The sequence below is a fragment of the Euleptes europaea genome, chromosome 6 (assembly GCF_029931775.1).
Source record: "Euleptes europaea isolate rEulEur1 chromosome 6, rEulEur1.hap1, whole genome shotgun sequence".
In the NCBI taxonomy this organism is placed as follows: domain Eukaryota; kingdom Metazoa; phylum Chordata; class Lepidosauria; order Squamata; family Sphaerodactylidae; genus Euleptes; species Euleptes europaea.
Genome location: NC_079317.1, coordinates 63,118,237 through 63,262,415, shown reverse-complemented (window position 1 = coordinate 63,262,415; position 144,179 = coordinate 63,118,237). Strand labels below are relative to the sequence as shown.

General features: G+C 42.5%; 2 protein-coding genes across 2 annotated transcripts; both read left to right on the top strand.

Moving 5' to 3' along the window:
• Positions 1-28,510: 28,510 nt before the first annotated feature.
• HSD17B12 (hydroxysteroid 17-beta dehydrogenase 12) lies at positions 28,511-119,414 on the top strand. The gene is made up of 11 exons (XM_056850687.1): positions 28,511-28,676; positions 69,138-69,184; positions 75,889-75,964; positions 90,817-90,927; positions 95,416-95,480; positions 96,697-96,741; positions 102,501-102,535; positions 110,590-110,671; positions 114,332-114,397; positions 117,725-117,874; positions 119,310-119,414. The coding sequence occupies exons 1-11, from the start codon at positions 28,511-28,513 to the stop codon at positions 119,412-119,414; spliced, it is 948 nt and encodes a 315-aa protein (XP_056706665.1).
• A 6,601-nt stretch (positions 119,415-126,015) lies between these two features.
• On the top strand, positions 126,016-143,467 carry ALKBH3 (alkB homolog 3, alpha-ketoglutarate dependent dioxygenase). The gene is made up of 9 exons (XM_056850688.1): positions 126,016-126,094; positions 126,757-126,872; positions 128,363-128,397; positions 128,996-129,043; positions 130,110-130,213; positions 131,593-131,681; positions 134,017-134,226; positions 142,731-142,829; positions 143,353-143,467. Exons 1-9 carry the CDS (start codon positions 126,016-126,018, stop codon positions 143,437-143,439), a joined length of 867 nt encoding a protein of 288 aa, XP_056706666.1. The 3' UTR covers positions 143,440-143,467.
• Positions 143,468-144,179: the final 712 nt, after the last annotated feature.

Here is a 144,179-nt window from a genome sequence, read left to right as displayed (position 1 = left end):
AAGATGGGCTTGCTTAGCAAATATAACTATCATTAAAATTAAGTCGCAAGTTTCTTGTCACTTACTTAAGCTCCAATTCCTCAGGTCTCTTATAGTTTCTTTTGGTGGTGACAGTTAGTATCACCAAACACTCCCTAGAGTACAACTCTGACATACTGTACCTCACTCTCTGTGACACTGAGGACGAAGAACATTTTAGTAACCCTTCTGCAAATGTGAAGCTGTTAATAGTGGGTGAGACCGAGCTGTCCTTTAAATTGTATAAGCTTAACTTTATTTTCAATAAACCTAGTGATTCATGAACCTGTCTTTAAGGAGTTGGTGTGTTTCCTACAACTGGTAAAAGAAACTTAGTTCTTCACAGAGAATTGTTACTTGTGACACTCTTCTGATCTTAAGCACTGTAAAAATTCTTCAGAACTCCCTCCCATTAGTCCCTTTCCTCAGGTCTGCTTTTTTCCCTCCAGTATATCCTCCAGCTACCCTTCCTTTCAGGGTTTTTTCCCCCCAGCCTTCTTGGCTCTGGATCCCTTAGCTTCTCTGTTTCTCAGTGCCTGTGTCCAAGTTAATGTTATTATTTAAAACTTTCTTTTAGGCTTATACCTCTTGTGGATTTTATCCCATATGCCTGACATCTATCTATCCCCCCCTTTGTCCTTCTTTTCTTAGCAATTGTATTTTACTGTTTCTTATTGTATAAACCTCCTCTGTAAACAAGGACAAATGGGAACCTGCAAAAACTTGTGGGGTGAACCTCCCTCTCCCTCACTGTTTCCTCTTTCCCTCCTTTGAAAGCCCCCATAGCCTCTCCCTATTTTCTGCCTCCCTTCATTCCCATACAGCCTACTTTTATCTTCTTCTCATTTTCAATTTTCCACGCTTTTGTACCCCCGGCACCCTTTACCCAGGAAAACTATGATCCAATTACGCAGTGCTGGTTGCCAGGGCGGGCCCAATTACGTATGGGCAGCCAGCAATGACTTACAAAGGGCATCCATTTCCCCCTGTATCAACTTCCCCACACTCTTTCCTCTTTTCCCTCCACCTGACAACCCCCATATTCTGAATATTCTCTGCTTCCCACCCACCCACCTTTTATCTGCCCCTCCATCTTCAGCTATATTATTTATTTACTTCATCCATACCCTGCCTTTCTCCATAGTGGGGACTCAAAGCACCTTACTTTGTTCTTCTCCATTTTATCTTCAGAACATCCCTATGACCTTGCCTTTTGCAGGACTTGGCCAGGCTGGGCGCCACCCTCTGCCTCATGTGGGGCTCAGCTAGGCACCACCCTCTACTTCACCTTGTCTCATGTGGAAATTGGCCACGCCGGGTACTGCTCTCTGTCTTGCCTTGTGTGGGCCTTAGCTGGGCTGTGCCAGGCACCATATGCCTTACCTCTCCTCACACTGAGCTCCACCATGCCAAGTGCCAGAGCCTGCCTTTCCTCAAGCAGGCTGAACCAGGCGCTGCCACCTTCTCCATCTCACTTCTTTTGTGGGTCTGTCACGGGCCAGGCTCTGTCTGCCCTGCCTCACCTGAAGCTGGCTGGGTGCTGCCTCTCCAACCTTGCATGTGGGTTGGCTGGGTTGGACTCAGCTCTTCTGTCAGAAGGCTGCTCAGCTCAGGTGTGGGTGGGAGGCTACCAGCCCACCGGGAGACATCTAGGTGTTCTTAATGGTCAGTCTTGGCCTTGTCTGTGAGGTAAATTAGGCTGAAAATGTCTAGCTGGCCCAAGGTCACTCAGTGAGTTTCAGGGGCATAGTGGAGATTCAAGGTCCTTGTCTGAAACTCTAACCACTATACCACACTGGCTTTTGAAGGATGGCTGCTATTGACCATTAGCAAGCTGGCAGGCCTAGGTGTCATGCAAGCCATGTGGTATCAAGTCACCCCTTGAGGCCTTCAACAAAAGCCAAAACAGTCCTGAAAAGGTCCCTGTCCCCTATGTCTGTCTTTTACTGACAGAAACCAAGCCTTCTGTAGTTGTCTAGTAACAGCCACGAACGGCATCTGTTTCTTAAAGCTAAAGGCACTCTTATCAATTTGGGGTTCTTTAACCCCCCTGATGTATTTTGTGTGTGTGTAGAATTCAGAGTTTTCTGAAAACCCAGGGCATTGTTCATGTTTAGAAAGATCTCTCTTGTCCATTCACGGGTTCAGTCTCCAGATTTAAGTATCCTCACATTTGGCCTACTTCACTATTAGAATATATAAAAAGGTACCCGTGAGATTCGTGGTGAGAAATCCCACCACCCACCCACCCACCCCCACACACACTTCGCTTAGCCTGGGCGGCTCCATCATCCACCATTAAGCTCACAGCCTCTCCTGACATCCTCCACCATGACAGCCAGTCCCAGAACTGTTCCTGGTATCTGGGCCTAGAGCCTCTCTTGACATCCTCTGTAGCTAGGCCCAGAGTGGCTCCCGGCATCCACTGCCTCTGTGGATGGGCCTGGAGTGACATCCAGTGTCCTCTGCCTCCAGCTGTACAGGTAAGTGCATCGTCTACATGGGCCCAGGCATCACTGTTTTATTTGGGGAGGGGAGGATTTAAACCCACCTATGTATTTTCTTTGTGATTTCAGATTTTTTTCTGCAATCCTGGTGTGTGTGTGTGTGTGTGCAAATTTGTAGGAAACTCTGTGTGGCCCTAATCCATGGATTTAAATTACCACAGATACAGCCCACACATTGCTATTAGATCTATAGATGATTCTGTGGGCTTGAAGAAAATTAACAAAATTAACACTACCATTTCCATATCTTCTTTCAGCACTTCCCAGAATGTGGGCTGTATCAAGACACCAAAAACTAGCCAAATTGATAGATAACAGGATACTACTTGTAGCAAGAAGCAGTTCAGGAACTCTGGCTTTATGGCCATGATCTGTACCATCACATCTAAAGAGTCTGATTTTTCAGGGTGTTTTTTAACACCTTATATGCACAATTAATTAGAGGTATATCCCACTGAAGTCGGTAATGGTTTATCTGGTGTATTCCCAAGGACGCATCTGTACAAAGTAAAAACTTGCTGGATAGCTATTATTTTTATATTCCAAGAAAAGCTTCAGCTAGACTGTTTAGGACACCTGGTGTGACCTGTACTGGACAATTTAAGGTGTGCTGCATCTTAGTACTATATTGTGTCTTTTCTGTACAGGATTGTTAGTATACTTTCTTGAATTTATATTTTGTCAAACACATGCTTATTTTACATTCTCTTACTCTCAGTCCGTCTTAGCTGCTCAATTAGACGCATTCACATGCAACCCCTAGTACTGCCACCACACAGTAGAAACACATGGTGGAATGGCCCCACTGACCCATAGGCACCACTTCCTCTGAGGTATCTAGGCACCAGTGCCCACCCAAGTCTCTGCCTGATGACATCATTTCTCAGCTTGCCTGACCCTAAGAGGGGTTTTCTCTCCCTCTTTCGGTGCCATGGCCACCAACTGGCTGTTTTAGGAATTACCCACTGATAATGCTAGTGCTCCCAGCTTCCCGTCCTGCATTGCCGTTCTAAGGCTCTGCCTAGTGCCTGCAGCTCCCACTATCCAGTGACTGGTTACCATAGAGACAGCTTACTGTACTTGTGGCCTTCCATGGAATTGGCAATTTACCATCTGACTGCCTCCCTTCCCCTGACACCTGTTTTGCGTAGTTTGTTTGAATGGCAGAGGTCTAGGTAGTACAGAGAATAATTACTAGCATTCCAAACAGTAAAGAATTTTTTCAAAGTAAAATGTCCACATGCATACTCTTAGCACAGATTGAGTAAGGAATACAAAAGTAGTTGTAAACACGGAATTCCTCTACCCCTCAATCTGTATATGTCCTAGCTAATTTTGTTCTAAAATAGGCTCTTTAAGCTTCCCACTATCTTGGAGTTTTTGTTCAGGCAACCAGCCCTTTGTAGCTGGAGCTCAGGTGTGAGAGCTCCTTTCCCCAGAAGGAATCAGCTAAAATGGACCCTCTCCCTCCATGCCAAGGGATTTTATTATCTTTGCTTTTCCACCCCTTGTGGGTCAAATAACAGCCAACAGCCAACCTATATTTATCTGCCCCTCCGTCTTGAGCTTTCCCTCCCTGCCAGCAGCCTCTACCTAGGCAAACTGTGGCCCGGTTCTATGCTGCCGACTACTGGGCAAGATAAACCAAAATGAAAAACCTATGCTGAAACCATCAATAGTACATAAAACAAACAGCATGATGGCAAGAATAACTAATTGTATTATAAATCATACACTCCAAATACAGTAAAGTAGATATTATAGAAATACAGTCACGTTAATTGAAGTCAGTTCACATGTGAAGAACTCTAAACCCCAAAGTTCATGAGCTGTACTTAACACCATACGAGGACAATATTGGGGCAGCAGAAACCTGCCCAATCCAAAGGTGGTAGATGCTGTTGTAAGCTTGCTCAGACGTAGAAAATGAGTTCAGGGTATAGACTTGCCCAGGAGTAGAAAAAAAGAGCGCAGGAACTGGACCTCTGGATGTATTATTCTACATTTCGAACAAATGCTTCCTCAGTCTCTAAATGGTATATAGTTTTAACAAAACAACGGGCTGTCAACATACATTTCAAACTAAGCACTTAAAACAACCTTACCTGCATACATGAATGTAGTATAGTATCAAAGTTAATAGACCTCAAAAGGTTCAGTCTCAAATGACACGTACATTGATGGATAGGAACAACTTGATGAACTAGTGGAACATTTAACAGCAAAAAGAACAGGTGGATACAATTAGAACCAGTAATTAACAAATAAGTGTCTGGCTACTCTCTCTGACCACCACATACTAACACTCCTAGGTTAAAGAGACCAAACCAACTACCTCCTCACAACCAACTCGGGGGAAAACTACCCTTCAGCGTAGTACAACCCTATACCATTTCAAAGAAAACACATAAGATCGAAATCAGTATTTAAACGTTGTGAAACATATGAATAAATTTCATTCTGTAAAAGGACACGTTGCACATCTATACTATTAAACTGATGTGCATGGAGATGCCAAAGTACAAAGAATGATAGGTCCTTGTCACTATGTCCTTTCTCAATAAAATGGCGAACAAGTGGGGCCTCCATATTTCTTAATCTGATGCGCGATCATTCTGTGCTCAATTATTTGAGTGCGAACAGACCTCCGACTACTCCCTACATACATCTTCTGATATGATCATACTACCGCATACACAACATTCTTGGCCGCAGAATTTGTAAATTGCTTTAAAATATATTTAAAGCCCGTGGTTTTGGCACTTAACTCTTTCACAGGGAGGCACAGTGCACAGCGAAGCACCTACCACATTTAAAATGCTCCTTGGGTAATGTCTGTTCATGTATGTGGTAAACATCTGAATGAACCAATAGATCTCTAAATGCCCGAGTTCTGCGCAAGCCAAATGTGGGATAATTCTGGCACCCCAGGATGTTCCGTATGAGGTGCCAATGTCGCCTCACTATTTTTTGTACATCGTATGCCCGCTGATTATATTGCAGTGAAGAAAAGATTTTGTATTCTGATGTTGAGTTCTACTTTTAACCTGCATTAAACTTGTCCGGTCATACTGGTCTGCTCTATTTTTTGCCGCCCTAAGAGCAGACGTCGGATATCCTCTATTGGACAAGGACATCATTAATCTCTCTGCTGCCCTATTGAAATCATTAATATATGTGCCATTTCTTTTCAGCCTTAACAGCTGACTACATGGGAGGTTCTTTCTTAAGTGCTTTAGATAATGGGATGTTAGTATAAAGTGCAGACACATCAAGTGTGATTTGGACATATTTAATATACAACATAGGAGACTAGCTGTAAGACCATATAGGAAACTTACCGATCAAAATGCCTTGCTGGATTTTGCCTCGCACCATCCGTGTGTCCGGACAAGTTTAATGCAGGCTAGAAGTAGAACTCAACATCAGCATGTAGGCATGTGACTGGTCCAAAATGACCCAGCGAGCTTCCATAGCAAAATGGGGATTCAAACCTGGGAACCTCAGACATTACTCTGAAGTTCTAATTGCTACGCCACACTGGCTTTCATAGGATGCCTGCTGTTGAACAGTAGCAAGCAGCCAGGTCTAGCTAAGTCATGGAAATCAAGTGGTATCAAGTCACCCAGTGGTTGCTGCCAGGCCTAGGGTTGCCAAACTCCAGCTGAGGCCTGGAGATCTCCCAGAATTACAATGAAACTCCAGACAACAGAGATCTGTCCCCCTGGAGAAAATGGCTGCTTTGGAAGGAGGACTCTATGGCATTATAACCTGCTGAGGTTCTTCCCTCCCCAAACACTGCCCTTCTCAGACTTCATTACAAAATCTCCAGGAATTTCCCAACCTAGAGTTGGCAACCCTAGATCTGTCCTGCCCATTGTAGAAAGATCTGTCCTGCCCATTCACAGCTCCCGTCCCCAGATTTAAATATCCTCAGATTTGCCCAACTTTACTGTTAGAATATAAAATGATGATGATACTTAGGAAGAAGAAAAAAGCGTTGGTTTTTATACTCTGCTTTTTATCTTTACGGCGTCTCAAAGCAACTTACAATCACCTTCCCTTCCCCTCCCCACAACAGACACCGTGTGATGTAGGTGGGGCTGAGAGAGTTCGGAAAGAACTGTGACTAGCCCAAGGTCACCCAGCAGGCTTCATGTATAGGAGTGGGGAAACAAATCCTGTTCACCAGATTAGAGTCCATTGCTCATATGGAGGAGTGGGGAATCAAACCCAGTTCTCAAGATTAGAGTCCACCTTAACCACTACACCACCCTGGCTCTGCAGACTTTGACAAGCTGTGTTTGGGCATCCATTCCCCAGGCACAATTTCCTATCATTAATTAATCTTTATTCACTTTATTGCCTATCTTATTCACTTTATTGCCTATCTGACCTATATGACACACCAGAGTGTTGTACTTTACTCCAGCTGGCACAGAATGGTTTCGATCAATGATAGCATTCTGGGTGAGCTGGAAATAAGAGGGGTGCGTACACCTCGGTTTGAGTCCAGGTGAGCCTGCAACAAAATTCATTATGGTCTGAGTAATGGGAATGGCTTACATAAGACTTGTGTAGACAAGGATGGTCCCTGAGGGATGGGCAAAGGTATCCAGCATGGGTGGTTCTTTGGGTGCTGATGCATTTAACAGTCTTACAACAGGTTTTGTGAGTGCAGCTGGTTGGATTATCCTTGAGGGAGCAAAGTCATTTGTAAGTACTGTAACAAAGTCCATGTCTTGCAAAACTGATTGAGACATCCAGCTCCTAAAAAAAAGGAACATTGGCAGTGTTTTATTTATTAAAAATATTTCTATCCCATTTCATTGAAGATATTCAAGGTGACTTCCATAAAACAACAAAAAATAGTTTGACCGGACTCCTCCAGCCAAAGGTACACATTAATTATATTTTTATTCTTCCCTTCCTCCGAGGAGAAGCATTGTCTAACCCGTGTTTTATTCTCAAACAATCCTGTTGGGTAGGTAAGACTGAAAGAGACTGATTGCCCCAGGTCTACCTGGTGAGTTTTATGGCAGTGTGGGGGATTTGCATCCAGTTCTTGTACTCATGTCTGATGAAGGGGAGTTTTGACTCTCGAAAGTTTATACCCTATTTATTTATTTAGATTTATATCCCACCCTTTTCTGACTACTGTAAGGCTCAGAGCGACTAACAACCAAAAATAATACAGTTAAAAGTACATACTGTACAATATATAAACTATAATTTAAAAACCTTATTAATTTTAAAATTCCAAATTGGTGCCCTTAGCATTAAATACAATGATGGGGATAACCAGTCGGGGAGAGGGGAAGGGAAGGGAAGGCAAAACCAAAAAAATACCAAAAACAACTGAGGAAATGGAAATAAAAGTAGAGGTAGGGAGGCCAGCTGTGATGCAACCATTGCTGCCTCGACCATAGGCCTGGCGGAACATCTCAGTCTTTCAGGCCCTGCAGAATTGAGCCGAGTCCCACAGGGTTGAAGATAGTCGGATGCTTCTTGGGCCAGGGACCACCAGTAGGTTATTACTAGCTGAGTGTAACACTCTTTGGGGAGTGTATTGGGAGAAGTGATCCCACAGGTTTGATGGTCCCAAACTATTTAGGGCTTTAAAGGTTAGTACCAAAACCTTGAACCTGATCTGGTACTTGACTTGGAGCCAGTGCAGCTGGTGGAGCACCGGTTGTATGTGCACTCTCCATGGGGTTCCTGTAAGGACACTCGCTGCCGCATTCTGGACCAGCTGAAGTTTCCGGAGCAGCCTCAAGAGTAGCCCTGTGTAGAGCAAGTTACAGTAGTCCAATCTGGAGGTGACCATTGCATGGATTACTGTGGCTAGATGAAGGCGAGACAGGTAGGGGAACAGCTGCCTACCCTGGCAAAGGTGGAAAAATGCCACTCTCGCTACATTTGTGACCTGTGTCTCCATTCAGAGGGAGGCATCCAGAATTGCACCCATGCTCCAGACGGTTGGTGCTGGTGTTAATTTCACCCCATCCACAGTTGGAAGCTAGTGTTACAATCCCAGATCTCCCCAGCCTAGCCATAGGACCTCAGTCTTCAATGGATTCAGTTTCATCCGACTCCATTTCAACCATTTCACTACAGCCTCCAGGCACCTGGCCAATGTATCTGGGACAGTATCTGTCCATCCATCAACAGATACAGCTGGGTGTCATCTGCATATTGAAGACAAGCCAGCCCAAAACTCTGGACTAGCTGGGCAAGGGCCCGTGGGACTCCACATACCAAAGGATATCGTGGTGAGACACTCTCCCCTTGAGCTACCCTCTGCCCTTGATTTTGGAGGAATTAGGACTTCTGGTAGAGAGCTGATCCCAGCAAGATGTCCCCCGAGATCTCTCGAGGGAACCAAGAGGCGCTCTGAACTGCCCCCCCCCAAAAAAAGCCCCGACTCCAATCCTAAATAGTGGATAGGAATGCAGGCAACCCCCTGCTGCCGAAGAAGAGCGATTTGACTCCCACCCCCCTCCCACAAGAGCTGCTTGATGTGGAGGAGGGTCGGTTGAAGTCCCGCCAGGCCGAGGAGGAATTCCACCGCCACAAACGTCTTAAGGAAATGGGCTGCAATCTCCTCTATCTTTCACCGAATATCGAACAAGCTAATAAAGAGAACCCCGATTTCCAACATCCGAGTAAGTTACATGAACTCCTTTTGTCAACTAATCCGATTCTGAGTGACTGGAATTTTTTTAAATCAGCTAAAGACTCTGCACCCCTTCACCCAGGATTCTAAGTGACCTTCCGACTAAAAAGACTATTTACTTAAACTAAAAATTGAATTAGCAGGCAAACAAAACAATCAGAAAGAATTGAGTGGCATAAATAGCTACCAATCGGCGGCTGCGGCGTAGAAGGGGAGAGGAGAAATCTTTCGCTTTCGATTCTCCATTCCTTTACCTTAGGAGAGTCCTCCAGCCACATTTTCATTCAGGAAGTGGCCTCTCTAGGAAAACAGGAAACTATAGTGGGCTGTTGGGCCTGATGTGCCCCACTCAGTGTAGCAGCAAAATAAATCCTACCCTCTTCAATCATAGAGTTCAACCGGATGAGCCCCCCGCCGCTCATGTGGAGGAGTGGGGGAATCAAACCCGGTTCTCCAGATCAGAGTCCACCACTCCAAACCACCGCTCTTAACCACTATACCACGCTGTAGAACTAACATGTACAACTAAATTCTTGAGTCATGATTTCAGTGGGACTTAGTTTTCCTGGATTGTACCTCTTTAGTCACACATTTGAACCATAGGGTTCTTTGAGTAAATGCTTGCAAAAATCAGCAAGAATATTTAAAGTTATGTTAGTGTTGCTGTTTTGTACATTGAAAGGGTAGCACCACAAACCCCAGGCACAAAAACATATTATTCCACTATGTGCAGAAACACAGTATAGGCCTCAACAAGCTTGATCTTCCTTAGGGGCATTATTTAGAATTCCTGTTTTGCTTGTTCCAAAATGAGATACTAGCTCCACCCTAGTCTGTGCAATATCTTCGTTCTATTTTACGTGAATGGTAAACATTAAAAAAAATAGAAGAGGATTTCTCTGGTGCCTTCCTCTTGCCTGTATCTTCAATGAACTACATCCTCAATCAACTCGCACCATAATTATTAGAAAAGTCACTGCTCTGACATTGTAAAGAAGCTGGCTTAGATTGCCTTCTCTCTGTAAATTACAGTATTGAAAAATGGCATGAATAAGATGGAACTTTCAGTTAAAAACAATACTGAAGAATTGAAAGGAGTTAAAAGGGACATGAAATCCCAAGCACAACAAACTGAAGCAATACGACTCCAGGAAGAGCAAGTGAAGGACCAACTACCGGTAGCTGTTTTGGACCTGCAACAGAGAGAATCTAACCAGCGCATACGTAATTTGCCTGAACGACTAGGGGGCACCAGAGAGACCATCATAAGATCGCTTGCTGATATATTTCATTTAAATGAACAAGAATTAAATGATGCAATAAACAAGATATACAGAATCCCCTTGTCAACTCGAGTACAGAAAACAAAAGCTAGAGAGATCTTGGTCTCTTTCTTCGACATCAGGATGAAAAATATCATTATGAAACTTCATTTGGAGAATCATCTAAGTGTAGATGACACACCATTAATAATTCTCAAAGACATTCCTCGTCACCTGATTGAAAAGAGAGCCATCTATAAAGATTTTGCTGAGACATTGAGAAACAAGGGAATAAAATACAGATGGCTGCTACCACAAGGACTTACCTTCACCTATAAACAAGTTAAACATGCCGTCAATTCGTTGGAAGATATCAAAAACGTTTTGACAAGAAATAACGAGCTGTCAGACCATACTACAGGAATACAAGAAGAAGAATCAACAGCCCAAAGAGCAATGGGTAAAGATTGTCACAGACAGGAGACCACTTCAAGAAAGAATGCAGATGACAACAGAAACTCCAGACAGAAGAAAAAGTTTAAAAAGAAGGGTTAAGAAAGCCGGAAGAATACCAATTGGACTCTTAATATGGGAAATTGGGGGGGGGGGTAGAGGAAAAATGATATCAACTTAATTTTTTACTTGGGGGTATATAAAGTTTTTTAAGCATTTTTGCTATGCCAGCTTGCCACTGAAAATTAATCATGGCTCAGACCCATTGATTTGAGGAGGTAGAAAAAGAGTTGGTTTTTATATGCTGACTTTCTCTTACCACTTAAGGAAGAATCAAACCGGTTTACAATCACCTTCCCTCCCCCCCCCCACAACAGACCCCCTGTGAGGTAGGTGAGGCTGAGAGAGTGTGACTAGCCCAAGGTCACCCAGCTGGCTTCGTGTGTAGGAGTGGGAAAACAAATCCAGTTCAACCAGATGAGCCCCCCGCCGCTCATGTGGAGGAGTGGGGGAATCAAACCCGGTTCTCCAGATCAGAGTCCACCACTCCAAACCACCGCTCTTAACCACTATACCACGCTGTAGAACTAACATGTACAACTAAATTCTTGAGTCATGATTTCAGTGGGACTTAGTTTTCCTGGATTGTACCCCTTTAGTCACACATTTGAACCACAGGGTTCTTTGAGTAAATGCTTGCATAAATCAGCCAGAATATTTAAAGTTATGTTAGTGTTGCTGTTTTGTACATTGAAAGGGTAGCACCACAAACCCTAGGCACAAAAACATATTATTCCACTATGTGCAGAAACACAGTATAGGCCTCAACAAGCTTGATCTTCCTTAGGGGCATTATTTAGAATTCCTGTTTTGCTTGTTCCAAAATGAGATACTAGCTCCACCCTAGTCCATGCAATATCTTTGTTCTATTTTACGTGAATGGTACACATAAAAAAAAATAGAAGAGGATTTCTCTGGTGCCTTCCTCTTGCCTGTATCTTCAATGAACTACATCCTCAATCAACTCGCACCATAATTATTAGAAAAGTCACTGCTCTGACATTGTAGAGAAGCTGGCTTAGATTGCCTTCTCTCTGTAAATCCCATTTGCCCACACAGCACCAAACCATAGCCCTGCCCACTGCCAAAGAAGGGAGGAAAATAAAGGGAGCAAGTAAAGAGATCTGTCCATATGCACGTGGTACAACATATCATCCCAGATATTGCTTGGCAGATAGGGTGATTTGTTGGACTCCTGCCATTATCAAATAATCTTTATGGTTTACTCCAAAGGATAAAATATGTGCTTGAAATCCAGCTGCCAATCAGTGGTTGGATTTGGCATAATATGATCTAATAGCTCTTCATAAACACCTGGTTTCATAGCCATTGAGAAAAATGTAATAATGACTGCATATACCTCACTCAAAAGTCAGTGTGGTGCAGTGGTTATGATGTCAGACTAGGACCTGGGAAACCCAGGTTCAAATCCCTATTCACTCTATGGGAGCTTGCTAGGTGACCTTGGGCCAGTCACACATTCTCAGTCCTAACCCTGGCTACTGTTTGGATGGGAGAACTCCAAGGAATACCATGGTTGTGATGCTGAGGCAGGCAATGGCAAACCACCTCCAAATGTCTCTTGCCTTGAAAACCCTATGTGGTTACCATAAGTCAGCTGTGACTTGATGGCAAAAAAAAAAAAAAACCTCATTCAGAATATGTTCTTACTTTAAAAGAGGCGTTGTGGTCCAGCTTGGGTGCTAATGTGAAGGTTTTTTTTTCCTGCTTCCACACAGCATCAGGGAGAGTTCATATACCTTCCATCTTTTTCTGCCATCTTTCCTAACCTTTCTTTACTAGAATTTTTCCTGAAAGCTTGCAGTAAAGTTAGGATGGATGTCATGTGGATGAGGAAGTCTGGATTGTTCCCAGTACCACCCACATCAACGCTATTTTCCTTTCCCCAGTCCCTCATGGCTGCCATTCTTGCCTTCCTGAGATTCGTGGAGGGATTTGTGGTGTTTTTTTAAAAAATCAGTAATGGACATATCAGTATGGTGATACAACAGTATAGCAATATGTCTATTACTGATTTAGGGGGGAAATAGAAATACTCCCCCCAGGAGGGGGGATGGTGGTTATTGGAATTTCTGCTGCTGCTGCTCTTGTTCATCTGTTGCAGCAGCCAGAAGAAAATGCTGAAGAATCATCACCATGTGGAAGACACCACTACAAATAAAGTTGGAACCTGAATAAGGGTGGGGGAAGAAACACCAAAATTGAGCTAAATTGGGAATAATATCAACACTGCCTTCCTCTTGATTTTTACAATTACAAGACCTATTCTGCTGGGGACAGCATGGATACATGCAATTTTATTCAGGTGCTCTGAATGGTGTCCCCCCCCACACACATAAGAACATAAGAAAGGCCCTGCTGGATCAGACCAAGGCCCATCAAGTTCACACAGTGGCCAACCAGGTGCCTCTAGGAAGCCACAAACAAGACGACTGCAGCAGCACCATCCTGCCTGTGTTCCACCGCACCCAAAATAATAGGCATGCTCCTCTGATACTAGAGAGAGTAGGTATGCAGCATAACTAGTATCCATTCTAACTAGTACACACATTCTAACTAGTACACACACACACACACACACACACACACACACAGCTTTGATGGAGGATACATTCTTAATCTGCCCTCTTAATATGTGTATTATTTTGAACAGCTAAATTTGAGTCCAGTAGCACCTTAGAGTCCAATGATTGGGGGGGGGGGGGGGTTATAAGCTTCCAAGCATCAAAGTTCCCTTTGTCAGATTCTAATCTAGACTTGAATCTAGCTGTTCTGCTGCAGACCAACATGCCCACTCTCTGAAAGTATAATTTTGACTATTTAAATTCATTTTTTGACTATTTAAATTTAATTTAAATTCCGTTTATATGTCCAACATTTAAATTACTGATAAAGCTTTAGTGTTCCTTCATTATGGACAATACATAAAAAAAATATTTAGCAGAGCCACATATTTATTCATTCTATATAAACACATCCTTGCATATTTTGGCTACTGAGGTTACTGATATAACACACATCTAGATAACTAGCACAAATTCACTCTGAAGTCATACAGCTTGACAGGCTGCCCATTTCTACCCTTGCTCTTTTCTACCATCCAAGTTATGGTACACAAGAGACAGCCCAAACCTAAATCCCATGTGCTGGTATAGTGCCAATGCAGAAACAAATGGCCTCAGTGGCTGTTACTAGGCAAACCAAGCAGTATTGCCAACCTTCAAGCCTTGGTGTCTGTCAATAAAAGGCAGGGGAAGGAGCAGAGGCCTTTCCAGGGCTGCTTTTGCCTTTGAGGGAGGACCCATCAGGGCCAGGACTGGCAGCAACCACTGGGTGATTTGCTATCACGTGACTCTCATGACTCGGCCAGGCCAAGCTTATGGACTTATGAAGACCCCATAGGGTTTTCAAGCCAAGAGACATTCAGAGGTGGTTTGCCATTGCCCCCCTCTGCACAACAACCCTGGACTTCCTTGGTGATCTCCTTATTGTCAACTTATATTTATTTTGTCAGCATATATGGTCCTTTTTGTTCACCTCATTTGCAAAAACCCATTTTTTGAAGGAGGTCTTTTTGCCTTTTAGGGCTTCCTTGACGTGAGTTGTTAACACACAGGCATCTTTTTACTGTTAGTGGTATCTCTTTTAACTTGAGGTATGCATTCTATGTGGGTCTCGATTTGTTTGGCTTTAAATAGTTGCCAATGATTATACATTTTTTTAGGGAAACTGCAGTGACAATAGGCCATTATAATTTGTTTGCAATGCTAAAGGCATATGAAAATTAACAGGTAGGGTCAGGAAAGCATTTAATCCCACCCACATACAGCCGTATTGCATAAAGAGTACCAATTTTCTTTGAAATGTAGTGTCTTGCACAACTTACAGCTTTCACACTGCCAAATTTGTGTGTTACTTGATCAAGTTGGTCCTGTGTGCTGCTCTTGTAGCAATTTCTCCATTTCAGACTGTCAACTGGACTAAGGGAAAGGGAGGGCTGATGTCCCAGTTATTTTTAGAACAGAAGACTGGGTTACCAATTAGGAAATAATATCTCATTAACTCTTGGTTAAGGAGAAGACACAACAACATACAATTACTGTCCCCGGTAAGAATGGCTCCAAATAGGCCAACCAGGTCATCCATATCTTATTCTGACATTAGTTACCAGAGATACTCGAATAGATAAGAACAAAGTAAATATTTAGAACAAATCTCTTTTGCCCATCCCTACTTACTCCTTAATAGAAATATAAATACAGATGGGAGTTTGTTCTCCATCATTTTGTATTGGAAAGGCAGCAATATATTAGAAACTAGAACACAAAGTGCAGGAACAAATATTTCAGAGGGGTGACCACTCTAGTCTGTTGCAGCAAAATAAAGGTGAAGGCTGGTGGCATCTTAAAGACTAACAAATTTTATTCCGGCATACATTTTTATGAGCTGGACTTCATGTCTTCAGATGCATATGGAGCACATAATCATTTTACAGAAACCTTTAAAACAAAATGTTAAAGGTGTGTGTGTGTGTGGGGGGAGACTACCAGAATTGTAGCAAAGACAGAACTGTTGTAAATCCAGTTCCTAAACCACTCAGGTGTGAGTTCCTGTGAAAAAGACTGGAACAGATGTGGTTAGTGCTCATAAGGAATGGTGAGAGAGAGGTCAGAGGTTCCAGCTTCTCTTAGATGCAGATATTAAAAAATCCAATCGAAGCAGTAAAAATCCATTCAGAATGCATGTAGAAAATGGGCAAAATATGACAGTGCGGTGTAAAACGTAGGAAAAACTAAACATATCTAAAGGACTGCAATATGATATAACATGATAATATGTTTACAGCTGGGGGCCCCAAACCTTTTTGAGCTTGTGGGCACCTTTGAAATTTTGAGATGGAGTGGTGAGTGCTACCACAAAATTGCTGCCACAGGAGGTGGAGCCAAATGGAATATTTCCCTCCTCACACCTCCTAGGAAGAAGGAAATCTTGAAGGGGGAATGAAAAGACACACTAAGAAAAGCCCAGATGCTTACCAGTTTTCCTTATCCTCCAATAGAAAACCTTTTCATTTGAATGAGGGCAGCCAGTAACAATCCTTCCTTACAATGTCCCTGCCCATTTTCTGAAAAGCTTGGTGGGCACCAAGGGAAGTAATGGCAGGCACCATGACACCTATGGACACCACCTTGGGAAATCCTGTTTTACAGCATGATGACAAGAATCTATTAGTATCTTGAAAGGGTGGGTCCTTTAGAGCTACTAACAACTAATGTGAGTGAGGAAACCTCAGTCTGCATTTAGGCAAAGGGGAGAGATCGTGTTCAAGCTCTTGATTAATCCTAATTTAGCCCTTTCACACTGTATTCTCCATTTGAAGTTTTTGTGTGTGTTTGTGTGTGTGTGTGTAGAACACTGACCCTGAGATGTGCAGGAAGATTCAAACATTTCCCCGCTGACCTCTGAATGTTGAGATTTTGTCACCAGATTTCTGCCCACTTATTTACTGCACAGGGACTGACCTGTTTGTTGTGTAGGCAGCAGAAGAACACTGTTGACACATGATAACATATATTGTATTTAGAGGATGTTTAATGATTTCACAAAGTTTTCCCCTCACCTTGGCCCACATTGAGGCTGGTGAGGAAGAACACAGTGACACCTGGGTTCACCCCGCTGGCCTAGGTGCAGTGGGGTCAGAGAGGATAAGATCCCTAATTGTAGAGACCAACCTGTTTGTCCTGTTTGTGGAATGACAGCCCCAAGAGTGGAATGACAGACCTTAGTACTGGAATCAAAACAGAGATGTACTCATGCCATGCCTTGGATTTGCAAATGAGATAGCATGTCCCATGTTTGTTACATCTGTAACAAAGAGTCACACAAGGTTTACTGACATAAAGAAACACAGAACTTCCCTTGGACAGAATGTGTCTGTTGCTTTGATTGGCCCACATGCCTTCACTAGCTGTGACACTGGCCTTTTATGCATGGTCTGTTTCCACTGGATCTGCTACTCTCTAACTGCACAGTATTTGCAGTTGAATTCTCAAAACATTATGCACAGGGGCTTCCCGCCCCCTGAAGAAATTCCACAAGTACCTTGTGATCAATTATGCATCCCCAGTGGAAATGGGGAGCTTCTGAACCATGCGTGAGTCCCTCTCCACTGAAAATACTGCTTTGTAATTGGCTGTGGTGTATTTTTTTTAATACATCCCTAGCCCCACAGTGGGATTCTTTCATTTGATCTGAGCCAAGTGGCCATTTTACATCCAAAGCAGAGAAGGGTCCAGACAACCAGTTTGTTTCTGGCTATCTCAATGCAGGGGTTATAAGAACATTAAAACACTTGCACAGTCATTTGTGACCATTTCATCATTCCATTGTTAGTGTTGCACTCCCCCCCCCCACGAAAAAGTCTTTCATACCTATAAGTGGAGATGTATAAGGGGAGGGTGGCAAATCAGCCTTGCTCTATTCCATCCTGCTGAGAATTGAAACTGGCCCACACTCGTTGTGAAACTGACCATATAAGTAGCTGCATAGTTCTTTTGTGATTATTTCAGCATTCTCTCAACTGTTCGATCTGAAACTGACTCCCACTCACTGTGAAACTGACCAAATAATCAGCCTCATGGTATTCCAGCATTACTCTCTCACTAGTGCACTTGCAAATGGCTTTGGGGGGGAGGGAATTGGATGAGGGGAATAGACATGTGGGAAGGAGAAGTGAGGATGGGCCTTGGGAGAAAAAACAGAAGTGACAAGTTTGCACAGGACCGGCTTTCGATTGGGATCGAGGCAGACTTTAAACTCAGGGTAAAACAGCATCCTGAAAATGCAGGGAAAATGTGAGGGGAGAGCAAGGTGACTTCTGAAGGTCGGAAAATACATGCATAATTAAAATGAAGACCCAAAGTAGTCGGGGAGTGACTGCAATGGGAACAACCCATGCATAAAAGGCCACTGTGAGTGCTTTTGCAGGTCAAGGTAAGTTAACTCCCATGAAACTACTGAGAACAGTCAAGAACTACCAGGACACATTCAGTCAACTAGGGAAGATATAGGAAATCTCTACAGAGTTGAGAAGGTACAGCAATTCACCTGTCAAATGTATGTTTGAAATACGTGCACTACTTCTGTAAATAAACTACACTATGACCTTTTTTTGTGTGTGCCAAATGTGGAGAGGTGGAGCCCAACCAGCTGCCAGCATGCAAATATTGCACACATTTAGGCCCAACTGCCAGGCAAGAAATTTGGAGGTGTAGTCTGCAAAGCCAATCAAATGTACCTAGCCCAAAAGATTATGGGTGGATGACAAACAGAGGCAGTAAACTTGTCATCAATTAGATGCATGAACCACCCACACCAATTGCAGTTTTGGAGAAGTTATCGTACAAACGTGTGCATTCCTGTTAACAGCCAAACTACTTGTGTCTGTCCTGTGGACTGCATTGATCAGACTACATCTGAAGTACTGTGTGTAGTTCTGGAGGCCCCAGTTCAAAAAGGATGTGGACAGAACAGAGCAAGTGAAGAAGGGAGCAATGAGGATGATCAGGGACCTGGAGACCAAGCCCTACGAGGAAAGGCTGAGCGACTTGGGAATGTTCAGTGTGGGAAAAAAGAGGCGGTGGGTGACATTATTGCTTTCTTTAAGTATTTGTAAGGCTGTCACATAGAGGAGGGGAAAGAGCGGTTTCATGATGGCATCAGAGGATTCGGCTTGCAATAATGGATATAAAATATGAGTGAAAAGGTACCAGCTGGACATCAGGAAAAAACGTTTTTCAGTAAGAGTAGTTCAGTGGTGGAATCCTGCCTAGGATGGTGACCTCCCCCTCAATGGCAGTCTTCAAGCAGCTGCTGGACGAACACTTATAAGGGATGCTTTAGGCTGATCCTGCATTGATCAGGGTTGGACTAGATGGCCTGTATGACCCCTTCCAACTCTATGATTCTATGACTTACTTGCTATGTTAAATTACACACATGTAACAACCGGGGGGGGGGGGGAGCACAGATGTGGACTTTGCAGTTGAACTTGAGGACGCAGAAGATTATTTCATGGAAGGCAAAAATATTAGATGTTAGCAGCTGTGAAATGATAATGTAAGATTTGAAAAATATGTATTTTGAACATTTGATGAACTCACAAAATTAAAAGATCTTTCGGTAGCTCAAAGTTACCTATTATCCAGTTACATTGGATAACAATCATGACATTTTGATCTATTCATGTACCTAACTATGGCATATCAAAGTGAATTTCTTCATGCCATGGCTTACTGAAAAAGCAAAAGAATAAGTTACAACTGTCCAATATGGTTTAGGTGATTATCTGGCTCAGGTAAAACACCATATGCTGTAAACCTTCTAAAATGTAGAAAAAATGACTTTTTATTGGATTTATGCCATATCACAAAATTGGAGATGGATAGAGGCATTATTAATATTTATTAGAGGAATTTATTAGCTTCCCAGCAGTTCATTATAATTTGAAACTGGTTGCTTGGTTCATGAGTTATGGCTCAAATTAGAAAAGGTAGGAAAAATTGGCTTCAGCCATCTTGATGACATCATTAAAAGCTTAGGCTACCAATCAAAATGGGTTATCACATCAAAACATAAAACATAGTTATACACTTTTCAGGGAAAAAACATAAAGAAGCTTTGATACCTTACCTGATACCAATATGTCAATTTTTGGTCCTTGGCCTACTGAATATATAGTATTATATCCCAGTGAGGTCCCTCTCCTCCTCAAACCCTGCCCTCCCTAGGCTCCACCCCCAAATCTCCAGGAATCTCCCAAATCAAAGTTGACAACCCTAGATGGACTAGATCAGCGGTTCCCAAACCATTAGGGCCACTGCCCCCTTGGTTCCACAAACTCAACCTCAGCGCCCCCTGCCCTATCCTATAAAAAGCATTATTTAAAATAGGGGTTTTCATGACACGCTAAAGAAGATAATAACAATAAAATTTCAAAACAGTAACAATTAATAGCACATCTATTCAAAATCAAATTTAAAAAAATTAGTTGAATTTTTTTCAACAAAACTGATGAACTTGATCCAGTGGTACCAACTCTTCAAAGTCTGGAAAAAAATTCTGATAGCTTCCACCAAATTTGCCAGCATGGTGCCCTAGCTTGATCTATTGTAAATTAGTGAACAACACAGCTGAAAGGGCCCACCTCTAGCACACCCCTGCTGCCCCCTTGCCTCTTAGTGCCCCCCTAGGTAATCCCACCCCCAGGGGTTGGTACTGCCCACTTTGGGAACCACTGGACTAGATGGACCATCTCTCTGATCCAGTAGGGCACTCTGTATGCATGTGATGAGCAAACTTCCCAGATAAGAAGGAACACAAAAAGAAAATAAAGAATTATTGGCATTTCTGATAAACTGTTGGGAAACAGATGAGGGAGGGTTTCTTGCCTGAAAGGAAGAGCCAGTTCCTGACAGAGTAGAAGGCTGGATGGACTAGTGGTCCATATGGACTGAGTATCAACTATGATCTGGAAATATTTTAAGTGCTAAATCTTCAATATTATGAATATGAAGGCATTTTAATGGGCAGCCAGCATAGGCTAGTGGTTGGAATAGAACTGTGGAGGACAGAGTTCAAATATTTACTGTTAATATTATTATTAATACTATTAATATTTAATATTAATGTTATCAGTGACACTTGGCCAGTCTCCTTCCTCTCTTCCTCCCTCCCTCTCTCCTAAGCTACCTCACAAAGATGTAGTGAGAATAATATGGAGAACTATATATGCCATCCCAAGCACTTTGAAGGAAGATTAGCCAAAAAAGGTGATGCACAAAAATACTAATACATACTTTTTGTTTTCTTCATGCTTCTCAAACCTTTTTATTGTCACCATTTTATTGTCCAATAGAATTAATTCATCCAATTTCACTTTCCAACAGAGGAAAACTGAAAAAGGTTGGTTTATCTTTAAAGCTACAGCACTTTTTGAAAACCTTCCCGTCCAAGCCTTGACTGATAGACATCACAATCCAACAACAGTTCAGTGTGATTCTGCTGTCTCATTGGGGTGAAATCAGAAAGAGGTGGCTGTCATTATTCAAAAGGGAAAGTAGGCAGCCTGCTAGCAATCATTTTGGGTGTGGGTAGAAAAGGGTGGGAAGGTTTAGAACATGTGAGGGTTGCTTTATCATGGCAGGATAACACATTTGCTTACTTTTACACAATAGTTAAATAGCAGGAATGTTAGCATTTGGGGGAGGTGTTTTCTGGCAGTGTTTTTTGCAGGTTGGGATAAACAACATGACTAGATCATTTTTAAAAGGGGAGGGAGAGGATTATGGTTATCTACTAACAAAGGAATAAAAGAGCTCAGAAGTTCAGATATTTCTGTTTCCTTTGAATATAGCCCCCCCCCCTCCAGCTCATTCACTGTACAAAATAAAACTTTGTCAGAAATACCGGTAATTGTAAAATCTGATGCGGGGGGGGGGGGGGAAGGGGGGACTAATGACTTTTTATTTTGTTAACGTCTGAGTGAAGCTAGCTTTCAAACTTATAGATAAACAGCTCCTTTTTTGGGTCAAAGCACTATATCATAACACCGGTATTAGGGTGCAGTGTAGCCCACAAGGTCACGTTACAAACTTGATTAAGACCAAAAGGGGTGTTAAGCAGGGATGCATACTTGCCCCACTGCTATTTAATTTTTATATAAATGATATTATCACCTTTAAAATCTCCAATTCCACCACCCTAAGATTGGTAATAGGCATATTTCATTCCTGCTTTATGTGGACGATCTGGCCCTATTTTCTAGGATGTCGGTGGGCATCAGGAGGGCCCCAATAGCTTTAAACGTATATTTCAAAGGAAACCATCTTGAAATCAATGTGGATAAGATGGAAGTTATGGTCTGTGACAGGAGACCAAAGAAACATAGGTGGGAAATTAATCAAAAGGAAATTGAGCAGGTCCTATGTTATAAATATCTAGGAGTGGTCTTTCAGGCCATGCAATCAAGGACCTCGCATATTAACTCTGTTGCCTTGACTGCCCGGAAATCTTCTGGATCAATTCAAAAATTATTTTGGCAAAAAGGAGGGAGGCATATTCCGGCTGCAATTAAGATCTTTAGAGCCAAGCCACTTCCCCAAATAACTTATGGTGCCCTCTGAGCATTATTGGTAATACAACCAGCCTGCAGAGAATGCAATTTATTCCTTAGAAAAATCTTTCAGGCTCTGAATAACATCTCAAATGCAGCATTGAGGATTGAGTCTAGGATGACCATGGTTCAGGTCAGTCTCTGCATTATCACCTTCATGTTTTGGCTAAAGTTTTTAAACAACAACAAAAAAAGGCTGATAACCCTGATATTAACAGAATCTTTTGTAGCACCCTGGCAATTAGCTCTTAATAAAAAATTGGGCCACTATGGGCTCTCTTGGCAGCTCCTCCTATCAATGACGCTTGAATCAGCTAAAGAACTTATTAAGACCAGAGTCTTCGAGGTAGAGAGGCAGCACAATCTGAATAAGATTCAGAATCCCCTCTTCAGAAAGGACCTGCTTATTAGGAACATCATTATGCCTTATTTGTCAAATATTACAAACCATTAATTTCGTAGGGCTTTTATGCTGCTTCGATATAATGCTCTTCCCTCTACGTTTCTCGAAGGGATATATAATAAATAGCCAATAGATGCATGAAAATGTATACACAACAAGGACCCATTAGAAACTACTGAACACGTTCTTTTTGAGTGCATGTTATTTTGATCATATACGCACAGGCCCTTTGATTCCTCTGTTAGTGTACTGCCCCAGACCTCCCAGAAAACATCATCTAGTGCTCATTTGTCAGATACAATACCAAATTTATCTGTTAGTATGGGCAGATTTGCCTGGCTGGCAACTAAAATAAGACATAATGTGCTTAAGGCTCTGGAATAATCAATTGGTGATTAGAATCTGTACTGTTTTACAATATGTGTATTTTGGAGGATTTTAATTTCTGCTACATTTTATTATTTATATTATATTATTATTCTCTAATTATATGTGTATGTATTTAACTTTTATTTGTTTGGAGACTTGATGGTCTATGACTGTGAATAAAGTCTATCATCATCATCATCAAACTTATTCCATGAGACCTCAGTCATAAATCCAGGACACTTGATGGCTGTAGTAATACCTGAGGAACAAGCCCCTCCAACTACAGATCTTGCCCACATCATAGATAAACAATCTGTTAGAGAATCATTCAGAGCAGTTTTTAGGCAGATATTTTAACATTAAATTACTTGCTCAATACTGTTAATAAATGAGTGTGATAGTAACCTGCAGTTGTCTTACCACACACTTATGCCACACTCTTTTATTGGAGGGGGATTTAAACCCCCAATGTATTTTTTTAAGTTATAAGGTTTTTATGCAAACCTTGGGGGGCAGATCCTTCAAGTTTTCAGAACTAACTGTTTATAGTCAGGCTGGCGCCGATATGTGTATTTAGATATCTGCAGATTGGGCCACACTTGTCTCTTAGAATATAAGACATTAAACCAGATTTGTTCAACAGCTAATATTGTATGGTAAATGTTTATTTATGAATGCTTCCTGTAATTGCCAAAGTGAATGGAGGATAAGAATGTGTGTAGAGAGTAAGGTTGCCAGGTCCCTCTTCGCCACCGGCGGGAGGATTTTGGGGCGGAGCCTGAGGAGGGCGGGGTTTGGGGAGGGGAGGGACTTCAATCCCGTGGAGTCCAATTGGCAAAGTGGCCATTTTCTCCAGGTGAACTGATCTCTATTGGCTGGAGATCAGTTGTAATAGCAGGAGATCTCCAGCTAGTACGTGGAGGTTGGCAACCCTATTAGAGAGGTGGAGGTCAGGTATGTCAAAGGGAAGGAAGGAAGAACAAAACTGGTCACCTGTGCCGGAGATATTAGAGAGTCAGAGGCAGTCAGAGTACTTGCCAAGATGGGCAAATAGTCTGGTGTACTATAAGGAGATTTATAGATTAAAATTTTCACATATTGAAGTATAGATCACCTAGAGTATGAGATAGGGGGGAGGGTACTGTGGGGCGGGCCAGCGGGCAACATGGTAGGCAGAAATGCCCAGGGAGCTCAGGCAGAGTGTGATACCTAACAGGAATGTAGAGGATAAGAAGGAAATAAACCTGGACACAGTGGAGAAAAGGGGCCGTGGCTCAGTGGTAGAGCATCTGCTTGGCATGCAGAAGGTCCCAGGTTTAATCCCTGGCACCTCCAGTTAAAGGGACTGGGCAAGTAGGCGATGTGAAAGACCTTTGCCTGAGACCCTGGAGAGTGCTGCCAGTCTGGGTAGACAATACTGACTGTGATGGACCAAGGGTCTGATTCAGTATAAGGCAGCTTCATGTGTTCGTGCATTCAAGCTTTAAGGTAGGAGGAAGACAGCAAGACTATTATTATTTATTTATTATTTTCTATTTCTATCCCGCCCTCCCTAGCCAAAACCAGGCTCAGGGCGGGTAACAACATTAAAACCAGCCTTAAGGCGCATTATATATTCATTAAAACTCTAAAATCAATCATAAATAATCATATTAAAACTGCAGATAAGGCAAAGGCAATGGTTACCGCTAAAAAAGCATTGCAGCCAGGCATTCCCCCTGAGACCGTAAGCTTTACTAAAATAAAATGGGGGGGGAGGAGGTAGGGAGGCCAGCACAGATGATGATTGCAGCTGTCCTCAGTTGTAGGCCTGGTGGAACAACTCCATTTTACAAGCCCTGTGGAGCTCTTTAAGGTCCCACAGGGCTCTGATGTTACTAGGGAGAGTGTTCTGTCACGATTACAAGTCTGTCAGATAGTTTGACAGGTGCAGGATAGATCAGTGAGATCTAAGGATGATGTAATCAGCCTGGAAAGTACCTGGGGAGCTAGAGAAAGCTGGCCTGATCCAGTTAGAGCCAGGTGGCTGATGCAATGCAGTAGCAATACCAGGATAATTGGATATCTACTGTGATTGGTGGCTGCGTCCACCAGGTGTATATAATGAAGTGAAACCGCAGTTCTACGCGGGATGTTATGAGCGGAGAGTGTGAAAGGAGTATCTGTATATATTTCTGCACTGTACAAATAAACTACACTTTTTCTATGTGGCCGTGGACTTTCTGATGGGTATCCTGGACAAGACTGCTAATCCGCTTGGCTTCCGCGTCATGTTCCACCAGGCTGCAGCCAGGGCCGAAAGAGCCCTGGCTCTTGTTGAGGACAGCTGCACACTCTTAGGGCCAGGGACCACCTGTAAGTTATTATGTGAAGAACGTAATGTTCTTTGGGGGGTGTACCAAAAAGAAGTGGTCCCAAAGATATGAGGGTCCCAGACCATGTAAGGCTTTAAAGGTCAAAACCAGCACCTCGAACCTGATCAGATATTCCAGCTGGAGCCAGGGCAGTTAATGAGGCAATGGCTGTATATGTTCCTGCAGCGAGGTCCCCATAAGGAGTCTTGCTACAGCATTCTGTACCAGCTGGAGCCTTCGGATCTTGAGGGCAGCCCTACATAGAGCGAGTTACATAGAGCCCTACATAGAGAAAGCCTAGAGGTGATCGTCAGTTCACTCTGGGGACTGTCATTCCAATCCCAGAACACATGCCACTCCGAAGGACTGTCACTCCACTCAGGGGGCTGTCATTCAAAATCAGTTTATGTGGTCCCAGAGACTGTCATTCCACCTTGGGGACTGTCATTCTGGTCCCAAAACACTTATGCCACTCTTAGGGATGGTCCTTCCATGCTAGCGGCTGTCATTCCAGACCTAGAACACTTATGGCAGTCCATAGTATTTTCATTCCGCTCTGAGAGCTGTCATTCCAATCCCGGAACACTTATGCCACTCCCAAGGATGGTGATTCCAATCTGGGGGTGATCATTCTAGTTCCAGATCAGTTTATCTGGTTACAGGGAATGTCATTCCACTCTGGGAGCTATCATTCCAGGGCCAGAGCACAGATCCCAAGCCCACGGACCATCATTCCACTCAAGAGGCTGTCATTCCCATCCCAGAGAATTTATAGGATTCCCAGCGATTGTCATTCCACTTTGGGGGCTTTCATTACAGTCCCAGAACACTTGTGCCACTCTTAGGAACAGTCTTTCAATTCTGGCAGATGCCATTCTAGTCCCAAAACAATTATGACTTTCCCAGGGAGCGTCATTCCGCTCTGGTAGATGTCATTCAAGTCCCAGTTCAGTTTATCTGGTCTCTGGGAATGCCAGGGAGCATCATTCTGTTCTGGGGGCTGTCATTGCAGTCCCAGAGCACTTCTAGTCCCTTCCAGGGACAGTTATTTCACTCAGGGAGCTGTCATTTCAGTCCCAGAACACTTATGCCACTCTTGGGGAATGTCATTCCACTAGGGGACTCTCTAGTTTGAGAACAGTTATGCCGCTCCAAAGGATTGTCATTTCACTCTGGGGGTTGTCATTCATAGCCCAGAACACTTATGCTACTCCCAGGGACAGTCATTCTAGTCATAGAGCATGGATTCCAGCCCCAGGGACTGTCATTCCACTCTGGGGGGGTTGTCGTTGTGGTCCCAGTTTATGCTAGCCCAGGGACTGCTACTCACTCTGGGGACAGTCATTCCATGACCAGGGCAGATTTTCAGAATCCGTACTGCATTCTCACTGCAACTTTCTCAATAATGCCAGGAAAAGTTGAAGGCAACAGGAAAAGGGAAAGACCCATCATGAGATGTATTGACTCAATCAAAGAAGCCATGGCCCTGTTTGCAAGGCGGTTAACAGCAGGACATTTTGAAGTTCATTAATTCATAAGGTCGCCATAAGTCGGAAGCCACTTCACAGCGCTTAACGTACACACCCACAGTGTATTTCAACTGAGCCTATGCAAGTAAATTGGCATTCCTGACTCCCATTATATCCAATGGGTCTTCAGGCATATTCCTTTTTTTCCTCAATGGGCATTCTTGTCTTTCCTTTAAGTACACTCCTCTCCAGGGAGTAGCCCACTAGGATTTTGTCCAGTAAAATAAATAGCCAGTCTGCCCTTGGTGAATGCCAAGGGATGTTTTGTTTTACTTTTCAATCCGCTGTTATATATTTGTGTGTGTGTGTAAAATGCCGTCAAGTCGCAGCCGACTTATGGCGACCCCTTTTTGGGGTTTTCATGGCAAGAGACTAACAGAGGTGGTTTGCCAGTGCCTTCCTCTGCACAGCAACCCTGGTATTCCTTGGTGGTGTTGTAGCAAAATTCAAGAGCTGGATTTTAGAGTTCAAGACACAAGATTTTAGAGTTCAAGACCTCAGACCACTTTTCTTGGGAAAAACAAGATTTATTTAGCAATTGCTAGTCCCAACTGTACTCTTGTGAGTAATACAAAGAAAGCTCGGCCCCAAACAAAAGCATGCAAGATCTTTTATAATCTTTGGTTAGCTCATTATGCATTCTCTAAAATACGTCACTTATACATTATACTAATGATTGGTTTACAACTTTTCTGCTAACTTATTGGTTGATTGATATGTACTTCATTTGTTAATTGGCTTATTCATACAGACATTTCATTGGTACATCAGGCAGACATCACATGATCGGTCAAGTCATCTTTTTCTAAAGCCCATTGTTCTGCACCTGCTGTTCTTATCATAATTATACTCCCTTTTATTTCTCAGCGCCTGTTTCAGTTTTAGTGACTTTCCCCCTGCAGTTTCCCCTTGAAGAGCTGAATAACAACTTCTTTTCCATGCCTTCTTTGTTTGTTCATGAACTAAATATATTTCTCTGGCCCCCTCCTTTTGGAGTTCAGTGGTTTTCCAAAGAGCCTACTGATTTTCTAAAAGCCTGCCATCTCAGTGGTCTCCCATCCACATGCTAAGCAGGGCCGACCCTGCTTAGCTTCTGAGATCGGACGAGGCCAGGCTAGGCTGGGCCATCCCGGTCAGGGCGTTGCATCTTTAGAACGGATGATATCTTCCGAGGGCGGCTACGCTGGATGCACATCTCCTGATACAAATTAGATGTCATCTCACTCCTCTCGCCACTCTGCCCTGGATTTTGCCCAAGGCGTGATTCTCCCACTTCTTCCCTTGATCAGCCTTGATTGCGCCAACCACGCCGACTCGTCGCGAACGAGCGCCAATAGGAGGCAGAGGACCGGCCTCGGCCATGTGGGGCCCAGCAACGATGCGCGTGCGCAACCGCTCTTGGCAAGGCCGGAACAATCTATTCGCCCGGGAGCAAAAATGACAGAATCCTCTCTCTCTCCCACCCCCCCCCCCCCGCATAGGGTCGCGCAAGCTTCGACTGCCGCTGTGACCACGTCGCAGCCAATGAAAAGTGTGACCGGGATTGAGTGAGCCGCGTGGCAGCCAACCGCCGCGGAGAGGGGGCGGGGCTGTCCTGCGAGACCGGTCCGGCGGACAACGGGAGAGTTCAGTCTCGCTCCGTCTCTGTTCCTCTTCGTTGTCGTCGTCGTCGCGGTCTTGGCGCCATGGAGGCCTCGGACGCTTCCTCCGGCTCAGGCCTCTTCTACTGGGCCGGCCTGCTGACTGTCGCGTACTTCGCTCTGAGGGTCCTCTACCATGTGGTGAACGGCGTCCGCCTGTGGGCTCTGGGCGATCCTAAAGCAGTGGGCCCGCACCTGGGCGCCTGGGCGGGTGAGTCCGCGGCCTCTGCGTCCCTCCCACCGAGTCCCTTCCGGTGGGCCCACCTGGTCCTCGGCCCCAGTCTTTTTGCCCCTCTGCGGCCCTCCTCTCCTCTGTTTCTGCCTTTCCTCGCACTAGGCTCTTTATCAGCTCGTCTCCTTAGGGGACTCTTGCGCAAAAGCGCGCTTCTCTTCCACCCCTCTCTGACCCAGCAGTGTCCCCATGCTCTTTTTTTAGGGTCTCTCCCGCCCCATCCCTGGTTTGAGCTGGTTCTTCGTTTGCCCTCTTCTGCCTTAGGCCATTTATTCATGGAAGGTTTTGCACTGGATTCGTCACTCTATAGATGCACATTTTCCCCATCTGAATTCTCAAAACTCTGCATGGCGGCTTATTGTTGAGTTTTGAGAATATGGATGGGGGGAAAAAGTGCATCTAAAGAGTGGCAAATCCAATGCAAAACCTTCCATGAATAAATGGCCAACTAACCCGTTATTGTGACCTTGAGCATAGGCCGAGCTCGATTTCTAGTCATGGAAGGTTTTGCATTGGATTTGCCACTCTTTAGATGCACTTTTCCCCCATCCATATTCTCAAAACTCAACAATAAGCCGCCATGCAGAGTTTTGAGAATTTAGATGGGGAAAATGTGCATCTATAGAGTGACAAATCCAATGCAAAACCTTCCATGAATAAATGGCTGTTTTAAAATCGCATTTATACTTGCGAGGCAAACTTTTTCTTTCAAGAGCCTGCCCCTTCCCGTTCAAGTCTGTGTAATGGTGAGTTCATTAACAAACTCGTGAAACTACTTGAGGTCGAAATGAGCAAAACGGCTTTCTCACTTTTTTCAAAGCCTGTTTCTTCGTGTAATAACGTTATGAGTACTGTTGATTGACCATGGAAATACTACTTGTTCTAAACAAAATCCAGTGCAAAATGCATGCTAGTTTTGAGTGTGCTCTGTACTACTTGTGTGTTCTTTTGCACTAGTTGAACGGTGACTGCAGATTCTTTGATATAAAGAAAAGGATTAATATACTGTTCTATGTCCTTTTGCTGCTACTTGTATAACTTCTCTCATAGGGAAAAGAGGGTGCTGGTTTTATGCTACTTGCTGATAGAATAAAGTTAAGTGGACTATTTTATTTCATAAACGTAGACTCTTAAAATTTTGATCCTACAGGACACCCACATTAAAATGCTAAAGGAAGTAAAGAGGAACCAAGGCTAACGGAAGACCAGCCTAATAAAATGAAGTGCAGAATAGTTGTGTGTTTAAATTTTTTTGTTTGCATACCTGGCATGCCATTGGAATTATTTCTAATGTATTGCCAAGTATGCATCACAGCCTTTTAAGTAACTAGTTTTTAAAAAATTCTTGCCATATTTTGTCTTTGATAGATGATTGTGACTACCTACTTTTATACTTCCAAGGGAACACTGGCCATTTATGCACGGGAGGTTTTCCCTTGGATTTGCCACTCTCTAGATGCACATTTTCCCCATCCAAATTCTCAAAACTGTGAATGGGGACTTATTGTTGAGTTTTGAGAATGTGGATGAGGAAAATGTGCATCTAGAGAGCGGCAAAGCCAAGGGAAAACCTCCCATGCATCAATTGCCACTGTGTACCATGTTGGGGATTCTCCAACGTGCTAGCCCAGATGACACCACCACTGTGGTACAGAGGACTGGGTTTGCTACTAGTGCCACATGAAGGGGTGTCGCATGTAGTTCTCCGCCCTGTTCTTTGTGTAATGGAGCATAGGTTTAGTTGCTTATACAGTTCAACAGCAGTTGTCTGTACCAAGTTAATTTTTTTTCTTGCTTTCATTTTACAATACGCTTTTGACTACTGTCACTTATTAGTTTTCCTAGTTACAATTATATTTGTGTGTGTGTGAGAGAGTATCTTTTATTTTTGATATCAGAAAAACAGAACTTGATGTGTGTTTCAGATTGCTAATTAATGGTAGTTGAACTGATAATAAGAGAACAAGGTGTTCTTTTTAAGACCTGCAATAGCTTAGAGGTGATTTGTTTCTTTGCATTACCTCCACTTAGGGAAGAATTTCACAAGAAGTCTTGGCTAATTAACATCATTGTATGTAAAATATTTTCAATTGCTACACATTTCCACGGTTGTTATGTTTGGGCACAAAGCCAACTTACATAATGCATTCCCCAGAAACTGGCATTTGGAGATACACTGCTTTTGAACATGGAGGTGCTGTGTAACTGCAATATCTGATAGCTGTCAATACATTTATTAATTGCACATTCTTTTTTAAGGCTGTTTATTTTGGTGTCCCATCACATCTTGTTTCATTTACCTTTCATGTAGTTCAAGATATTTTATCAGAATCCCTTTCCGCACTGTGCCTTAGAAGATATGATCAATGGAGCTAGGGACAGACTGGGGGCGGGTATTTTACAAAACTAAAGGAAGTTGTAGAATTGCAGGAAAATCTGAAATCCAAGAAAAATAAGTTGGGGGATTAAAACTCTCCAAAATAACAGAAACAGTGCCTGCAGTTTTAAGAAAAGAATGCCCACTGAACATTTAGTGACTGCTGGGGATTGCTAGGCAACCACAATTGTATTGTCAGATCTTCCAAGCATTGTTTATTGTGAAGCAAAGACATAGTGTGGGGAGACAAGAGTGGTCAGGAAAGCAGAAACAGCCCTGGAAGAGCTCCTCCTCCACTGTCATCTCCCCTGGTGGAAGAGGAAGGCCCAGCGGCTACTAACAAAAACTTTACTATCCACACAACTAAGCCTGGTGATGGTGGCCACCATACAACTTAACTCAGCCATGCTTGGCAGCAGCCACCATACACCAGGCCACTACACAGCCCATCCTGGTGCGGGCCACCACACAGCCCATCCACACTTTTCCCAGGGAGAGCTTGCCATGACTAGAGAAAGAGGGAAAGTTGAAGGCGGGGGTGTAGATGAAGGTCGGTGGACTAGTGGGAAGGAGAGAGGGAAGAAGACCAAGCAGCAGCAGCCTTTGCTCAACTGGGCCAGGCCCAGTGCTAGCAGTAGCTGCCACCACACACCTGAGCCTGGCCTGCATGATGCTGGCAACCACCACACAGCTAGGACTGGCCCTGAACTTATAGCCACCATGCAACTTATTCAGGCCTTTCACTGGAAGAGCTTGTTGGGTGTGGAGGGGGGGGAGGGAAGGAGAAAAAGCTGAAAACAGGGGCAGATAAAGGTAGTTGGAGAAGCTATAGGGGGCTGCCAGGGAAGGGAAAGAGGAAATAGTGGAGAAGAGGATACAGGGGGAAATGAGAGGTAGAAGTATTTAATATAATCTAATATAGTCATTCAATTAAAGATGCCAGGGTCTGAATCTGGGATTTCTGGGGGCAAAGCAGATGCTGGACCATTGAGCCTTTGCTCCACTAAGCTTTTCTAAGCTAGAGATCCTTTTTGAGATGGGGTGACTACGAGGGTATGCACTGTTTCAAACACAGCTGTTCTTTAGACTTTTTTACAGTTGTTATAACAAGTAGGTTTATTTCCATTTCCTTCCCCAATAATCACTGATGTTCAATTTGTCTTTTTTATTATCTCTCTCCACAAAGTTTTTCATCATACTTGGTGTTGTAAAATTAAGAAATGTTTGCCTCAATTTGAATTTTTTTTACATTAAATGACATTTTCCATTTTATTGACCTTCCATCCAGTTTAGACACGTTGGTTTTGGAGCTATTCTCTGCCTGTCTGGGATTTCAGCAAAATACTTAATATTTCATAGTCTTTCACAAACTTGGCTGTAACTACTCACAACTTACTCAAGAGTCACTCATAAGTTCATTCTGTTTTCTATTTTTCCCTGGCCCTATCCCCCCTCCCAGATTTTCACTCTCCTTTCCATCACAGATCTCTGCTTTCCCAGCTCCGTTATCCCTTCTTTTTGTTTTCTGACCTTACTAGTCAGTCTGCATTTCATCTGGTACCCTTTTTCTTTCTTCAGTATCTCTCTTGCTCTGCTTCTGCTGTCCCTTTCCTACCTTCTTATTTCAGTGATGCTGAGGACTTCATCATCTTCTTAACACATTCATACACTGAAGAGGTTTTGGCTGTACCTTGGCCATGTGGTTTGGCTAGGTGACTGGGAAAAAAAAGTGGTGATAATTCCAGCATATGATTATGATTCCAGGTAGAGGAGGAGTGACACTGCCTGCATTATGTATGTATCCCTCCCCCCTTACCACTAAATATCAAATTACAGGTATTCAAATTCTTCCAGGGTCTGTTTAGAGTTGGGGTGGGGGGAGCGTAGTCAGCTTCCTAATTTTAGGGTAATGCAGTGATGGTGATAATAAATTTTATTTATACCCCGCCATCCCCAAGCAAACCAGGCTCAGGGTGGCTGACAACAGGTAAATATACAATAATATAAATATAAATTAAAAATATAAGTATTGTATATATTTGTAATTTTGTTTGAACAAAACTAGGGTGTCTAATATTTTGGATTTTGATATGATAAATAGTAAAAGTTTAGGTATTAACAAACGTATTATGCATTTTTTTATTCCTAAAGAACTAAAATAGATTGCACATGCTTGCTTCATTCTCTACCCCACCCCGCATGAAAAAATAGAAGTCTGTCTTCATGACTTAAAAATTTATCTATCCTTGCTAGCTGTCTCAAACTTGTTCCTGTATGGACTTTTCTACTTTGGTGGGAACTGGAGCACCAGGGAAGGAAAGTAATAATTAGTTGGCATGTTTATCACATGTCTAACTATGCCTTTTGCAAATGTTTTCCCTTACAGAGCAAAATGTTTCCAGTTTAAATAAGCAATAAGTTTTCAATGTGTCATTCTAGATTCTTTTTGCAAACATGGCCCTTGTCATTATCCCCCAGCACGCACACACCGAACAGTTTCAACTTTCACAGGGGCAAGTCCAAGGGTAGTCCGAAAACCAGGTCCTAGCCAAGGTCCAGACAGTTCACAGCAAGGTCAGGAGTAGAGAGACATCTTGCTTCCCCACAGCTACGCCCTTTCCAGCTGCTTATAAACAGCCCGCCACTCAGGCAGCCTGTGATGCCATGCACCTGCCAGCCACCTCAGACCTGCTCCTGCAAACACTCATCCCCGCTGTCAGTGCTGGGTTGGTACCAAACTGCCAGTTGAGCATTTCGCTTCTGGTCCTGTAAGGTCTTACGTGTTCACCTCCTCTGCCATTCCTGAGGCTCTGGTGACGATGGGAGGGTGAACAGACAGGCAGCTGGCTTTCCGCAGCCAGCTCAGAGCTGGAGGGCTGAGGAGTTGCTGTGCTGGTTCCTGGCTGTGGGTTTGGGTGTGGCCTCGCTTCTTCCTGTACTACCTTAGCTGCCAGCTGTGGATAGAAGCCAGGGCTGCTGGCTGACATCAGAGGAGTAATCGGTATTCCCTGGACCCGTGTAGGCCATGACAGCCCTACAGAGATGTTGGAAATGAGAGTTATAATTTTAACATTTGGAGCTTTTGAAAACATGCATTTGTAAACACAAATGTTACTATGGCCAAGTCATAACATTGTTATCTCTTTCTTTTTATCTTAAATTCTGAGATAACAAAGAGAGGGTCCTGGGTTTTCCATCAGGTTTCTTTCTTAGACCTTCTGCCCACCATCTTGCTGTAATTGCTGTAGCAACCAGATATCCAATTCTTCCTCAGAAGATGAGAGAAGTGATTAGTCATTACATATGTGTATATAGGATTAAATATATGAAGGCCTGGGGGAAAGTACATTGTCCATTTCTCCGTCCCCCTGGGCACCTTTCAGTTTTTACACTGGAGCACTAAAAATTACTGTAAAATATTTTCTTTTCTTTTTTTGGAATGAATGCAGCACTTTTTAAGACAAAGGTTTTACTTAATAAGTAGTATGAAGATTGTTTTGCATAAATATCTGCCGCATTAGATGATCCTTCTGTGGACAATAGACATATACCACAGGGAATATTTATTGTTAAATACTTAAGATTAATTTTGTGAACAATTTGCTATAATGTATATGATGATACACTGTTGAAGAGTTCGAGTTAGCAAAAGCTAACAAAGATTTTAATGAGAAATGATGGGAGTGTCAGAACATACCGGTAGATGCAACATTTTATCATATATGGTAGACATGTAAGAAAGCAAGAAAATATTGATAATGATATATAATGAAATGCAAAAGATACTAAAACTTACCGTATATACTCGGGTATAAGCCGACCCGAGTATAAGCCGACCCCCCAAATTAGAGGCCAGAAAAGGGAATTTCTTATTGACCCGCGTATAAGCCGAGGGGCAATAAGAAATTTCCTTTACCCGCAATGCTGCGCTCTAAAATGGCGGCCGCCATTTTAGAGCGCAGGGCCCCTGCCCCAGGTCGCCCTCCTGCCACCTCCCAGGCCCTCCCGACCCCAGTACCATCCAAGGGGGGGAGGGGGAAAAGCCCCTGAACCCACTACTTACCTGGAGAGGCGGCGAAGCGGCGGCGGCGCGTCCTTCCTGGGCCGGCAGGAGGCCCCTCCAGGCCGCTGCCGGCCGGAGGAAGGCGCCCAGGCGCGTGGGCGGTAGCGGCGCGACGGGCAGGGGCCTCCCATGGCCCCTCCCGGCGGGGAAAATGCCGGGGGGGCCGGGGTAGCTTCCCTGCGACTGCAGAGAGGCTGCCCAGGGCCCCTCCCGGCGGGAGAAAATGGCGGCGGGGGCCAGGGGGACCAGGGCAGCTTCCCTGCGACTGCAGAGAGGCTGCCCAGGGCCCCTCCCGGCAGGAGAAAATGGCGGCGGGGGCCGGGGGGGCCAGGGCAGCTTCCCTGCGACTGCAGAGAGGCTGCCCAGGGCCCCTCCTGGCGGGAGAAAATGGCGGCGGGGGCCAGGGGGGCCAGGGCAGCTTCCCTGCGGCTGCAGAGAGGCTGCCTAGGGCCCCTCCCGGCGGGGGAAAATGGCGGCGGGGGCCGGGGGGGCCAGGGCAGCTTCCCTGCGGCTGCAGAGAGGCTGCCCAGGGCCCCTCCCGGCGGGAGAAAATGGCGGCGGGGGCCAGGGCAGCTTCCCTGCGGCTGCAGAGAGGCTGCCCAGGGCCCCTCCCGGCGGGGGAAAATGGCGGCGGGGGCCGGGGGGGGGGCAGGGCAGTCTCTCTGCGGCTGCAGAGAGGCTGCCCAAGACCCCTCCCGGCGGGAGAAAATGGCGGTGGCTCGGCGGCGGCGGTAAGTTCCCCCCTCCCTCCTCCCTCCTTCCCCCTTCTACCGTATTGACCCGTGTATAAGCCGAGGCCGGCTTTTTCAGCCCTTTTTTTGGGCTGAAAAATTCGGCTTATACCCGAGTATATACGGTAAGTTTGCGTTGAATCTGAAAAATATGTTTAGTATCTTGCTAAGCCACATTCCAAAAATACATATGGAATTATTTAAGTATATGGTGACGGCGGCAAGAGTGATATATGGAGCAAAGTGGAAAGGAAAGCAGAGAAATACCCAGATATGATTGAATGGAAGAATAACAGACTATGCAACAATAGCAAAACTAACATCTCTGATACATAATAGATCAATTTCAGGAAAAATGGATTTTAAAAGCTATGTAGCTAAAAATTAAGAATATAATTAAATTAAAATAGAATAAGAAAGATTTAGTTAATACATATTTAAGAATAAATGTATTTATAAGATATGAAAATAATATATTGAGAACATAGAGTAATGTAATTCAAAGAAGTTAATTGAAATGTAATCTCAAAAAGTAAGCTCCATATTTAATAATTTGATTGTTTATGTTTATTTCTTTGTATTTAAACATAAAACTTTACTATTAAAAAAGGGTAGTCCTGTGTAGAGCGTGTTGCAGTAGTCCAATCTGGAAGTGACCATTGCATGGATCCCTGTGGCTAGGTCATTGCTCTCCTCTCAGGGGACTTGGTTACTAAAGATGGGGACAGATCCCTGTGTGACCAACTGGATCGTAAATCAGATCTCAGAAAATCCCATGAGGCCTCAGCCCTTGCAATTAGGGCATCAGCCAAATTATCTCTGTTTGCAAGGGGTTCCAATGTTTGGGCTAGGAAGCTAGTTCAGCTGTTCCGGAGGTGAACAAAAAGCCCAGGGAAGGTGCTAGTAGGATCTTCTCATTAAAGCAATCTCATTTATAGCTGATGCCACTCTGGATATGCTGCGCTTTTCCTCCTGTACTATGGCATCAACAGTAGCGACATGTAAAAGCTTGTGTGTCAGAGCATGGCAAGCTGATTACCATTCCAAGCTAATATTAGCATACTTTCCGCGTTAGGGAAATAAACTCTTTGGAAACAACCTGGATGACATCCTGGTAGAAAGAGCATACCGTATAGCAGAGATGATAGAAGGCAGATCGTTTCATATTCCTTTTGAAGCCAGAATACTCTGCTGTGCTTCAGGGGTGACCAAAGAGACCCCAACTGGAAGAGAAACACAGGAGAATAGCCAAGTATATTTCCAGTCCATTGAAAACATTGAAGCCATAGAACAGGTCCTTGACTATGAAGCATCATCAGGGGTTTACTTGATTTTCTTCATGGTCCCCAAGAGAAATGGGGACTGGAGGGCGATTTTAGATTTAAAGTATTTACACAGATCTGTGGTCCACAAACACTTGAAGATGGAGACACTCCAATCTATCACAGAAATGCTTTGCCCACAAGACTTCATGGCTTCCATAGACCTCACTGAGGTATATCTCCAAATTCCCATTCTTCCAGCTCACAACATGTTCCTGAGATTTGCCTACAGCAACATATACTACTAGTTCAAGGCCCCACCCTTCATGCAAGCTATGGCCCCAAGAGTGTTCTCCAAAGTACTGGTGACCTTGGTTGCTGTTCTCTGTCATCAGGGAATCCATGTTCAACCATACCTGGATGACCTGCTGATCTGATCTTGGAGCCTGATACAAGTGCTCACAGACATTCTGTCCATCACTAGCCTGCCATGGGTTCCTTATCAATCAGGCCAAGAGCACAGTGGGTAGAACACTTGGGGGGTCACAATAGATTTCTCTGTAAACAGGCTGTACCTGCCAGAAAAGAAGATCCAGAAAATCTCAGGCATGGCGAAACAACTAATATATTCCAGGTCATCATTACTAATGACTCTGGCAAGACTTCAAGGCCTAATAATCGCTTGCCTGGTTTTGGTTCCTTGGGCGAGGTTTCACTTTCATTCTCTGCAATGGTTCCTGAAGCTGTACCAGCTTCAGATCCTTCAGAAGATGAACATTCTCTTATTTCTTACTTACCCTCTTTGACAGAGTCTCGTGTGCTGGACTCAGCGATCCAGTCTAAGCAAGGGCATGGAATACATCAAGCCCATCATAATCCAGGTATTTACAGACGTGAGCCTGGCAGGCTGGGGGCAGGGAAGACATGCACGAGGGACCTGGAACTGTGCAGAAAAGAAGAACATCAACTTTCTCAAGGGTATTGCAGCAGATGTTGCAGGTGGACTGACTTTCCCACCCAACATGGGCTGCAACTGCTTTTCGATGTCCCAAGTCAAGATGCCCTTCCCTCAGAGTGAGAAAGGGACATTGGCACTTAAAATGAGAGTTCCTTCTGCTCTGAGGAAGGGAGGGCATCTTGTCCCACTCTGATTTAAAGGGGCGGGGGGAGATAACAAAATTTTCTGTTTCTTAAAATGCTGAAAGGTTTACTTAGCATTTTAGTATAGATACTGCTTCAGGAGTTACTGAACTGAGGAAAGTGGGTGACTCCATCCAGGAGACAGGAAATCTGGAAAATTTTAGTCCTGCCTCCTTGATGGACAGATGGGAATCACCCATGTCAAGATGTCCTCTCTTCCTCAGAGCAGAAGGAACCCTCATGTTCCTTTCTCCTCCCTTGCAGTGTTCTAGGCTGCACCAAGTGATAGAGCAGTTTTTAAGCCCCCGCCCCGATAAATGTGACTGAGTCATGTCAGGGCGTGTATATGTTGCATATAGCTAGGCTTTGACCCCATAATGAAACCTGTGCAGAGTCTGTATTGAAAGGATATTCTGTTACAAGTGGGCTGCACCATGTATTGCACTAGCACCTCTGGAATTGTTCATTTACAGTGGTGTTTGAAATGAATTTTAAAATGTGTTCTAGCTATAAATATTACTGTTAAAAGAGACAGCTTGGTCTTTGTAAGAAAACTTTATAGTTATTTGACATCGAGGATCATTTCTTAGTGTGAGATCTACTGGTTGTTGCCTGAACCAGTAGTTCAGTGTAGCAGTTTTTTCTTCACCTTTTTTGGGAAAAGAATTCAAGGCTTTAATCTCTGTTTAGAACATGAAAATATTGGGGCAAGTGAAAAAGCTTGAAAGGGAGGGATATAGAATACTGTGTGCATTTCTGGTCACTGTATCACAAAAGGGAAATTACAAAGCTGGAAAAAGTACAGAAGAAGGGTAACCAAGATGATTACCAGTGCCAGGAGGCAACATCAGGGGAAGGCGTTGACCTCTGCCCTGCTGTTGGACCTCCAGAGGAACTGGTTGGCCACTGTATAAGACATTGGTCTGATTCAGCAGGGCTCTTATGTTCTCATTGTGCTGTTTTGATTGTTCCATTCTCAGCTTAGACAGCAAAGGGAAGGTTATTCCATTCAAACATGCAATAGTGTAGTGTCAGTTCAGAATAGGGAAGGAATGCCATGATGATACTGAAGGGACAACACTCAAGGGTAGATCAACATTATTGTATCATGAGACAGACTTTAACCAGAAGAGAGGAAAGGCTTTGGAGGTCTAGTGTTAGAATAACGGTCTAAGTTGACTTAACCACTTAGCATGATAATTACAGCAGACAGTATAAAAGCAGTCGTCTATAAAGTTCATGGATTTATGACAGCCAAGGATTAGCAACCAAGGTACAGAAGAGGTGAATGCTGGCAATGTTTGTGTGGCTATTCACTTTGGGAGAAGGGGATTGAAGAGCCATTGTCCTGTGTTTCACCTTACGTACAAGTGAGTCAGAAGGTAGCATGTTGGATCTTCAGTCTTTATGCAGTTCAAATGATGATTCCTGTTAAAAAATCAATTACAAAGTAGCAAATTAGACTTGAGAAAATGTGTTTTTCTGTGTTTTCTGTATTTAAGGGGGCAAATTTTTGAGTTAAATGTGTTTGTTTTTTTGTATGCTGTCATAAACACAGTTTCCTGGGCCTTCAAGGCTTAAAAATGGTTGAGGGTAGCTTACCTTCTGTTTACCATGTATGTGATAGGTTCTGCATTTCTGACAAGCACCATAGAGAGAGATACTTAAACTGAAACCATCTTCAAGAGAATTGCCTTTTTCTTTACACTTGTACCCAAGGGATTGTGAAGTCCTTGCCTACTTTTTCCAATTTGTATCTGGAACTTTCTGCATTGCTATGAGGAAGATTCCAGAACCTTTTCCTTGGGTTCTTCCAGTTATAGTTTGTTCTATTTTTACTTCCTCTTTTGCTCCCAAGCTGCTCCTTTTTATTCTCATTTTTGCTCCCAAGCTGCTCCTTTTTATTCTCATTTTAAGTTCTCTAGTCATCTTACTCTATGATTCTTCAAGATCTGAAACTCTTTAAACATGATAGAGAGATGTGCGTACTTGAGGCATGTTAGACTATCAGAGAAGAACACTTTTGGACAAGGAATCTACGATCAAATGCAAGATGGGGGCTGTGTCAAAATTCTTCTATTCTCGCAGAGGACAATATGTTACAGCGGCCATCTGCATTCTAAAGGCTAAATTACTCCCACAGCTCCTGTACGGGATTCCCATATGGGGGATAGAGAGTATCCAAAGCATCAAAAAAAGCCAGGCAATTTTTGTAAGACATATATTAGGTATCCCCAACTGTGTGGCGTATCCTGCCCTTTGTTTAGAGCTGGGCCTAAATCTATTAGAAACCAGAGCATGGATATGCATATTCGAGTTCTGGCTGCTTCTTCATTTCCGGGCCTCAGAGTTAGGGCTGACATGGTGGCTCCTTTCCAATATCTTCCATTCATCCTGGAGAGAAGCGATCTTAACCAAAATTAAGTAAATCGGAGTACCTTTTGAACCCCTTCTTCTCCTAAATGAACAGCGAGCTTACAGAATGCTCGAACAAAGGATCCTAGACATCGAAGGACAGACGCTACAATCTATGGCTCTGAGAATGTGTTCTCCACTGCACTTTGGGATTCTCCCAGGAAGAGAGAGACTGTCAAATTACTCCTCCCTCATTCTTTCGACTCAAAGACGCCAGTTTATGCTGGCTCGTTTAAATCTCCTACCTCTGTTCCAAAAAACAACCTGAATCGGTAGCCCACATCCTTCTGCATTGTGAATTACATTCTTTAGCAAGAGAGAAATATATAAAACCCCTCCTAAAAGACAGTCGAGCTCGAACTGATGTGAGGCTTGTACGTTACTTACTGAATGACTGTAATACTCATTTGACTTGGTCGGTAGCTAGATTCCTTGAAGTTTCATTAGGAACATCACACTAAATGGGCCTACCCACCAGTGTTCTTTATTTGACGATGCAAAATTGCTGATATTCTAGATATCATGGTCTTTTGATTGGTAAATTTTAAGTAGAATTTGTTATGATTATGCCAATAAAGGTTTTGAATTTGAATTTGACAAGGAATCTCTGATTGCCTCAGGAGGTCTTCTTACAAAGTGTTTAAGAGGGAGTGGGAATATGGTTCAGATGAAATCTCACACTGAATTCTTAATGGCAATCTAAAGAGTGTAATTAACTGAGTGAGCCTCATAAGGGCAGGAAGACAGCAAACCACAGGTTGTGATTCTAATGTAATGGCAAACTATGCCTTGTTAATTTTTCCATTATTTAGTAGTGTGTAAGGAGAGAAGGAAAGAGGGGAGAGCACATGAGCTGGAGGTCCCCTCCCATCCAAGTCTTGACCTAGTTTGTTATGTCTGAACCACGCAGTTGTGCATTTCACTCGTTCTTGTACAAGAAGTGTACATATCTCATTGGGTAAATGATCAAGTTAGGTTATGAAAAAGATGTGATATGAATCTATTTCTTTCCAATGAGCTGGAAAGGCATGACCAAACTCTGGACTTTAGTTTACCCAGTTCACTTAACTGGGCTATTGCTGAAACCTCAAATACTTTACAGCAATTTTCTCCGGTCTAGAAAGGGTTAAGAAGTTGGGACCAAAGGCATGATGAGAATGAAAAGCTAACAAACAATGGGATGGTTCTAATGGTTGGGAAAGAACTGACAGTTGCAGGTCTTTCCCAGGATCCCTTACCTCCAGCAGCACTAATCCTGAGAAATTTTATTCCTGGTTTCATAGCGCTTGCTATAATCATAGCCATGTGAGATGGGAACTTGCAGTGGTATGGGGACACTGGCAAGACCTGTGATCTTGCTGGGTCCAACCCCCGTGTATCTGCTCTCCAAGGGTATTGGCTCCCCTTAAGCCGGGATAAACACGCTACATGTCTAACGCTGCCACTGGCCAGACTGAGCAGATGCCAGTGTCTATGGGATTTTTTCATCGGTTCTGGCCCCATAGTGCTTCAGGTTATTCTCTGATTTCTTCAAGCATTTTTGTGCCTTTGGTTTGTGCTTCTTTCTTTCTTTCTTTCTTTCTTTCTTTCTTTCTTTCTTTCTTTCTTTCTTTCTTTCTTTCTTTCTTTCTTTCTTTCTTTGTTTCTTTCTTTGTTTCTTTCTTTGTTTCTTTCTTTCTTTCTTTCTTTCTTTCTTTCTTTCTTTCTTTCTTTCTTTCTTTCTTTCTTTCTTTTCTTCTTTCGAGACCTCTTTTACCCTGTTCTTTTTCTGGAAGCCATTTTTGAGTCTCCTTTTTCCTTGTGCATAATGTTTCTTTTGGTTTTCTTTGTCTCACCAATCTCCAGCCCACTTTCCAATGATTGGATTGTCATCATTGTCAAACTACTCCCCCCCCCTGCCCTGAAGACGAGTAGTTTCATTTTTTATTTTTTTAAAATGGAACCCTTATATTGATATACCCATTGTAATGATAGGTTAGCAAGTTCTCTGAGCTCCCAGGTTTCATTTTTTAAAAATAGTTTCATTTAAAAAAAAGGAACGGAGACGGCTCTGGTCATCCTTACAGACGATCTCCATCAACAACTGGATCAAGGCGATTGGGGCTGCTGATACTTTTCAGTCTGTCAGCAGCCTTCAACACGGTCAATCATGATCTTCTTGACCGATGCTGGAATTCGGGGCACAGTCCGTTAGTGGCTGCGTTTCTTCCTACAGGATTAGGGACAAAGGGTGGTGCTCAGGGAGAAGGTTTCACAGCTGCAGCCTCTGGTGTGTAGGATGCCACAAGGCTCCATCCTCTCCCTGATGTTATTTAACATCTATATGTGCACCCTTGCCCAGATTGTCTGGAGTTTCGGGCTGGGTTGTCTTCAGTACGCTGATGATACTCAGCTTTACCTGTTAATGGACGGCCATCCGGACTCCACACCAGACACACTGGCCAGGTGCTTGGATGTCATGACAGGGTGACTGAGAAAGAGCCGTAGGTGAGATCAGTACTGGCCTCCTTACTCCCCATGCCCCCCTTTAGTCTACAGTCACCTTGTTGGGGGTGGATAGCCGACCCAGTTTTGAGCTGCTCTGTTTTGGGGTCGCCATCATTTGCTGCAGTGAGCTCTGTATACATATGGTGACCATCTAAAAATTGAGGAAGGGTTTTATGTCTTTATGTGTTTTATTGTTCTGTTTTAAAATTTTAATGCTGTTACCCAGCCTGGGCCTGGCCTGGCCGGGGGAGGGAGGCTTAGAAGTATGAAAAATAAATAAATAAATTTCTGATTCCTTCCCTCGCGGACTTATGCTTTTCCCCTCATATCTCCACTAGAGACTTAACTTTTTTTTTTAATGAAAGCTGAGAATTCAGAAAACCTGTTAAAGCTACCATTACAATGGTAGATTGATAAACAATGTTTTAATTCTGGTTTTTAAAAAATGCAGCCGTGATATTGATATTGTCATGGGAAATGGTGAAAATAGGGAGAAATTTGCCCATTGGAATCTTATATAGACCTCAGAAGTAAAAACGAAGAAGGTTGCAGAAGCCTCACTGTAATGCTGATGCAATACTTGTTCTCAGGAATACGGGTTTTCCTGTATTCCTCTAAGATAGGCACGGTGTGCAGCTCTGTACTAAAACAAGGTCACTAGATAAGAGCTGTATAGGGTGGTGCAGTTGCCCTGTGAAAGTGCTGATTGTATTATGATGTAATAGGAAGCTCCAAAATGAGGCTACCAAACACCTCTCTTAGGGAGGTAAACCAGCAACCTTAACTATATTCTTAACAAGGAAACAATGATGGAAAATGTTCTGTGTCAGCAAAATTAACAGAGCCATGGGATGGTTGTTCGACACAAATGGCCATGGTAAGCAGCACCATCTGAGATTAGATACACACTGATCCAAAACATATATAAGGAGCAGTTGGCCAGCCAGAAGACAGAGAGTTATTGAAAGGCTGACACCCGCAGACCTGACATGATTCTCTCCATCTCTTGCGTGAGATGTAAAAACTTGAAGCTCTGATTCTTGCATGGACTGAAGCTCTCAAGGCAAAAGAGGTTTCTTTAAATGTTTAGTTCTTGTATGTTCTGGATAATTACAGATACCTCTAACATTTTACAAACCTTCCTGTGAGGATGGAAGGGAAGACTCCTTTGAGGGGATTCTTTTCAGAATAGCCAGTACTTACTAAGGCTGGATGTCTGAAATGAATGTTTTCAGACTTCTCCATCATATGAATGGGATGGAGGCTCTTAGAATTCCTACCATCCTTAGAGTGGGGTCTAGGAGTTTGGATCATTCCATATTTGGAACACTGAGAGCCCATTTATTCTAACAAGGATTGATGGAATCTCACAAAGATCTATATAAGTCTTGCTTGGCTTTCCAGTCCTTGCAAACATAACGATTGTAAAACCTATAGTCTCCTTTACATAGGACTAAAAGCTAATTCTCTGAGTTTGTGTCAGAAATATTCTCTAGCTGACAGAGAATTCTGAACATTCTCTGAGCAGAAGCCGGAGGTCTTCCTAACTGACAGGAGTGCCTCTGTACTCTGTGATAGTACACAGTGCTTACACAGATTGCATGGAGTAACATTCATGGAGGTATTAGGCTCTTACATTGAACTAAAGGTTCACACACAAATCTCTCTGATATTAGCACTATCAGAGAGACTTCATAACAGCTTTAAGCTTACACATAACACATTACATGGCTTTTTCATAAGCTTTGCATTGCTATCTGATTTTGACACAACTATGGATAGCATGCACATACCATAGATATCCCTAACAAGGATCAGAGGCCTTTTCATAGGCTAAGAACACTGAGTGATTTCTCTATGATTTCATGGACTTGGTCCTGGCATGGACTGAAAATATGCTTTAAAATACAATTTCTACATAAACTCATGGAACCTGAGATTTCTTTAACCTTTGCAAAGACATTGCAATCCTAAAATAACATAAAAGACCAAAAAGGTTAACATATCCTGAACATGGACCAGGAACTTTTCAGATCTCTTTAAAGCCTGATATATAGGTTGAGAAGGTTTGCAGATGACATGACGGGGTATAGTATGTCTTCTGTATTACTATGACGTTCTATGTGATTTAAGTGAAGATGCTCTTAACCATATCAAATCTTTTTCCATTACATTAACCATATTTTACAAGATTCCTATAACTGCTTTATATTCTGAATGAATGTGCATTTCACTAACCATATTTTACATGATTTCTGTAACTGACATATTCCTGAATGAAATAATATCACTGGTTTAAGGACTGAACTCTTATATAGAGAAATATAAAGAAATAGAGATTGTTTAAAGATTGCTTGCATACATGAACATGTTTAAGACTCATAATGTCTGTATTTCATAACATGTTTTAGAACTTTGTAACCATTTACGTGCATATATTTTATGTGAAATAAATAGTAAATAACTACACATTCTTTTCATAATTTATTGTAGCAATTCAAGAGAAAACTTACTTCGGTAAGAAGCATTGAGTCCTGTCTAGTAGGTGTCTAACTGAATAAGATAACACACTTCTTCTCAGGAAGGGGTCCATTCTAAGAGTTTAGGCACTGAAAAGCATTGACCCGCTTCAATATATCGACATGAGCCATGTACAAAAGCTAAAAGGGGGAGAGGAGCTGTGACACCACCAATGATGGCAACACCCTCCCTGGAAAACCCTGATTATTAAAGGCACATGCAGAAGGAAATAAAATGACTCCACAACTATGAAAATGCAGAGGGAGGGCAGGTGTATGGACGATCTGTGCCCAAGTCGATTCTGATGCTTGTGGATTGACTCCCACGAAAACCAGGATTGTCGAGCATGCGGAAAAGTCCTAAATAATACTCAAACCCCAGAATAAACATTCTTAGTTTCCTTCAGACCCAGTCTTGTTGAAACTAAGCAGGTATGGATCTCCAGTGCTTGAATGGGAGACAATTTGAGGACATCATGTATGCCACCTGGAGTTCTATGGAAGAAGGACAGGATGTAATAATTAAGAATTGGTTTTGATGTTGGATTTCTTGATTCTGGTTTTGAGACTGTAAAGGGAGGTGCCCCGAATTGTCAAAGGGTCGGGATCTTTGTTGGAATTGTTAGGTAGAAGTGTGAAACATGCAAATAGGCCTCTTGCTAAGGAAAGGGGTCTGGGGTGTATATTTTACAAAGATACTAACTGTAGCTCTTAGGAGCTTTGAGACATGGCCTGTATTAGGTTTTGTAGACGTACAAACCTTTTGCCATTTTCTGACAGTTTCCCACATATACTTAAGAAATCTTAACTCGAAAATATCCTGAAGCGGTAACAGAGAAGTATTTTTAAAAATCAGTCGGATGAATGTAAATTTGATATATGTATTAGAGCTGTGTGTTGTGGTTGATCTTAATAAAAGCTGCTACTTAGCTTTTGTTTTTGGATTTTGCTGTCAACCAACCTGGCTTCCTACTTCGTGGTATTAGAGGCCATATATAATTTATGACATTTAAATTAAGAACTTAAATATACATGCATGTTGCCTTTGCAGGTCCTATAAACCACTTAGGCAGTTTTTCTGAGAGCAGTTGACCAGCCTAATAAGGAAAATGTTACACTGTCATCTGTTGGCAAAACATTTTGGTTTGAAAATCTGTCCCTTTGAGTCAATGTATTTTGACTGTAGAGGGAAGCTCTCAGTGTATTGTTACATAGCATCCTCTGTCGGCTAACCTGTGAAATGACTTTATGTACAGAGCTGTAACATTCCTTTCAAAGCTCTGATTTCTCTGCGGTTATATCATCAGACAGTTCACCGCAACAGTGAAAGCTGACATGTGTCTATTTTCATAATGTGTCTTTCTAATACGGGGGTTTGTGCTGAATAATGCAAAAGGAGTATTTTCAAACGTGGTATTGTAAGTGTCTGCTACACCGTGGGTTCTTTCTTAAAGTGTTTTCCTGTTTAAATTACCACATCACCTCTCTTGAATAGGCCTCCTCGTATCATTCGGCACTCCTTCTATGAAAGATAACTTTTTAATCACATCCTTTTAAAGCACATTCTTTGCCACATTTCAGTGCTAACAGTCTTGCTGGGTGTGGATTACCTAAGTCCTAACATTGAAGAGTTAATGGCAAATTTCCGGGGAGCACCCTATGCTGTTGCTTTATAGAAGCTATGGATATGGTGTGCTTAAATGAGAGCTCCATGTAACCAACTCCTTTTAAAATAAGGCTTTAGATATGAAATATTCAACCTCAGGCTCACCAGATAAAACTGCTATGTGCAGGGACCTTTCTCTTGAATGCATGCATTAGTGATCCCAAATGGGATGCATGTATTATCTGTTAGTTGGCTTGTTTTCTGTCATGTTTCATGAACCTACAATCATATTTTGGGTCAGTGTGTCTCTTTCTGATAGCAAAAGGAAAATTCATGCCTTCATCAATTTTGGGATCTTTTGGTTATAGTCTCCTACCACTAACTGGGGTTATTTGACACAGCACAAAATTCGTACTTGAAAAGCACTTCTTCCTAGGAAATAAAATGTAGTTTGTACATAGATAGTCACATGTGATTGGCACGGAGGTTCCATGTTCTTTCCTATGCCTTGTGTAATTATTTTGAAAGCCCAAAAGCCACCTTAGTCTGATGCACACATTCATTAAACTGGAGTAGCTAGAATAAAGCCCTTTAAAGATTGTGTCACTCATGGATCCATTGTATCTCTTCTGTTGTGAACACCTCTGAGAACGTCTTCCCTAGCCATGATTGGCTGGGTCTGCTCCCATCACATTTACATAGTGTTCTCAGACATGCATATGCATTTCAAACTTTACAGAAAAGATACAGATGAATAGTGTAGGAACTCAGGGATATAGCTCTTTGCTGTAATGTGTGTAATGATTCTAATACTGTTAGCACTGGGACGTGATTTAGATGCTGGGCTTAACTGCCTTGTGAATAAGGCAACTTTTATTTGTTGCCTGCTTTTATGTATGTTTTAACGGTCATACTTGCCGCTTATTAATTGAAATTGTCTTCTCCCCTACTTTATGCTTGACTCTGTCAATGATATAAATAAGCATAATGAAATTACTTGGTTAATGAATTCCAAGGGACATCATTCATGCGCTTAGGCTACTGGCATGAATGTGGTGTTCTCGGTGAGCAGTGGGACTCAAATGTATGAATGGTAACTGGATGTGACTGAGCCTAAAGGGAAGGACTGCGTCACGTGACAAGGACGCCGTCTAATCCATGTGCTTCTGTCTGAAGAGAGGAACTGAGGGCTGTTGAATGTAGCATGCTGATGCCCGTGCAGTATCAGGTCACTTCCTCTTTTCCCAGGGAGACTAAGGTACATCAAATAAATTCACAGTGGGTAGCCGTGTTAGTCTGTCTGAAGTAGTAGAAAAGAGCAAGAGTCCAGTAGCACCTTAAAGACTAACAAAAATATTTTCTGGCAGGGTATGAGCTTTCGTGAGCCACAGCTCACTTCTTCAGATGCAGCTAGAATGTGAATCCATCTGTCTTTAAGTAAAGGAGAGTGAATTCAGACAAGCATTAGTATGTAAATGTTAACAGTATGTAAATGTGAATAGCAGATGTGATAGGATTAGGTGTGGTATGCAGAAGAGTCTGTGATGTCCAGGGGAGAGATGGGTGTGGAAAAATCAGCATTGGTAATGAGCCATGAATGCAAGGTCTTTATTCAGCCCAGGTAAATGCATTGTCTTTAGTTTGAATATCATCTGTAATTCAGCAGTTTCTCTGAATAATAATCAAATAAATTGCAACTGAAATATTTAAGGAAGCTTAGTGGTAGTTTTTCTTTTAAAGCTATATTTGGAGAGCTTTCCCCTTTATCATGGATGTACCAGACACAATAAAGCCTAAGAAGCCATTTCACTATCCATATTAGCAGGCCGGGACCAATATGATCTAGATCTAGGAGCCAGTATCAATCCTTTATTCAAAATGTACTGATATAGAAATAAAGTATTAGATGTTTTATGCTGATTGGTTGATTCTCATTAAGTGCCATTAGACTCCTGTATATTTTTCAAGAACATTCATTGAACACTTTTGCTTATGTTGTATAGGTATTTCTGAAGAGGAGTGAAGTTTGCAGATGGAAGGGAGGAAGTGGGTTCCATCTCATCACTGTGGAATTGTCCGTACATATGATTGTACTGTCAGAGGGCCTAACATGGACAAGATGAAAAGTTGATTATGGCAGTAACTTTATGCACACTTATTTTGGAGTAAATTGTATTGAACATATGACTTCTGAGTATGTGTGCATAGTATTGCGCAGTGGGAAACCTTAAGTTGGAGTGATGACAATCATGTGTCATTCTGTGTTGCTTCACAAACTGAGGAGGTGAAAAAGCTCTGGTGGAGAAGACGAAAATAGGGCAGGGCCAGAGATCAGCGTGGCCCTAGATATACATATTCGACTATAAGATGTGCATACTTTCTTTGGGAACTTTCTTGCAGGTTTTTCTGGTGATAAGTGTTTTACATTCTTAACACAGCATCCATGACTTAAAGGTATTCTTCACATGCTCAGATATACATATTTCACATCATGGGCGATTGCAATTAATTATTTAAGGAGATATACTGAGATAGAAAGGACACTCATCCCTCCCCCACCCCATCCAAACTATTCCTGAAGCAAATGCCCTAACTGCAAACACATGGAGCAATCCAAAGTAGTATAAATTCGCTCAAATTTTTCTGCTTAGTTCTATTACTTGTCCATGCTGACATAAAGAGAAAAGAAAGCAATTAAGAAGAGGTAAACGAGAGTTTTCTGGAATGGCCTACAAGAATAAATTCAGACACTAAGGGGTTGAGATGAAAGTCAGATCCTGAGTTGTCTTTTAGTTTCTGTTCCCCCATCTCTTGCCAGGTAATCTGGAGAAAAACTGCTTGCATACTTTCCTAGACGTTGGTCTGAAAAAGGGCTAAGGAGGATGTGGGAGGCATGACATATTTGCCCTGATCTAAATAGCCCAGGCTAGCCCAATCTCTCCAGATTTCGGAAGCTAAGCTGGGTTGGCCGTGGTCAGTGTTTTGATGGGACACTACCAAAGCAAACCAGGGTCACTACCCAGAGGCAGGCAGCAGCAAACAATCTCCAAATGTCTCTTGGCCCTGAAAACCCTATGGGATTGCCATAAGTTAGCTGTGAATTAACAGCCCCCCCCCCCAAAGGCCTATTTCCCACACATATGCCTTTGTGGCTATGTCACTGGTGCCTGCATCTTTCACCATCCCAGCCAGTCTTCACACCAACCAGGCTTTAGCCCAGGACCCAATTTGCAAAGCTGAGTCTGGTTCTCCTTGCAGAGGCAGAGAAAGAAAAGGAGGAGTATATGAGAGAGCAGCTTCACTACTAGACACGTCTCTGTTACTGGCCAGCCTTGCCTGTCCTCATTTCTAAAGAGTTACACTAAGACTTCCCACCTCCCCAGTACTGTGCAAGAAGGGGAACGGTGTGGAGAAAGAGAACTCAAACCCTGTTTTCCTCCCCTGCTCTTCCTTTGCTAAAAAAAAAAGCCATGTCCACCTGCTTTTACCCTTTCTTCAGAAAAGCAGTTTGATGGTGGCTTTTTCAGGAACATCAGAAAAAAAACAAGAGTTAGAAAACCTCTTGAGTTAAAAATTGGCTCTTGAAGATAGTTATATAATACCATTTTACACATGACCATGTTTTAAAATCTGAGAAATATTTAATTCTTTGGCTTCAAGTGGGTATGAGTGAGGAATGCAGTCCTCAGTATTCCTTTTCACCTCCCCATTTAATGTCCCTTCTTAGATGCTTGGCTTTAGCTCCTGTCACCAGACTTACTTTATGTTGTCTTGGGAAAGAATCAGGGCCAAATGATATGGAGTATTTCCCTGCCATGTAATTTAGCCTTTAAAAAGTAGTAATGGGGGCCCAATAATGGACTGATAACTGAGTTCTCTACCACCACCACCCCACCACCCCATGGGGGGAGATTTTAACAGATATGGCATGGAAAAAGGAAAACCCTCAGTTTTGTTTTTACACCCATATCTGGCTACTTTTTGAATCTAAATTATGCATCAGGAATCAGATCATAGATCATCCCTAAATCCATATGTAGCTTTGGCCTACCAAAAGCTGCATTGCTGCTTTTTGAGATTTCCAGGAAGGTATATGAAATCTCCTTTGGAAGTAGGGTAAAGGGGTCTCCAGACCCCGTGTGCTGAACTTTGGACAAGATTTAGCAGCCAGCAGGACTGCTTGCTCTTGCAATTTTACTGGGCTCTGGAGGTACTTGGAATACTTTTGAAGCTTATATTAATGTTGCAGACAAGACCTTGCCTTTGCCTCTTGGTGGGGGAAAGTATAGTTGGCAACTTCAGACTTTGGCTAGCCATCAAGATCAGGTCAAATTTGTGGACCCCCATCTTTAAATCATAGCCTCTGACATCCCAGGTGCCAGTTCCCAGGCTTAGTTTATTTAGGCTCATTGGAGCATAGTGTGTGTGGATTTTTGTACTACTTTTCATATAGTACATGAATGTGGAAGATAGTTGAGAAATTTGAACAAAAAAAGGAAGATTATTTGTCCTGAAGCATTATGTTCAGTCTTGTGCGTAGTTGAAATTTAATTTGCAAATATATTGCTTATTTCTGGCTAGCAAAAGAATTAAGTCTGTGTGAACATGTGTGTGTATGTAAGCAATTGGCTTAGGTTGAATTTGTTACATTGTTACATGGCTGAGAATGTAGAAAACTGAAAAGCTATGCCACCAAAAAGGTGGTGTAGCGATGCTGCAACTCGGGGCATTCCCGGAGGTGAATGGATTTAGGATGCTGCCTAAAGGCAGCTCTTCCCCCTGGAACATCCACACACACATGCCGGTGCGGGCTCACACTTCCAGCGGCGAGGCTTACTGGCGCGAATGCCCCCCATGCCAGCATAAGTGCCCCTTATCCAGGGATAAATGGGCACTTACATTGGCACAGGGTCATGCTGGCTCCTATGCCGATTCACACACCCCTTCAGGATTGCGCTCTTAATCTCAATCTGTGCTTCTATACCTTGAAGTAAGAAGGAAAAGAAATGAGAAGGTGACCACTGACACATTCTTGAAATATACTTATAGACCTAAAATGTTTTAAAATGTTTGTCCCAGAGAAGACAGCTGCTGCATCACTTTAGCTAAGCATTTTCCTTTTCAGTAATTTTCTGATTAATATTAGCTGAAAGACATTTTCAAGTAAACTAAATGGACATCTAGCACATCATAGATCTAAATCCATGCACAGTCCTCTCTCCCCATACAGAATCTGTGAAACATTTCTCCATTGTGAGAGAGTCATAGTGGTGTACCAGCAAGGGACTGCGTTGATATTCTAGTAGTGTAGCTGAACCAGACAGGTCTGCAGCACAGTGTTCTATTTTTAGACTGTAGGTTGCCATTTTTATCTTGTGGAAATATTCATCAGTATCTGGGTGACAGACCATCAGTTTTTGTAAATGTGCCAGACCACATTTTTCCTTCTATCTTTTCCCCTATTTTAGACCTAGCAATGTGAGGGGGTTACTTTAGGTTTCAATTCATGTATTAAATTCCTTCGTTCACAGATCTTTAGCGTCATGCACTTCATTCATCTTTTTTATATTACGCAGCTGCTTACGCATCTCTGCTTATTGTCTGTTTGAGTGAACTGTTCTAATACATAAAGATTGAAGGTTTTGGGGAGGGGAAATGGATTCAAATGCTTTGGTATAATTTGTACTCTAGGTTTTCTCCCTGTGTACTTTAGCATGCCCTGAGGAGAAAGATTAACTTAAAACTGTATTAGTTCACTGGAAAAGACATTCTGTTTTATCCAGTACACAATGTACGCTTAGATGCTCTGCAGAACTCATACAATTTTGTAGATTATATTGGACTTCCACCAGGGAGACCAGCAATTAAACACACGGGTAACCTTCAGTAAATTATACTGGCAAGTATAATGATAGTTGTGTCCTGCCTTACAGGGTGACAGACACTACAATTGAAAGGTGCTAAAGGAGAATGGTTTTAATAATGATGACTGGGCATTGCTTTGAGGAGGTTTGCAACCAGTTTAACTACAATAGTCAAGGCAAGTGCAATGCTTACAATAAAGGGCAAACTACATAGTATCTACTATACAAAACACGTGTAGAGAAATAGGACAGCATTTCTTACTCTAAGACCATATTCAGATGTTAAAGCAAGCTGATGTTCAGTCTGAATCTGCACAAATCTGGCTTGTTGACTTTCATGTGTCCTCTTTGCTTTTCACAAAGATACAACAGAATCCCTCATTTAAAAATAATTCTGGTTACCCATGATGTACAAATGTAGGTACATGGATTAGTTTCCCCGCCCTACAAGTTGGAATAGTAAACTAGACTTTAATCCAGCTTTAAGATCTTGATTAATAGGGGGAAATTACCTAGCTCACACATGTGCCTGAATATGCATGTCATGGCTAACGAGTTTTAAGCTAGGATTGCTTATTTATTTAGAAAAAAATGCCATCGCTTCAGGAACCTGTCTGAAGCAGTTTACACAACCAAAATGGTAGGAACAACACATTAAAATATATTAATTAAAATCCTGTATTAAGGAAGTCTCAGCCCAGCACAGAAACAGGTCATAAAGCATACTGTGATCTATGTGAAAATGTAAAGGTAATTTGTCGGTACAGTAGCTCCTTGTGTCTCCTGGGTGGCATTTCCTGCTGTACTGTTGTAGAGATTACAGATAGTTAGTGTTGCAATACCTCTGTCTATAGCATTAAGGCTTCATTAACACTGGGTGGCATTGCGAGTCCAGTTCCATAACTTTGCATTGCAGCAAAACATAGAGCAAGGTAATTATCCCTTGAGTAGCTCTGGGATGCAGAAAAGCAGATACACTTTGATAATGGGCCCTGAACAAGGGCTGCAACTAATGCCAAACTTAGGATGGGTGCATGAGTTGGGATAATGGGTTTGTGTTGAACAAAATATTTTGTGATATCCAGGAATCAGATTTTTAGATGCCAAGGTGTCTTAGAGTTTTTCCTTCCTTGATGTCATGCCTGTCCATTACACTTCAATGGCAGTTTGTGTTTCCTGGCTGCAGGGACCTGTATGAATGACTGTTGTAAAGCACATTAAGATCTTTTTTTTTGCTTCAGCATGCACGTAAAAGTTCAGAAGCTTAAGGAGAAGTATCCCGGACAGTGTTTCAAAATTATAAATGAATGAGGGGTCTTCGGGGTGGGGGGTTTAGGGATTTAAATCAGTATAAATGTTGCTGGATGTAGCCATTTTATTACTGTCATATATAGATTGATGGTGGTGCTGGAAAGTGCCATCAAGTTGTGGGCAACTTATGGTGACTCCCTGGGGTTTTAGTCCACAATTTCTGGCTAGTCTTGGTAAAAAGGTAAAGATCCCCTGTGCAAGCACTGGGTCATTCCTGACCCATGGGGTGACGTCACATCCTGACGTTTACTAGGCAGACTTTGTTTACGGGGTGGTTTACAAGTGCCTTCCCCAGTCATCTACAGTTTACCCCCAGCAAGCTGGGTACTCATTTTACCAACCTCGGAAGGATGGAAGGCTGAGTCAACCTTGAGCCGGCTACCTGAAACCAACTTCCGTCGGGATCGAACTCAGGTCGTGAGCAGAGCTTGGACTGCAGTACTGCAGCCTACCACTCTGCACCACGGGGCTCATCTAGTCTTGGTAGCTAGACATTATTTTCTTCAAGCCAATTTTAAATTCTAATTCCTCCGCAGCATTATCTGTAACAGTAAGCTAATTCCTTGACTAACTGGACTTGTAATAACTTTTAATAAAAGGGAAACTATTTTCTTTAATCTAGCACAATACAATATTATAAATAAAAATAATAAATAGAAGCTGCTGCTTCTACTGAGAAAATTATAGCATTTCAAATTTGGAGCATCCATTTCCCTCCTGAAACAAGTAGAAGCCATTCTATTTACATAAAAACAATCAGGGAAAAAACAAGCAAACCCTGCTTAATATCATTCCAACTCCCTGACCTCAACAGTTGGAAGAGCTTTTTATTTTAGTAAGAAATCAGTAGCATTTCTGACTACAGTTTTAAGAAGAAACCCTTTTCTAGACAGCACAAAATAGGGTAGCTTTCTAGTATTGCTGGATGAGAAGTATGGTGATTATTGGGAGCTGTCTGAGATCCATGGCTGTAGACCACAGACAAAATCGTTGTGGCTGTTTGGATCAAGTTGACTCTATCTGGAACCAGTCAGGACAGTGGTTCTTAAACTGGATCATGACTTTTTTAAAACAGGAGAGTGACGAGGCACTGTGGGAGGGGCCATGGCTCAGTGGTAAAGCATCTTTTTGGCACCTAGAAGGTCCCAGGTTCCAGTCCCTGGCATCTCCAGTTAAAAGGACCAGGCAGTTGGTGATGTAAAAGACCTCTGCCTGAGACCCTGCAGAGCTGATGCCAGTCTGAGTAGATAATACTGACCTTGATGGACCCATGGTATAAGGCAGCTACATGTATTTATGTGAAGCAAGGAGAGGAGACAAGAGAGATGAGACTTAATGGCACATTAAACCCTGACTTGGATATCCCAGGCTAGCCTTATCTTGTTAGATCTTGGAAGCCCAGTTGAACAGTGGCTTGCTTCTGAGTAAATATGTATAGGTTTATGCTGTTGGCCAAGTAGGGGGGGGGGGCTACTGCTGTTTTTGCATAAACTCTGTTGGTTTCTCATGCCCACCCTATGGTCTCTGTGCTTCCTGTTGGTGTTCCTGTATGTGCTCTACAATCCAAACATTGCGAAATGCCCGGTTTTGAGGTTCTGTCTCCCGCTCGGCCTCCGGACCAGACACAAGGGGCAGTTCTTTATTTTTCCCTGCAGAAAATGTTCCATTTCTAAACATTGTTTTGTACAATTAATAACAATGAATGAATGCCAGTGCCAAATATAATATTAGGACAGTTTGGCAGTTTCAAGATTGTAATGAATGTTTTTCAGTTGATAATAAATTTATTAAATACATTTATAATATGTTTATTAAAGAAATTTGTAATAAATTTATTTAATGTTCTGTAAACTTGGGAGGAAGCAGAAATACATGTAATAATCCAAATTAAAAGTAAAGTTATAATTTCACCTGATAGGCTGTGTGGTCAATATCAAAACCTGAATTCCTGATCTATGTATTCCCTCACATGGCGGAAGAGATATTGTAATTACCAATATGGTATGGAACTACAATGATGCTGTAGATAGTGACCATGAAACTGAAGTGTCCCAGTGACCTTCATGGAAGAGAGTAAAATTAAATTTTGTTGAAAGAAATGAGTTGATAATGACATCCATGGTGCATCATACACAGTTCTTTAGGTGTATTAAATTAATTTGTCAACATTTTTCAGTGCCTTTGGGTTTAACTTAAGTTTAAACTTTGTTACATGCTACAATGTCATTAAATTTTTACAGATATTAGAATAAAAATTTCTTTAAAGCTTTTAATTTGTTTGAATATAACATGGGCAGCCCATTCCTGAAGGAAGGGTATTGTGATATAGTGGTTAAGAGCGGTAGTTTGGAGTGGTGGACTCTGGTCTGGAAAACCGGGTTTGATTCCCCACTCCTCCACATAAGCGGCGGTGGCTAATCTGGTGAACTGGATTTGTTTCCCCACTCCTACACACGAAGCCAGCTGGGTGACCTTGGGCAAGTTACAGCTCTGTTAGAGCTCTTCCAGTTCCATCTACCTCACAGGGTGTCTGTTGTGGGGAGGGGAAGGGAAGGTGATTGTAAGCCGGTTTGAGTCTCCTTTAAGTGGTAGAAAAAGTTGGCATGTAAAAATCAACTCTTCTTCCTCTTCCTCCTCCTCTGCAGCATCTGGGAGCGGCACAGCCACGCCTTCTCCTCAGAGGCTTCCTGGCCACCGCAGAGGAAAAAAACCCTTTTTTAATTAAGAAAAGAAGAGAATGGAGCCTTGATTACTTACCGTGAGGGCTCCTTCTCTTCTGAGGCGTAGGCGTCTTGAGCTGTGGGTTATTTTCCTCCATCTTCAGGGTAGGCAGGACCAATATCTTTAAACTTTTTCTAACTTCCTGTCTACCCTTGGCGGGAAAATAGCCTGCAGACCTCAGTTACAGACTTGCCTAGCTATTACGACAGGAGTGAAGAATTATCTCATACAAAGACAGGTAAGGTAATAAACATTGACAACATCAACAACAGAACCATACCCTTTGAACCTAAAGGGTTCATCCGATTGACCTTAGTAGCAAAGGTGCCCCATGGCAAAAATGCTACAACAATCTGAAAGGTGAACAAATAGTGAAAATGCGAAAAAACTGTGGTTTTCCCAAAACAAGGGAAGAAAAGAAAGGGAAAGGTTCAGACCCGGGCGGGCAAGACGCCTACGCCTCAGAAGAGAAGGAGCCCTCACGGTAAGTAATCAAGGCTCCATTCTCCTCTGAGGCTGCGGCGTCTTGAGCTGTGGGACCTACAAGAGCTCCCCTGATGGGTGGGTTATGAACTTTCCTCCGCCACTTGCTGCAACACCCTGCGACCAAAGGCCGCTTGGGCCGACGACCAAGTATTTATTCTGTAATGCTTTATGAAGGTCGAAGTGGAAGCCCAAGTTGCAGCCCGGCAAATTTCCTCCAACGGGGCCTGCTTATCGAAAGCTGCAGTGGCAGCTGCGCTACGCAGTGAATGAGCTGTAATACCCTGTGGGATCGGAACCGCTGAGGCCTTATAAGCCTCGGTGATACAGGCCCTGATGGTATAACTAATTGATGAAATCGACATTCTCTCCCCTTTGCCGGGGTTAGAAATTCCAATGAACATGAAATCTGTTCTTCTTATATCATTTGTCCTTTTAATGAAGATGCGCAGAGCCCTGCGCAAATCTAAAGAGTGCCAGGCTCGTTCCCTGGGACATGCAGGCTTTGGGCAGAAGGATGGTAGGTTTATTTCTTGCGATCTGTGGAAAGGAGAATTTACTTTTGGGGTAAATGAGGGGTCAGGAGTGAGTACCACCTTGTCCTTATGGAACACGCAAAGGCCTGCACGTATGGACAGAGCTCTCAGCTCGGAAACCCTTCTGGCCGATGTGATGGCAACTAGAAAGAGGACCTTCATGCGAAGGAATTTTAGGGAGACCGATCGGAGAGGCTCAAATGGTGGTTTTGTAAGGGCCTTGAGTACTAAGGACAGATTCCAGGACGGAAAGCGATGCTTGATAGGAGGTTGGCTTTGCTTCACCCCTTTTAAAAAGGCAATGATGTGATGGTGCCTAGCAGGGGGAACCCCTTCAACTGAGGGAACGACCGTTGAGATTGCTGCGACCTGTCTACGTAAGGTAGAAGCAGTAAGCTTCATATGAACCCCTTCCTGCAGAAAATCAAGAAGTTGATGCACCCCCGGCTTCAGAGGGTCGACCTTCTTCCTTCTTGCCCAGCGAACGAAGGCCTTCCAAGAGGAATTATAAATCCTCTTGGTAGCAGGCCTACGGGCCTCTAGAATGGTGTCAGCTACCTTGTCTGAGTAACCCCTGTCTAGTAAAGATCCCCTCTCAAGTGCCAAACGGTCAAACAGAACCATTGAGGGTCTGCTTGGACCATGTGACCTTGACGGAGAGTCCCCCATTGGGAAGGAATTCTCCAAGGTTCTCGACAAGACATCTGGCGCAGAGTCGCAAACCATGGTCGACGTGGCCAGAAAGGTGCTACTAGGATGACATTGGCCCCTTCCGTCTGGATCTTTCGAAGGACTTTTGGAATAATGGGCAGGGGAGGAAACGCATATAGTAGACCCGTTGGCCAAGGGCTCAGAAGTGCATCTATGCCCTCCGCTGCGTGATGGTGATACCTGGAGAAGAACCTTGGCACCTTGAAGTTTTCGGCGGATGCGAACAAATCTACTACGGGATTGCCAAATTTGATGGAAATTTTTTGAAAGACTTCCTGATCCAAGGACCATTCCCCTTCGTCTACGAAGTGGCGGCTTAGTTGGTCTGCTTGGATGTTGAGGACCCCTTTGATATGCTCGGCCCGGATGGACCTCAGGTTCACCTGAGCCCAGAGGAAGATCTGCTCCGACTCGCGGTGGAGGGTCGATGATCTGGACCCTCCCTGTTTGTTTATGTGAGCCTTCGTGGAAATATTGTCTGTTCTCACAATGATGTGCATGTTCCGGATCAGAGGAGCGAAAGCCCGCAGGGCAAGCTTGACCGCTCTCAACTCTAATATGTTGATATGCAGGAAGGATTCCTGTTCTGACCAACGACCCTGAGTGGTGTGTGAGTTGAGCGAGGCCACCCATCCTTCCAGACTGGCGTCCGTGAAAATTTGCATTGGTTCCTGATGAATGTACTGAGTAGTTTTGGAAAGGTTTGTCTGTAGAGACCACCAGCGCAGACTCCTCCTGGTCTCGAGGGAAAGTGAAATCAACCTGTCCCTCTTCTTTGCTATGTCCCTTTGAAAGGGTCGGAGTTGCCACTGAAGCGGTCTGGAGTGGAAACGAGCCCAGGGCACTACTGCAATGCATGATATCATGAGCCCGAGTAGTCTGGCCAGCTTCATGAGTCTGGAAGTTCGTGATCTGGCTAAAATCGATGCTAAGCCTATGATCTTTTGTATGCGTTCCGAAGGAAGGGATATACAGTTGTGTCTTGAATCTATCTTGACCCCCAGGTGGATCAGGGATTGTGAAGGAGTAAGACTGCTTTTGCTGTAATTGATCAAAAAGCCGTGTTCCTGAAGGACTTGTATCACCCGTGTTGTGTGCAACTTGGACTGATGTTGGGATTTTGCACAGATCAGAATGTCGTCCAGGTACGGGTGTACCTGGATGCCTTCCTGCCTGAGTGACGCAATGACTGACACAAGGATTTTGGTGAACACCCTCGGAGCTGTCTTTAATCCGAAGGGGAGGGCCCTGAACTGGAAATGTGAATGGCCATATGCGAAGCGAAGAAAACGCCTGTGAGATGGATTGATTGGCACATGGAGATAAGCCTCCGTCAAATCCACCGCCGTCATGAATGTGCTGGGGCGGAGGGACTCCACAATGGACTTGACCGTTTCCATGCGGAAACGCTTGAGAACCATCCTTCTGTTTAGGAATTTCAAATTGAGGATGGCCCTCCAGTCCCCATTCTTTTTGGGGACCGTGAAGAATATAGAGTAGGTTCCCTGATGCCTTTCCGAATTGGGAACGGACTCTATGGCCCTGATTTGTAGGAGGTGTTGAATGGCAGTGCGTGTTCTGTTTTGTTTTTCCAGTTTGAAGGGAGTGGGGGATTGGATAAACCTGTCTCTTGGTTGAGACGAAAACTCCAGCAGGTAACCCTGCGAAATTATTGTCAGAACCCACTGGTCCTGGCAGGAGGAAACCCAACTTTCCTGAAAGTACTGAAGTCTTCCCCCCACTTCTAGTGTGTTGCTGTCATTGTGCGGTATTTTTGGGGAACTTGTCCCCTTTGTCGGGGCGGGATTGCTGGTTGGATCGTTGAAATCTACCTCCTCCTCCCCTCCGAAAGGGCCGAGAGGAAGAATTCCAGGAGCCCCTTCTGTACTCAGATCGGTATCTGAATGGGGTTCTTGACGTCCGAAAGGACTGGTACGAAGAGGGTCTGGTGTCTTTCTTTAACTGTTTGGGCAGGGCCTGCTTCTTATCTTTGGTTTCGATAAGAATTTTGTCCAATTTGTCGCCGAAGAGCCTACCCTCCTGTATAGGATAGGACATCAACGTGGTTTTTGCCCTAAAGTCAGCAGGCCACGCTCTAAGCCATAAGGCCCTCCTTACAGACGTAACGGATGCCATGGACCTAGCGACTAGAGACATTGTATCAAGAGAGGCGTCCGCCATTAAGGTGACAGCGCTGAGAACTCTTTCCAGGCCTCCTGCCACTCTACGGTTCTCTGGAGGCACTAACTGGATAAGCTTTTTTAGCCATAAGTAAGAAGCCCTAGCAAATATTGATGTGGTTGCACTAGCCTGAATGGCAAGTGCTGAAGCCTCATGCGCCTTTCTAGTTAATGCCTCGCATTTTCGATCTAATTGATCCCTCAGGGATCCTTTCCCATCCTCAGGGACCAGGCCCGGGGACTGTATATCCACCACAGGAGCGTCCACCAGTGGTATTTTGAGAAGAGACATAGCATGAGGGGCTAAATTGTACAATTTTTTGACACTAGGGGGCAACTGCCTATTGGAGGCCGGGTTGTCCCATTCCTCATGAACTGCTCTGAGGAAAAATTCTGGGAAAGGAACCAGGTGATTGTGAGCCTGCCTTCTGGGAAAACACTCTGCCACCCCTTGTTTGAACTTAGGGGCAGGAGCATCAGAGGGATCACTCTCCTCCTCATTCAGATCAAGGGCCAGAATAGCTTTAGCTAGGAGTCCTTGATAATCTTCCCCACTAAACAGGCGGCTCTGGGGCTCTTCGGGGGGTGGTGCCTCATCGTCTGATTCAAACTCGCCTTCCTCTAACTCTTCATCAGAGCCCAAGGTGGACTCAAGGGATCCCTGTGATTCATTCTGCACTGATTCCCCCACCTTCCCCTTTAAGGCGGCTTTAGTAGGCCATTGTCCAGAAGTAGAAGGTCCCTGGATAACAGCAGGGGGTCTCTGGACTACAGGGGACCCCTCACCCACTTCAGTAGAATTAGAATGGATTGAGAAAGATGGGGGGGGGTTCAATGTGGCCAGCCCAGGGGAAAGGAGGGATTCTCATTTGGAAGGCTTGAAAAGCCTGCCACTGACGCTGGAGGGCTAGGTTAACCCAGCTATCAGCCTCCTCCTGCGTTAATAACCTCCCGCCTAGCGCCTGAGAAGGGGGGGGTAGTTACCAACTCCAGCCGGGAGAGACGAGGCAGACTCCACGGATGGTACCGTGGGGGCCGTCTGCAGGGTCCTGCGATCCTTTGGCGAGGAGGCGGAAGCTTTCTTTCCGGCTCTCATCCCTGCTCCAGTTCTTGGGCTGCGCTTTCGCCTCTTAGTGGAAAAAAGCGGCGGTGCGGCTTTTCGCGCCTTTTTTATCTTCGGCGCGGCCGGCTCCTTTCTCTCGCCCTGAGGGGAACTTTGCTGCTGCTCAGCCCCTAATGACTCGCAATCGCGGTCGTTGGGGTGAGTGAGTTCCCTCGGGGCGGATGCGACCAGCCCCCGCTGATAATCCTGTTCAGACAGGAGATCGTCCTCCCTCTCCACAATGGCGTCTGCCATTTTGGGCAAAATTCCTCCGGAGAGATCTCCAGGAGAAAAGAACAAATAAAAAACACCACAAAGGACAAAGCACGCAGGACTAGGAGGGGTAAAAGGAGCGGGGCGGAATGCACGCACAGACAAAGACTTACTGACCACACGACAGACAGAAAGATCCTAATAGTAATGAAGAAGCACGGAGCTCTCTCCTTTGCGACCTGCTACCCCTAGAGGCAGGACCGAACTGAGGTCTGCAGGCTATTTTCCCGCCAAGGGTAGACAGGAAGTTAGAAAAAGTTTAAAGATATTGGTCCTGCCTACCCTGAAGATGGAGGAAAATAACCCACAGCTCAAGACGCCGCAGCCTCAGAGGAGAAGGGGGAAATGCCCCGTGGCAAACAGCAAGGCTAGGCCACCAAAAAAGGTGGTGCAGCCATGTCAAAGCTCAAAGGGGTGTTCCTGGGGTGAAAGGGGCCTGGAAGCTGACTTACATCAGTTCTGACCCCGGGAAGCCCCCCCCCCCTGACGCCAGTGCGGCCTGCTGGTTCTGGGATTTAGGTCCTGGTGTGGCAGCAGCAGAGGCACATGCTGCTCTGGGCACCCAGATGCCGGCATGTGTGCCACCTGGGATGGCATAAGTACCTGTTGTTCCAGGTTAAATGGGCACTTACGCCAGTGCAGTGTCATGACGGCTCCTATGGAGCTTCACCTCCCCCTCAGGAATGTGCTCTTCGACCATGCTAGATTTATTTATTTTTCCTAATTGAAGTTTTCAGTTCAAGTACGGTATTTGTTGCTATTGGGACACAAAACTAATAAGGGGTACTCTTTAAATGTCCTTAATAAATATCAGTCAGATTTTCCAATTCAGTTTTTTGCGGGGTGCACCTTATTGTTCCAGCCCCATAGCGCATAGGGGTTGAAAATTGGCTACTGCTGTGTTCATGACTCTTTCCTAGGGTGAATGATGTGCTTAAGTCATTGAAATCTGTGGGCTTAAACATGCATAACTAACATCACAGCCAAGTGTGAGGTAGTCTGGCCCAGGGGATTTACTTGCCAGCATGAAAAACATTGGTACTCTTGGTGTAGAAGCAAATGCTTTTGCAGAAAACTGTAGATTTGTGTTAAAAATCAGCTGGTAATTTTACAATATCATTCTGGCCTATTTTGACTGTCCGTAGATATCTAGTTCAGTCTGGGCATTGTATCAAAGATGTGGTCGAGTAATAATTTTGTTAGAGTCACAAAAAAATCTCTATCAACAGGCGTGATACAAAAGCTAATTATCATGAAACAATGAAATTAACTTAAAAGTAGTAATGATTATTATAACTTGAACTGTCTCGTAGGCTGTGATCTTTGCTAGTGATGTCTGTATTCCAGTTTGGAGATGCTTGCTGTTTTAGCATGGGGTGGGGGTGGAGTAGGAGAACTATTGTTACTTTGCTAGGTTTACCCGGGAGTGCTGCAGACAGAGGTAGGGTTGCCAGGTCCCTCTTCGCCACCTGCGTCTTACAGATATATTTCCTGTATGAGTCACCTGGCATTCTAATTATGTATGGGTTGCCGAGATCTTAAAGGGACCTGGTCTATTTATAGAAAGCATGATAAGTCTATTTCATTGTTCAATCCGTATGGTGTCATCGTGTTAAAGAGATGGATAAAGCGCATCTCGTGCTGGAGAAGGGTCTTTTGTACATTGGTGGAATTATGAGGATGATCTTTAAAGGTCCAAAGAACAAAGAATCTGAGATCATTTTCAGAATGTTTATGTTCTAGAAAGTGCCTAGTGAGAGGAGCCTCTAAATTACGTGTGCGTATGCGGGACCTATGTTCGCTTATGCGCAATCTGACCTGGCGCATCGTGCTTCCAATGTACAATTTTGCGCATTTGCACGTGACCGCATAAACGGCTCGAGTCGTGGAGCCATTTGAAAAATGGCGTAGCTTAAACCTGAAGTCCGATGTAGTTGAGCTGAATTCTTTAACAGGTAAGCTCAACGGACACACCGAACACCGTCCGCATTTGAAGGGGCCGTATGTCGAAGAATGTTGTTTGGGCTTTGTTTGGGCTACACTTTGAGGTGAAACATAGCATTGCAGCCCTGGTCTTTTGGGGAGCATAGACAATAAAAATAAATAAAAATAGCAAAATCTAAGTAAATAAACAAAGTTATTTAACCAGTTCTTTAAGTGAATTCACGATAGTCCTGGAAAATTGGATAACATCCCACGTGGATATCTTTGTCTTCTGTGCTGAAGGTGAGAACTTGCAATGCAAGGCATTCATTATCAATTTATTGGAATTGATATTAGGTTTAGCAAATGTTGTTTATTTAATAATTTTAGGCTGATGAAGCTGGTACAGTGAAAACGCCAGAAATATGCGGAAAAGCGTTTCCTTTCACTTTTGCCTGCGGTTGGTGCGGCGGCAAACTTATAACATCCAAAAGGAATTTCCAACTCACCTTTTGAAGTGGACTTTGCTTCACGTCTAACCTTGGAAAAAGCCAGTGTGCTTGTTAGTGCTCTTGAAACAGCCAGTGTGCTTGTTAGTACTATACATTTTTGTAAATAGTTCACATATCATTGTATAGTATTTGTATACAGTTAATTGACACTGTACTGTTTTGTAGTTTGTTTGCACTTGTTTTGCCTGACTTTGAATACATTTTTGATAATTTTGAAATCTGTGAGCCTGCTCTGTTTGGTTTCTACAACACTACCTGGAGGTTGGCAACCCTATGTAGAGGCTATATACAAATGGCCTACCCATGCTAACAAGAAACACCACAATGGATTTAATCATTTGGGGCGGGACTCAAATGACAGGGAAAGTGCTTCTGCTTGTGTGGGGTGGGGTTGTCCCTTTTTTTGCTTTCGGTTGTAGGACTTCACAATGCACCAGATGTCACCCTGGAAGGCCCCAACCTTCTGGAGTAACATGTCAGTAAAAGTGAATTGCTGTTGGGTGAAGGCAGGCCCAGAAAAGGCCCAGTGGAAATGAAGAGGTAAATGTGCAGATCTTTGGATCTCAGCTTATATGTTTTAAAAGCATCTGAGGTATGACATTCATATTGCAGTTCATCCACAGTTTGTTTAGAGAAGAAGATGATGAATTTGGCAAATAGGATATGCTTCAGTAGCTAGCCTTTAAATGGTTGAGCATTAATCTTGAACTGCACCCATGCTTTTCTCAAGAGAACTTCTGGTTTTAATATTCTTAAGAATGAGTGACATACGAACATGAGAGTATGTAATCAAGTAACTGTGTCATAGTTGTACGAGTCCTGAAATATTTGGCATTTGTCAGATTTTATCAGTAGGCCAAGGCTTTTAAAATGTGCACCCATTGCTCTTAAATTTTTCAATCCACACAATTATTTCTTTTTTCTGTCTCCATAGTATGAGGTTTCCAAATTGAATGCTGCTTTTGTGAGTCACTATCTTCTGTTGCTAAGGGGACTATATTATAGTGTTTCTTATCCCTTCCATGATGTTTGTTAAATTACCTATAACACTCCATCCTTCCTGGTGCTGTACACATGCAGTGCTGAGCATGTAGGCTGCCTTTGGGAATTTAACCCTTTTCACTGTCTGAGTGCCAAAGGCAGTCATTACATTGCATGCCTATATTGTATCATACTAGTGTGTCCGAGTTCCTTTTCATGATTTGCGTAGATGAGGATATGCAAAATTTGAAGGGTTGAGTGAAAAATCAGGACGGGTATTTGCCTTATTGTCTGTTTAAGAAAAATGTATTATGTTGCTGCTGTTTTATTAACTTGCAGAGTCTGCATGCTTATCTTCTTTGTTCTTGTTAAAATATGAGCTGGCATGTGTTAGACTGCATTAACGTTTACTCCTAGGGACTTCAGTGGCTTCTAAATTTGGCATCGCTAAGTTGGTGCCCTGTTTGCTTGAATCAATTGGGGGCTGCTATTTTTAGCAACAAAAGGGAATTGAAATAGCGATTTTCCTTCCATGTAATAGATCCCAGGAGGAACACTGATGCAAGCTCTCTGTCATTCCATATACTCCTCCCTTCCCAAAAGCCCTCAGACAAAAGGCAGCTGTCACAGTTTGCAGCAGTATTAATCTTTAATCAATCGAGTGTTTTCTGCATTCAGGTGTTCAGGGGGAGAAACGGGTCACGAGGAGAACCTGCCTAGAATAACTAAGCACTACACTTGGTGGGTAACAGCAGAGAATAGACGGAGCAGCTAAAAATAGCATTTGCTTCCAGTGTTTCTACGGTCTATTTTTGATATTTGATTTTGATGAGGTTGGTTGGGCTGTTACTAAAAATAAGTTTCCAGCTAGCTGAAAACACAAAGTAAAATATTTTAAACCAGCACAAACTAATATACTTTTATGGGATGCAGGTAATCTTGAAGGAAAGCACTGGTCAAATGCCAATGTTTTATATAATCGCTATTAAATGAGACCTGCCTCGATGTCTCATTTAAGCAGGAATAAACTGTTCTTTCCAGTTCTGTTCTCTCCTCAGGCTCGCATGACTCTGTTCATCTTTCACAATGTTCAGTAGTGGGAACTTGACATTTTTTTTGTTCATACCTATTTAGTATGTCTTTCTGATGCATACTGAGATGGGAAACTTTACATTTGGATATTGTTGACCAGTTGTCTTCTGCTGAAAGCTGCATTTAGTTACTGCAGGGATCCCCCACATGGTGTTCATGGGCGCCACCACGGTGCCTGCCAAGTGCCCCTTTTCTAGTGCTTGCTAAAGTAATTTTTAGGAAGTGGGTGGGACCAGGTAGGGCTTTTGCCAATATGGCTTCTGGTTGATTATTGGAGATTTGATTGGCCGTGCAGATTTTTCTTAATATTGCTTTGGCAGCAGCTGCCACTTCGGCACAAGAATCTGCACTGTGTTACTGAAGTTAAGCTGTGGCAATCATTTTGTGGCTTGCTCTACTTCCTGCAGCAGCCATTTTGTTGCTGCGCCCACCATGCTATGTCAGAATTCCAAATGTGCCCACAGGCTCAAAAAGGTTGGGGACCTCTGAGTTACAGGCACTATGGAATAACATAATGGGATCTGATTTGTATCTCATATTACCTAGAGAGAGAGGTGGGTTTTCTGACCCCTCCCCTCATCTTGTACAGGTTTGGAACTACCCCTAATTTCAGTGGGTTTTTTTTTTTTTTTTACAAACCAGTAACTAATCCCAAATATTTATTCCTCTGTATTGGTACTCAAGGCTTCCATGTGTGAAAACAGTTCCTTGTCTATTTAGAATAATGATGCATTTTAAAAAGTTTAAAATGATATCCTTGACTTCTAATTGATTTCCTAGTAGTAATAAAAGCACAAGTGTTAAGGAGCGACTGGCACTACTCTTGCAGGAGTTGTATCTACCAAATGGGAAGTTAAGAAAAGAAGTATATGGATGTACTTCTGGCAAGCTGAGCTAACCAGTGCTGGGTTATAGAAACATGAAAAGTAGTTAAATGTAGGCTGGTTCTCTATCAGCATTTAGTCACTTAACAATATGGAGGCTTTTTAGCCACCTAACAATATGATGTCTTTGTTTCCTGTGTTAATTAATCCGCAGCAATGAATACCACTGGTTAGTAATACCGATTAGGCCACACTTTATCCATACGGATGCAGTGAAATGGTTATTCGGTTGTGTGTGAAAAACTACTTCTTAGCTCTACTGGATGGATAGAGTGGAGCAATCAAGTGACCTTGAGCGTATACTCCTTAAAATAAAACAATGTACATCCCTAGATTAAAACATAGTGATGGAGGATGTATTTCTGGATGCTCTTGTAAATAATGAGATTCCTCAAAGTCTAAATAAATTAAATTTGTCTGGACTAATTAGTCCCATTATTAGACTCCGTGTATTCCTTATGGGCTGCATTGTTCCCAACATACACCAGGTGTGGCATATTTTTCTACTCACAAACTACGGGCTGATTCCACCCACACTCTTCCAAATCTTCTGTAGTACACAGGATGATAAGCAACCAACACTTGAGAGTCACTGGTTTAGTCTTTTGAAGCTATCCCTAGATGGAGACCGTTGGAAAGATTGTAGAAATTGCCTGTTTCTCCATTGACTTTGCTCACATTTGTTGAGTAGAGGAGCAGGATAGTGTAGAGGGTGTATACAAGCATTTCTGGAACAGCTTGTCCCTCCTGAAGTGGTGTTAATAGATTTCATGGCTTTCTGTTTGATCCCATGAAGCTTATGGGTGTGTTAGGCTCCTGTTTTATTGCTTAGCAAACCTTTACAAGTTCTTTTGAGACAGTTTGATGACTTGTAGCAGTAGTACATCAGACTCTTTTGCAGTGATTACTTCCAATGTTGGTGCTTCTAAAGACTAATTTAATCACACCAGTCTCGAAGTCTGATTGAAAGGTTGCTGTGTTTTTCAAAAGAAGAAATGCTGAGTCAGTGTAATGCTTACATTGGGGTGAAAATTAGGAGTGGCCTCCCTTACATTGCTGTTGTAAGGGTGGAATGTTTCAGTCAGCTTTTATACTTCCACATGTCTTAGAATGTACATAGGACATATCCTATGAAGACACATTTAATAATGTCAAAGGGTGTGTGTACTGCAGTGACCCTATATACTGTACTACATATAGTTGCAATGTTCTGATTTAAACTGTATTATCTAAAACAGACTAACATATGTTTCTTCTCATTTTGTAGTTGTCACGGGAGCGACTGATGGAATTGGAAAGGCTTATGCAGAAGAGGTAATATTTTTGATTTTTCAGTCGTTTTACCTGCTGGAGTTTGCATATATATCCAGTTGCAGCTATGGCCTATTTGCAAACATGATATTGCATGGGAAACCATGATTCAAAAATAAATCTGTTATTTTTTTGTGATAATTCAATTTGAAATGCAACCACATGTGTTAGGGATTACACTGAGTGCATTATGTGTATTCTTGACTGGCGTAAAGAATTGGAATGGGGGGGAAATGAGTTTGCACACTCCCAATTAATCAATCACAATCTTTATTAAAAACAGTCATAGTCCAGCACAGCTCTTCACAATTTACCACTAAAACCCTTAGTATTAAGCTCTAAAGGTAAAAGGTAAAGGTCCCCTGTGCAAGCACCGGGTCATTCCTGACCCATGGGGTGACGTCACATCCCGACGTTTACTAGGCAGACTTTGTTTACGGGGTGGTTTGCCAGTGCCTTTCCCAGTCATCTTCCCTTTACCCCCAGCAAGCTGGGTACTCATTTTACCGACCTCAGAAGGATTGAAGGCTGAGTCAGCCTTGAGCTGGCTACCTGAAACCAACTTCCGTCGGGATCAAACTCAGGTCATGAGCAGAGCTTGGACTGCAGTACTGCAGCTTACCACTCTGTGCCACGGGGCTCTACCCCAAGTTTATACAAATAGTAAAAAAAGTTGCTTTAGCACAGTGGGTAGGAATTTTCCATTGTCTTCCAGTTGCAGGTGGATATTTGCTGCAAAGATTTCTACTGGCTTGGATCCCATGCTAAATCTCCACCTGTGCTTTTCTTTAGTGGCATGGGACACCTTCCCCCTCCTGCTGCAGCCCAAAATGATCCCCAAAATACTGTTTCCAGGGTGGGGGATTCCCAGAAACAGTATGAAGGAGGCATTGGAGGTCTGGAGCAGGAGTGGGAAATCAGCCACTATCCATAGTGTTCTCAGCGGTTCAAGTCACTGGGAACTTTGTTGATACAGTTATGGATATGTTACTATCTCTATGAGCTTACAGAGGAAGCCATGAGTGTATTTTTTCCCATCTTAGCTGGATTCTGTAGCTGCAGCCTTTTCTGGAAAAGGGGTACCTGGCCACTATCTCACATGCTTCAGTAACATGTGTTGGAGGCTACTGAGATGTCCTTTCTGTAGTGGTGACTTGGGAGACCATGTGGAAGCTTCAGCTGGTTCAGAATGCATTGGTCAGAGTGCTTATAAGGGCTGGCTATAGTAAACACATCATTCTCATCTTGTGGTTGTTGCTCTGGCTGCCAGTGCACTTCTGTGCCCAATGCAGTGCTGACATTGACCTTAAAGGCTTGGCCCTGCCGTGTGAGAAACTAATTGGTGGGCTACATCTATCCATACATGAATGCTGACCTGTGTTCTTAGTTTGGCCAGGGAAACTTATTGTGGGAACCTCCTTTGTAGAATTTTGATTGGTGGGAACCCACATGAGGGCTTACTTGGCAGCTGCCACCGCCTCTTTGGAACTTGCCTTGCATGGAGGATTCTTCCTTCTTTAAAGGCTTTGTAGTTTTAGCTAAAAATTTCTTTTAAATTCCAGTAGTAGAAAAGGGCAAGAGTCCAGTAGCACCTTAAAGACTAACAAAAATATTTTCTGGTAGGGTATGAGCTTTTGTGAGCCACAGCTCACTTCTTCAGGCTACCCACTGTGAATTTTAAATTCCAGAACGCCTTTTTAGTTAAATCTTGTCCCTGTTACTTGTAAGCTTTTAATGACTGTATGGTAAACTGTGCTGAGTATTTTTAAATAGAAGGGTATATAAATATGCTCATAATACTATAAAGGAAGAACAGGAACTTAGATGTGCTGGGAAAATAACAATGTTCACTGCAGTTTATTTATTATTTTATTACATTTTTATCCTGCCCTCCCTAGCCCAAGGCCAGGGCGGCTTTGTTCTGTTCTAACTCAGTCATACTTGGGTCTCCAAATACTATCATGCTTTTGACTTGGTTCTACTCACTTTTTTAATATGGTAGTTCAAAAATCTCTTGGCTGAACTAGAATTTCAGTATGGTGTCAGGGCAGACTGCTATCATTATCCACTGGTATCAGTCAATGATACATTGGGCTGTTCAGGCTGCTATTAAGATTTGTTACTTGCTAGCAAATTATTTTCTTTGAAGAGATGGACCTCACCATTCGTGTAAGACAAGGGAAATGACTATAAAATATCTAGGTGTTGGCATTTGTCTACCTGGAATATCTGACCCTTGAAAATGTGATCAGAAAATTGGTCTACATTGCCAATACAATTGGAAGATAATGCTTGCTTACAGATGGTGCTCTGGATTAGATATTTCAGTTGGGTAGCCAAGGCAAGTAACATCTATACTTCAATAAATGCAGGCATTTATTCTCAAGTGGTACTGTCACTTCAGTTGGTCAGTCTTTGAAGAGATACTGAATGCCATAGTCATTATGGATGGGAGATAACTTTGTAAAGATGATCCAGTGCAGATATTTTGTCTTTTTTCCTAAACGTTTTACAGAATTTTATGTAGTTATTGAAGTGTGTTGATTTCTTACCTATTTGTTCTTTGTGGTCTCAATTCAGTCCTACAAATGGGGGTTCTATACTGGCACAGTGGCAACTCTGTAAAGTTCTAGAGCTCTAGGCCTGAAATTCCTTTCCCTAGATTTAACAGCCATTAGCTATTCATCCACCATTTCACACTAAAATAAATAAAGATTAACTTCTTCTTGGCTAGGCCTGAAATTGGCACTTCAGTCCCTTATGCTAAAACAAGAGACTGCACTGGCTCTGAGGGACAAGTTCCATCCCACTCACTCCTCTTCTGACCTCTTCTGTTAGTAGCTTTGTGCTTATCCTCAAAGAAAATGTTCATGCTGTTCTTTTCTTTCTTTTTTGTCTGTCTTCTCTCTAACTTAGGTTAAACAAAAAGATAAAAGTGTAGTTCTGTTCTTTGAAACAGTAGACAGAGGAGGGATGGAAACTAGACATGGGACAAAGTTATATTCAACTGGTTTCCTTTCAGTCTAGTTCAGGCATGCATGTCCAGGTATCAGTAACACCTGTGGGGACCAACTTAGAGTGGTGCTATAGTTTCTTCCTGAGGATAAGCGAAACACATAAAAACCTTTCAGGCTGAAGCCTTTAAGTCAACCAAGCAGCAAATCAACATGGTTCAACATGAAGTTGACAGTCCACCCAACTGCGAGATGTACCATATGCCACCTTGCAAGGCTGTATTCCATCTCTCATGTGCATTGAACCCACCTTTTGATAACGTGGGACTTTCCCATACTTTCACCAATCAGGTCCTGGAGAAAGTGGATAAGGATAAGAAAGCTGTCTGTAATTTAGAGGGGGGTATCACAACCATTATCCAGATTTTCCAGACAGCATTCCTGGTTACAATCCTCTTTCTGTTGTATATTCCTGTTCTCTCCTGCTGAAGCTATATCTTGGAGGAAGTATCAGCCATCTGGTAAAAGGTTGTACCATTGTTTCAAACCATACAAAAAGACTAAAGCTCTGATGGACAGCTAAATACTGCTGTGTGGTCCCAGTCTTGCAACTCAAACGTCTCTGCAGCCTGCCCTTGGATGGGTCCTGAGTGAAATGCAGGAGAAAAGGAGAACACCTCCTGTCTTGCTGCCCACCCAGGATCCATTGTTACAGGGAAGACTGTAGAGACACATTCTCTCCAGCTGATCTTGCGTGGAAGATCACGGGTGCAGAGCAAGCACTTGCCTTCTCTTCTGCTGCCCACCTTCTCTTATGGTACCACCCACTGGTTTGGTGTCCCAAATGGCTGCTTGCATTGCTTGGGCAGTGAACCTGCACTGCGCAGCAGCCAGAATGGCTCCCCCTGTTCTCGCTTCTTCTGCTTCACCTGAGCAGCAGTAGCATTTGTAGGAGAAAGCTCCTGTTCTTCCTCCCTTCTTCTCCCTTCCCCTTTCCTTCCATGATGTTGCCACTGGGATCTATAGCAGGCTACAGATAGAAGCCTTTTTGTATGCAAAAGCTTCTCTGTGTTCCGCCAAAACAAAACTCACTTAATTCAGACCTCACTTTCCCCCTCTAAAGTTGTTTTCGGTTTTTATCATTCCCAGGAGTTTGTGTTACTCCCACGGTCAAAAGTCAAGACCATACCCTAGATGCTGAGATGACTCTCATTCATTCTGGATAAGAAGCAATGGCTTCCATAGGAAGGGACCATGACTCAGTGGTAGAGTATCTGCTTTTCATGCAGAAAATCCCATGTTTGATCCCTAGCATCCATAGTTTAAAAGGAAAGAGGTCCACTGGAGACCCTTGAAAGCTGCTGCCTGTCAGAGTAGATAAACCGACCTTGATAGACCAATGGTCTGACTTGGTATTTGGTAGCTTCATGTATTCAACAACAGACAAAAAGGCAAAAAAATTCTTGTGCTGAAGACTTGAAATGGCTTCAGTCATGTTATGCTATCAGCTGTTAAAATAACTGCTTCCACAAACTCTTTGGGAACACAGTAGTGACTTCCTTGGCATTCCTGGAAGGCAGAGCTACTACCTGGGTCACAGTCTTTTCCTTCATCTCATGCTGTGCTCCTGTGCATCAAGCACAGTAGGATGCCAGCTTCAGCCAGGCTTTTCTGTGAACCATCTTCTCCTGAGGAAACACCGGCGTCCATCTCTAGGTAAACTAGTTTGCTAATCTCCCATATATGGTACTCCAAAGAGGCCATAAAGAAGAGGCCATCAAGGGGTTTTCCAAGTGATCATCTGTCAAGTCAGAGAACTTGCCCTCCTTCCCTTCTGTTGGCCTTTTGTCTTTGGAAGAGCTTCTGCCGGTGGTCAGAAGGGAATGAATGGGAAGGTGCTTGTCCTTCCCCTTAGAGTAAGTTGTGATGGATATACACCAATAGGGTGATCTTTGGCTGTGTCTGTTAGCTCTGGTAGTTCTCAATTTGTGAAGATCACAGTGGCTTCTGATTTACTTTATTTTCATTCCTGGATGACACCAAGAACCTTATTTTCTTTTGACTATGAACTGACTGAGAGGCAAGGCTATGCAAGTGTCTGGTTATTAAGAAGTGCCATGAAAGAACTGAGATAAACTGCTGAAGGGAAAACTATATGAAGTGATCTGAACTGAGGGGGAGATAAAGCACGGACTATTAGAAAGCTAGAACTATCAGAACAGCTAGATTTGAGTCCAGTAGCATCTTAAAGACCAGCAAGATTTTGGTGGTATAAGCTTTTGCGAGTCAAAGCTCCCTTCGTCAGAGAGCCTTGAGTCTTGAAAGCTTATACCCCCAAAATCTTGTTAGTCTCTAAGGTGCTGTTGGGTTTGAATCTAGCTGTTCTGCTGCAGACCAACACAGCTGCCCTCCGAAACTTTGAGAAAGAAGGCATGGTCCAAAGAGAGGATACACTGAAATCTTTGCCTTTATTCTTTGTATATATGCTCACATTCCTGTAATTAAATATTTTAAACATGCCTTTCTTGAACCCAGTTTTTTAATTTTGGAATATGTCAGGAATGTTTTCCTTTTTTGTTAGTGAAGTTTAAGCAGAAATGGTCAAGATAGTCATAAGAACAGAAGTCTTAAAGTCTTCCAGGTTGGCGGCCATCACCACATCCTGGGGAGAGAGTTCCACAATTTATTGTGTGAAGAAATATTTCCTTTTATTTGTTTTGAATCTCTCACCCTCCAGCTTCAGCAGATGACTCCGCGTTCTGGTATTATGAAAGGGAGAAAAGCTTCTCCCTGTCCACTCTCTCCTTACCTTGATTAACTGTATAGACCTCTATCACGTCTCTCCTTTTTTCTAAGCTAAACAGGCCCAAGCATTTTAACCACTCCTCATAGGGCAGTTGCTCTAGTGCCCTAATCATTTTGGTTGCTCTTTTCTGCACCTTCTCAAGCTCTGCAATATCCTTTTTTAGGTGTGGGGACCAGAACTGTACACAGTATTCCAAATGTGGTCTCACCATAGATTTGTATAAGGGCAGTATGATAACAGCAGTTTTATTCTCTATTCCTCATCCAATTATGACCAGCATGGAATTTGCCTTTTTCACAGCAGCCGTACGTTGGGTAGACATCTTCATCGAGCTCTCCACTACCACCCCAAGATCCCTTTCTTGGTCTGTCGCTGCCAGCACAGATACCATCAGTGTTTACGTGAAGTTGGGATTTTTTGCCCCAATATGCATCACTTTACACTTGCTCGCATTGAATCTCATTTGCCATTTTAATTCCCATTCCTCCAGTTTGGAGAGATGCTTTTGGAGCTCCTCACAATCCATATTTGTTTTAACCGCCTTAAATAATTTGGTGTCGTCGCCTTGGTTTAAAAATGGGTCTCCTTAGTTGAAAATGGCCCTTACGTCTGGCAGTTGCACCTCATGCAGCAAGTTGCAATAGCATGGTATCCTCCTATAAAGAAGGCAGCAATTTTTGGCCTGCAGGTCTAGAACTTCTTGGAGTTGTTTCCATGCCAGTCCAGAATTCCCATCAGAATCCCCATAGATGATTATTTGAACATCAGTTAAGGTAAGCAACCTGTTTTTGATTTAAATCCACGTGTGTAGCTCACTTTCTTAAACACTAATCCTCTTTGAGCCAAATGTTATCATTGCATTTCAAGTTTAAACAATGATGCTGGTTGATCAAGTACCATAAAGTTGCAATTGAGCCCTCTTAGATGGTTTTTTTTTGTCGTTCCAGTTAGCTAGGCGAGGAATGAAAGTGGCTCTTATCAGCAGATCTCAAGAGAAAATGGATCAGGTTGCCAGCGAAATACGTGAGTGATTTTCTATATATTTCTAGATAAGAAAAACTAAAATAAGATAGCTGATGTTAACTGCTTGAAAATGCTGATTATTCATATTCCCTAAAGGTCTTTAACATTGTGGTTCATCGGCCAACCACAACATTTTTAACCACTTGCACCAAGCCACAAAACTGTTAAATCAATGTAACACTGAATGTGGAATAGCAGCAGAACCTAATAAAGCTTGATAACTGACCACTTGAATCTATGAATTCTTTCCTTTCCAGGTCTATAAGTTAATCTGGCCACTTGAAACATATCAAATGTCTTGCAGTCAGTAAGAATTTGATATGCTCCCATGACCGGAGTTAATAATTATCTGAATAACTTCTTTCTTGACAAATTGTAGAAGAGGGCAGCACAATGAATAGTGACAAATCTATGACACAAAAATGGAAGTGCATGCATAAGCATTGCTCTGGCAAGTAACTTCTTATGTTTGTTCTTCTAAAAAATTGATTTCCCACTCTTTCTCATGAGTGGCGGACTCTAATCTAGAGAACCGGGTTTTATTCCCCGCTCTTCCACATTAACGACGGACTCTAATCTGGAGAATCAGATTTGATTCCCCGCTTCTCCACATGAAGCCTGATGAGTGACCTTGAGCTAGTCACAGTTCTCTCAGAATTCTCAGCCCCATCTACCTTACAAGTTCTCTGTTGTGTGTGTGTGTGGGGGGGGGGGGCAGGGCAGGCAATTGTAAGCTGCTTAGAGACTCCTTTCATTAGAGAAAAACGGGGTATAAAATCCAACTTTTCTTCTTTTACATGGAAATGGGCATGCTTAAATATTTGAGTCCTCATTCTGTTTGATTGTAAAGCTTTTCAAAATGAATGCCTTGATCTTTCCTCTATCTGACCATATCTTTTAGGCTTCTTTTCACCTGGTTTGCCTTGGGCCTCATTTTTGTAGCAAAATGTATATTTGTAAAGATTAGGGTATAATACACATGTCGACGGATAGTTACATTTTATGGCCTTTTGCAGTCACAAAAGAGATACCATTGCTGCAATACACTGAAATAAATCAAGGTAGGTTTGGATTAAGCTGAGAAACTTTTGAAGACTGACCTTCTCTGCTTGTATACAAAAGTTGGAAACATAGGATTGTATCCAACTGTTGTTCCATTCTTGAGCTTTTCCCAGCACCACCACCCCAGTCCCAGTGTGTGCTATTCCTGGGGGGCCTGAACCCCTGCAGCAACATTTTGGAAGTCACAGTGGACTGCATTTGGACATCAACCATAATGTGGTTGATGGAACTTTAGTGTGGCTGTTCCTGGTGAATTGGGGAAGGTATGGCAGGAGGTGTGATTTATTTACGAGGCTGTTTTGTGATCCATGTTAGCAGTCGTAATTTGGCAAATTGCTCATACTAATGATCCTAAGAATATATACACAGGCACATTCTTAAGCATGTTTGTTTGGCAAAAATAGTGGAAGATGGCCTTTGGATTGAGTTGCCCGTATATAAATGTTCCATTGTGAGTTAGTTGCCTGTACATAAGTGTTCTATTTAATTCCTTCATAGCAATTTGAGAATTGCAGCCAGTATATTAAATTTGAACCTAGGTTCAAATGCCATGCCATTTAATTTCATATCTAAATCATTAATTGTTCAATTCAGTTGCCCTCCATAAAAATGTATAAGTAATCTAATAACTGTAAAAGTACTATATAATAGTCACTTTTAGTATTAGACTGGGCACAAGCTTCAGTCCCTGGAATATAGTTGGCAGGCGACTATCATGCTAGCTAGTTCATGTCAGACTTTGTTTGTTTTTAATATGACTCTCCACCTGGAAATACTGTTAGTCTGCAGTAATTGCTTTGCATCAACATTAAAATTAAAACATCAAAATCACACACATATGAATAACAGATCTGTGAGTAATGTTTGGAACTAATAGTATTTATTCTGTTTGAAATTCTGTTAGTCATAATAGCAGCTTCATCTCTTAAGAGAGCATATTAGTTGTAGAAGTACCATTAAGTTTATTTTAAAGAGTAGGCGCAATTACCAACAGTTCTAAATATTGTTCTGATAAATGATTGGAAGGGTTCTACAGTCACACTTGCAAATATATTTCATTGAATTATCTGGGGAGAAGGTTGTCTGCTCTTAAAAATGGTTGTCTCTCTGCTTCCTCTTCCCCTACCTGATAAATATGGCCTATCCATGGTTTCCTAAGTAGTATTTTATTCTGACTGTATCCCACATAACTTCTCTTATGACTTCTGACGCGGAAGCCAAGCGGATTAGCAGTCTTGTCCAGGATACCCATCAGAAAGTCCACGGCCATATAGAAAGTGTAGTTTATTTGTACAGTGCAGAAATATATACAGATACTCCTTTCACACTCTCCGCTCATAACATCCCGCATAGAACTGCGGTTTCACTTCAATATATACACCTGGTGATTGCAACCACCAATCACAGTAGATATCCAATTATCCTGGCATTGCTACTGCATTGCATCAGCCACCTGGCTATAGCTGGATCAGGCCAGCTTTCTCTAGCTCCCCAGGTACTTTCCAGGCTGATTACATCATCCTTAGATCTCTCTGATCTAACCTGCACCTGTCAAACTAACTGACAGACTTGTAATCTTGACACTCTCCCTCCCATTTTAACATCAGCTTCCCATTCTGTGTTGTCACCATTTTTGAGCCTTGTCTCTATCCTGAAATCCAAAAATGATTTGTCAGGACTCTTGTATATACATGAAATTGCTTTATCTTGAATCAAACTATTGGTTTATTGGGGTCAGTATTGTCTGTTGAGACGGGCAGCAGCTCTCAGGGAGAAATCTTTCACAGTCCTTACTACCTGAGCCTTTTAACTGGAGATGCCAGAGACTGAACCTGGGACCTTCTGTGTATCAATCATCCCTGAGCCATGGCCTCTCCTCTGTGGGCAGACGAAAGGATCAAGTGATTTCTTGGTACTGTGATGTAACTACATGGCTTTATGGGTTGTAACCATGTCTGACTGACTTGAAAATTGTATTTCTGACTGAAGGTTCAACTGGGTAAATTTACTTTACTGATTGTACTATACTGTTTGAATCAAAGTTTTGGGATAGCTCTTAATTCCTACGTGAAATTGTCTTACTTTCCACTTCAGCTTCAAGCTCCTGTTCTGAATGTCTGCATCTTTGTTTCTTATCTGTCACTTTTCTATCTCTTATTCTTGTGTTATTCTTGTTGTCTGTCTGTTGCATAAGTTAAAATGCTGTTGAATTCTGTTCCCTTGTCCCCCGCTACCCCATACATCGTACCTTGTGCCATGCTGTCTCTTTTTCCAATGGCGGCAAGCGCCTTTCCTAGAAATCCCTTGTCAATACCTGCTTCTTCTATACTGGCTTCATGAAGTTAAAATAAGTGCTTTAAGTTTGTAGAACTGCCTGCTAGTGGTTAGGTGTAATGAGTCATTAAACGACTTTCAACACATAATAGAGACTTTTCCGGTTGAGGTGCAGAATTTGAGTGTTAAAGACTGGATATAAGCATTGATATCTGTACATTACATTTTGAGATGGCCTTCCTTAAACAGAGATAGGAGCGGGAGAACCACAGAGTTACTAAACTGATATGGATACATTTATAAAGGATTACTTGCTTCCTAATATGAAATCATCCTTTTGTGCCAGTAAGATCTCTGCTTACCCTCCTAATAAAGATCTGGATGGCATAGAAGACTGATGATAGTTACACTTCTGTGATTGGAGGGGTGTTGAAATAGATGTTGGCTAGGGGCTCAGGGAAATTATGGGTAGTCTCAGTGGAGTAAGAGTAATTCACTTTAAGAACTAATATATGAAATGGATTTTCTTGTAGATAACTTATCCTAGTGATAGAAAGGGTAAAATGCCTTTTAGTTTGTGCCTTTTCTAAACTGCTTGAACTACTGAGAGCAGTGGTGTGCAGTTCTTTACAAAATATGAACAGGTTGATTTTTGTTTTGTTTAATGAAAGACATTAAAGGACTAACGCAATAAAGGGCTGTAACATCTCCCTAATGAAGTATTGTTTAAGAGTTCCTGTTGTAGGGTATCCCCCCCCCAATCTGGCTTTATATTCTTATCGCTGTTAATTGTCATGGTTGCCTCCTATAGTATGCTTAACCTCTTTTGACTTGGATCCTGAACCATGTTTCTACTCCTGCTTTCTTTGTTGCAGAGGCAGTTCACAGTGATGAGTTTGGTTATGTCAGTTCATCTACTAATGACCAGTTAACCCAACACACTAGATTGCAGTATTTTTATGCACACAATGTTTTGGGCTGCCAGATTTCTGGAAACAAAATGCAAGTCTCACACTTTACTTCCCCCCCCCCCAAAAAAAAAGTTCACTTTTTGATTGTTTAGGATGTGCTTAGCAGCTCCAAGATTTGTTTGCTTCAATTACAAATTCTTTACAGTTTACAGAAGTACCAGAGGACACTGATATAAATGAGCAGGAAAGGAATTGGGCACGGGTCAGTTAAACTCCCCTGATCTGGATGGCGCAGGCTAGCCTGATCTCGTCAGATCTCAGAAGCTAAGCAGGGTCAGCCCTGGTTAGTATTTGGATGGGAGACCTCCAAGGAAGTCCAGGGTTGCTACGCAGAGGAAGGCACTGGCAAACCACCTCTGTTAGTCTCTTGCCTTGAAAACCCCGTAAGGGCTCGCCATGAGTCGAGTGCGACTTGACGGCACTTTACGCACACACAGAGTTAAACTCATCCTTTGATTAGTATCCACAACTCATTGGCATATATCCAACCACACAGTTGTCACAATGTTGATGGCATTTCCACTTGTGGAAGAGGGTGTGCTGACTTCCAGCACCCCCTCCCCCCATGTAGACCCCCACTTTGTCCCATGTACCACTCTTGAGGGTTCACTGGCCCCAGAAAGAAAATCTCAGGGGGTTCAGTAGGCTGCAAGAGGGGGAAGCGGGTAAATCTTGCTGCAAAATCAGCAGATGGTTGCATACAGGGCCCTGTTCACAATATGCTCTACTTTGACTATTTGAATAATTGTTAATTGGGTGAATGTGTTATTCTTTTTGATACCTTTCAAAAAGAACTTGTTATCAATTGCAGTAATAATAGTTGAAAATGATAAATAACAGTTTTAAAATGCAATTCTTAAATAGTCTGTTGCATCTAGCCTTAGAACCGAGTTTGGCAATCCACTATGCAGTGCAATCCGTGCAGGAACCTCTGGGCAGGTGTCTGCCTTTCAACAAGGCTAAAAATAGCATTCATTATCATAAGCATGATGAACACACGCAGACACAAGCAGCATCACAACAACCTTGCGTGAGAACTTTGAAATGAACACAGTATTCTTTTTCCCCAGTGCCAAATTACTCAAACTGATGCAAGCTGTTTCAATATCAACATTCTTACCTGTCAAAATCAGGTTACAAAAAGAGCTTCCCATGTCACTGTTTCCGTTGATGGAAAGAGAAGAGATTTTAAAAAATCCTTTAATTTAGGTAAAGCTTATCTTCCTCAGTTTATCTTCCCTGAAAGAATAGAATGCAAAATGCAAATGCACTGCTGATCTTAAAGAGGGCTGCTTGTCCAGGAGTGTACTGCTTTGTATAGCTGAAGGTTATCTTTGGAATCACTGACTAAGTATCACCAGCTAGGTAGAATACAGCTCTTCACCCATGAGCCTTTCCGGAGTGATTTAGGAGGGTAGAGGGATAGTGCAACAGCTACAGGTGAGACTATACTGCATAATTTTTTTTTAAAAAAAACCCTATTCAGAAGGCCTCTGAAGGTGACTGTTACCTTGAGGTTTTGATACTGTTAGATTTTAAGTGATCTTTATCAGTATTATTCAATATGTATGTTGCTAGCCACCTTGCACTTTCTTCTGAAAAGAAAGATGAGTTATTTATTTAATAACTAATAGAACCGATCCGGTAAACATATCTTTCAGTGTAAATAAATATAAAGTGCTGCATTTAGGGGCAATGAACCCAGACTTTATGTGTACACTAATTAAGTCTGAACTGGCAGTAATTAACTCAGGAAGGAGATAGCTGATTGAAAATACTGTCTTAATATGTGACAGCAGTTGAAAAAAAATAAGGTAGATTCCATGCCAGAGATTATTTGAAAAGGAATTGAAAATAAAAATGGCAGATATTGTAATGCCTTAATATAAAGCTATAGTGTGACCACTCTTGAAATCTGGTATATAGTTCTGGTCACTTTTCCTTAAAAAGGGGGAGGGAAGGTATCAAAGAGCTGGAAAAAATACAGAGAACTATGACCAGATAATCATATGTGGACGTCTATGAGGAAAAGAATGTGTGTGTGTGGGGGGGCATTATTTAGGAAAAAATGTCAGTCACAGGCTGAATAACTACTATTTCAGTCTGTTTTCAGTTGTAGGGTCAGTATGGATAGTGTTCTGCAATAGAATTTGACCATCTAGGAAGCATGCTGCACCATATTTGGTCACTAAATTATATCATAGTTAAAACCACTTGGCTCTATTTGTCAAATGATATTAAAAACAATTAAGTTGTATGAAGGACTGTTTGCATCTCAAAGATTGTGTTTTTACCCTAGAATACTTCAGGTGCACACAGGGCAGGGAGAAATAAGCGAGAAGATGAGGAACGTCTCTACTTTTTCATATACATTTGTGGAATTCCCTTTCTCCTTTTTTTTTTTTTTTTTTGCCCTGTGGCAAGAAATATCATTGCATATCTGAACTACACCTTGCAAGCAATTCCAGACATCATAGTTCCAACTGTAGCAAAGAAGAAGTAGTGGGGACAAGGTCCTTAGCTCTTGCTTCTTGTTCCAAATTGTACCCCTACTCCAGTAATGTCTCCCTGTGCTGTCCATGGCTTCCAAATTGCAGAAATGCCACATCTTTCATTGGTTGTCAGCACAAATTGGCTTATAGGTTGTACGTTGATTGCTACCCACTGTATGTTTTCAGAGAAGAATAGAAAGGTTTTCCAGTGGCTAGAGTGAGGCACTGTATTAAAACTTCTTAGGTGTCTCTCCACATGGGTCTTGTCTGCAGTAATTGCTGCCAGTAATCTAAGTATTGCAGTTGCTTCTTTTAATTACACTGTTTAGCAACTGGAGCACATTATCATTTCCTTATTCTGCTTGCAGCAAACATCAAGAATTTTGTGTACTTGCAGAATTGCAAAATTCTGGTTTTTTTACATACTGGCTAGCCAGTATGTAAAAAAAACAGAATTTTGCAATTCTGCAAGTACACAAAATTCTTGCAAAATTCTGTTTTTTTTTACATACTGGCTAGCCTGATCTTGTCAGATCTCAGAAGCTAAGCAGGGTCAGCCCTGGCAAGTATTTGGATGGTAGACCTCCAAGGAATACCAGGGTTGTGATGCAGAGGCAGGCAATGGCAAACCCTCTCAGAACGTCTCTTGCCTTCTAAACCTCACAAGGGGTCTCCACAAGTCAGATGTGATTTGATGGCAAAAAAACACAAAAACTCAAAAAACCAAGGTCCCTTTTAGTGGCATGCTCTACAAGACTCTATATTATATTATATTCAGCAGTATAACTTGCCACTCGTGGTGTTTTTTTTAATTAAAACCACTGATAAATGATGTATTAATACATGGTTTAAAATACCTATGTGGTTATGGATATTAGTCACAATGTCCATGTTAAATTACTTTGACTAAGAATAAAAATCACAAATCTTCATTATAAAAGAAATGAGAAGGCTTATGATAGTAGTCATTGTTACATTTCTCTGCTAATACAGTGACCGCAAGATTTCAAACGTGAATGTGTAGCAATAGAGCAGATGTAGCTAAAAATAGCCTGCCTCCACCTCCCTCCACAGAGATGTTGAACTTGATTTTCTTCTGACGTGATCACAAGACCACTGCTGCAGTAGGGGCTTAATGCTATTTACGTCGTTATTTTGCATAGCAGCATATCCCTGGGGATTTTGAAACAATGCAGCTGTTTTTGAAAGCTGAAGTAGGAAGCAAACACTTGCATCTGCTGTTGGGGGGAACGGAGGGGGGGGAGAAAGCAAGAGGTGACCAACAGAATACAGTTAGGTTCATGATTCTGCATGAATGGACAAACAATCACGGGAATGGCTTTTTTCAATGGGGAAAATTGTAAGAATATGGCTACTACTTGTTTTTATGAATGACTTCTTTCTTTTCAAGCTGGTGCCTATTTTTATGGATTATTGAAAACATAAATTTCCCTCCCAGCTGCTGGTAAAACTAGGAGAAATCACTGAACAATTTATGATGCAAAATGGTTGTATTTATGTTATTCTAATGTACGGTTGGTTTTATTATTGATTTTTCTAGCCCCCCCGTACACTGTACTACTTGTCCCAAAAAGGGAATTTTAATGAGAACATGCACTGTGTGTCATGTTATAGTGCCCAGTAGCCAAATTCCTCGCACAGAAATCCCATCTACACAAAACAGCTATGGAGGTTGTTCCAAATAGCTCCATATGGTGATTACCTACATGTAGCGAGCAACTTGTGTGGCCTGCTTCATACAAAATGGCTACCACGTAGAAGCCACCTGACATTCTCTGCACATGATAGCAGCCACTCTTTGTAGCAAGCCATTCGGATGCAGTAGGTTGCCATGCAAATGAATAGCTCGCTTTGTGGAGCAGCTCCCAGTGAGATGCCATTCTCGGTCTGAGGAGGAAGGCATATTCAGATTGGGTGATTCCCATTGCTTGCTTGGGGAAGCAGGAACTAATCTTTCACTTCCTGTCTCCTATGTGGGAATTGGCCCCGCTTTTTAATTTGTTTCCTGCCTTGCAAAGGGAGGGCAGCGTCAAAGCAGCTCTCTGCTGCTGCTAGGCTCTTTGTTAGGAATTGTAGTTTTTCTGCTACTAATCTTCTTTTTAATTCCTCTCCTCTCTCCTCACATCTAAGCCTCTCACTCTCTGCCTTTTTTCTCCGTCTTTAGCGTCTGTGCACTTTAGTTTTAGTCTCGCTGCCCTTTTCCCACCAAAACAAGATGGCGGACAAGAGCCCCAATGAGTACATCTCAGCGGAGGATTTCCATAGGGAACAGGAGATACATCTCCTTTCCTTCTGCCCTCAACTCAAGCATGCCAAGGAGAAGGAATGGCATACTGTGGACTTATGCCGAGCTGTACGTATCTGGACGACATCCTTATCTGTGCTACCAGGGACCTGAGTGTCAGACCATGGGTTCCTGATAAACAGAAGCAAGAGCAACCTCATGCATCACAGAGTCTGCAGAGTTTGGGTGTTCTGATAGACACTAAGACGAATACCCTCTTCCTTCCAGCGGACAAAGCACTCAAGTTGACCAGACTTGCTGGGGAGACGCGAAAAGCGAGAATGGTACCTCTCATGTCCTTGGCCAGATTGCAAGGTCTCATGATCTCTTGCATTTCTGCAGTACCTTGAGCTTGGCTTCACAGCAGACCCCTTCAATGGTTGCTCCTACCTCATCAGCAGGAGATTCTAAGGAAGAGGGACAAGAAAATACTCATTTCTTGTGGTGGATCAGACCCGACAAACTAGCCAGAGGTCTTCAGTATCTTCACGATCCCCGATCCGGCTGTTTACGGATGGCATCCTCTTGGGTTGGGGTGCAGCCTTGCAGGATTGCCTAGCCCACTCTCTGGTCCGCTCAAGAAAGGACTCTCAATATCAATGCCCTAGAGATCAGGGCGATAATGAAGGCACTCCAGGAGTTCCATTGTTTTCTGAAGGGAAAACATGTATTTGTGAGGACCAAAACTTTTTTTCCCCAAGGCCCACCTGAACAAGCAGAGCAGCTTTCGGTCCTCTGCCTTACACAATGAAGCCATCCTGGACTAAGCCGAGGCCAGCCTCCTCCTCCTCTCTGCAGAACATATTCAGGGAACCCTCAGTGTATAAGCAGATTGGTTGAGTCATCAGAGCCTGGACAAAGCAAAGTTGTCCCTAAACCAAGAAGACTTCTATCAAATAACAATAAGGTTTGGGACTCTAGTGGTGGACCTCTTTGCATCAGTGTCAAACCACTAGCTTCCAAGTTTCTACACCGGATATTGTCATCCAGGGGTGAAACAAACAGAGGCTCTTCTGTCTCCATGGCCTCAAGGTCTCCTGTATGCATTCCCCTTTCTCCTGATAATTCCAGAAGTGTTGAGGCGTATCAGACAGGAACATGCCATAGTCATTATCATCGCTCTGGAGTGGCCCAGGAGACTCTGGTTTCCAATCTTGATGGAGCTGTCTTACCGGGACCCATGGAGACTGCCGGATCGTTAGGACCTCCTGCTACAAGGGCAGATGTGCCACCCAGACCTGGTCATTGAGAGGAAGAAGAAGAGTTGGTTTTTATATACCGACTTTCTCTACCACTTAAGGGAGACTCAAACTGGCTTACAATCACCTTCCCTTCCCCTCCCCACCTTCCCTTCCCCTCCCCACAATAGACACCCTGTGAGGTAAGTGAGGCTGAGAGAGTGTGACTTGCCCAAGGTCATCCAGCTGGCTTCGTGTGGAAACAAAGTGGGGAAGGAGTGGGGAAACAAATCTAGTTCACCAGATTAGCGTCCGCCACTCATGTGGAGGAGTGGGGAATCAAACCTGGTTCTCCAGATCAGACTCCACCGCTCCAAACCACTGCTCTTAACCACTACACCATGCTGGCTCTGAAACAGGCTGTTAGCCCAAGCCTAAGAATTGGAGATTGCTGATACCATCTTAGCCTCTTGTAAACCTTCCACCTGCAGGATCTACAGTGCCTCTTTAAAAGTGTTTTCTCACTGGTGACTCTGGAAATATCTTGATCCATTGATGCCAAGTATAGCACATTTGTTGTCTTTCCTACAGGATGGCAGCTGACAGGGCCTTAGGACCTCGACTCTATGCAGGCAACTGGCAGCTATAGCCACCTTAGTGCCACGAGTTGGTGGGTTTGCAGTAATGAAGCATCCTCATGTCAAATCTTTCCTAAGAGGCATAGCGATGACCTGTCCAGTGGTGATCCACAGGTTTCCTACCTGGAGGCTCCACATCATCCTCTCAGCTCTCACCAAGTCTCCATTTGAACCCCTCCAGGAAGTTGAGCTTAAGTAGCTTCATATGAAGATCCTGTTCTTGACAACTGTAACTTCGGCCTGTAGGGTGTTGGAGCTGGGCACCTGGTCAACAAGGGACAAGGTTAACCTATGCCCAGACCCTACCTTTGTTCCAAAGATCAATTCTCATTTGCATAGGGAACAGTAGAACATCTCCCTTCCTTCTGCCCTCAACTCAAGCATGCCAAGGAGAAGGAATGGCATACTCTGGACTTAACACTGAGCTCTACGCATCTACATTCGGCATACTGAGCCCATCAGAAAATTGGACGCCCTGTACACCACCCTACAGCTCTGAACAGAGGCAAGGGCATGTGGAGAGCATCTATCAGCTACAGCATCAGGCTCTGCATAGACCTGGTCCTCCATCTCCACACTTGTCCGTCACTACAAGCTGTACTTATACTCATCAGCTGATGCCAGTTTTGGCCGAAGGGTCCTGCAGAGTGTGGCAGTAGATGTCTAATACCCCCCTGAGACTGAGACACAGCTCTTGAAAGTCCCAATCTGCCCTCCTCCTCAGAGCGAAAACAAACATTGGCTCCGATTACACGACTCCTACCTCAAAAGGCCCCCAACTATGGGGCCTTAACAAAACTAGCCAAAAGATAGAAAGATGGGAGAAAGCACAGAGCCGTGCATCTGACCAAAGGCGAATAGCCAAACCTGAAAAAGCCAAATAATTATTCAGCATTTTCGGGAATTGCCTATTCGGCTTCGGGCAGATTCCCAGGTTTTGGTATTTGGTCTACCCAAAACCTGAATATCGCCAAAATAGCTAATTTCGGGTTTATTTTCAGTTCAGGTATATTGATATGGACAACTCTAGTTGGGACCAAAGAAAATGTGCAAGTTTAGTTTTAGTAGGACTAAGGGATTAAACCAAAGGCTGCACAGAAGAATTAGGCTTTTGTGAATATTTTGAAAGAATAAAAGCAGCAACACACCTATTTTGGGGATTTATAGGAATAAGGGACAACAAGGGAAAATAAATGGAAGTCATTTAAAAGTTCAGGACACCGTCAAGCATCTGAAGAGTGAGGGAGCTGGAGGAGTGAAGGCCCTAGGCCTCTCAAAAGGTTTATTTTTCTTCATAATTGTTACAAGCTGTTTCTTTACATATTTTAAGCTAGCACTTGATTTTATGCTGACTATTTTTAGGGTTTTTAAAATCTTCCTTCTAAATTTGAGGCTGTTTTAAATTGTTAATCTACTTTAGCTACTCATTTTGTTTTTAAAGTTTTATTTGTAAACTGGCTCATAGATATTTATAGGGAAAGGTTGGGTTTCAGTATTTGAACAAAATAAGTAAATGTGTTTGGAAAAAGTCAGAGGAGTAGCAAGGTCACTAATGAGTTCTGGTTATGGACATACACAGTTATCTTGCTTGGTCCCTGTAACAAAACACAAGAATTATTTTGGTGACAGTTCTTGATAGAAGCAAGAGGACTGAAGCATGACACTGGAAAGCCAAAAACGAAGGTTAATAGGATATGAACCATTTAATAAACTCTGCAAGAGTTTATGCAACCGTACATTTATTAGCCTTTAAATACAGTATTGGTTGTCTTTGCTGCAACATACCAGCATGGAGGAAACACAGGTTTTTGCCTTGCTGTATAGTGAAAAGCAACATGACCTGACAGTAGAAGAAAGGAAAAGGAGGAGGTGGAGAGAACCAAAGCTTTTTGCCTACTCAACAGAGTAGTTGGTGAAGTAAATGGATATGGAGAGTATATGACAAGAGAGAGGAAAGCTAAATTCAGTCTTGGATGTGTTTAGTTTGCAACAGTGACATACATCCAAGTGGGAATATCCAACAGGCTGGTGTAGATGCAGGAAGACCTGGAGAGGGAAAATTCTGGAGCAGAGAAAGAACTGGTATCATCAACATTTAGGTAGAACTGAAAGCTACCAATTGTGAGGTCATCCAAGGACAGCATGGGTAGAGAATAATAGGGGCTAAGAACAGTTCCTTGAGGGGGACTGCTGAGCGGGGTGCAAAGGAAGATCTTGCCACTGTTAACAGTATTGGCAGAAAACAAGCTGAGAATAGTCAGTCTCACACTTTGGTTATGATGGGAGATTTCATGTTTATATACTGCTTTCTAATATAGTTTAAGCTGGGGCCTGAGAAATGGTGGTTAAGCAATAAACCATTCAAAATGTTTAAAGCTTTTTCTATGTGGTACAGCCTGTACTGTGCCTGCATCATGCAGAGAATGTTAACATGTGGCTCTGTCTGGTCCTAGGAACATCTGTAGCTTCCTGTTGGCAATTTCTGCAGTTGCAGCAACAGTCTTGAAACGTTGAGAGCTTGACTGGGGTTTTCCCTGCTAGAAGGGTTGGCTGTGTGCAGCAATGTGACAGATCACAATTTACATTCTCCATGTGGTTATATGTCCAGGGATGAGCTAAAATGTGTAGCAGTCCTTCCCCCCCGGCCAGAAAGGCTATTTTAAATAGTACACATGAAGCTGCCTTATACTGAATCAGACCCTCGGTCCATCAAAGTCGGTATTGTCTACTCAGACCGGCAGCAGCTCTCCAGGGTCTCAGGCAGAGGTCTTTCACATCTACCGCTGAGCCATAGCCCCTCCCCCTAAATATGTAATTACTAGTAATGCATTGCAAACTAGTAATAACTTTATAGACTATGTCTAACATTAGTTCTTTGACCACTAGGTCCTCACAAATAGAAGAGGCAATAAGTTCTAAGTACGTTCTGTCTTTGTTCTGTAGTGCTATGTATCGTGTTTCGTAGGAAAGTGAACACTTCCAACCTATCTCCTGCCTTAAATACCTACAGTATTAATTGGTTATTGAAAATGTCTTAATTTTTATGATGACCTTGTTGCCTATATAAAAACCCATATCTAACACAAAATCTGTTGGGATCAGTAGTATGTCATATTCTGAGCCTTTCAGGGTGACTTCAGCTCTGTTTGTGGAAAATTGCAAGCAGAAGAGAGCTTAAAAGTTGCCATTTAGATGTTCAGTAGCTCTAACCATGTGTCATTGTTAGGATATAAGGAATGTATGGGGTGTACTTGAGGACATTGTAAGACCTGCTTACTTTTAAGGCCAGCTCAGTTTGCAAGAACTGAAATTTATCTCAGTGTGCAAGTATTTCACACATTCAATAGTTAATTGTCATAGTAATTAACAGAGGGATTGAAATGACTCATTTAGATAGGATATTAAAAAAAACAACTCTTGCAAGAAAAAAATTAGTAAAGCATTGCACTGAAAGAATTAACTGATGAGTGAAGAATATGAAGTTTAATCTAATTTTTAAGTTGACAGTTGTCTGTTTGGAATATAACTGGCTCTCCAAAACACTTCGAGTGCAAAGAGTTGACATAGTAACAAATATTTTATGTGGTGTTTTGGGGTCAGTTTGTGTACAGTGTTTTCATTTTCCCATTCATTCTAGTGGAGATCAATCATACCCTAATAACATTTCAGTTTTTAAAATAAAACTGTTGTGTGGAAGAGAGGAAGCATAAACCATTGTGTCACAGCTTACCTCATTATTGAATATGTGAAGTACACAGTGGTACAAGTTAGCTAAAATGCTTTTCTGACAACATGTAACCCCAGTGATACAACTCATATAAGCTACAGGCACCTGAGCCATTATCTGATGAAGATGAGTGCATGCAATAATGGTATGCTTCATAACATAAGGCAAAATATTCTGCGCTTATTCTTTTCTCCTTTTGTTTCAGGTGGAAGGTTCAATGTAGAAACAAAAACTATTGTTGGTGACTTTGAAGATCGAGAAGCTGTTTATGATAAGATAAAAGAGGGATTGGAAGGCCTTGAGATTGGTATCCTAGGTTTGTATCTCACTTGGTTTCTAAAGTCTTTGCAGTTATGTTCTAGAAAAAATGACAAAGAAAACAGAAAAAAATCATACATTTCATAGCATTATGTCTTGTTGAAATGAACTTTGAAGATGTAGTTCATACAGCTGTCAACAAGTGGCAAAATTTGTTCTTACTACAAATAGCTTGTCCTTCTGAGAAAGTACTATGTGATTTGTATACTTCATACTAAAACCGTTTGTGCAGATATCCTTGCACTAAATCTTGAACAAGAAGGTCCTACCTAGCCTATTCTCACAGGCTGGAGAGAGCAGCCACCTTCATGGCTGATGCCAGCCTAGACTCCATGAAATTCTCAGCAAGGGTTATCGCATCCAATGTGGTGGTGCGTCAGCACCTCTTGCTGAAGTCCTGGGCAGTGGATACGCTCTCTAAATCAGATGTGGTGACATGGCCATTCCTCGGAGGCAAGCTCTTTGGTGACATTGTAGATTACATCCTCATAGAAAACAAAGGTCAAGGAAAAGGCTTTGCCTTTCACCTACAAACAAGATGACAAACTCTCCGAAGGCTGTGGAATTCAGCCCCAATCCAAAACCCCAAAATGTGTTCCTTTTGACTCCTAAGGAGAAATCATCCACCAGACAACTTACAGCATTCACAGCTGTTTCCAAGCTCTGTCTGTTCCTTTCTCTCCCAGTCAGCTGTCAGTTCTAAACTGTCAAGAGTTCTAATTGCCACTCTCAGGATTCTGTTCGAACTCCCTGTCAATTACGGGGTTCTATGACCGGGACAACCCTTTAGAATACAACTGTCTGTCACAGCAACATTATTCAATTCCTATATTTTTCTTTGCTCTTCTGCCTTTGCTTACGTTGGGTAGAATGATGTTTCATTGGAATGATGCTGGAGAACTACCATGGTATTTTAGCTAGAGTTGGACTGCAGAAACTTGAGGTCAAACTCTTGGTCAAGGATGAGGCTTACTGGATGGCCTGATCTACTCTTCTGTGAAGATAAAGTGAATGCTGATCCAAGTGCTTTAGTAATTTGCTAGTTAATATACAGCACTGCAGTTGTAATGTTTCCTCTGTTTGGAGAGAAAAAAAGAGAACCTTCCCCAAGAAGAGTCAGACCAATGGAAGTTTCCTTGCTTGACCAAGGGAGTAATGTTTGACTCATTAGTATATTGAATTAGTTTCCTTATTATGACATGGTAGTCTTGCTTTTCAAATACCTTATCTGTGCAAGAACGTCAGTGGAAGGAGCTGCACTGTTTAACTGTTCATCAGTTTTTCACTGCATGTACAGATTTATGCAAGAGCCTCAATGATGGCATGGCTTCTTATGATCAAAGAGAAGGGAAAGACATTTACAAGTCATGGTAGACACAGTGCAAGTATATATGCATGGGAGCGTTTCCTGCATTAATTTTGGTTCTTTGTCCTTAATGTAAAGGCAAACACACACACAACCTACTAAAAAGGTCCAGTATAGTCTGGGAGCACCTTTTATAACTTGCCCCTTTTATAACTTGCCCCTTTGAACCACTTAACCTGTGTGGATCTGTTTTTGCAGCCAAGTCATGCTTGTGTACTGCATAGAATAGATGCATTGCATAGAGCAAGGAACCCAAACCCAGCCTGTGTGTGTTTTCCATAATGTGTGAAGATGCTTAAGAAAACTACAGATGGGGGGAATTATCTTGGTTTTCAGAAGATCCATACTTTAATTTATATTTTGTCAGCTGTCACTCTGTGCATTGGGAGGTGGTGGTAAGTTTCCATGGAGATATTAGTTTGTGTAATTTAGAGTTTGTGATGTATCATTTCATTGAAAAATAAGCTTGAAACAATTACTATTCAGTACACTTTATGTGCTGCCAATCGGTTGGGGGAGACAGGAGGGGAGATTTCACAGATTTGAAGAGTGTGAAAACAGCTTTGTACAGTAGTTTGAGTTGGCAAATTCCCATATAATAAGTCTCTGAATAGCATAGAAGCAAAACAAAAACCTTTCAAAAGCAAGCAGTATTTGAAAACATAGAATATTTAATGTGGTAAGACTGTCATTAATGAGATTTCTTCTGCACTGTTCTTGCACTCTCTCCATCTTTGTCTTCCCCTGAAATTCTTTACACACTGCCTTCCAGGAAGTAGCACACTATATGTTGGTTTATGCTGCCATCTAATGTCCCAGTGATGCTTTGACTGCAAGAATTCCTTAACTGCATCTCTTGTGGATGCTTCCTCATCTTCCAGATTACTACACAGATATGTTTTTGGAGAGTCATTGCAAGTGAATAGAACCACAGTGGATGCTTTGCTGAAGTGCGTCATATGCAGCTAGGAGTGCTAATAATGGAAGATCATGTGCTAACATTTAATAATAAATATAACTTGCTCTAATCAGTGACACAATGGCTTTATTAGTCTTCCTGGGAAAGAAAGATCTTGTCATTGTGGTGCATGCCCATCTAGATTAGATTACTGCAGTGGCCTCTACATGGGCTGCCCTTGAAGATTGAATGGAAACTGCAGTTTATAACAGAATGCTGTGGCCAGAGTGTTGACTGGAGTGGATCATGGAGACCATATCACTCCAGTCTTGTTCCATCCCAGTTTGCTTCCAGACTCAATTCAAGGTGCTGGTATTGGCCTTTAAAGCTCTCTCTATATGGCTTGGGGCCAGCATATTTTACAGACTGCCTTCTCCTATATGAACTTACCTGTCTACTTAGATCATCTTTGGAGGCTCCGCTTTAGGTGCACCTGCCATCTGAGGCTATATGGGTGGCAACCTGAGAAAGGGCCTTCTTGGTCATGTCACCAAAACTTCCCACTCCCTCCTCAGGGAGATTTGTCTGTCTCCCTCTATTGTTGTCTTCCACCACTAGGTCAAGACTTTTTTGTTTTGTTTGGCATTTCCCCAATAACTGTTATTGGCCCACCTCCCTGGTTTTGGTGTTGTGTGTTCATGTGTTTGTATGTTTTTATTGAATTGTTTTTTATATTATTTTTAAATGCTGTTTTAGTGTCCTAATGTTTTGATGTCTGCCACCTTGGGGACCCTGTTTGTGTGGAAAGGAGCCTTTTAAATGTTTTAAATAAATAAAATAATTAAAATGGAAACAAATATGTAGCCATTCCAATTTTTCTATAGCCAGAACTGTGTTTGATGCTGGAATTAACACCTTTCAGCCCATTCCTGAGGGGGGAGGGGCAAAGCTCCTTAGGAGCTGGTGTGACCCTGTGCCAGCGCAAGTGCCCACTTATCCTGTGATAAGGGGCACTTATGCCAGCAAGGAGGGCATTTATGCTGGCCCCTGGGTGGGCGTGGAGCTGTGCCAGCTTCCCCTGCCAGCGCTGCTACTCCAGGAACTAAATCCCAGAAGAGGCAGCATACGGCAGCGTTGGAGGAGGGGCATTCCCAGGGGCGTGGCTGCCTTTAGGCAGCTTCCTCACCCCTTTCAGCCCGGGAACGACCCTCAGCATGGCTATGCCACATGTTTTGGTGGCGTAACCCTGCTAATCTCAGTGGGGCTTTTTTGCCTTTTTTCTAATTTCTAATTTTTAAAAATAGGTTTTTCTTCTCCATGGTGGCTGGGGAGCCTCTTTGGCAGTGGTGTGGCTGTGCAGTTCTTGGCTGCCGTGCAACCCTTCCCCCCTCAGGAATGGGGTGTTAGAGTCACTTTACTCATTTAGTCTAATCAACAGGTTTGATCCTGTAGTAAGTCTGCAACTGTTTTCCCACATGTGATTTAAATAAAACAACTACTACAGTTGTAAAAACTGAAATATTCTCAGATTTCTACATTTCCTTTCTCTGGGATGGAATGTTTGGAAGGTGTTGGACCCAAATAGGGGGGTTATTTTATGTTCTTAGTGAGGTGTTCTGTTGGGAAGACTTCTTCTCTTAGCCATTTGCCTTTAAGGTTCTCTATAATTCTGAGAAGGAAGGAAGAACATGTAATTCCAATACAGGGCTAAAACTTTAAAGAAAACTACTTATGGTTAATTGGAGAAGAGGACAGCACAGATCCATACAACCCTCACAAAAGAGATCAAAAATGTCTTAACTAACAACCATACTAAAGAGAACCACAGGGAATTCACACATGTTAAGATTGGCTAACTTTTCTCCAGGAGGACCTTTGACTGTTAAGAAGAGCACATGTGTATACTATGTCCGTTCTTGGAAAAAAGGGGAGCCATTGGAGCTTTCAACAATATTTTTAAAGTGCTTTTCAGCTTCTTGTCTGAATGGACCACCTTTAACAGAATTATTTGAATTGTTTTGCCTTTCGAGCGCTCTCCTCTGCATTTTTAAAACTAAGAAATATGGGAAAATTTATTTGAAGTTTAGTTATCATAACAGATGTTGTCTGGGTATAGGTGCATATGGTTAAAATTAATGGCTGGATATTAAAGCTGCACAAATATTAAATTAACAAGTCATGCCTGCTGTGAGCATGTTCAAATAAAACATATTTTATTTCAGTAAACAACGTGGGTGCTTCATATCCATTTCCTCAATACTTTCTTGAGCTAGCAGACCTAGACAAAGTAAGTGTGCCCTGTTCCTTTTGTCATGTTTTAAAATTATGTTTGACATGTAAAAAATTAAGCATAGGTTTGGTAAGCTAATATTAAACGTCATGGTTTCTAAATCTAAATTGCTGGGTAGAATTTGGTATCGAGAAACTGAGTGGTTTCTATACAGACCCATAGGCAATAATTAGAATATCAAAACTAGAATTTATGATGACTGAAATCATAATTCTTTTTAGGTGTTTGTCAAAGGCAAACCCAAAAATACTGTGGAATGTGTTAAAATATACTGATTTAAATTCTTAAGGTTTTTACATCTAATACCTAAATATACCATGTTTATGGGTTAACATTTCTAACATTTCTCAAACATAAGGCTTGTAAAGTGTTAAAAATTTAAAAAGACCTTTAGCTTCAATCATATATCAAATATTATGCATAAAAATAGGCAGTACCATTGTTGTGTCCAGTTTCTTTTAAAAGTAATTTGAAAAGTGATCAAATCCAACAATAAGGAAGCCATTCAGCTACTTTTAATAGCATGGTTCTTTCTGCAGCATATAGAATACCTCATTCTTTAGCCATTGTTTTACTAATCTATTTGAAAATGTGTAAATAATTTTTGGTATACAGTGACTTATCAAAGGCAACTGTATTGAGTAAGAAACATAAGCTTTAGGTTGTCCAGTTTTCTGTCTTGCTGCATGGCAAAATTGGGTGTTGAATCCTACGATTTTGTTATGTTAAAATGCTTTTCTGCAACACAAAATGTCTTATGTCATGGGACGGTGCCTTATGCCAGAGGAAAATATGAGTGATGCTAGAATAAAACGAGGAGCCAATTCAGGTTTTTAAATACAGATGTGGTAATCTCATTACGACAGGTTTCAGTTAACCTAACCACATGCTGAAGTGGTAGGATCCAGCTCACAGTTAATTATAGTATGTTTTTACAAGACTGTTAATCTAATTAACAACCGTACATATAATTTACTTTCTGTGGGGTTTTTTAATCTTCTCTGAGTATTATGTATTGAAGTGGCCTGTGCGATAGTTCAATTTTTGTTGCCTTGTTAAATTTTAATGTTGTTACTACTTTGCCACCCACCTGCTTCTGTATCTGAATATTTATAAATTTATAATGCATCTCAGTTACTGTAGCTCTTGGTTTTTCAAGAACTTATAATATAAAGTCATCTTTTGTTGTTGATGACCTTTTTCCTTTTTGCAGACAATTGACAGATTGATTAACATTAATGTCTTGTCAGTATGCAAGGTAAGTGTCATTTGGGAAGAATTCTATAATAGCCTTAAGCTATGTTCACACATCATAAACACATTGGAGCCTGTGATTGGCAAGAACCTGGTTAATTGTTGGGCGTGCACACACTCATCTTCCTTTCCTGTAGTGGCCGGCCAATTCTGCAGATGTCTTCTTCAGTCTGTTGTAAAGTCTCAGTGTGGTCTGTTCTCTAAGAGGAAACCACACAGGCTTTCCTAGTGACCAGAATTCTTAACTATGGCTAATCCTGGTTTATAGTTCCCCTTAATGGGAAAGATACAAACCTCAATTTGTTAAGGTGTCCACATTTAAACTCATGACAACTTGGCATTAGATTAGCAGCCTGTCACGTCATGGGAGGAAAGTCAGAGCAAATGAGCCTGATCAACCAGGTTCATGTCTGTCATAAACATTTGTTGGCGACATCTTAATGAATCATTGTCTTTTTAAAAAAATTAGCGTCCATATACAGTGTGGTCTCTGTATTGCAGACAATAGTATGATCATTTTGTCTGAGGCAGTGTACATATGTACATTAAAGTGGCTTGCAGTGCTGAGAACCTGGTTTGGGGTCTTTTTAGAGTGAGTGTGACTATATCTGGCACAGGAATGTTTTGCATCCTTTGGCGATCTCATAGCTACCACCTCCTCCCCATCTCTGAGGGGAGCATGGTACCCTGCAGCTAGTTGCTTGAGACTGGCTCCTTCCATCTCAGGCACTCAACTTCAATACAGATTGCTCTTCCTAACATTTTTTGGCTGGGACATTTCTTTCTAGATAAAGAAAAGGTAAGCTGCCCTTAGAATTATTTGTACCATCGCTCTGACCAAGCCTGAGATGTGTAGTAGTCCTAACTCTGCTTCTGTTCACTTAGTCCCAGTCAACCTATTCATTCTCTGAGAATCTGATTCTTGGAAGCAGAATAAAAAATATAAAATAAAATGTTAAAGTGATTCTAACTGGAAAATTTGGTGCAGAATCTGGCACTTATGGCCCGAGTTTACACATACCACTTTTAACAAGCTTCCATTTGAAAATTTGATCCAGTTTCTTGGATTTACAGCCCATTCCTGAAGGAGGGAAGCAAAGTTCCTTTGGAGACAGCATGACCCCGCGCTGGCATAGGTGCCACCTTATCACGGAATAATGTGGCACCTATGCTGTTACGGGGGCAAACATGCCGGTATCTGGGCGCTGCCATCCCCCAACGCCTGCCCAGCCATGCCAGCAGGGCTTTCCCGGAAGGGAAAGCCTGGGCCGGTGTGGGAAGGAGTTCCTGGAGGGGGGGGAGCTGCCCATCTGTTTCCCACCCACACATAGCCTTATTCCTCAGAAGAGATTAGTTTGATGGTCCTACTGATGTTGTTTATTTATTTACTACATTTATAGTCGGCCTTTCTCACTGATACTCAATGTGGATTATACAGTATAAGTCAATACAGTCAATAGGGTGAGATATCTAATAAGCAATGTACTAGGATTATACAAATCTGAAACAAAGCAAACTGATTCACAGGAATCACCTTCTCCCCTTAGTGCGGATTCCTGGCCAGATTACTGCTTCAAACTAATATGTGGTCTTCCTGAGATTTTTCAGGTAGATGATACCTGTGAAATAGTAATAGATTGTCTGAAAAAGAATCACTGAGATTACATGGTTCATCTTTCTTTCCACACGATTGTTTAGTTGAAAAGCTTTAAGTAATTGTTAATAAAATTTGAATTCAAAAAAATAGCTGTCATATTTAGCTCCTTGACAAAGTCTGCTCTCACTTCTCTTGTTTTTATAGGGTTTTTTTGCAATATAGGGGAAGCAGTTAGTAGTTACACTTCTAATGTGTTAATTGCTTTATAAACTTGATTATCACTTTCTCTTTGATCTAGGTAATTTTGATTTGCATTTTAGATATCATGCTGAGTAGGGTATCCAGGGCTGCCTAGTTAAATCGTGGATTACAGCCTAGCAGTGCAATCCTATGTATAATGACTCCAGTCTGTGTTTCGACTGGCGTTAACTTTGCATTGGGTTGCAAAATAAGTCTCCCCAAGTCCAGGTTAGTGGTTACACTAGTCATGGGATGCAATTTTGACATGCAGAAATGATCACAGCATCTTACAGGGAAACATGAATATTGATATCTTTAATAAAGCAGATCACTTGACAAGAGCGTACTAAAATGTGCCAGATGGTTGACCAGGATAAGGTCATATGTGAAATATACATAAAATGGCTGTCTTTAACCTGCTTGTATTGTAATATCCATCTTCCATTTTAACTTCTACCAACTTCCTTTGTAATTTCAGTAGTTTTGTTTATCCCAGCCCAATTCCATCCTGTCTACTGCACTTATGTCAGTGAAAATTATTAAAAGAATGGAGGTAACATGCAACAAAGGTGGATTTGCATTCCTTAGCCCTGCCAGAGCAGACTAGTGGTCAATCTAGTCCATCATCCTGTTTCATACAATGGCTAATCAGTTGCTCTAGAGGACCAACAACTTCCCCTGATATTGTCTCCTAGCACTAGTTTTCAGAGGGTTACTGTCTTCAACTATGAAGTTTCCTTTTAGTCACTGTAGTTAATAGCCATTGGTGGAGCTGCCTGTGCTAGTGGCCATCACTATATCAACTGGCAGTGAATTCCACACTTTAATTGCTTGCTGAGTGAAAAAGTACTTCTTTTTATCTGTCCTGAATTCATTGCCCATCAGTTTCACTGGGTGTGTTCAAGGAGAAGGAGAAAAGGTTTTCTCTCATCCCCCACCCCCACACTATCCCTGTTCCTCTCATTTTAGCATTCTATGGAAACGTAATTGGCCATCTAGTTTGAAGTCACAGCCCTTTAGAAGACAGGAAAAGAATAACCACAACTGCAGTGGAAACCAATTTCTTATTTTTTTTCTATACATCCTTCCAAGCATAGCTGCCCAAACTAGTTCACAATAGTAAGCAAGGCTAATCAAAAAAGAAAAGCACAATAATTGCATGACATATGTAAGAGCGTAACAGAAGAATAGAAAGTATACAAAGTATTCCTCTTACTAGGCACTGAGCGGTCATTGCATTTACCAGTAACTTGAATCTCTGAAAGGATATTAATGCTGCTTTTGACTGTTATGAGGGTACCTGCTATCTTTTCTATCATAAAATTTGGGTTGTCTTTTTAAGAAAGGAGCTCAAAGATTTTAAAATTCCAAATACTGGCAGCAAAGTATTTTTCCTTTGTATGCTTAGCCATAATGTAATGTCATGAGTGTCACTTGTATAACTGAAGCAGTTACATCTAGCTGCTCGGTCTGGTTTCAGTATCATTAATAGGATGACATAACACTTGCCTCAAAGTTGAACTTTGTGCTGTGTAAAACAACAGAAATGGTTAATCATTAAGTTCTAATGATAACTGGCAGGAGTACTTTCAGCAGTACAAACCCCACTGATTTGTTGTATTAAAATGCAGAGGGTTGGCTATTTCCGTTTTCCATCCTTCTCACTGAAATCCAGTGTGCTCCCTGAAATGTGGCTCTTGAGGGTAGATGATCCCTCGGGAACAGTGTGGAGTGGAACACAGGAGTGTATGATGGGAGGGGAAATTAGCACACACACACCCCTTTGAGAGTGCAGAAATGCTCTTCTCATGAGAATAGACTTGGGATCCAGTCTGGAATATGTATGCAGAATTTAATTCTGAAGACAGGCTCCAGGCACTTGCCTGGAACAGTTCTATTTAGAAAAAGGGTTGGTTATATATGCTCATTTCCTTTACCTTTTAAGGATAATCAAACCGGTTTACAGTCACCCTCCCTTCCTCTCCCCACAACAGACACCTTGTGAGGTAGGTGAGGCTGAGAGAGCTCAAAGAGAACTGTGACTAGCCCAAGGTCATCCAGCTGACTTCATGTGTAGGAGTGAAGAAACCAACCTGGTTCACCAGATTAGAGTCCTCCACTCATTTGGAAGATTTGGGAATCAGGCCTGGAATCAGACCTGGTTCTCCAGATTCGAGTCCATCGCTCTTAACCACTATACCATGCTGACTGATACCTTGATTTATTTTACAAATTGAAGCCAGATTTCTTCTTGATACAGGCTGATTCTGTTTGAAGGTGGCACAGTTCAGGTTTTGTATTGATCTCTTTTCAGTGAAAATAGCACCTTTAAAATCAGGTGCCAGATTTGCAATCCATTAATAGTTACAGAGCTACATCTTCTTTAGTGTATTATGTACTACTGGCATTGACTGGAACAAACCATGCTTGTGATCTTCATGGGGCTTGCAGTTTTCCCTCTTATGGCAGTAGCATCAGCCTCTTACAGAGAGCTGAATCGCACGCCTTTACATGGCAAAAATGAGAAAACACTTTACCTCTCATACTTCAGTTAGGTTTGCCAATCTAATACTGCTGTTTATGCAGAAGAGGTTAATACCCTCCCCCATTCTGTAGATGTGTCCACATTCCAGAAAATGGGAATTGAGTTAGACCTACCTATAGTAGGCTCTGCCCTGACCTGGATGGCCCAGGCTAGCCCGATCTCGTCAGATCTCAGAAGCTAAGCAGGGTCAGCCCTGGTTAGTATTTGGTTGGGAGACCACCAAGGAATACCACGGTTGCTGTGCAGAGGAAGGCACTGGCAAACCACCTCTGTTAGTCTCCTGCCATGAAAACCCCGTAAGGGCTCGCCATAAGTCAGCTGCGACTTGAAGGCACTTTACACACACACATAGTAGGCTCTCCTATAGAGAGTGTTTAAGAGTGGTGGACTCTAATATGGATAACTTGAGTTTGTTTCCCCACTCCTCCACATGAAGCCTGCTGGATGACCTTGGGCCAGTCACAGTTCTCCCAGAACTCTCTTATCCCCACCTACCTCACAATGTGTCTGCCATGGGTGAGGCGAGGGAAGATGATTATAAGTTGTTTTGAGACTCCTTAAAGGTAGAGAAAAAGTGGAGTGTAATAACTAACTCTTCTTCTTCTAGTTAGCACTTTCTGGTTTTGTGTATTCTTTCTATGTAACTTCATTAACTATCACTTGCTAAGATTGTTTTTCAACCAAATATTTCTGTTGCCATCGATGACCCAAAAAAATAACTGGAATTAAGTATAAACATATATATACTCAATTATATTTTACATTTACACCCCTAAAATACAGTTGATTGCCTATTATCCAGTAGATAAAAGCTTTTGTTTGCTTGAGTGGCTGTTTGATTCAGAAGAATCAGTGATGGAGTAGACTGAAAGGATAGTCGTTTACACACTTCCGGATATTACCCACGAAACCTTCCTTGTACTACTCCCTTCATCTGAACCCTATACAGTGGTGATGTTCAAAGTAGACTGCTTGCACCTCTGCCATAATTTGGAAGCTAACTTGTTAACTGAACTCGAGAAGCAAAACTGCAGTATAAAACTGTTACTTTGCTACAGAGCTTACACCAAGACGATGCTTGGATGGCCGTGATAATGCCGTAGAAGGGCAAAATGAGAGAGAGGGAGCAGACTCTACTTCTCTGCATTTTTACAAATGCTGATGAGTTGATCTGACTCATTGCACATGTCTTGTGGCAGAGCCAAGTTATAAAGATAGAAGAAAAATAAGCTGCCTCCACAACTAAGGCCTTCAGTTCTAGACTACTTTGAGGTGAAGAGGGGTCAGCTTCTTTATGAGGGGGCAGAGAACGGCTTTCCTCAATCTGGTGTCTACATCCTACACAATCACCAGGGTATCTTTCTTCCTTTTTTCCCCCCAGATGACACGATTGGTGCTGCCCCGCATGCTGGAAAGGTGAGTCACACAAACACTTTCCAGACAGTCATCATTATTTATAGGGGAGAATCCTTTCTTTGAAAAATTCATTACTATGACTAATCAGCCTGGCCTCCATGTTTTAACGGCAGAGTAATGCCTTGTGAGTCATGGTTTTGGGTGCATGAATCATCAGACGGTGGAAGCCTTTTCCACTTGATTCCCTTTTTTATTTTCCCCTCTCCTTTCTCCACTGTTGTGGAGATTTTCTTTTAAAATGGAATTAAAAAGCCCGTCTGACTCATCGGTGCGAGCGCAACAACCTGCTATTCTGCGGGGGTGGCTATGGTTCCTGGGATGTTCCTGGGAATAACCTTCTTAAAGCCATTTCTCAGAGTCACTGGAATCAAAATGGGTTTAGAGAATAAGCTCCAGTTATATGGCAGGTTAGAGAAAAGGGTAAAATTGTATACAAAAGCAAGAGGCACGTGTTAATACATGGCAACTGTTCAATGCCAGATACACATAGAATCATAGAGTTGAAAGGGGCCATACAAACCATCTAGTCCAACCCCCTGCTCAATGCGGGATCAGCCTAAAGTATCCCTGACAAGAGTTCATCCAACTGCTGCTTGAAGACTGCCAGTGAGGGGGAGCTCACCACCTCCCTAGACAGCCAATCCCACTGCTGAATTACTCTTACTATAAACATTTTTTTACTAATGTCCAGCCGGTACCTTTCTGCCTGCAATTTATATCCATAATTGTGAGTCTTATCCTCTGCTGCCAATAGGAACAGCTCCCTGCCCTCTTCCAAGTGTGTGTATGTGTGTGTGTGTGGTGCTGTCAAGTCACAGCCGACTTATGGCGACCCCCTTTTTGGGGTTTTCATGGCAAGAGACTAACAGAGGTGGTTTGCCAGTGCCTTCCTCTGCACAGCAACCCTGGTATTCCTTGGTGGTGCTTAGCTTCTGAGATCTGACGAGATCAGGCTAGCCTGGGCCATCACAGCCTTTCAGATACTTAAAAGACAGTAATCATGTCCCCCCTCGACCTCCTTTTCTCCAAACAACATTCCCAAGTCCCTCAGCCTTTCCGCATAGGGCTTGGTCTCCAGGCCCCTGATCATCCTCATAACATAATGCATCTTTCATAAAATGTTGGTGAAACTAATGACTCATAGGGGCTCTGTTGAGGTTTCCCAATCATTTGACTGATGTGTGAGAGAGTCCTTATAACAGTATTGGCACATTGCCTTCCAGAATTTTGTTCGGCTTCTGTCTTCAGTATTCTTATAGAAGTCTATGTCATGTGGGGTCATTTTGCCTTTTCACTGTTGAGACTGTCTGAGATAACTGGATATGGCATGTCAGTCTTGCTGGAATGCCACTGTTCTGGTGTTCTCATGGTATATTTCCTGCTCAACTTGGCTAGTAGAAGTCCTTCTGCCTGCCCCTACTGACTTGCAGTAATTGGATTACAGAGTAAAATATTTCAAACGTATTTCATGAACTTTTGAATATCTTCCAAATCCAGAAATTGTGTATACAGTGAAGTCTCTTTCCATGTGCTCTATGTGCATAGCATTCATTAGAAGATTCCCTGTGATTGAGAGTGACATACCATCCTTTCCTGTGGCAAGAACAATCATAAAACTTTCCAAGAATTCTTACAGTATCCAAATTAGCTTGAATGAGATGGGTCTTTTTTCTATGCTCTATAGTCTGTAATTAAAAACATGTTGTGATTACATTTGGTGATGCTCTGCCAGACCTCTGAGTATATTTGGCCTTTTTGTTCTTTATTTTGGCTCTCAAATCACAACCAACTTTATGGCGACCCCATAGGGTTTTCAAGGCAAGAGATAATCAGAGTTGCAGAGTTGGTTTGCCATTGTCTGTGTCTACATAGCAACGCTAGTATTTCTTGGAGGTCTCCCATCCAGATACTAACCAAGGCCAACCCTACTTTAGTTTCTGAGATCTTACAAGATCAAGCTAGCCTGGGCTATTCAGGACAGGGCTCTTTTTTCTCCCTCCATAGGCAAAAAAGCTTCTTTTTCAAGGATTGTTATTTTCCCAGTTTCTCTGTTACCTGAGGTAGCCTCTAGTACTTTGAAGAAAAGTAGCTTGTGTGTGGTGATCTTGTTGCACGCACTGTCTTCGTACTAAATCTGAAATGTTTGTATGACCTCAGCCCTGTTCTCCCCATTCTTCTCAGAATGATTTCTACTGAATGTTCAGAATGCTCATATTTACATAAGTATTTATGAATTTCATCGGCGGTGCTCGAAGTGAACTTGCCGCTGTTGCTGTTGCTGGTCCATTGCCCTCTTCTTCCAAACCCTGTATTCAGACAGTCATGTCCCGTGTAAGAGAGAATGGAGAGGGTTATAGCCTCCAAGTCATATAGCTGTAATATTTGTTTGGGAACATTCTTGCAATGCTATCTTAATCATGTTTTGGAATGAACGAGCAAAAAAATGATAAAGCACACTGTGTTTTAATAAATGAACATAATAAATCAGAAGATCAGATTGTGTAAAACGTCTTGATTATTAAGAGATTTTTTTGTATACTTGCATATTAAAGCCCATGAATACATTGAGAGACAGTTCAGAGGACTTGTAATTTGGTAAACTTCCACTTGTTCAGTGAGGGGAAAGGCTATATTTAATGTGTCCGGCAGTTTTGGAGTCTGGAATGCAGAATATTACTTCGACACCACTGAGCCAAAATGGATTCAACAAATGACCATATTCAAATGCCATCTGTCTGATATAGTTCTGTCATCTTCTGTAGTACAGGAGCTACATGCCTGCTGCTGAAAACGGTCATTCCTAAGTTATCATCTTGTCCACCCAGTAATGTATAGTAAAAAGAACCTGCGGCATATCATTGCACTCTTTCCCTGCCGCGGTTGAAGTTGCTATGTTTAATTTTTATTTATTTTAAGTATTACACTTTGCTTCTCCATATAGATAAATGCAAGGCAGCTTAAGTTGATTACATGTTACTTGAAGAAGAGGAGATGCAGGGCTGCTATTTTCATTTGCTTTAATGTGTAGTTTCACCATAAACATAACATGTTTCGACATCCGTTTCAGTTGTACCATATCTTTGATTGTTGCCGCAGCTTCTTACAGCTAGAAGGAAAGCATCACACTGAAATGTTGGCTTTGGGTACAGGTTGGAATGACAAGCTACTCCTTTAAACTTGGCACAGGTGTATCTGTGAGGGCAGCATATCACCAGACCCTTCAGGTTCCACCCATGGAGAACCAGGAAATAAACTTTATTTACATACAGCACATCGGTATTTTAAAACGTGTATTTTCTGAGGAGGAGGGTGTTTTCACTTGACAAATAATGAATCCTTATTATGGAGAGCATTCCATCATGCAGAGAGAGCCAAACTCTACACCCTTGAAGCCACCTCATCCAGCATATCAAAGGATATCCATGCTGCTTTAAAAAGTACTGCTGATTATCTCCAAGCAGGTTTTTTGGCTTGCGCAGTACTGTCTTTTTTTGTCGGCTGCCTTTATACTAGAGAATGCAACATAGGCTGCATCCCAAAATCCTCTATCTGGAGATGGGTTCCAGGAGTGAATCGTATGCTCCTTGGTATTCAGCTGCCTTCTGTGTGGATGTGAGAGAAAGAGACTGAGGCTATGAGCTGGTTCGGATGATCAGTGACCTCACCTCTGCAAGTAAGTGCTTAAGTAAGCAACTTCTGTGAGCAGAATAACATGGGAGCAACCAACTCGTATGACTATCTGTTCCCTCCTTGGAACTGGAAGATTCAAGTTACAGATTTTCTGCTTCATAAGAGGAACCACAATTTCATATCAGTTTCCAGCTCCTACATTACTCTTAACGTTTTAGTGAGAGTGGAGCTGGCTTTGATTGTTAGAATAGAGAGACTGCCTGAGCAATACATGTACACTGAGATGCAGCCTCTGTCCTAGGGAATGTTCTGACTTCTATTCAGCAAAAGGATTTAAGTTCTGTGATTAGATTAGATTCATCCTTCATAGATTCATCCTTCATAAAGCCAAATTCACTACTCTTCCATACTTTGTATAATTATACCTCACAATGAAGGGTTCACTCCTCAATGCATTGGTGTACTATTTGAATTGGAACCACCATTCTCAATCAATATTAACCTATTTGACATTTTGCCATACTTACAGCTCATTCCTAAGAGCTGCAGCGGCCAGGTACAGCGTGGACGTGGTGGTGCCATGGCACCTCCAAAGAGGTTTGGCTGCTGCAGTGGGGGGGAGGGAGGGGGGTTCAAAAAAGAAAAATTATAAAAGGGGAGAAAGGCCTCATTGAAAGCAATGATGCTGCACCACCAAAAAGCTGACGCAGCACCGCTGTTGCTAAAAGGGGCATTCCCAGGCTGAAAGGGGTTAGAAAGCTGCCTGCCGGCAGCTCCATACCCCAGGAACACCTCCCAGGACGCCAGCATGAGGACTTGTGCCGGCAGGATACAGGCGGGAGACCAAGCCAGCATCTGAGGGCTGCTCTGCTGCTGCAGTCCAGGGGGGGCGGCACAAGTGGCACTCCGCCGGCGTCCGTGCCAGTTTCCACAGTGCAAGTGGCACAGATGCCAGCATAGGGGTCACGGCACCTCCTAAGCCCATTTGGCCCCCAAGCTCAGGAATGAACTGTTTGTAATGGTGTGCATTACAGTTGGGGCAGACAAGCTTGCCGTAACAATAAAAGGCGAGCTTAAATAAGAGCTTCCCCTAAAGGAGCAGGTTCATAGCATGGGGATGTTCCTGGACGCAGGCCTCCTGTTGGATAAACAGGTAGTAGTGGTGGCCAGGGGTGCCTTTCAGCTGATGAGTCAGCTGTGGCCCTTCCTGGGCATGAAAGATCGTGCCGCTGTGGTACATGGCCTCGTAACATCTAAATTAGAGTTACTGCAATGCGCTCTCCATGGGGCTGCACTTGAAGACTGCCCAGAAGCTACAGTTGGTACCGAATAATGTGGTCAGGGTATTGACTGGAGTTGTAGGAACTATATCACTCCAGTCTTGTTCCATGTACACTGGCTTCCACTTGCTTCCGGGCTCAATTCAAAGTGCTGGTATTTATCTTGAAAGCCTTGTATGGCCTGCGACCAGCCTACCTTAAGGACTGGCTTCTCCTTAGCCTATTTTCTCTGTTTCAGTCCAATATTTTAGAGAAATCCCTGTAGCTGAGCATATCTTTGGGTTAAAGTACATTAACATACTGTCAGAGATTTGTAAGAAATAATTGGCAAAATTCAGGTAAATTTAATGAATGTTTTGGAATGACAAGGCATGTGATCTTTTTTTTTCATTTACATTTTATGAAATGTAAATTAATGTTGCTTGTCCTATAACTATTATTAACGTTGAAATACAAAAAAAGAAAGAAAATGTGCACTGCTGCATCAAAAATGTTCTGTTTTGTGGCATTGAATTGGGCCATACTAGCATTCCTACTTTGGATCCCATTGAGGGTGAAAAGTGGATTAAAATTTTATGTTGCATTGTTGTTTTCTGCTACTGCAGAGAAGGAACAATAAAGAAACCCTTAATTTTAGAGCAGTTTTGTTGCAACTAAATGGGAATGTGTTTTCTTTTTTGCTATATCTTTTTGTTGTCAAGTCCTTGAATGATAAGAACAAGAAATAAGCCTCAGTGCCATCTAATGGACAGGAGACATTTGCTTGGTTTTCTTACATTCTTTAAACACGCTGCAGGCAAATAATAATATTAGCAGTTGTGATTGTGCGGTTACATGCATGTACAATGTATCTCCGATCACATGATGGAAGGCAGTCTTTAAAATTAGGAGGCAGAATGAGTGAGCAACACAACTTTTTACTTACAGCAAGGGCAGTTGTCCTGGAAATAATTGTACTCTACTCATGCAAGTGGTTAATTGCAAGCTTACTTTGTTATGCTGATTCCAAATTTTATTTACCACAGGACCCATGGACATTTAGCTTGGGGGATGCTAGCATCTGAAAGAAAAATCCCAACTTCAGTTTCAAGATGATAGGCTAGTAGGTGAATCATGGGAGACTTTTTAACTGCAATGGAGAAGACAGGTTGCAGTATATGAAGCTGGCATTGCATTTTCTTTGGATTCATGCCTACAAAATGCAAATGGTTTTGTCATTATAAAGTTGGAGGTTGAATTGATAGGATTTGCCAAAGATCTTTACATGGCTGTGATGTCATACTAACTAACGTCTTGGAACATTAGTAAGTGCTGTACTTCAGAAGTATTTACAACTACTTTATGCATTAATTCAGCTTGTCAAGATTTTTCCACTAGTTTTCATAGTTGGCTAAAATTATCCATGCTGCAGAATGCCTTCTCAAATTTGCAGTAGCAAGTAAAAAGCACTCAAAAACATTTCAGTTTAAATCTAAATTGACAAAACTTGAGAGGCTTTATATTAACGATCTTCTGATACACTGGGTAGCAGTGTGTGCGAACAAGATCTTGGGGTACAGGTGAACCATAAGTTAAACATGAGCAGTCAGCGTGATGCAGTGGCAAAAAGGGCTAATTCGTCTTGGGGTGCATCAACAGAGGCATAACATCCAAATCGCAAGACGTCCTAGTTCCGCTGTACTTCATTGCTCAGGCCATATTTGGAGTATGTGCAGTTCAGGAGACCTCACTTCAAAAAGGATGTGGACAGAATGGAGTGGGTGCAGAGGAGAACGACGAGGATGATTAGGGGCCTGGAGACCAAGCCCTACGAGGAAAGGCTGAGGGGCTTGGGCATGTTTAGTCTGGAGAAGAAGAGGTTGAGGGGGGACATAATTGCTCTCTAAGTATTTGAAGGGCTGTCACTTAGAGAAGGGCAGGGAGCTATTCCTGTTGGCAGCAGATGATAGGATTCGCAATAATGGGTTTAAATTGGAGGCCGAAAGGTAACGACTGGATATTAGGGGGGTAAATTGTACAATAAGAGTTGTTCAGCAGTGGAATTGGCTCCCCCTCTCTGTCAGTCTTCAAGCAGTGGCTGGGTGAACACTTGTCGGGGATGCTCTAGGGTGAGCCTGCGTTGAGCAGGGGTTGGACTGGACGGCCTGCATGGCCCCTTCCAATTCTACTATTCTATGATTCTAGCATGTTGCTTCTGGAGGAGGCATTTTTGGAATTTTGTGAAAGGCTATTAGGTACCATCACAAACCGCTGTCTTAGGAAATGGGATGAATCCCAAAATGGCTGCCATGTGGGAGAAATTACAGAATGTGGGAAAGTTCCAAGCCAAGCATCTTTCTATGATGGGAGCAGCTATTTCTGAACAGGCCCTGCAGACCCAAAGGGAATGCCTCCTGGGATGTGCTAAACACCTCTTCCAGTGAATCAGAAGATAGCCAGGGCTGGCTCTTTGCTTTAGGGGAAGAAGAAGGTGGGCACCAGGAAACACATCAGTGGGCACCGTGACACCTATGTGTTGCATTACATTGGTCATGTTACCATATCTTAGCACAGTTTCACCAAACACTGCTACATGATCAAAATCTCATTGTTTTCCTTTTAGTTCAGCACACTCTGGAGTGTAAAGACTCCTGTGTGTATATATGGTTGGATGTACTGATTTTACCTTCTGGTGACAGGTCTTGTACCTCGTGGATTCAGGGCTGGCTCCAGAGGTTGGTGAAGTCAGGGCATTGACCAGGGCTGGCAGTGGCCCCACTGTCCCGGCAGTGCTACCGTTTTCACTTTATATGAAACATTTAGGAAATTTCAATACAAACATGAGAGAATTTTTGGCTTTTACGTTTGATGACCCACTAAAGTGCCCTGTCCAGCCACTCTCCCACAATTGTTTGGCAGTTAAAATCACAACCCACAATCAAATCATAATTCACAGTTATTATTGGTGTAAACACCTGTCTTTTTCACATGTAAAAGACTGTACTTCCCCACCCCCCACTCCCAAAAAGGAAAGAGAATCCAAGGGTACAAGGAAAGGGAGCGGAGGCTTGAACCTGAATGGCCAGCCAAACCATGATTTGGCTGTTACATGTAATCTGAGCTGTTTCTGATACTCTTACTGACTCTGTTCTTTTCCCTTTTTAGGTCCAAGGGAGTAATAGTGAATATGTCCTCTTTTGCTGGGTATAACCCATTTCCATTTGTGACCCTTTACTCAGCAACCAAGGTAAAATATGTCTTTTTTAATATATCCTCTGCTGGAGTATGTAAAACTAGTTAAAAGAAGGTGTGATGAAATCTCTGCTATCCCTTTTCTTGCAAGTTAGCTAAAAGATTTCAGTTTTACGTGGTGGAGAGTAGATGTTTTATATAAGAAAAAAAATCAGTGGTTTTCCTATTAATGGAAGAAGTAATGAGACATTATTTTAGCCTATTATTTCAGCTGTATAAATGTTTTTTTATTGTGCTATGTCTCTAACTTTAACATGGTGTAACATCTATATACTAAAAGCAAAGTTAGCCAAATCGGAGGATACTTAAATCCAGAGACGAGCAGTGAATGGGCAAGGTATATCTTCCTATAAACCTGAACAACACACCAGGTTTGCAAAATTCTGAAATCTTTTTTAAAAATTGTGTTTTTAAAAACACAAAATGATAAATGTTAAAAAATGTTAAAATGTTAAAAAAACTCAAAATGATAAAAGGAGCACCTATAACTTTAAGTGTACTTCCTCTGTGGCCATAGCTAGGCAACCACAACATTCCAAGGCTTCCTTTCTGTGAGTAAAAGGCAGGGCCTTTTCCAGGACTGTTTTGGCCTTTGAGGGAGGACTTACTGGGGTCAGGCTTGACAAGGTTTGCCAGCTCCAGGTTGGGAAATTCCTGGAGATTTTTGGGTGGAATCTGAAGAGGCGAGGGTTTGGGTAGAGGAGATATAGAGGGTTTGGGGAGAGCTGGATATAATGCCATAGAGTTTACCTTCCAAAGCAGCCATATTATTGAGGGGGATGGGTCTCTGTCATCTGGAGTTCAGTTGTAATTCTGGAAGATCCCCAGATGCCACCTGGAGGTTGGCAAGCCTAGGCCTGGCAGCAGTCTCTGGGTGACTTGATACCTCCCAACTTGCATGACTCAGCTAGGCCTGGCAGTTTGCTACTGTTCAACAGCAGCCACCCTATGAAAGCCAGAGTGGTGTAGCAGATAGAGCTTCAGAGTAGGGTCTGGGAGTCCCAGGTTTGATTCCCCATCTTGCTGTGGAAGTTCACTGGGTGATTTTGGACCAGTCACATACTTTCATCCTAATCTCCCTCACAGGGTTGTTGTATGGCTAAAATGAAGGAGAGGAGAATAACATAAGCTGCTTTGGTTCCCACTGTGCAGGAAGTTGGGATATAAATGAAGTAAATAAATAAATATAGCTAAAGATGGGGGGCAAATAAAAGGTAGGTTAGTGAATGGCTGAGAAGGAGAGAATGAGGAATGGAAGGAGGGGATATGGGAGTTGCCAGGGGGAAGGATGAAATAGTGTGGGGAGGGAGATACAGGGGAAAGTGAGGCACCCCCCTAAGTCCTTGAGGATTCTCTACCATGCAAATAGGCCTGGCCCAGTGGCTGGAATCACACAAATGGGCCATAGTTTGATTAAGTAGAGACTGCTGGGGGGTGGAAGCTGAAGACAGAAAGGTAGATAAAGGTAGGTTGGGTGGGAAGAAGCTAGGGTTGCCAACTCCAGGTTTATTTATTTATACTTATATTTATAGCCCACCCTCCCCATGCTCAGGGCGGGTAACAATTTATAATACTCTGAATAAATACATAGCTTAAAAACCAAATTTAAAATAATACATTAAAGATGGTGCTAAAAAGGCAGCAGTTTCAAGCTCTAATTGTACTCCCGGCCTAATTACAGCTACAAATCCAGACACTGGGAGCAACACATAACTGGCTAACTGGGCTTGTGTGCTGTAGGCCAAAAGACCGGATGCTCAAATAGTGCATAATAGCACACAGTGTTGGGGAGAGGGGCCCCACAAAGTTCAGGTTGGATGATAGGTTTACTGTATAACGATGCTGCCCTCAACTATATGCCTGGAGGAAATCAGTGATCTTCTACTCTTTTTGAAAATCACTGCAAGAAGCCTCTTGGTGAAATGAGTAGGAAATTTGGGGAATTTTAACTGAGAAATAAAATATATTTTACCTTATTTTGTACCATTGGTCTTGGTCATATACTCATGAAGTATACACATGTTGTAAGCAGCTGTGTTTTCACTGCAAAGTAATGTTCTATTACACACTGGCCACTTGTGCTATGCACAGATGTATACAGTTTCACTGGGACTGGCAAAGGTCAGAAAGGATCGCAAGTTTGAACAGCATGCTAATTGGGGAGCAGTTACTGTAGCTCGTGAGCACAATTAGGCAATCAGCTATTATTGCATACTTTAAGAAGTTTGCAGGGGGCAGTGTTCTGTCACTGGAGATAGCCCATGGTTCTGCTGATGTGAATATTTCATATGCAGCTGGACAATGTATGTTTGTTAAGTGCCATCAAGTCGCTTCCAACTCATAACTCTATGAATCAGTGTCCTTCAAAACATCCTATTGTTAACAGCCTTGCTGAGATCTTGCAAACTGAGGGTCGTGGCTTCCTTTATAAAGTCAATCCATCTCATGTTGGGTCTTCCTCTTTTCCTGCTGCCTTCAGCTTTTTCTAGCATCATTGTCTTTTCTAGTGAGTCTTGTCATAATGGGACCAAAGCACGATAGCCTCAGTTCTAGGGTTGAGTTGATCTAGAATCCACATTTGTCTTTTTGGTGGCCTACAATATCTGTCAAACTCTCCTACAACACCACATTTCAAAAGAGTCTATATTCTTCCTGTCAGCTTTCTTCACTTTTCAACTTTCACACCCATACATAGTGCACTGTAATTATGAAACTCACTGGAAACTAGTACACAAGAAGTATTGTGCTTGGTTTGGGAAAAGGCATTGCCTGCACATTCCAGAATAGTTTTGCAACTGTCAAGGGATAGTCATTTTTTAAAGTTACTAATTCTCAGGAATTCCAACATGCAAACATCCTTGAGCTGTACTATGCTATCAGGCGTTTGTTCTTCTGTACTAAGGCACATTGGGAAAGTATAATTTCAAACCAACTTGGTGGCTACGCATGTTAGGAAATCAAACTTGCAAATTACTTAATGGGGTAAAGTCAGGAGGAAGAAAGACATCCTGCACTATAGCGTCCTCACCCTAATCAAGCCAGGTGGTCCAGTGCCCTTCTGTAGTATTCTTTCCTCATCTACAAAGCTCTTCGCTTCACCCATAAAGTTCCTAGCAGAAGGAATACTCCCCGTTATGTAACTCTTACCAAGGAATTGCCAGCGGTCCCTGTAATATGGCAGTAGGTGAGCTTGTATGACAAGAGCAATAACCAAATATTTGGCTACTCTGAATGTTGGCATTTTATTTTTTTTAATCGTACTTCCAAAGGAACATAGCCAATGATCTTGTGTATTGTATGGAAAGCAATATTTAGTAGGAAGATTTGCTGTATTTGTATATAGGCTGAAGTTCCCTTCCTGATACTGATGTTTGAAATAAAATTTCACTCCAGTTAAAAATTTTAAGCCGTACAAAATATAACCATGTATTGGAACTCCTGGTGCAATTCTAGACGTGAATTACAAAGTCACTGACCTAGAGAATAATCTCTTCTCAGTATAAGCATGAGAAAAATAATCCAACATCTCACACACCTTGGCTGGAATGCCACATATTGCCCAAGACCAGAGATGCAGATTTTAGGCTTTGAGTCATAACATGTATGAAAACGAGTATAAACTGTGTGTTTCACTATTTCCTTTGCAAATCTCTAGGCTTTTGTGGATTTCTTCTCTCGGGGTCTCAACGCAGAGTACAGAAACAAGGGTGTCATTGTGCAGGTGAGTACATTTTTTTCATCTTTAACAAGCCCACCAACAAAAGATGGTAGTGACAATCAACTCTTTGAAATATGGCAACACCTCATTAATAGACATAATTCCATTTGGGGGGAAGATCCATTTTATTGTGCCATGTTCAGCACCTTTTATTATATATCAGCAAGTCTTTGCTTGGGATTAAATGAGTACACTGTGACAGTTTTGTATATTACGTAAATAGCTGTAAAATGCCTTAAAAGGATGGAGGCAAAAAACCAGTGTGTGACTAACATGACTTTATTGTGTCAAGTTCCGCTTTGTATAAATGTGGAAAGCAGTGTCAGCTTTTCAAGCTTACAGAATTTACAAGTAGGAAGGAGTTTGGACTCTACCGCCTCCCGAGAGTCTCTCCTTCAAACATTCTCCAATCTCTCAGCGTCTTGTGCAGACTGATTCCCCCCTTCCCCTGCTTTCAACATTCATCCACTTTCCATCTTGATCAGACCACTATTTGAGGGTTTTTCATTTGGTAAATTAACCAGTTGCACTTATCTGCATACTTGAACAGTTCTTCAAGTAGGTAGAGACCCCTGCCTAGCCTGAGTCCCTTAATTTTTGCTGTTTCCATAATCTGCAAAGGGATTATCCAGTTTAATGTTATATATAGTGACTGTTCCACAAGCCATTTTATCAGTTGTGTTAACAGAAAAAACACAGCCTACTTACAAGTTCACAAAAGCTAATGCTGAGGGTGCATATCTGCAAACATAGTTTACTTCTATGTGTTAGTGCTTCTGGCACGGTGCTTCTGATGCAGAGTCTTTGAAACCCTTGTGCATATATAAAACAAGGGATAAGGCCTTAACTAGCTTCTATCCATCTCTGTGCTGGTGGCCTACACCTTACCTGGATATCGGCTCTTCGACAGGGACAGAGGGAGGCAAAACCATTAGCTTGAGCTCAGCTGTGCTTTTCAATGGTTTGTCCTGTGGTGCCACCCAGTGTTGCAGATGGGCAATGCAGCTTTAAGACACGCTGGTTTAGGCCATGTCAGCGCTGGCAAGAAAAGGCAGGTGAAGCTCATATCAAGTCATGGTTCATTTTATGGCTGCCATTGTAATCTGCTTTTCCATGTAATCTTGCATATTCAAACTAGGCAGTCTAACTCAACCTGAACTAGAACAAAAAAACTGTTTAACAGTAACTAGGAGGAAACCTGAACCCCAAAGCACAATGCTAAAATAAATTCAGGATAGGTACAAGATAAGTAGTTGATTACTGCATTGAAATGCCCTGACATATTGATACTGTTGCCATCCCAATATTGTTTCCAACAAGAATGAATAATGTAAAACAAAACCTGGGGTGATTTAACACATTTTGTATTAGTTAAGACCAAGAAGCAACAGGCTGGGTAAAACCTGCAGCTTGAATTAATGCAGGTTAACTACGTTCATCAGCTTAGTATTGTGTTCTAGTTTGTTCATGTTATGTATTTTTAGTAAACCATTTATACCCAATGCTCGGTTCTAACCAACAAAATAATTGTGGCCCTTGTGAGGGCAGAAAGGCTTTCAGTAAAACAGTTAACTACATGTTGTGAATTTATTCTTTTGTTCCTATATTTCCTATTGCAGTCAGATACTTTTATATTCAACGGAATGGGCTTGTCAACTGCTACCAAAATTGGTTCTGAGCAGTTAGAAATTTTCATTGAAACTGCTTTTAAGTACTTATTAATGGATACTCCAATTAGATTTGTATAAGGCCTTTGAAACGTTGTTTTAATCATTATTTATTTATATTATTTATGGTCCACCTTTCTCAAGGGACTCAAGGCAGATTACGCAGAGTGAGTCAGTACAATCAACAAAATGGGGCATTCAGCAACTAATGCATTAAGATTTTAGAAGTCTGGAACCTCCAGACAGAACTGAAGCAACGCATAAGTATTAACATGACACATTAAGCAGTACTTGATAAAATTTATTGTTTGTGGCCAAAGGCCATCACAATCTATCATACAAAATATTAAAATGACATTAAAATAACTTTAAAATAGTCTGACCCCCAAGAAGCTAGTAATTAAATACCCTGAGTAAAAACAGGTTTAGCTTGGATTTTCTTGGCTTCTAAAGCAAAGAGTGACACTTTGTAGGAAACATCAGGATTGGCGTCTTATAGGAGAAAGAGCAGGATCCTACTTAAATTAAGCTAGACACAGCAGTATAGACCACAGCCCCTAATAATTTATCCAAATAAAGTTTGTAAACCATTTTGTACAGCACAATTCTATTGCCTGTGCAAAAATGCCCTCTTGAATTACTCAGTTTTGCCTAGTTTGCAGAACACCGGGACAGTGGGAGCCTTCCTGACCTCCTCGGGCAGGCCATTCCACAAGGCAGGAGCCACAACAGAGAAAGCACATGTATAGACAGTAGTTGATTTTGCCTATGGTTGGAGCCATAGAAGGCCCTCAGGTGAGCGAAGCTGTCGTGGTGAAGCATAGGAGGAGAGGTGGTCCTGCAGATAAGAGGGACCAAAGCCATGAAGATTCACACAAACAAAGTTCAGAAGCATGCCCCTCATCTATCTTTACCACAAGCTTTGCTATCTCGGGGTTGGGGCAGTATGATGTATATATTGGTGACTACTTATGTGAATGACTGCAGTGTTGATGGGAGTTTCAGTGAAGTCCTCCAGAAGTTGCAGAAGCTGATAAAAAGATAGTCTGGCTGATGGAAACATTTTACCATATATAAGGAAAACTTAGCTGGTTGTTGGTCAGCTTCTAGGTACAATTCAAGGTGCTGAGTCTCAACTTAATGTCTAGGACCAGCATGCTTTCTCTAAGGAAGCACCAACCCCATGATTAGGTCAGTTTCTGATACCCTGCTCCAAGTTTCAGAGACACAATCCTGCATGGTTATTTTAGTGGTGGTCCCATCTTTTGGAGTTCCCCTCATGGAGACTGTTTACATGTCCTCACAGCATCTTGTCAAAACAATTTTGTGTTTAAAAGTGCTTGGGTAGCTGGTTGTTTTGCTGTCGCTTGTGTTGCTTGTTTTGTTCTTAGTATTTTAAGTAATTAATTTGAAGTGCAGAAAATAGGAATTCTGGCTTAGTAGCAAGTCTATAATGTGTCACTTATGGCTATTTGAGTGAATTTCTTGGAAACCTATATTTATAGATTTTGAACTAACCACACAATTTGGGTGTTGTTGTTTTTTAAGAACAAAGGTAATAAATAATTAAAGCTGTGTGTATTTATTATTCAAGACTTAACCTACCTTGATGTGAGATCTTGTCTTTAAAAAATAATAATGTGTAACTGTCTTTTCCTTTCAGAGTGTTCAACCATATCTTGTACAGACAAAAATGACTAAGATCCGCAAACCATCCTTTTTTGTACCTACTCCTGAAACATTAGTAAAATATGCCCTCAATACAGTTGGCCTTGAGAGCCAGACTTCTGGATACCCAACTCATTCCCTTTTGGTATGTTTTATATTCATACTTGATTGTACTTCCAATAGTAAAGTGCCTGCCTGACCTTTGTGTGGGCCCAGGCACACAATAGTAAAGTGCCTGCCTGACCTTTGAATGGGCCCAGGCACAAGGAGGAGGGGGTTCCTGTGTGTTGGATGGGGGGAGGGTTCCAGAAAAGAAGCAAAATGACCCTCCCCTCCTCAACTTACCAAAAATAGCAAGCACCCTTCCTCCAGACAGGGAAAAAGAGGATTGCACAAGCATGATGTTCCCCCTGTAGAAGAATTTATATACAGCCCTTGCTTACCAAATCTGAACTTATGTTATTACTTTAGGAAAATAAAATGCATCATTTTTAACTTTGTTAGCATAACAATTATGCTACTTGGCAGATCTATGGAATTTAAAGGTATAAATGCTTTAACAAAATAGTAAATATATTCAATACTAGAAAGCTTAAAGCTACTATGCCATATACTACCTAAACACATCTTAGTTTTTGCTATCTGCTGCAGGAAAAAATAAAAGTTTATTTGAATTTAAAAACTGTCAGTACAATCACAGTATATCAACAGATTCGGATACTGAGTGAAACTTAATATTGAAAACATTGACCTTTTTTGTAGTGTATTCTCTTCATATACACAGTTTCATGGATAATAGTCACTTATAAACCAGCATGGTATACTGGTGGTAGAGTGGTTAAGAGCAGCGGATTCTAATCTGGAGAACTGGGTTTGATTCCCCGCTCCTCCACGTAAAGCATAAGGCCTGCTGGGTGACCTTGAGCCAGCCACAGTTCTTTCACAACTCTCCCAGCACCACCTACCTCACAAGGTGCCTGTTGTGGGGAGAGGAAGGGAAGGAGATTGTAAGCCGCTTTGAGTCTCCTTAAGGTAGAGAAAAGCGGGATATCCAAACCTCCTCTTCTTCTGGACAGTAAAGTTCTTTGAAAATGTTCTATTGGTATTAATGCAGGAGTTTCTTACATAAATGTTCATCCTTGGGGATAGGCTGCCTTTTTGGCCCCAGTGCTAAAAAATTCCGCCTCTACCTGTTGAAGGCATTGTGTGGTAGCAAACAAAATGGGAGGCAGGGAGATGAGTCTACTTGGTTTGACATGCCTGGAGCAAGCCAAGCCCCCAGTGGCACCGCCAGCATCTCAGGGATTTGCCTTTGACTCACCTGGTGGCAGTGCAGTCTGGGAGGTTGAGATGGACACAAGCCATGCCAGTCCTCCTGCACTGCTGGCCCCAGCGGTGCTGCCGCTGTTTTGGTTGCTCAGGCCATCTTCGGGAAGAAGATAACGACACTTAAGCTTCTCTAGAAGTGGTTTTTTGGGGGGGTGGGGGAAGGTTTGTTGTTGTTGTAATCTTGGTTTGGCTTAAAGATGTTTTTGAGTTCGGTGACTGGATAACAAGTGTTTTCCTCCCGCATCTTTTAGGCCTGGATCAGCAGGATTTTACCCAAGTGGTATCGCAATAAGCTCATGGTAGACATATGCTTGAAAGCAAGAGCCCATAATTTGAGGAAACTAAAGGAAAACTGAGCTGCATCACCTTGACAATTTCCTGGGTAACTTTGTATCCACATTCAAGCACCAAAATACTTCATTATATCTTAAATTCTTTGAACAGTGGGATTTTTTGAGGACCAGAGACCAGCATGAAGCAAGGGAAAGCTGAGTGACGGGAAGGAGGGAAAGGCCATGACCAGTCTGTAGACTTCTTTTTTTTTAGCCTTTGTTTGAAAATGTTCTTCATTAGATGTGACCCAAAATAGAATTTTATGACTTGTTACATTAACTTTATTGTAATGCGCCTTCACCAGTAGAATCTGTTAGTATGAGAATTTTGTTGAAAGAGGTACTTGGTCATCATACACTGTTCATTGTTGTCAGAATGAGATATACATTATTCTAATAAATAACAATCTATTAATCCTTACAAGAAATTGTTACTTTCACTCTGTGAATTTGGACTAGTACTGCTTCATATCAAGTAAGTGGCCATAAGATCTTTGCCTTGGCAATCTTAGTACCCATCCTGGATGGATGCTTTCAGATATCCCACACCCACGTAGATGTCTCCCTTGGGCAATGTGGAGTTGGGGAAGAGGAGGAAGGAAGACAGTTATCTGAATCTATCTTTATTGAATTAGGGTTGAGTGAATGTAAGGAAAGGGTGCCTTTATTTCAGGTATCCTTCTGTGGTGTAATGTGAACTACAAAAACATAATACGATATTCTTTGGAGATGCAGTCACAGCCCCCAGCTATCTGCAGAGAACACACAGGACTGTAAACGTGAAAGTTTCAATAGATGTCATTCAAGGGAAAGGTCTTAATGTAATAGCTATGTAGATTTAATACACTGGAAAAGCTACTCTGGTTATTAATATGAATCATTTTAGTAAAATCATCTCTTTGGGTTATAACAAATGGTTTGAAGAGGGATGCTACAGACTTCAATAAAAAGACACTAAATATTACCACTCTGCTGCTTTATAGGGTGATTGCCCTATAAAGATTGTTGATACCTGAAATGTGATTGAAGTTAAATACTGGAAACGAGATGTTTTGACTCATGTTAGCTCTCTTAATGGGCATGATGAAATGAGTTGCATTTGTCAGGGAAAGCATTAAATGTTTTGCCTATCGGTAAATGCAAAATTAAGAATATATTCTTTAAGCTGTTCAAACCAGATGCTTAAGAGGAAGTAAAATGAAAATGTTTTGGGTTGAATCTTCTTCTGCCTTCCCCCTGCTGCTGGAGGAGCCAGGGACATCTGCCAGCTACTTCCACAAGCCTTTCCACGGAGACCAAACCCTGATGAGTCTGCAGATACTTGTTTACAGAAAATAACCTCTATAGTGTACTTGGTTGGTTGTGAATTAACTCAGGGTTGAGAGCCATAAAAAAACATGACAAAAAACCCTCTGGGCTATGTTATCAGTTGAGGCTTATGGTAGCATATCAGTAAACCTTGAGCGAGTATAAAAAGCAGAAGCCGCCCACTCCCCAACTACTGCACTAAGTTTTGATCTCTCTTGAAATCCATTGGCTTTTTCAAGATGTACATGCACAGAAAAATCAAAGTTTCTTACAGTTTGAGCACATTTATTGATACTACGAAGGGTACAAACTTGATTTATTATGCTGCCCATGGAGGAATAATGGAAGGCTCCAATTTGAGAGTTAAAGTTGTGTTTAAATGTTATTGTACATAGAAAATAAATGAAAACCGATGCAATGGTGCTGATTAGGTATGGAAAATGAGTTTTGTCCAAGAATGTACTTTTGTGTTTTTGGTATTTGAAAGGGCAGATTTGGACTGTACTTATAATTATTTGGAAGTGGTGGGGGAGGGCGTTTGAAATAAGTGGCATGCCTATGCAACAGAGTGCTTTTTCTAACCCTTTACTGTAAAATGAAAATTTAAAATAAACAGTTCTCTGAATGTTTAATGGTTTCTTCTTTATTAGCAAACCCTTAGCATGATTGACCCATTGTTATATCTATAGTGAAAAATACCTTTGGAGTTCTGCTTCTTTCAGACATAAAACAAAGCTTTAGTTCATCATGAGCTACTTTGAAGAAATTTAGCATTTTTTTCTTTCTCATGTTTCTCATCCATGCAAACCATTCAGTAACTAGAATGTCTTAACAAACTGGTCACAGTTGCACAAGGAGCATATAGGGGCTGGACACACATAAAGTCATTACAGATGTATAATTCCTCAGTTCGAGAATCAGGCTTCGGTGATTGGTTAAACACGTTTTCCCCCCCATGATTTTTGCTAGCACTTAAAAGCAGAGTAAGATTCTCTTACAAGACTTTGTTACTAAATCCTACATATGTAGGCATTCTCATACATCCAGTGTCCCAAACCTGATTTTCAGGATCTTAAGCAAATGTACACATGGATACGTGTTGAAGTGATACCCTCCAAAAAAGAAAAGGCAGTTGAAAGACACTGACTTTTTATTGACTATGAAAGAAGGGGAAAAGGCCAGAGAGAGGCAATTTCAACGATGTTCACCTATGACTTTTAATCCCTTAGTCTCATTAAGAATTAGAGCATCCAAATATGTTTCCCATGGCTAGACTAGAGAAGAACTCGCCTAGGAAAGGAAAGAATGAGTTTGTTTTGTAAATGGATAAAAGGTGGCAAAAATCTTCCTACCTCTAAACATTACTAATACAGTATTTAAAAATAAAGATGGGTGAACACCAGAGAAAACATTTAGCAGTATGTCCCTCTTTCCTCCAGTACCTTGGCAGGGAAAAGAGGGCCCAACTCTCTTTCCCCCCCCCCCACGAAAGCCAATGTCGGGGCAAGGATTTTGTCAGAGATAGAACTCACTTTTATCAGCACATTCAGCCTCCATTAAAATCCAGATTGGTGCCTGCATGATGTCACCCTCTGTTGTAGAGGGTATTAGCTACCAACAAAGGTAAGTGTACATGCAACATCCAATACCCAGAACTGTTTTGAAGGATGTTTTGGTACCCCCCTTATTTCCTGCAAAGTTAAGATAATTCCTGTTTTGACTCCTCCCCCCCCCCCCCATTCCTGGACAGTGGGTGGGTAGTTAGGTGGATGGATGGATAAATAATTCACAGTGGGTAGCCGTGTTTGTCTGCCGTAGTAGAAAAGAGCAAGAGTCCAGTAGCACCTTAAAGACTAACACAAATATTGTCTGGCAGGGTATGAGCTTTCGTGAGCCACAGCTCACTTCGATCGATAGATAGTTAGATATCAATATCTATTTAAGTCCTCTCAAGGCAGCTTACAATGACTACCATGATAGAAGTGAAATCAGCTATTTAAAAGTATAGTATAACATTTAAGAAAATGAACGTCGGCCCCGTGGGAATCCACCCAGCTTGACCTCCGATGGGTGTGCTGGCGAGGCAATGCGCTGCAGAAACGATCTCATTTCGCTCGCCTGATTGGACGGCGGGCGGGCGGTGGGCGGGGCCACCCGCAACCAGCCGAGAGCGGGGGGGCGGGGCCTGCCTTGGGCAACACTCCCGATTCGTCCAGGAGGCCGGGGCGGAGTCTGAAGTTGCGCGCGCAGCCCCTGAAGGCCGGCTGGAGCGTTTAGAAGCTGCCGAGGGAGCTGCTTCCTTGCTGACGGTGTCGAGAAGGAGGGAGGCGGCGGCGGTCAGTTAGAGGCCGGTGAGCGACTGCGAAGGCGGCTTTGCGGCCCTCGTGCGGTGTGTGCAGCGCCTCAAGGGCGGGTCTGCCCCGTTCCCCCGTTCTTGGGGGAGATGCCCCATCCTTCCCCTTGTTTAATGAACGTCTACCTTTCTATTATTTCGCCGCTCCTCATTCTCCCCCCCCTCCCCCAGTTCGTTTGCCTGCTTCATTTGCTGCCCAGGCCTACGGATGCGTACTCCGTTTGTAGCAGCTTTCACTTAAATATTATTATCCGAGGGCACGTTCACACAGCCCAAACTGTGCGCTTCCAGTCCACTTCCAGTGCACCTTAACGGTCGTTTGCAAGTGGATTTTGCCAGTTCGCACGGTCAAATCCACCTGCAAAGTGCATTGAAAGTGCATTATTTGGGCTGTGCGAAAGTGCCCTGTGAATGTTATACGTGGTTGAAGAGAGGCTGAACCAAAAGGGAGACCTGCAGCCAAGAAATCAGAAGGAGATTGAGACTGGGAAGGGCAGCCATGAAGGAGCTAGAAAAGATGTTGAAGTGTAAGGATGTGTCACTGGCCACCAAGACTAGATTAATTCATGCCATCGTATTCCCTATTACTATGTATGGGTGTGAAAGCTGGACAGTGAAGAAAGTTGATAGGAAGAAAATAGATTCCTTTGAAATGTGGTGTTGGAGGAGAGGGTTACGGATTCCGTGGACTGCCAAAAAAATCAGTGGGTTATAGATCAAATCAAGCCTGAACTGACCCTAGAAGCTAAAATGACTAAACTGAGGCTGTCATATTTTGGTCACGTCATGAGACGACAAGACAGTCATGCTAGGAAAAGTTGAGGGCAGCAGGAAAAGAGGAAGACCCAACAAGAGATGGATTGACTCAATAAGGGAAGCCCCAGCCTTCAATTTGCAAGATCTGAGCAAGGCTCTCAAAGACAGGACATTTTGAAGGACTTTCATTCATAGGGTCGCCATGAGTCGGAAGCGACTTGATGGCACTTAACACACACACACAGAGGCTGAGACAACGTTTGCAAGAGGCTCGTGAAACGCCTTGAGGTTTCCACTGGGGTGTTGCCCTTAAATGCTGCACAGCAGTAGCTCGCTAGAAGTTGCAGGTGCTTTAACATGTCTAAATTGCTTGACTCAGTGACTCCTAATGGGCCTTGTGTTCCTCTAGGGGACAATCTACAAATCATGGGGTGGGGACATGCGCTGGTTTTGGTCAGTCAATGGGGTCAACCACTTGTCCCATTCTCAGGATAAAATCCCAGATTTCTCTTGCAAGCCTTTAAGAAAAAGAAGAGTTGGTTTTTATGTGCCGACTTTCTCTACCACTTAAGGGAGACTCAAACCAGCTTACAATAACCCTCCTTTCCCCTCCCCACAACAGACACCCTGTGAGGTAGGTGGGGCTGAGAGAGCTCTAAGAGAACTGTGACTAGTCCAAGGTCATCCAGCTGGCTTCATATGTAGGAGTGGGGAAACAAACCCGGTTCACCAGATTAGCCTCTGCTCCTCATGTGGAGGAGTGGGGAATCAAACCCAGTTCTTCAGATGAGTCCACTGCTCCAAACCACTGCTTTTAACCACTACACCGCGCTGGTAAGCATTGACACACAGTAAATATGAATCAAACCTAACATTAAGCAGCTGACTGATTCTGACTTATTCCTGCATTGTGCAGGGGGTTGGACTAGATGACCCTGGTGGTCCCTTCCAACTCTATGATGGCCATCATATGTAAGTGATAATCACAAATTAAAGACTGGGTAATATGGGTGCCAGACATATCAAGGATAAACGACATAAAATGGAACCCATCACACAGTTTTGCAAATAGCAATGGGTTGTTGATTTTAGCAGCAGTGTATAACATAGTGTAAATTGATGTAAATACAGAGTATATTTCTACCAATTAGTCATACAATCTTTAGTCTATTTTACATATAAATAGGAATACAGGTAACAATTCATCAGGTAAAGATTACAAAGAAGGGACAAAGGTATTGAATTCTTTGTTAGGTATTCTTTTTGCTAACAAGCCGAAGCTTTCTTGTTGTTTTCTTCTCAAATCGAAAACTACTAGGCATATCAAATGGAAAAATCATAAGGTGACGTTTTCTTGTCTAGTTGGAATCTGCTAGGAATGTCAGGTAGAGGAATCATCAGGTGTAGACAAGTTCCCGGGTTGTTCTTGTTTTGTTAAAAATTCTTCATCAGTACATTCTTATATATTTCCAGTAATAATACTATAAGTGGATTTATGATATGGTAATTAAAAAAATATTAGTAAACACTTTTAATTACCTTATTACAGTCATGGTTAAATGACCCAATAGATTGAACATTGCCTTGTATTTCTTTTATCAATCATACCTTTCTGTAAGAAAATAATCCTGATGCAAATAACTTTAAGCAGAATATGTTGCTTTCCCACAAGAAAATTTGTAAGCTGTGTTACCTGGAATTCTTCTGTATACTAAACACCTCTCATGCTGCATCTTCATTCTTAACATGTTAGCTCCTGATTTCGCATCTGTGTTTTAAGGTTTCTGTTAGGGTCTCTGTTTTCTAGTGGCCGTAATGGCATTATGTAGTGCCTTTCCCAGGGAGGTGCAGAGGGGCACATGTCATCTACCTTCTGTAAGAAATGTAAGGTTGATCTTAGGTGAGCAGTTTGCAGTTAACTACATAAGGATGGTATGGTTTTTGAAAAAGTTGTGTATCTTCAATTTTCTTCACTTCATTGCTTGTTACAAGGAAAAACTTGACCCTCGGGTAAGCCACCATGGTTGATAGGAAAAGTGACATATAAATGTTTTAATTAATTGGGGGTACATTTGGTGATAATGTGTACTTGGGGGCAATACTGGATTAAAGGTTAAGAGCCACTAGCTTTAAGTACTTTACCCTTGTGTTTGTAACAGGAAAGAACAATAAGTCTGTTATCAACCCTGGAAGATACTGTGAACAATCATGGAAGATAAAAGACAAAGAGCTCGAGTACAGGGTGGCTGGGCTGGCCCTGCTAATATAAGAAAAGCTTCTCATGCAGGCAAGATCCTATTTGTTTCTTTATTTTAATGTATAGAAATGAGTTGATAATGTTCATTTATAGCACTTTCAAATGTTCAAAGGATAAGTTGTTTTGTAATCTTTACAGCAGCCCCTAGCTTAGTAAATTCTTTATACAAGGGCTTACATTTGTTAATCTAAGCAGAGAATCTGGATAATATTAATTTTGTGCATTCATTTTCTGTGTCTGTTGGTGAACGCTTGGCACCCTTACAGAACTATGGGTTCCATGATTGGGGGTGGGGAGCCATTACAAATAAACTGATTTGTACTGTATAAAGGGGAGAGCCGGTGTGGTGGTTAAGGTGTCAGACTAGGATCTGGGAAACCCAGGTTCAAATCCCCACTCTGCCATGGAAACTTGCTGGGTGGGCCCGTCACACACACTCATCCACGACCCTGGCAAGTATTTGGATGGGAGGCATCCAAGGAATACCAGGGGCATGATGCGGAGGCAGGCAATGGCAAACCACGTTTTGCGTTGAAAACCCTATGGGGTTGCTGTAAGTGTATATGTGCTTATAGAGATAGAACAGCCTATATTGACTTGACATGAAAATATACTTTTCCTATCTTAATTGTCTCAGGCACCTGTGTTACATTTCTAGCTAGTTTGGCTGATCTGTTTCCTTTTTGTCTTAGCTTCTGGGGCTTCCAATCCCAGTAATCAAGTCAATTCAAGCATTGCACAATTCCAGGTGAGAAGCCAGAAGCCAGTTCCATCTGAAAGGCAATTTGCTTTTCAAGCACCAGAAGAGGTAAATACCAAATAGGTTTTATCATTTTAGAAAAAGGAATTGCAAAGGAACAGGTCTTGTAATGCAGTTTCTTGTTCTATCGAAACAATGGTTCAGGCTGAGGCCTAGCAAAGATGGAAGTTTCTTTTACTAAAACTCCACAAGATGATATTGCAGAGCCTTAGATAAGAGAGATAGGAACCAACATGGTGTAGTGGCTAAGAGCAGTGGACTGTAACCTGGAGAACCGGGTTCGATTCCCCACTCCTCCACATGAGCAGCAGACTCTAATCTGGTGAACCAGGTTTATTTCCCCACTCCTCCACGTGAAGCCTGCTGGGTGACCTTGGGCTAGTCACAGTTCTCTCAGAACACTCTCAGCCCCAACTGTCTCACAGGGTGTTTGTTGTGGGAAGGGGAAGGTGATTGTAAGCTACTTTGATACTCCTTAAAAGGTAGAGAAAAGCAGGATATAAAAACCAACTCTTCTTCTAAGGAAACTGGGATGCGAGATATATGTGTAACTAGACAATTGGCTGATTGTAGCCAATAGCAAACCAGAAGTCCTGTCAAACTTGCATCTTCACAAAGATTGGGCAGAAAACTGTCAGCCCAATCCATTGCTTGGTGGATAGTCATATGCATCAAACTGTGTTACAAGCTAGTGCAAGTTGACGGTCCTCTGTAACTTCACGCTCATTGTACTTGTGCACAATCTACATCAGCTGCTTTTCATCATGGTCTCTCCATTGATTCCATCTGTAAGGTTGCAGTGTGGTCCTCCTCCTACACCTTTGCAAGACTCTACCTGATGGGCATAGATGCCATGAGAGACGCGGCGGTTGGAAGAGCGGTCTTATAATCTCTGTTCAACTGAGAGCTTACACCCACCATCCTGAGACAGTCAGCTCGCTAATCTCCCACGTGCACATGTATCATGATGATGAAAACAACGTTGCGTTTACCTGTAAATGTTGTGCATTGAGTGGTCACCTGTGCAGTCACATATCCCTCCCTCCTGCCCCTCTGCAAGCTATTAACACAATCTGATAACTTTACCTCAGTCTGGTGGCGGCAGAGAGGAACTGAGGGAAGGATGCTTCTCCCCCTCTATTTCACACTGGGAAAGGAAGGAAGCAGCATGGGAGAGAAGGATTGAACACCTCTAGGCATTTTAAGCTTCAAAAAGTCCTCTCAGCAGCAGGCCTGTGTATGCACAGTACCCATGTGTGACTGCACAGGGGACCACTCAATGAACAACAGTTACAAGTAAGGGCAACCCTGTTTTCTTTCCCACCGCCTATTTCTTTAAACTGGAGAAGCAGATGCTCCGCTACTGCGCCAGATGTGCAGTGCCTTTGCTCACAGGATGTTTTTCTAAAGCAACGTTTCTGGACATATTTATAAAAATATAGATGTTCTCACAGTTCTGCCATCAAACAGCCCTTTTTCTCTGAGACAAGTCTATATTCCTGCTGTATGATTCATTTGTTTGTTGTTTTGCGGTGTAGGTGGTGCAAAAAGTCCCAGAGCCCATAATCATAGAGTGAGTATGATTTCAATGCCTCCTATGCTGAATCCGGTTCTTCTCACATGCAGAAGATGCAGAGCATTAGCCTTTCTCCCACATTCACCTCCTAGCAGTGATCGAAGTGGCCCCAAGTGGCCCCAGCCATTGTGGCTCTTGCTGCTTGTTCTTCCCTTTCCCTAAAGTGAATGTGGCAAATACACTTTGATAGCCCTTATGCATGTTTGAATCTTGAGTGTGCCATGTCAGCTATGCGTATTCTCTCATTACGATCGCTTTTCTCCAGCCAGCATGGTGTAGTGGTTAAGAGCTGTTGGTTTGGAGTGGTGGACTCTGATCTGGAGAACCGGGTTTGATTCCCCACTCCTCCACATGAGCGGCAGAGGCTAATCTGGTGAACCAGGGTTGGTTTCCCGTCTCCTACACATGAAGCCAGCTGGGTGACCTTGGGTAGTTGCAGCTGTCTTGGAGCTCTCTCAGCCCCACCTACCTCACAGGGTGTCTGTTGTGGGGAGGGGAAGGGAAAGGTGATTGTAAGCCAGTTTGTTTCTTCCTTAAGTAGTAGAGAAAGTCGGCATATAAAAACCAACTCTTCTTCTTCTCACCTTGTTTGCAGGAAACAGGGTCAGTATGAGATCAGCACGTTGCCATCAGGAGTGTCTCGGTAAGCAGATAACAATTCGGCTGTGACAGAAAAATGCCATTTGTTTGGATCCTGTGCCCAGCTTCTGCTGAATGGAAAGGATTTTGGTTGGCAGAGGGAGAATTCCTTGCCCCTCCCTTCTTCTACAGCTCCATATACCCCCAAAACGCTACTTCTTGGCAATAGGAGACTCCCAGGAATAGCATACGGTGAGAGTTGATGGTCTGCTGAGGGAGGAGAAAATTGCCAGATACTGCTGTCACTGCCACTGTTCCATCTGGAAATGTCAGCTGGCACCCAAACTATAGGGTTCTGTCCCAATGCCTGCATCAACTGATTATTGATTGATGCCACAAAAGGAGTTCCAGTTACTGAGTTTATTTATAGAGGCTGAGACCCTCTCTGATGTTGCATCCTGACACTGGTGTTCAGGGGTTTACTGCCTCTGAATGTGGAGGTTCCTTTTAGTCACAAGGGCTAGTAGCCATTGATAGACCTGTCCTCCATGTTATCCTTCCACATATTTAGCCAGCCACTTATTTGAAGCTTTTAATGAGGGAAATCTCTATGGTTTCCTTAGCGCCCCCCCCCCCCCATGGCTTTTCAGCCAAGTTGATCACAAATGTTTTCAGAATGGTTCTACTAAGTTTCTGTTGCCTTGGCCTTCCATAATGCTATGTATTTTGCTTAAAGAGCCATTGTAGATAGTTTGTAGTTTTGTGCTTTACTCTTAGAGTCACACTAACAAGGAAAAATGTTTGAGACCACTGTGCTCTGGGAGTTTTAGCTGTGTGCCGTTTAGTGACTGCCAAAGAATTGATATATAGCATTGCTGGTAAACAATACCAGCCTTTCAAAGCACCTGTGGCCGTCCTGACCGACTTCTGTGATATCTTTGACCAGAAAGAACCCATGTTCCACAAAACAGTTGAATTAACTTTGAATGAAAACTGTGCATGAAAAAAAGATAGACGTGTGTTTGCCCTGATACAGAAATGCCATTGTGCATGTATGCCAACACAGCATGTGCTTTCTTGAAAATGGAGGGTCTTACACCCCTATATAATCTGCTTCCTTCCTTTGCAAGGCTTCATTTGGTACCTGGCTTCATTAATTCCAAAGAAGCTGACTGGATGTTTGAACAGCTCCTCCAGGAGGTCCCTTGGAAGCAGAGAACGCACGTCAGACAAGGTCGCTGTACAGTCATTCTCTCATTTAATTGCACCCGCTGTTTTTACCATTGCAAATCCATTCTGGTTTAGATAATGCGGCAATGAATAGCATACTTTCCTTATACCTTATTTAAAAAGTCAGAAATCGTCATGGTCTCTATACTCTTTTTATGACTCCCGGGTGTCCAGCCCCATCATTTAGGGCAGAGTTTCCCAAACATTTTGAGTCATGGAGCAATTTTCTAAAGAGAAATTCATCACGGAGCGCTAATTTTCACCTAGCACCTATATACTAAACCGATTGACAGTTTTTTTTTTCTTTCCAATCTCTTCAAGGAGCACTAGGAGATGTTTCACGGAGCACCAAGTGCTCCTTGGAGCACAGTTAGGGAACCTCTGATTTAGGGAATAAGGAAAAGGGATATTTGGATGGAGTCCCCTACGATTGATGGTCGTACACTGGCCTTGCCTATAACAGTATCACAGTGCTGATGATTTAGGAAAGGCACACAAAGACTCAGATTAGACATCAGTTCTCTGCTCTTGGCTAGATCAGCGCTACCAAAGGGATTTTTTTTAAACAAACCAAAACCAAGTGTTGCACAGAGGTGGAGAAATGTGTTTGGCAGTTCAGTTTCATACAACCAGAACAAAAGGCAAATGTGTGTGTTAGGCTTGCCCCAAAACAGGGTTCCCCAGCCTGGTGCCTGTGGGTGCCATGATGCCCGTCAAGTTTTTCAGAAAGTGGGTGGGGCCATTGTTATTGGCTGCCCTCATTCAAAGGAAAGGGTTTTCCACTGGAGGATGAAGAGGGCTGGTAAGCATCTGGGCTTTCCTCAAATCAGTGTGTAGTTCCATTCCCCCTTCAAGATTCCTTCTTTCTTTGTGTGAGGAGAGAAATACTCCATTTGACTCAATCTCCTGAGGCAGCCATTTTGTGGTGGCCCTCACCACCGCCTCTCAAAATTCCAGAGGTCCCCACAGGCTCTCAAAAAGGTTTGGGGACCCCTGCCCTAAAGCAGAACTTCAGATATATATCCTAGACATGAATGGCCATAAGCATGCTGTTCTGGGTTTGTCCAGGCGAGGGCAGTTGAGCTGTTTCTCACTTTCTGCAGTTCTGCCTTGCACACAAGATTACAGAGCTAATGTATCTGCTTAGCTTTATCGAACAACTCCTGGATCCTATATAATATGTAGAAAGTGTCATTTGCTAAGCTTTCATTTGGAGAAGGTAGGAAAATCAAGTACAAAAGGAACCCTGGGGTGATGTTCCCCATTTCAATCTTCAAGCTGCAAACCAAGGATTTTTACTTGGATATACTTATCTAGTCTCATAATGGCACTATTGACTGTTTTATGTGGGAATGATACATATTATACTCTGTTTTCCTTTAGATTTATCTTACGAGGAGCCCAGACTCACAGCATGGTATGGTGAAATTCCATACGCTTACTCTCGGCTGACGCTGGAACCAAACTCTAATGTATGTATGAACCTATAAGTATCTGCTGTTACAGAGACTAGAAGAAAATGCCTTGTAGTTCAGCAGTGGTCTGTGAGATTGCTGGAAGTGATCAGGGAGCCACATATTGGTTCATTCTTTATCCCTTTGTAGGAGATGCCACAAACACTGAAAGTAGTACTAAAATTTGTTGAAATCAAAATCCTTTCAAGCATGACTGCATATTTCAGCAATGATGTTGGAACATTGAACTCAGGTGTTTGTCTCATATGCATTAGACAGCTATGATTCACGTGGTCCACATTTAAACCTGTCCTGTTCCTCATTCATCTTCACTTCAGAGCTTTGTCCCTCAGTATTAGAACTGTAAGCATAGCCTAAGGATTACTGTGGCCAGTAGGAAGTTGGAACAGTATTGAGAATAATTTCTGTGGTGGTAGCCTAGTGAATTTTCCATAACAATTGGACTGTGATGAGTCCTCTGTTACTGAATAAAGCTTGCAGCTGCACAGGGTTTTTTGCATGCTGAGCTCACCAAGGGGGTTGGTGCAGTGAAGGGGAAAACCAAAGGAAATCTTGCAGTGATCAAGTACTGAGTAGTACTGGGTAGGAGTGAAGGGAGAGTGACTCTTGCTCAGCTCTGTACTTCCAGCAGCCAGATGTTAATGGTCTCATTACGTTGAATAGAAGATACGAGATCACCTGTCATCCCATCTCCTGACAGGAACATCTGTAAGCCATGTGTTTAAATTAGTTCAAAACCACTTCAACTGTGAAGACTGCACCCAACATAACCCTGGGAGTTGTAGTTTTGAGAATTATTTGCTAGAGACCTGTAATTTATTTTCAGAGCTACAATTTGTAGATAACACTGTTGGGCACTTAAACTGGTTTGAAACTGGTTTATGTTTTGTAATGAAGGCATAATTATGCAGTTCAATTCTTGTTTAAAAATGTAGACCTCCCCCAGCTTACTCTTTTTTCACGGGCTCCAGGTAGATAAGACCCAGTGTGGCATGATGATGAGTGTGCAGGACCGGGATACCCACCCCCCTTGTCATCAAAACACATGGAGAGATCTTCTTGTTTCAGACCAGTTCCTCTCTCTGACTCTCAGCATTGCTGACAGGATAAACTGTTAGAGGGGGAAATCATGCACACCCCCTCCCCCAAAGTTCCTTGGAAGAAAGGTTAAATTAAAATGTGGTTGATAGGTGATAAGCATAATGACACTTTCTAGTTTTTATATTAGTATAATGCCGTATATTAAAATGTGTGATGCTGGGAATCATGCTCAGTCTCTTGGTGATGCTTTCTGCTATGCTGCTTTTGTATGAACCACTCAGAGGCCTTAGCAACGAGTTCCATGTTCAGCAGTGAACTGACTGTATTACACGGTTTGGATGTATTGCTAACCCAAGGCTTAACATGATAGTGGAACATGAGCCTTTTACCCAAGCCGACAGTTCCCATGGGAGGGTGTGTTTCTGTGCACTTGTGTGACTGAGGGAGATTTAGTGTCAAGCGAGCGAGACGCTCAATTGGTGAAATGTGCAGGAGCGCCAAGCCAGCTTGTTTGCAAAGAGAGCCCATAAGTCTTTCTGCAGCCCTGACCTCAGCTATGCACCTGTGTTACTGTTTAGCTTCTCCCTGCCAGTTTTGACCACATTATGAAGGAGCAGCAGTTATAAGGGAGGGAGATGAATGCATGGCCTTAAGAGATGGAACATCAAGGCATACGCTAATCGGCATGAAGGACTATGCTTGAAATTTGGCATAAGCCAGTAGACTTGGGTTGATGGGTGGGCGCCCCACAAGTAGGCGATACCCTAAGATAGATCATGCCAGTGGCACTTCCATTGTTTGTCAGATGTGAGTGTTTTCAGGGGTAGTCTTTTTAAGATACGGGGAAAAGAGAGGAGATAGGTAAACATACATAGTACAAAATTTTATAGTGGGTCCCATGTTGTGGGTAAGAGCTGTAGGTGGGTCCCCCAGCAAAAGTGAATATGGAAAGTTCTGAGGCAGTTTCTGGGCAGTTCTTTTAGTATTCATTGTTGATGGCTAAAACCATGCAGGGATCAGTTGGTGCTTTGGTCTGCTGTTCCATGTTCAGCTCCCTAATAATGGTCTCCCTTTAGATGTGGTTCTGCTGTCATGCTGATATCCTTTCCTGTGTACACTTATACAGAGTCCTTTTCTGCTGGCCCAGAGCAATGTTGGAAGGCACGTGATCCAGAGCCTTGATGAAGCTGGGCAAGTCTGCCCAGTGCATTTGGGAGCTCTGTTTATACTGCATTGATGGGAAACAGGCAGGTTGCAAATGTAAGTAATAATAATGTTGACTTGATTTTAGTGGCACTTGTTGCTGACCATGCTGAAGGATCGCATTGAAGAGGTCACTAAGCACACCTTCAACTCTCTGCTCTGCAACTTGTATCGAAACGAGAAGGACAGCGTGGACTGGCACAGTGACGACGAGCCTGCCCTGGGAAGGAACCCTGTCATTGCCTCGCTCAGCTTTGGTGCCACCCGGATGTTTGAGATGAGGAAGAAACCCTTACCTGTGAGTATAAGCCTTTTTGGCAATATAGAGAGGATTGTGTTGCAATTAGAACTTCCATTTGGTGCACTGGATTTGTCAGTCTAGTATTATGGCCTCTTCTACTCAGATACCTAAATCTGCCTGAGGAGTCATTTTTTGAGGATTCTTGGAACTGTTTCCTGGGTTTGCTAGAGAAGCATGGAGAACATTGAACCAGTGCAGTGCAATCACATCTGCTGGGGACTTCTTTTGCAAGCTTCAGGGGTAGGATAGAATTATTGAACAAGTGAGTGATTACTAGTCTGATCTCAGAAGCTAAGCAGGGTTGTCCCTGGCAAGTATTTGGATGGGAGACGTCCGAGGAATACCAGGGTTGTGACGGGAGGCAGGCAACCCCTGAACATCGCTTGCCATGAAAACCCCACCAGGATTCACCATAAGTCAGATGTGACTTAACAGCAAAAAAAACGTGATGACCAACTGATGAGGTGTGAAGTATCAAGGAGTTTATTGGCCCTGAAACTCTCTAAGGTTCATTCACATACCACGAATGCCAGTCCACCTAGTAAAATAGATGACCTTTTACTAATCTCCTGTGTTTTGCAAAGCACACCAACGCTGGCAAAACTGCTTATAGTCAGTCTCACTTTGATGCTGTTATACCATGTCTGTTAGAGAGTCCAAAACTGCTGTTTATCCTTTTCCAATTGGATCACTTTTTGTTGGTACATCTTCAGGATGTTTACAGGAACATTCTCTTAATTATCAGCCTGCTAACCTGAAACAACTTCTCGCCTGCAATGATAAACTACTTTACAGTAGCACGGACTCCATTACCAAGGCCTGCAACAAATCAAGGTGCCAACTTTGCTTTCATATAGATCCCAGCAACGCTATCACTGGGCCCAGCAACGTCAGCCATACTATCTCAGGTTCATACTCCTGCTCATCTTCTAATATGATTTATGCCATCACATAACAGCAGTGCCCCTTCACCCTCTACATTGGACAAACAGGCCAGTCCCTGCAACAAAGATTAAGTCTGACATCAGAAACCACAACATTCAGAAACCAGTGGGGGAACATTTTAACCTTCCAGGACATTCAGTTGCTGACTTAAGAGTAGCAATTCTCTTATAAAAGGATTTCAAGTAGATTAGAAAGAGAGACTGCTGAATTACAAATAATAATGAAGCTCATGACAGTGTGTTCTCCTGGATTGAATAGGGACCTGGGATTCCTGTCTCATTACCAGTGCTGATTTATCCACGCCTACTATCCCTCGGCATATCACACCTGATCCAATCATGCCTGCTAATGTCATTTACCTATTATTGACATTTACATGCTATTGCCATTGGGTGTGTGAATTCACTCTTCTCTACTTAAGGATAGATGGACTCACATCCTAGCTGTAGCTGAAGAAGTGAGCCATGACTCACTAAAGCTCATGCCCTGTCAGAAATTTTGCTAGTCTTTAAGGTGCTACTAGACTCTTGCTTGTTTCTACTCCTGATCATCTACCCACTTGACCTCTGAGAAATGATCAAAGCCTTGTTAATCAAGGAGATTATGATTTTTGTTCTGGGACTGGCTGATGTGTGGGGGGTGGAATGGTGCTTTTGTGGTGATCTCATTGCTTCTTTCAGGATTGATTCCAGAGGGTAGCATTACTCCCCAGGTATGGAGGTATTGCTCTAAAGAAAAAAAGAACTGGCCTGGGGATGAAATACTGACAACAGCTGAATGTCCATTGATGGAGAGGAGGGAATGTCTGGAGGAGAATCATTCTACTCAAGCCCATGTGTTTATTTTGTATATAATCTACCTTTCTCACTGAGTCTCAAGGTGGGCTACACAGATCTTTTATGCATGACTATTTCACTCACCTTCACCCCTCCGACGACTTTGGGTCCAATTTGTGTTGATTATGCATGCCGTTTCTGACTGTCAGAGGTTGGCTTGCTCTCCCCATGTGTTTCCCTGCGTTTTGCCCACGTTTTCAAATTCAAGATAAAACAGGTCTGAAAACATGGGCAACAAGCAGCATATATTATGCCTGCATAATATATATATATAATACTACAGTTTAAGAGTCAGTCAGCTTCCTCCCCCCCACCACCCCGATTGTGTTGTAAACGTTATTCATCACAAGCTCTGACCTGACTAAGTAATTTCTTTAGTCCGGACTACAATGATGGGCTGCTCCACTGGAAAAAACCATGTCAGGTGGATCGGCCTGCCATAGTAGACTGGACTAAAGAAGATCTCACCATAGTATTAGCCTTTGGAAATGTGGATAGGGAAGGCCTGTTGCTCATAAGCATCCAGAGGAAATAGTTCTATAGAAGGATGGGCCTAGATTCTAAGCAGTCTGCTAGAGTAATAGATGTACCTGATACTGGCAACGTCTCTCTATTTATATATATATATAAAACCTAGTCACTTAAAGTTAAGTTTAGTTGAGCATTGTGTGTGTCCCCCCCGTTTCCAAAAGGAAGCGTACCCTTCAGGTCCCTCAACATTTGAAAAAAAACAGTGTAGAGATTTGGCACAAGAATTGTTTAAAGGGGAAATTTGAAAATAGTACATGAGCAGATTGGAGGCAGGTGGCATACTGTGCACTGTATCCAGTGGCAGTTGTCTCCCAGTGAGTGCCAGCTTACTAGAATGTTGTTTTTCCTGGAGCTTGCTTGCCTTTGGCGACCACCAAAATACTATCCTGGGTTCGGATGATGACATTTATTTCCTCCCCACCCAGGGTTATACCTGGGAGAGATTGAGAGTAAAGGTGAAAGGAGCCCAGCCCATTTTAATCACAATTCTCATTTGTCACCTTTCCTGCTTGTTTCACCAGTGCCCTCATTGGCAGAGTAAGTGAATGAACAGAAGGGCAGGGGTGAACCATGTGCACTTAAGACCTGCTTTCCATTGAAGGATTGAAGGAGAAGTTGCATCAGAACATCCTTGGATGCCCCATTCTTCGTAGAACGGCCTGCCATGCTGTTCAAACGGAAGGAGTTTTGAACATACTGAATTTATGCCTTTGTGTCCATGCTCGATTTAATTATGCTCCTTTACCAGCTGTCAGGATTCTGCAATTCACATTGTGCCAGCTGCATCTAAAGCCAACCTTTGGTATTTATGGGGACAAGCCTGTATATGAGTGGAATAAAATGAAGTGCTTTTGAATTTCCTTGGTGTGAGCTTAACAAAAGTTACTTGTATATTCAAGAATGTACTGCCTGGCTTTTCTCTCTGACTCCCTCCCTCACCTTTGGGGGAAAGTTCTGCTGGGTCAGACTGGATTTGGTTAGAGGATTAATGCTCCCCTTCTGCTCATTTGCACTGGGCCTGGACTCATTTTACCTTGACAGTTCTTGTCTGTCACAGTTCATGTTAAGCATGTGAACTTGTATTCATACTCTGTAGTTTTACTGATACACTTCTACATTGCTGAAGAAGGATTGTTGCCTTAGGGCTACTTGATGCAATAGCAGGTCTGTGGCTGTGTGTGTGCTGCGGGAGTCCAGAGCCTTTGCAGCTTGTATGAAACAAGCACTTTGTTCAAAAGGGGCAGGTGTCCATCATACACACTGACGCGCACCGTTGCTAAAATTGGGTGAACGGACATGTGCAATACCAGAAACTAATTTTTCCCCATGTCAGGCTTAAAGCAGCCCAGGTGTTTATAATTAGGAAATAATGTGGGGGAGCATTAAGCAGCTCCCCTTCCTCAGCAGCATGGCCCTGATTCAGGTCAGCCCCCCTCCCCTGCCTGCTGTCTCAGGTGAAATTACATGTCTGGAGACCAACCCTAGAACTTGTGTCATGTGTAGTTCAACTCTTAGTTTCTGAAAGTCTCGCATACTACATAAATCTAAGATGTGGGGCCTCAGTTCTAAGATGTGCAGAGTTTTCCTGGCTCTGTCACAATCGTCTTGCTGCAGAAGCCCTGCAGATACTTGAGGAATTAGTTCAATGCAGTTATCTTGCGAGCTTTAAAATCTGCTGTGCAGCATCAGCTATGAAGCTGAACTATAATAGCTAGTTGGCTGCTTTGCTTGTAACCAAGGAACTGATAGCTTAGGAGGTGGGGGTGTAGATAAATGTGTTAGATAATAAGGGAATATTTGTGATGCTGTGGAGATGCTGATGACAAACATTGTGACTTTTTTAAAGGGTGGGGGAGATCCCTCTCAGCCTATTCTGTTCATCCAAGCTTCTAAAATGAAAAATAATGAAGTGAACAGCGCTTTCTGTCTAGATCTCTTAGATGCCTGTTTGGCAGCACCCAAAATTGGAGATTTAATTGATTTTAAAAAGTTCGATGTTCAAATGAATAGGGGGCAGTGGGGTGTTTGAAAGACTGCAGACAGCAGTATTCCTGAGTCAGGAGATTCCCCACCCCCAAGAAAAAGAGCTTCTGTAGTCAATGTGGTAATTTCAGCAGAAACAAGACTTTAAGGTAGTGATACAGTAAAAATAATAGGTCAGCCAACTTGACAAGTTTTTTAAAAAGGTGTGAAGTCCATGAGCCAAAAATGAAGCAAGTACAGTTTTAAGCAAAATACTTCATGGTGCCGTGTTTGAAGCCCCTACAGTTTTGCTATGGAGGAAGAAGGAGTTGGGCCTTCTGGCCGTGAGACAATGAATGTGTGCAAATCGCTGGCCACTGCATATTATCGAAACAGTATAATGCCAGGGTGCCCTGAAACTCTATGAAGACCTTTAATAGCTTCGGGTATTTGGACATGTTTTCAGGGGGGAAATAACTTGGATTGGATATCATTGTCAATCTTTGAGCAAGAAGAAAACTAGTGCCAAGAGAATTTATTGTATATGGCCGTTGGCCGTCGCAAATAACCAAAACTTAGTAATACAACAAACAGTAGTAAGAACATACAAACAATTGGATAAAACATGGTAAAACAGCAATATAAATAAAACAGATAAACAATTAAAATCTTATAACAAATACCAGAATGTACTCCTTCACTGTATTAAACTTAGTTGGTAACTTCTTCAGATACCTTAGATCTTATTTTCTTTGCTACTAAGGCAAACATTTACTATATTAACTAGGTAGAGGGCTCTAAAGTGATCGTTTTTAATTAGTTTATACCATGGCGCTGGTTTAGATTTTAAGATTGTCGAACGATCTATCAAAGCATCAGCCTTGTAAACCCAATCTCTAAACTGGTGGTTATCAGTTGAGACTTCTAGAAGATCATCCGGGAAGAAGAAAACTAAGAAAATAGTCCGTGGGCATGAAGTGTAGCTTTCCTACTGAAGCTAAAAATGCTTGGCTCGGTAAGCTGCTTTAAAACTGAATATAAGGTACTCTGTGCTCCTTGAGGAAAGAATAGGATGCATGGAGGATGGTTGTTTTTAAAGAGAGCAAATGTATATAATGGCAGTGCAAACTTGAGGGGCTGATTGGCATATTAATAGAGTTCCCTGATCTCCCATGTTTAAATAATTGAGAGTGGATGCTTACTATGTTGGCTTAAGTGTCTTTATAGACACTATGATTTTATCTCCCTCCTAGTCTCTGTTGTTCGAGTGATACTTGCAGAACACTCAGTCAAAACTATCTGAGCAGTTGTTTGCTCAGACACATGTAGCTACCTCTGCCTTTGTATATAAGTAGTAGAAAAGGGCAAGAGTCCAGTAGCACCTTAAAGACTAACAAAAATATTTTCTGGTAGGGTATGAGCTTTCGTGAGCCACAGCTCACTTCTTCAGATACCATAAGGTTGTATAAGGTTGGCAGATTTTTTCCAAAGCTGGATTGTATGTCATTGATGGCTTATTCACTTTTCTATTAACTCAGCTCTTCTATTAATTGTCGACTTTATGCATCTTGAGGTATGCAGGGGATGGGTCAATAGAATAGTCACACCAATCTGTTTTTTTGCATCCCAGCTGAGTTTTCCTCCACTCCTTTTCATACATATCCCTCCAATGCCTATCCGTCTTGCTCCCTGTCTCACTCGAGTGGGATAAACCCAAGCCTAATACGGGTTGTGTGTGGAGAGTACGGATGTTCCATCTCAGAGAATGCCTTATCAGTTGCTGGATTCTGTCCAATAAGCAAGTAGCCCTGTTTTCTTTTAAAGCCTTTACTTCAGCTCTGAGTGCTATTATGAGAAGCTGCTGTTGCGCTGTTCGTGGAGCATGGAATCACAAAACAGTAACTGTGTTTACACCGCTGAAGGGATTTGGCTGAAATGGGAGAAAGCTGGCGAAGCTGTGTACTTTTCACTCACACCCTAAAAAAAAAAAAGTGCTTATGCCCGCTGTGTTCCAAGGTTTGGCACAGATCCTGGTTGCCTGCAGCCACACACCACTGCTGCTGGCTTCCTTTCCTTCTAGCTGTTTCTCTGCTGTGCATGATGTCCTTCCCTTTTGACTTCCTTGGGCAGAACTATGGTGTGGTTCAGAGAACCCTGGGGCTACTTAGAAGTTTATTGGAGGTTCCTCTGTAAGAGTATCATTGCTGGCTGGCAGGCTCCTCAGAGAGCCCAGCTAGACATTACAAGCGACACATGAGCCAGTGCTGCTATGTCTCCCTCCTCCTGATAACAGGTTTTACTCAGTCTGATATGGGAAGAAAAGGAAAGATGCACTTACTAATCAGAGTTGCATGAACTAATTAAACTACATCAGTACAGAATTTAGAACGGAAGTCTGCGACCCTCTCTTTTAACATCTAGCTAGTTAGACCCTGAAAGGCAGATGCCCCATCCTTACTTATCTTTTCCTGCAGTTTTTAGTCTGCAGTCTGTGCTCTAGGGCTTTCGCTGTCTACAGGGCATGATGGGAGACCTAAGGGACTTTGTTAAGAATGATCTTTGACTCTCACATTGTGAAATATAGACAACTGATGATGGGGTTATCCGCAGGACCTGTAAGATGGAGCTATTCCACCAGGCCTACAATTGAAGGCAGCCACAGGTTGTCATTTCTGCTGGCCTCCCTACCCCCCCCCCCAATCCCTTTATTGTGTGGGGACACCGATTGCTCTGCCAGGCCTCTCAGCAGCAATCATGTTTTGAATAAGTGTCATCTGGTTATATTAATTAATATTTATTGTGTGGTTTTAATTGTTTAATCATAGATGCATTATGGTTTTGTTGTTGTTGTTTTGTTGTTACCCACCCAGAGCCCAGCTTGGCTGGGAATTGAGGGAGGGCTAGAAATTTTGACAAATATTTTTTTTTAATCAGTTTTTGTCTGGAGTCCAAGTTTCTTATTATTTCTTCTTCTGAGAGCCAACGGCGAAGTTGTCTATGAACGCTAGGAATGTCACAATTGGACTCTGGAAAAAAATTGTATGTTTGAAGAGAGGTTTTTGTTTGTTTGTTTGTTTGTTTGTTACAAAGCCAATAATTTAAACAAAACGACCCAATTGCCACATTTAGATTATGTCAGAAGGACCATTAATGACAATAGAAGTTCTTCCAGCTAGGAAGTTTAAAAGATAAAGCCAGGGTGGCTGGGCCCTTGGTTCCAGTGGTCTGTGCTCCCTAAGAAGGGCTTTATGGGACACTGCTGCATGTCTCGGAATCCTCTGCAGTGGTCAGGGTGTCGTGGCAGACAAGGTGACCCTTCTCTGAATTGCAAAGCTTGAAAAACAGTCTTAGAAGACTTTCAGAGCTGGAGGGAGAAACGCAATTGTCATGTTTAAACAGCTTATTTAGGAGGTTTCTAGGAAGGATTTATTTCAAGCATAGTAGCTGTACTTCTTTCTTTAATATGTGAAAATTATAAGATAAACAGTTTAAGGCTAGGGAGGTTATATAAAATCAGATTATGTATATTGTAGGGGTGTATTCTTCCTAACAATTATACACTGTGTGGTTAAATCTTATTTAATGGTTATCATCAGACAATAGCTGCACTTTTACTCTATGTTCCTTTTTATTAACTATAAATGCTTTCCTTTATTTGTGCCTTTTTCAACAGTCTGTCTTTTGTCCATATCCTTGAGTTTGTTGCATATAATATTCAGAACTCCAGATTGGTGTCTGGCCCTCAACAGCACCCATAGGCTGATATGGATCAGGGCTACAGCACTGGGAAAGGAAGTGGCTTCAGTCTTTACCTCCATGCTGTTTTCTCATTATAAATGCTATTCATACAGTTTTCCCAGCTCCTGGAAGTGTCGGTGGGGGGGGGGGGGAGAACAGGAATCTGTATTAAGCTTGACTTTTTTTTCTACTGAGGTTTAAAACAGCCATCAGAGCCATTTCTAATAAGGGAACTGGTGGGGGGGGGGGCTAAAAACCCCTCCTCCCCCAGTGCCACAGCCTGTTCTAGAATTCCATTCTGCTATGTTTGGCCCTTAGAAATACATTAAATTTGCAAAATAAAGTGTTGCCTAGAGCTGATACCCCCACTCCTATCTAGTGCAGTAAGACTTAGTAATTTACTATGCTGGAAATTTCTTAGGCCTTTGGTGTAACATGCCTGCCAATTACATTCATGACACTCTTGACTGTACTCTTGTTTCCTTTCAGGGGGAGAATGAGGACTACACTTACATGCAAAGAGTACGTGTACCATTGGATCACGGGACTTTGCTAATAATGGAAGGAGCTACTCAAGAAGACTGGCAGGTAAGACTGCTCAGGCATAGGTGATGCCAATAGTGCAACAAAGCCACACTTTGCTTTCCCCTGGATTTCTGCACGGAAGCCCATCAGGCAGCCTGAGATTGCCAGCGTTTAATGAGCAGTTTAACACTTGAGTAGTGAATAAGAGTGGGAGTTGCTTGCAGTAAAGTTGGGCTCCCATGGCCACGAACCTTCCCATTCCTAGCTCTCGCTGGGTAAAGATTTCATTTAAGCTTTACAATAATCTTTCTAGCAAACCAGCCAAGGAGGTAGCAGAGGTAACATACCCCTTCACTGCAGTATTGCTACATGGTGATCTGGAACAAGCAGTAAAGAATGAATGAAATCAGGAGAAGTAATTTAAGTTGTGGTGTTTTTTTTTTTAACGGGTAAGGATTTTAAGCCTTTTGGGTTTGTCTTAGGCGCTAACTGTGAAAATTGCAGGAGAGTCATTCCAAAAAAGCAAGCAAAAAATCTTGATGTTTCTATCTTGTTTACATAGCTCATGAGTGCTTTTTGTTTTCAGCATCGTGTACCCAAGGAATATCATTCCAGGGAAGCTCGGATAAATCTGACATTTAGGACAATGTATCCAGACTTGGAGGCAGTATGAACTTGAAACGAGGCATCTTCTGTACTGTTGACTTACTGCCGATCCCCGACGTTAATGCTGGTTTAGAAGGGGAAGACTTAATGGGTTCAGAGTTCTGCTGCCTAAGGCATGAAGAAAAAGGCTGCTGTAATGAGAACCAGTGATGGTTGCAAGCTCCCAGGGATGGTGTGAGTGTCTTTTTCCAAGATGGGTTACAAAAAACGTAGCGCTCAATGATAAACAGTTTTGTTTTATTAAAAAGAAATACGCTGCTTTTTCTTATCGTGCTGGAATGAATGCCTGACAAGTTTCAATCAAAGATCTGAGAGTTTGCTAATATGTGAATAGCGTTTTTAAATAGATTTTCCCCTGGGAGAGTTGAGAGTGGATGTCTTGGCAGAGCAGAGTGACACTGGCATTTTTTGTTTATACTGTGCTAAATAAAACTGCCAACTTGGAAGGCTTTAAGAGGAGTGGACATATTCATGGAGGAAAGGGGTATTCATGGCTATTAGTTAAAATGGATACTAGTCATGCTGCATACCTATTCTCTCTAGTATCAGAGGAGCATGCTTATTATATTAGGTGCTGTGGAACACAGGCAGGATGGTGCTGCTGCAGTCGTCTTGTTTGTGGTTTCCTAGAGACACCTGGTTGGCCACTGTGTGAACAGACTGCTGGACTTGATGGACCTTGGTCTGATCCAGTAGGGCCTTTCTTATGTTCTTAATAAGAATCTTGATTTAATCCCATAGGCAACA

Excerpts from the sequence above, each read along its gene's own strand:
- HSD17B12 (XM_056850687.1), top strand. The coding sequence starts at position 28,511 with ATGGAGGCCTCGGACGCTTCCTCCGGCTCAGGCCTCTTCTACTGGGCC. Across the intron at positions 90,928-95,415 it reads CCTTGAGATTGGTATCCTAG|TAAACAACGTGGGTGCTTCA; the intron begins GTTTGTATCTCA and ends ATTTTATTTCAG. Across the intron at positions 95,481-96,696 it reads AGCTAGCAGACCTAGACAAA|ACAATTGACAGATTGATTAA; the intron begins GTAAGTGTGCCC and ends TCCTTTTTGCAG.
- ALKBH3 (XM_056850688.1), top strand. The coding sequence starts at position 126,016 with ATGGAAGATAAAAGACAAAGAGCTCGAGTACAGGGTGGCTGGGCTGGC. Across the intron at positions 126,095-126,756 it reads AAGAAAAGCTTCTCATGCAG|CTTCTGGGGCTTCCAATCCC; the intron begins GCAAGATCCTAT and ends TTTTTGTCTTAG. Across the intron at positions 126,873-128,362 it reads CTTTTCAAGCACCAGAAGAG|GTGGTGCAAAAAGTCCCAGA; the intron begins GTAAATACCAAA and ends TTTGCGGTGTAG.